Raw genomic sequence first — 144,179 nt, 5'->3', positions numbered from 1 at the left:
TTCATCCTGTATGGGACTCTCTGTGCCTCTTTAGCCCAGGGTTCTTTCATAAGCACTAATGATTCTCTAACTGGAAACTTTCTCACCAGCTCTTGAACTCATAGCCAGGAAACTCCACTAGCACTGGATTCACGTTTGACTCTCTTGCCTATCTCAAGTATCCTAGAGGGTTCAGGGATCTTCTAAGCAACTCAAGCTCAAAACTTGGAAGATTGAACATAGATTGGGATGTTGAGTGTTAGAGTAATTGTACACCCAAACTCATCACACTTGGCAATTAGGATCCCGTCTAAGAGTAAATATCATAAGTGCCTTCTCCAATTACTTTCTATTCCCTCTTATCTTTGATGCATCTTTTTTATCTTTCTAATTTTAAGTATTAGTCATAATTCTCTAACATATATCTATTCAAATAAATACTTTCCAGATAACCTAAACTTGAATCCCTTCATATTTTATTAAATAGCAAAATTTTGTAATAACTCCCTTAATAATATAACTAACGTATTAATATATATTACACACATAAAATATATTAATTATATAGTATTTTATATTAATATTGATTTGTTAATATATCATTGATATATTAATGTAATTGATGTTAATTAATTATATTAATAATATTATATGACAATTAATATTCTTTGTAGGCTTCCAGGTGGCCCTAGTGGTTAAGAACCCACTTGCCAATGCAAGTGATATAAGAGACATAGGTTTGATCTCTGGGTTGGGAAGGTCTACTGGAGGAGGGCATGCCAACCCACTTCAGAATATACTTTCCTGGAGAATCCCCATGGACAGAGGAGCCTGGCAAACTACAGTTCATATGGTTGCAAAGAGTCAGACACAACTGAAATGACCCGGCATGCATGCATGCAATGTTCTTTGCATGGCTTCCCTCTAAATTTGATCCAATGATAATCCAACATATGATAAAAATTCAAAGCAACATCAAAAAAAATAAAAGAAATTCTGTTTGATTTTACAAACAATCAATCAAATTAAAGTCTCTATATACCCTTTCTCTGATTTATCTTCCAAGGAGGGTTGAGCTGTCTTGGTGAAACAACAACTAACTTAGATCTTATCTGATTTAAAAACCTCCATATAAGTTTTTCCAGTGGTCATATATGGATATGAGAGTTGGCCTGTGAAGAAAGCTGAGTGCCGAAGAATTGATGCTTTTGAACTGTGGTGTTGGAGAAAACTCTTGAGAGTCCCTAGGACTGCAAGGAGATCCAACCAGCCCAGTCTTAAGGAGATCAGCCCTGGGCGTTCTTTGGAGGGAATGATGCTAAAGCTGAAGCTCCAGTACTTTGGCCACCTCATGTGAAGTATTTACTCATTGGAAAAGACTCTGATGCTGGGAGGGATTAGGGCCAGGAGGAAAGGGGGACGACAGAGGATGAGATGGCTGGATTGCATCACCAACTTGATGGACATGAGTTTGGGTGAACTCCAGGACTTGGTGATGGACAGAGAGGCATGGCATGCTGTGATTCATGAGGTCATAGAGAGTGGGACACGACTGAGTTACTGAACTGAACTGAAATGATAAGCTCCCAAATGACAAAAACATATGATCTTTGGATATCCATTCTAAAAGAAAAAAAAAAAAAAAACAATATAAAAGAGTTCTGATTGAGTTTGAGGTGAAACGATGGTGCTGCTAACTGGTAAAAATTGTATTTCATCTGTACCCTTCCATACCTATTGTCTTACAGATGTATGACTCTTAATATCTTGCTTCTTTCAATTTTACTCCTGTATTGTGTGCCCCAGTGAACAACCATCTTTGCTAGAGCTGAAATGTCATCATGATGAATCACAACCAGACACTCCATTTGGGGGGCTGGATGCCTGGGCTCTGTCATTATATGCATATTTTCTTCTCACTGAGTATGGAGAGATAAATAAGGGAAATGAAATTATACATTGCTTTATATTCTACTTTAAGTAAATGAGTGTGTAGCTCTATTAGAATTGGGGTCAGATATCACAAGACTTCATACTCCCTACGTTTTGGAATTGAGACAGCAAGGCCCCCCTAAACCCTGCTCTAGCCTTCCTCTGGACTTTCAGATGCTCAGTGGTACCTAAAAAATACTTAAGGCCCTCTGACTTAACTATTTAAGATTTGTTCACATCTTGCTTGAACCCCTTACTTTCTCTCCATCTCCTCCAACTCACCCAGATCCTGCTCCAAAGATGATTTCTTGGATTCATCTCAAGTGGCACCATTTATGTCTCCAGCAGGAGCCCACAGGGAATGCTTAGCACATCTGCTTTATCTCTGGTGAATATCAAGTCATATTTCAATGTATAATAGTGAGAAAGACTTCATAGAGAGTAGTTATATAGACTACTATCCTATATTACTACTACTATAGAATTCAGATGTAGCTCCAGTTGAGTTCTGAGAGGCTACATCAAGACAGCAAGCCTTTCAGAAGGTCAATATGGAGCCTGTAAAGCTATTTGTGACTTAGACTCAGAGGCTGCAGAACACCTTTTCTACCTCATTCTATTGGTTAATCAGCTCACCAACACCAGCTCAGATTTAAGTGAAGAAAATTAGATTCCATCCCTGGATGTGAGGAGAAGCATGCAGTTTGTGCAGGAATAATTGATGGTGGTTGCCTTTAGACTCTTTATCATAATGACAAAAACAAGGTATATAGTCTCAAAATCTCCCTCCAGTGGGAAAAACACATGAGCCACTACCTTGAACAAATGATCAACGTTAATATCACTATGAAGTATTCAACATTACCTCATGTTCCAACTCAAAAAGCATAGACTCTGTCTAATATTTTTAAATGATTTTATTTATTTATTTTTGGCTGTGCTGGGTGTTCATTGTTTTTCTCTAGTTGTGATGAGTGGGAGCTACTCTCTCAGTGCAGTGGCTTCTCTTGTTATAGAGCACAGGCTCTAGGGCACACAGGCTTCAGTAGTTGCAATACATGGGGTCAGTGGTTGAGGTTCCCCAGCTCTAGACCACAGCCTCAATAGTTGTGGTGCATAGGCTTAGTTGCTCCATGGCATATGGGATCTTCCTGCATTGGCAGGTGGATTCTTTACCCCTGAGTCACCAGGGAAGACAACCTTTGTCTAATATTGAAGAAATATCAAACAAACCTCAGCTAAGAAATGTGCTCTTCAAAGTGTCAAATTATAAAACACAAAAATAGCTAAGGGACCGCTCCAGCTTATGGACTAAAGAGGGATGACAACTAACAAAACATGTTCCTGAATGAATCCTGGGTAAGGGACTTCTTTTTCTTTTTTCTTTTTTTCTACTCCTATAAGGTAAATTATTACAAAATAAGCAAAATTTTAATAATGCCTTTACTTAAGATGGATGCATTGAATCAATGCTAGTTTTCTACTTTTTGTAATCATACTGTGGCTATTCAAGATATAGGAAATGCACAGTGATGTGGTGGTGGTGGTTTAGCCGCTACGTAGTGTCCAACTCTTGTGAACCCATGGACTGTAGCCCACCAGGATCCTCGGTCTATGGCATTCTCCAGGTAAGAACACCAGAGTTGGTTGCCATTTCCTTTTCCAGGTAATCTACCCGACCTGAGAATTGAACCCAGGGCTCTTGAATTGCAGGCATATGATTTACCAACTGAGCTATGAGGGAACCCCTGATCCATGAAGGCTTCTTTCATGTATCCCTATGAGGGAATACACAATGATGTATTTAGGAGTAAAGGGTCTTTATGTGTACAACTTACTCTTAAATGTTTCAGAAATAATAACAATAATAGATAAAGCAAATATGGTACAATACAAACATTTAGGGAGTTTTTGTACTATTTTTGTGAACTTTAAATCTGAGATTATTACAAAATGCAAAACTATGCACAAAACAAAGACACAAGCAGATCAAGCATACCAGAGGATTAAAAATGGAATCAAAGAATAAACTATTGATACATAGGGAAATTTTTGATTAAATAAAATTTCATGAAGCAGCAAAGCACACAGTCTAAAATCAACAGTTTTCTGAGGAAGATTTTTGCAGCACAAATGACAGGGAGCCCAAATTTTAATTTAAAAAAGAAATCACAATCAAACTGTAAAATAATAGCAGTACTGAAGAAAATTAAGCAAAATTCATAAGCAGGTGTTTCACAAAACTAGCCAAACAAGTAGTCAAACAAGTAGACAAAATAAGTAAAGCAAAGCTCCAGGACTTTCGCTTAATTTTCCTCGGCTGAAGACATATCATTTTTTTTCATCCTTCCCCAAATTCCTACTAAAATTGCCTTGGAGAATTTTTTCATGAAGGCATACATTTGTAAAGCCAAAGGGACCATGAAATGAGAACACAAAAGACCACAGAATTCACAAAATTTTAGAACCAAGAATGCAGACAGGAAAATGTTCACTGAGTTAGATTTGAGACATTTAAAAATTCAGTACCTATGGGAAGCAGCAGGTGGAATTGAGGCAATAAAGAGGAATCAGGCTTATTTGCTTTGCCCTGGAGAGACTCAAGAGGTGAGGCATCAGATGCTACTAAAAGTGGAAATGCAGGGCACACATGAAATGAAAATCATCCTATTTACCAAGCATACCTGTCTGGAAAATAGTGTAAGATAAGAAGGCCAAAATGCTTATCTTCATGAAGTTCATTTAATTCTTCTAATGGGGAGCATACATTCTAATTCACCACACACACACACACACACACACACACACACACACACACACACACACACACATAAAGTCATAAGTTTTGTGGAAAAAAAAATCAGAACACAGGTAGGAGGAGGAGTATGTTTTCAAGTATGATTATCAGGAAATCCATTGCTGAAAACGTGCCATTTGAGCAAAAACTGAAGGTATTGAGGGGCCAATTACATGAGATATGGTCAAAGACAGTAGAGCAAATATAAATACCTGAATTGGAACTGTGCCTGGCTTGCGGGGACTAGTTTAGGGAGAGAGTGTTAAGAATAGGCATTAGGAGATAGGAAAAAATCTGACATTTATGTAAGGTTTTTGGAATAAGACCAGGAGACTTTGGAGTATCTGAAGCTGAAATCTGGAGAATAAACTGAAAATCATTTTAAAAGAGCAGTCTGACTCCCAGAAACTGTTCCTCTTCCAACACAGCAACAATGGAAGATAAGAGGTTTGCATTCTTGAAAAGTTTGAACCACAGAGCATTTAGTCCCAAAGACACAACCAATAGAGCAGAGCCCTGACTTGAGAGCAAGGGAGTACTGAAAGCACACTTACCAGGAATTTCTGCTCACCACATCCTCTGCTCCAACCCTGCTCCCCCAGAATGGTGGCCACCCAGCAATATATGGAGGATTTCTGTTTGGGAAAACTGACTCGCCTGATAAAAAAGAGCCCCAGGCTGACATTTGGCAATCTTGCAGTGATGTGCTAGGTCTTTCCTCAATCCCCACGACAGACCCCACAGCTCTGCTAGAACATCAAGTCAATGCAAATGCTATCAGCCAGTTACAAGATATTTGTGAAAATTCTCCAACACAAGTGAGAGACTAAAATAAGTAAATCAAAATAGCTCAAAGGAAGTGGAGACAATACCTAGTACTGTGGGTAAAAGCAAACAAACAAATAGACCTTTCAAAAACCTATAATTAATATTCTCAGAGGGAAAAAAAAAGTGATTGTAACTATGAGAGAACAGGCTGCTATCAAAAAAGAATATCCAGATGTAGGGTGACCACCATTCTGATTTGTCTAGGACTGCCTCCAGTTTAGCACAAAATGTTCCCCAGCCCAGGAAACCTACAGTCCCAGGGAAAGCAGGATGGTTGCTGACCACACTATAAAAGGAAAAAGCTCTATTAAAGATATGATAGCAGCAATATGAAGTGAGACTGGAAAACTTCATAATCCCACAGACTCACTGAATCACTTTTTGTGCCTGATTTCTTCTCTTCCTTCCAAGTCTTTCTTGTTTTGACACCAGAAAACCAGCTAAGGGATGATGCAGAAGTTCATTAAATAGGTGATCAAGTCCTGACCTCAGGTAGTGAAAGTAGAAAAAGAAAGGAAGGAGCCAGGTGATGAGATAACTAAGAGGTAGAATTCAAAGAAGTAGAATCCAAGGGCTTTAGAATTTCAGAGGGAGGAAAACACCTCAGAGACCATCTGACTCAACCCTCTCTTCATACAACCTCATGCTTGATTCACAGAAATAGTAGAGTACAATACCTTTGCTAAATAAATTAACAAATGAATGAGAAATAAGATCCAGAAATGCAATGACTCCACTATTGACTGGCATATCTGGCATAGGAACATAAACCTCCCAACCTGGAAGTCAGCACTCTCTCTATTATGACACTGATAAAGTACAACAAATGATTAAAACATTATTTGAACTTTATTTTATAACTGTGGCATGATTCATCTCATTTTCATCCACAATCTCATTTATAATGTGACACATAAGAATCAGTACATTTTAAAAGAGTTATGACAGCAGAAATTAGAAACCAGAGGATTAAAAAATAAAGTTGAGAATGTAAAGAGGGTGTAGAACAATCGAAGATTAAAAATAAAAGAGAAGAAATTAAAAATGGAAAATATGTCTAATAAGATTACTATTGTGAATAAAAGATATTCTTAAAAGAGAAAAAGTAAAAATAAAAGAGAAAGGGAAATTATCAAAGAACTAAACAAGAACATTTTCTAGAATAGAAAGACTGAAAGGGCTCACTGAGGGCCCAAAACAATATTGGAAGAAAAGAAGACAGCCAGGGACATTGTCAAGAGTGTCCAGAGATATAATCCCTAAAGCAGAGAAGTGGGATGGGATGGGAAGAGAGAAAACAGATGGGATTCAAAGTTTTTAAATGGATTTAGGAATAAGGATGGTACATTAAATTGCTCACAGCTATGCTACAAGTTTTAAGTCATAGGAGATCATGCTTCTAAGGTTCTAAGATAAAATGATGTCAATATTCTGTAGCCAGCACAACAGGATAAATGCACAAGGTGATTTCTGCACTATTGTTTGCATAAGCAAATATTTATTAAGTATCTTAATATCTATTATTAGCACTGAAACAAAATATAACAAATAAATATAGCATTAAATAAGTATAATAATTATATAAATATAATATTATCACATTTTATAATTTTTTGATCATTTGAAACAATTTATTTGACACATTTTATTGAAGAATGAAATTAATTATATGTACTGGCATGGAAAGAACTTCAATATTATTAGGTTTTTAGAAAAAGTAAATTTCAAAATAGCAATGTATGTATTAGATTTTTTATTAGAGAATATATAGGTAGAGAAATTAATACATAGAAATATAAATATGGATAAAATAACTGAAAAGAGAAAATTCTCCATGTTATCAGTGACTGCCTTTGGGGAACAGTGCTTAAAAGTTTAGCCTACACTTTCTGGTTTGTACAGTTGTATAGTAGTTGGATTTTTTCTACAATGTGCAAATTATTTTTTAAATTGTGTATATTTTTCATTTCTTTGTGATAACAGCACCATCTAGTGGTTTATGTTAACTTTCAAAATATTTTAACTTTAATATACAAGGAACACCCACAGCTTAATTCCAGAAAAATAAACGATCCGATCAAAAAGTGGGCCAAATAACTAAATAGACACTTCTCCAAAGAAGACATACAGATGGCTAACAAACATATGAAAAGATGCTCAACATCACTCAATTATAGGAGCAATGCAAATCAAATCCACAATAAGGTACCATTTCATGCCAGTGAGAATGGCTGCTATCCAAAAGTCTACAAGCAATAAATACTGGACAGGGTGTGGAGAAAAGGGAACACTTGTACACTGTTGGTGGGAATGCAAACTAGTACAGCCACTTTATAAACTGGAAATAGAACTGCCATATGACCCAGAAATCCCACTGCTGGACATACACACCAAGGAAACCAGAATTGAAAGAGACACATGTACCCCAATGTTCACCACAGCACTGTTTATAATAGTCAGGACATGGAAGCAACCTAGATGTCCATCAGCAGATGAATGGATAAGAAAGCTGTGGTACATATACACAATGGAGTACTCAGCCATTAAAAAAAATACATTTGAATCAGTTCTAATGAGGTGGATGAAACTGAAGCCTATTATACAGAGTGAAGTAAGCCAGAAAGAAAAACACCAATACAGTATACTAACACACATATATATGGAATTTAGAAAGATGGTAATGATAATTCTGTATGTGAGACCGCAAAGGAGATACAGATGTATAGAACGGACTTTTGGACTCTATGGGAAAGGGCGAGGGCAGGATGATATGGGAGAATGGCATTGAAACATGTAAATTATCACATGTGAAATGAATTTCCAGTCCAGGTTTGATGCATGATACAGGGTTATCGGGGCTGCTGCACTGGGATGACACAGAGGGATGGGATAGGGAGGGATGTGGGAGGGAGGTTCAGGATAGGGAACACATGTACACCCATGGTGGATTCATGCCAATGTATGGCAAAACCAATAAAATATTGTAAAGTAAAAATAAATAAATAAAACTGAAAAAAAAAAAAACTTTAAAATAATGCAATACTTGGGCTGAGTATTGTGCTGAATGTTAGTCCTGAATATTCACTGGAAGGACTGATGCTGAAGCTGAAGCTCCAATACTCTGACCACCTGATGCTAAGAATCTGACTCATTGGAAAAGATCCTGAAGCTGGAAAGAATGAGGGCAAGAGGAGAAATGAAAAATAGAGGATGAGATGGTTGAATGGCATCACCAACTCAATGGACGTGAGTTTGAGCAAGCTTCAGGATTTGGTGGCTTGGCGTGCTGCATTTCATGGGGTCGCAAAGAATCAGATATGACTGAGTGACTGAACTGAACTGAATGCTTGTTCTTAGTTGATCAGTCGTGTCCATCTCTTTGCAACTCCATGTACTGTAGCCCACCAGGCACATCTGTCCATGGGGATTCTCCAGGCAAGAATACTGGCGTGGGTTGCCATGCCATCCTCCTCCTGTGGATCTTCCCAACTCAGGGATCAGACACAGGTCTCCTTCATTGTAGGCAGATTCTCTACCATCTGATTCACCAGGGAAGCCCTAATGTAATACTTAATACTATTTTAATGTCAGGAAAACATATATTTTTAAAATATTTGTTTTATTTTTTAAGTTATGAAAGTATGATAACTTTTACAAGTTATCATTTACAAGATACTTGGAAAATACAGAACAAAGTTACATATAGTTCCATTATATATTACAATTATTTTTAAGAGGATAAGCTGAAGTTTTAAAAATTAATAGAATGAAAAAAATATATAATAGAATGAAGAGATAGAAAAGTAGAAGGATATAATAGACCTGAAAAGCACTATGAACCAATTAAACATAATAAAGATTTACACAATTTTCACATATCAGTGGGGTATAAATTCAATTCAAGTTCCCATAGACTGTAAATCAGGAGACACTGGAATATATCCAGGGACATAAAACAAGGTGCAAAAAACTTTATGAACAAAAGGTATTGAAATCACACAGAGTCTGTTCTCTTTTCACTGTGAAATTATGTTAGAAATCAATACCAAGAGATATTTAAAAATAACCCACATATTTTCAACTGCAATGTAATATTTACCAAGATAGATATTTGACTTAACCATTGAATATCTCATAAAGTTTAAAAGACTGAAAAAAACAAAGGGTGATCGCAGAGAAAAAAGCATTTAAATGAGAAATTAATATCAAAATGAGAAATTAACATCAAGGATACTTTAAAAATCCAGATATTTTGGAAATTAAATATTCACTTTTAAATGATGAATATATCTAAGAAGCCATAACATGGAAAATTAGAAAACATTTGTAACAGAATAAAGATGAAACAAGAATTTATCAGGATTTGTTGCATGCAGTTGCTCAATGCAATTAAAAAATGTGGAATCTTGAAAAGGTATGAAAATAAATAACAGACACTAGCATAAATTTTGAACAAAATCTATACTAGAGTTAATAATATAGTATGACATGTTAATCTCCTGTTGCTTTATTTTTACAACATAGTATTTCCTTATATTTTCAGGATTGGATAAGAGGTCTTAAGACTCATTCAGTTTTTTAAATCAATAAAATAATGTTTCTAGGCTTTTAGTAGTAATACTAGGTGCCAGAATAAATAGAATTATATCAAAATTTTGTGAATACAAATTAGAAATCTAGCATTCCTCTCATACTTAGTCAAACAATTGGAACCAAAAAGTCACAAATATTTTAATTAAGCAAATATTTGTAAGTTTTAAAAAATATATATGTATATATATATATATATATTGGAGACTTCTGATAAAACACGGTCCACTGGAGAAGGAAATGGGAAACAACTTCAGCATTCTTGCCTTAAGAATGCTATGAACAGTTTGAAACAGTTAAAAGACGTGACACTGAAAGATGAACCTCCAAGATTTGTAGGTTCCCAGTATGCTACTGGAGAAGACTGGATAAAAACTCCAGAAAGAATGAAAAGGTTTAGCCAAAGTAGAAAAGAAGCCCAGTTTTTAATGTGTCTGATGGTGAAAGTAAAGTCCAATGCTGTAAAGAACAATAATGCATAGGAACCTGGAATGTTAGGTCCATGAATCAAGGTAAAGTGGAGGCAGTCAAACATGAGATGGAAGAATGAACACTGACATTTTAGGAATCAATGAATTGAAATGGATGGGAGTGGGTGACTTTAATTCAGATGACCATTTTATCTACTATTGTGGACAAAATTCTTTATAAGAAATGGAGTAGTCCTCATAGTCAACAAACGAGTCTGAAATGCAGTACTTGGGTACAATCTCAATAACGACAGAATGATCTCAGTTTGTTTTCAAGGCAAATCCAGTATCACAGTAATCCAAGTCTATGCCCCAACCACTAATGCTGAAGAAGCTGAAATTGAATGGTTCTATGAAGACCTATAAGAACTTCTAGAACTAAGCCAAAAATAAAAATAAAATAAAATAAAAGATCTCCTTCTCACCATAGGGGACTGGAATTCAAAAGTAGGTAGTCAAGAGATACCTGGAGGAACAGGAAAGTTTGACTTGTCAAAATGAAGCAGGGCAAAGGCTAACAGAATTCTGGCAAGAGAATGCACTGAACATAGCAAACACTCTTTTCCAAAAAAGACAAGACACTACTCTACACATGGGTATCACCAGATGGTCAATACCAAAATCAGATTGATTATGTTCTTTGCAACTGAAGATGGAGAAGCACCATGCAGTGAGCAAACACAAGACTGAGAATCTGACTGTGGATCTGATCATGAGCTCCTTATTGAAAAAATTCAGACTTAAATGAAAGAAAGTAGGGAAAACCACTAAGCCATTCAGGTATGACCTAAAGAAAGTTCCTTATGATTATACATTAGTAGTAACAAAGAGATTCAATGAATTAGATTGGACAGATAAAGTGGCTGAAGAACTATGGACAGAAGTTCATAATATTTTACAGGAGGAAATGATAAAAATCCTTCCTAAGAAAAAGGAATATGACAAGGCAAAATGGTAGTCTGAGAAGACCTTACAAATAGCTGAGGAAAGAAGAGAAGCAAAAGAAGAAAAGAAAAGATGTATCCATCTGAATGCAGAGTTCCAATGAATAGTAAGGAGAGATAAGAAACCCTTCTTAAGTGAACAATGTAAAGAAATAGAGGAAAACAACAGAATGGGAATAACTAGAGATCTCATCAAGAAAATTAGACGCAACAAGGGAACATTTCATGCAAAGAAGGGCACAATAAAGGACAGAAACAGCATGGACTAATCAGAAGTAAAAGATATTAAGAAGAGGTGGCTAGAATACACAGAATAACTATACAAAGAAGATCTTAATGACCCACACAACCACGATTGTGTGCTCACTCACTAGAGCCAGAAATCCTGAAGTGTGACCTCAAATGGGCCTTAGGAAGCATCACTACAAACAAAGCTAGTGGAGGTGATGGAATTCTGCTGAGCTATTGCAAATCTTAAAAAATGATACTGTGAAAGTACTGCACTCAATATGTCAGCAAATTTGGAAAACTCAGCAGTGGCCACAGGACTGGAAAAGGTCAGTTTTCATTCCAATCCCAAAGAAGAGCAATAATAAAAAATGTTCAAGCTACCAAACAATTGCACTCATTTCACATGTTGCAAGGTTATGCTCAAAACCCTTCAAGCTAGGCTTCAGCAGTATGTGAACTGAGAACTTCCAGATGCACAATCTAGTTCTAGAAAAGGCAGATGAACCAGAAATCAAATTGTCAATGACCATAGATCATAGGAAAAGCAAATGAATTCCAGAAAAAACATCTGTTTCGTTAACTATGCTAAAGCCTTTTGGCTGTGTGGATGACAACAAACTAAAAAATTCTTAAAGAGTTGGAAATACAAGACCACATTACCTGCCTCCTGAGAAACCTGCATGGAGGGCAAGAAGCAACAACTATAACTGGACATGGGGCAATGAACTAGTTCAAACTGGGAAAGGAGTATATCAAGGATGTATATTATCACCCAGCTTATTTAACTTTACATGCGGAGTATATCATGTGAAAGGCAGGGCTAGATAATGTTCAAGCTGCAAGCAAGATTGCTGGGAGAAATATAAATAACCTCAGGTATGCAAATGTTACCTCCTTAATGTCAGAAAGCAGAGAGGAACAAAAAAGCCTCTTGATGAAGGTGAAAGAGAGTGAAAAAGCTGGCTTAAAATTCAACATTCAAAAAAAAAAAAAAAAAAAAGCTAAGATCATGGCATCCTGTCCCATCACCTCATGGCAAAGAAATGGGAAAACAATGGAAAAAGTGACAGACTTTATTTTCTTGGGCTCCAAAATCACTGTGGACATTGTCTGCAGCCATAAGATTAAAAGACACTTGTTCTTGGAAGGAATGCTATGACACTGTATTAAAACACAGAGACATCACTTTGCTGACAAAGGTCAAGATATGGGTTGACCAAGATATGGGTAGTCCAAGATATGGGTTTTCCAGTAGTCATGTACAGATGTGAGAGTTAGACAATAAAGAACGCTGAGTACTGAACTGATGCTTTTGAACTGTGGTGCTGGAAAGATTCTTGAGAATCCCTTGGATGGCAGAATATCAAACCAGTCAATCCTAAAGGAAGTCAATCCTGAATAATCATTTGAAGAACTGATGCTAAAGCTGAAGTTCAATGAGTCAACTCATTGAAAAGATCTTGATGCTGGGAAAGATTGAGGATGAGATGGTTGTGAGAGGGTAACAAGCAGGGAGGCCAGGGATCTCCAAACGGAGAAAATAGGCTGCAAGTATCAAACATGTCTTATCTCTCTCTTAAACAGCAGGAGGAAACAAACTTTAAGTGTCAGATTTTTTTTTTCCCTTATCTATACAAAATTAAAAAAGTTTCTCTTAAAATTCTGTGTTGACATGATGACATCTGGTTCCACCTGAGCTTAACTTTTCTCAAATCTGGAGCTAATCAATGTGTTTTGGTTACAGAAAAGTTTCTCTTAAATTATCAGCAGGTGCCCAATATGCTACTGGAGATCAGTGGAGAAATAACTCCAGAAAGAATGAAAGGATGGAGCCAAAGCAAAAACAATACTCACTTGTGGATGTGACTCATGATAGAAGCAAGGTCTGATGCTGTAAACAGCAATACTGCATAGGAACCTGGAATGTCAGGTCCATGAATCAAGGCAAATTGAAAGTGGTCAAATAGGAGATGGCAAGAGTGAACGTCAACATTCTAGAAATCAGTGAAGTAAAATGGACTGGAATGGATAAATTTAAATCAGATGGCCATTATATCTACTACTGCGGGCAGGAATCCCTCAGAAGAAATGAAGTAGCCATCATGGTCAAAAAAAGAGTCTTAAATGCAGTACTTGGATGCAATCTCAAAAACGACAGAATGATCTCTGTACATCTCCAAGGCAAACCATTCAATATCACAGTAATCCAAGTCTATGCCCCAACCAGTAATGCTGAAGAAGATGAAGTTGAACGGTTCTATGAAGAACCACAAGACCTTTTAGAACTAACACCAAAAAAAGATGTCCTTTTCATTAAAGGGGACTGGAATGCAAAAGTAGAAAGTCAAGAAACACCTGGATAACAGACAAATTTGGCCTTGGAATACAGAATGAAGCAGGGCAAAGGCTAAGAGAATTTTGCCAAGAGAACACACTGGTCATAGTAAATACCCTCTTCCAACAACACAAAAGACTCTACACATGGACATCACCAGATGGTCAACATCAAAATCAGATTGATTATAATCTTTGCAGCCAAAGATGGAGAAGCTCTATACAGTCAGCAAAAACAAGACTGGGAGCTGATTGCGGCTTAGATCATGAGCTCTTTATTGCCAAATTCAGACTTAAATTGAAGAAAGTAGGGAAAACCACTAGACCATTCAGTTCAGTTCAGTTCAGATGCTCAGTCATGTCCGACTTTTTGCGACCCCATGAATCAAAGCACGCCAGGCCTCCCTGTCCATCACCACCTCCCTGAGTTCACTCAGATTCACATCCATCGAGTCTGTGATGCCATCCAGCCATTTCATCCTCTGTCGTCCCCTCTTCTCCTGCCCCAAAACCCTCAAAGCATCAAAGTCTTTTCCAATGAGTCAACACTTAGCATGTGGTGGCCAAAGTACTGGAGTTTCAGCTTTAGCATCATTCCTTCCAAAGAAATCCCAGGGCTGATCTCCTTCAGAATGGACTGGTTGGATCTCCTTGCAGTCCAAGGGACTCTCAAGAGTCTTCTCCAACACCACAGTGCAAAAGCATCGATTCTTTGCCACTCAGCTTTCTTCATAGTCCAACTTTCACATCCATACATGACCACTGGAAAAACCATAGCCTTGACTAGATGGACCTTAGTCGGCAAAATAATGTCTATGCTTTTGAATATACTATCTAGGTTATTCATAACTTTCCTTCCAAGGAGCAAGCATCTTTTAAATTCATGGTTGCAATCACCATCTGCAGTGGTTTTGGACTCCCAAAAAATAAAGCCTGACACTTTTTCCACTGTTTCCCCATCTATTTCCCATGAAGTGATGGGATCAGATGCCATGATCTCGGTTTTCTGAATGTTGAGCTTTAAGCCAACTTTTTCAATCTCCTGTTTTACTTTCATCAAGAGGCTTTTTAGTTCCTCTTCACTTTCTGCCATAAGGGTGGTGTCATCTGCATATCTGAGGTTATTGATATTTCTCCTGGCAATCTTGATTCCAACTTGTGTTTCTTCCAGTCCAGCATTTCTCATGATGTACTCTGCACATAAGTTAAATAACCAGGGTGACAATAACAGCCTTGACGTACTCCTTTTCCTATTTGGAACCAGTCTCTTGTTCCATGTCCACTTCTAACTGTTGTTTCCTGACCTGCATACAGATTTCTCAAGAGGCAGGCTAGGTGGTCTGGTAGTCCCATCTCTCTCAGAATTTGCCACAGTTTATTGTGATCCACACAGTCAAAGGCTTTGGCATAGTCAATAAAGCAGAAATAGATATTTTTCTGGAACTCTCTTGCTTTTTCCATGATCCAGCGGATGTTGGCAAATTGATCTCTGGTTCCTCTGCCTTTTCTAAAATCAGCTTGAACATTAGGAAGTTCACGGTTCACGTATTGTTGAAGCCTGCCTTGGAGAATTTTGAGCATTACTTTACTAGCATGTGAGATGAGTGTAATCGTGTGGTAGTTTGAGCCTTATTTGGCATTGCCTTTTTTTGGGATTGGAATGAAAACTGACCTTTTCCAGTCCTGTGACCACTGCTGAGTTTTCCAAACTTACTGGCATACTGAGTGCAGCACTTTCACAGCACCATCTTTCAAGATTTGAAATAGCTCAACTGGAATTCCGTCACCTCCACTAGCTTTGTCAATAGTGATGCTTCCTAAGGCCCACTTGACTTCACATTCCAGGATGTCTGGCTCTAGATGAGTGATCACACCATCGGGATTATCTGGGTGGTGAAGCTCTTTTTTGTACTGTTATGTGTATTCTTGCCACCTCTTCTTAATATCTTCTGCTTTTGTTAGGTCCAGATAATTTCTGTCCTTTATCGAGCCCATCTTTGCATGAAATGTTCCCTTGGTATCTCTAATTTTCTTGAAGAGATCTCTAGTCTTTCCCATTCTGTTGTTTTCCTCTATTTCTTTGCATTGATTGCTGAAGAAGGCTTTCTTATCTCTTTTTGTTATTCTTTGGAACTCTGCCTTCAAATGGGTATATCTTTCCTTTTCTCCTTGGCTGTTCACTTCTCTTCTTCTAACAGCTATTTTTAAAGCTTCCCCAGATAGCCATTTTGCTTTTTTGCATTTCTTTTCCATGGAGATGGTCTTGATCCCTGTCTCCTGTACAATGTCACGAACTTCATTCCATAGTTCATCAGGCACTCTATCTATCAGATATAGGCCTTTAAACCTGTTTCTCACTTCCACTGTATAATCATAAGGGATTTAATTTAGGTCATACCTCTATGGTCTAGCATTTTTGCCTGCTTTCTTCAATTTCAGTCTTAGTTTGGTAATAAGGAGTTCATGATCTGAGCCACAGTCAGCTCCTGGTCTTGTTTTTGTTGACTGTATAGAGCTTCTCCATCTTTTGTTGCAGAGAATATAATCAATGTGATTTCGGTGTTGACCATCTGGCGATGTCCATGTGTAGAATCTTCTCTTGTGTTGTTGGAAGATGGTGTTTGCTATGACCAGTGCATTTTCTTGGCAAAACTCTATTAGTCTTCCCCCTGCTTCATTCCACATTCCAAGGCCAAATTTGCTTGTTACTCCAGGTGTTTCTTAACTTCCTACTTTTGCATTCCAGTCCCCTGTAATGAAAAGGACATCTTTTTTGGGTGTTAGTTTAAAAGGTCTTGTAGGTCTTCATAGAACCGTTCAACTTCAGCTTCCTCAGCATTACTCGTTGGGGCATAGACTTGGATTACTGTGATATGAATGATTTGCCTTGGAAATGAACAGAGATCATTCTGTCGTTTTTGAGATTGCATCCAGGTACTGCATTCCAGACTCTTTTTTTGACCATGATGACTTCTCCATTTCTCCTGAGGGATTCCTGCCCACAGTAGTAGATATAATTTATAATTATATAAATGATAGATATAAATTATAATTTTAATAATAGATTTGACTATGCTAGGCACCTCATATAAATGAAATCAAACAGTATTTGGCTGCAGCTAAGCACAGGCGGTGGCAGCAGTGGCCAGCACACTAAGCGTGGCCAAGAGCTACCCCGAATCCGATGCCAGGGATGATGGCCAAGAGGAGATACCCCACGTCTGGAGGAGCTACCCAGCATCCGAGGTCAAGGGCAAAGGCCGAGGGGAGCCAACCCACGTCCGGGGCCAGGGGTGGCGCTTGACACCAGGGGTGGTGGCCTGGAGGAGCAACACCATGCCCGAGGCCAGGGCAGCAACCGGGAGGAGCAGCCCCACTTCCAAGGTGTGGTGGCTGTGGGTGCACAGGAGGGCCTAGAGGAGCCATCCCACGTTGAAGGTCAGGAAGGGCGGTGGGAGGAGATACCCCTCATCCAAGGTAAGGAGCAGCAGCTGTGCTTTGCTGGAGCAGCCATGAAGAGATACCCCATGCCTAAGGTAAGAGAAACCCAAGTAAGATGCTAGGTGTTGCAAGAGGGCATCAGAGGGCAGATATACTGAAAACATACTCACAGAAAACTAGTCATTCTAATGACACTAGGTCCACAGCCTTGTCTAACTCAATGAAACTAAGCCATACCCGTGGGGCAACCCAGGATGGGCGGGTCATGGTGGAGAGGTCTGACAGAATGTGGTCCACTGGATAAGGTAATGGCAAACCACTTCAGTATTCTTGCCTTGAGAACCCCATGAATAGTATGAAAAGGCAAAATGGTAGGATACTGAAAGAGGTACTCCCCAGGCCATTAGGTGCCCAATATGCTACTGGACATCAGTGGAGAAATAACTCCAGAAAGAGTGAAGGGATGGAGCCAAAGCAAAACAATACCCAGCTGTGGATGTGACTGGTGACAGAAGCAAGGTCCAACACTGTAAAGAGCAATATTGCATAGGAACCTGGAATGTCAGGTCCATGAATCAAGGCAAATTGGAAGTGGTCAAACAGGAGATGGAAAGAGTGAACGTCAACATTCTAGGAATCAGCAAACTAAAATGGACTAGACAATTCAGGTATGACCAAAATCAAATCCATGATTATTATACAGTGGAAGTGAGAAATAGATATAATGGATTAGATATGATAGATACAGTGCCTGATGAACTACGGAGTGAGGTTCGTAACATTGTATAGGAGACAGGGATCAAGACCATCCCCATGGAAAGGAAATGAAAAAAGACAAAATGGCTGTCTGGATAGGCCTTACAAATAGCTGTGAAAAGAAGAGAAGTGAAAAGCAAAGGAGAAAATGAAAGCTATAAGCATCTGAATGTAGAGTTCCAAAGAATAGTAAGAAGAGATAAGAAAGCATTCCTCAGAGATCAGTGCAAAGAAATAGAGGAAAAGAACAGAATGGGAAAGACTAGAGATCTCTTCAAGAAAATTAGAGATACCAAGGGAACATTTCATGCAAAATGGGCTTGATAAAGGACAGAAATGATATGGACCCAAGAGAAGCAGAACATATTAAGAAGAGGTGGCAAGAAAACACAGAGGAACAGTACAAAAAAGATCTTCACCACCCAGATAATCATGATGGTGTGATCACTCACCTTGAGCCAGACATCCTGGAATGTGAAGTCAAGTGGGCCTTAGAAAGCATCAGTGCGAATAAAACTAGTGGAGATGATGGAATTCCAGTTGAGCTATTTCAAATCCTGAAAGATGATGGTATGAAAGTGCTGCACTCAATATGACAGGAAATTTGGAAAATTCAGCAGTGGCCACAGGACTGGAAAAGGTCAGTTTTCATTCCAATCCCAAAGAAAGGCAATGCCAAAGAATGATCAAACTACCACACAATTGCACTAATCTCACACAGTTGTAAAACTATGCTCAAAATTCTCCAAGGCAGGCTTCAGCAATACATTAACCGTGAACTTCCTGGTGTTCGAGCTGGGTTTAGACAAGGCAGAGGAAACAGAGATCAATTTGCCAACATCCGCTGGATCATGGAAAAAGCAAGAGAGTTCCAGAAAAACATCTATTTCTGCTTTATTGACTATGCCAAAGCCTTTGACTGTGTGGATCACAATAAACTGCAGAAAATTCTGAAAGAGACGGGAATACCAGACCACCTAACCTGCCTCTTGTGAAATCTATATGCAGGTAAGGAAGCAACAGTTAGAACTGGACATGGATAAACAGACTGGTTCCAAATAAGAAAAGCAGTACATCAAGGCTGTATATTGTCACCCTGCTTATTTAACTTATATGCAGGTTACATCATGAGAAACACTGGGCTGGAGGAAGCACAAGCTGGAATTAAGATACCAGGAGAAATATCAATAACTTCAGATATGCAGATGACACTACCCTTATGGCAGAAAGTGAAGAGGAACTAAAAAGCCTCTTGATGAAAGTGAAAGAGGAGAGTGAAAAAGTTGTCAATGCTCAACATTCAGAAAATGAAGATCATGGCATCTGGTCCCATCACTTCGTGGGAAATAGATGGGGAAACAGTGGAAAGAGTGTTAGACTTAATTTTGTGGGGTCCAAAATCACTGCAGATGGTGATTGCAGCCATGAAATTAAAAGACGCTTACTCCTTGGAAGAAAAGTTATGACCAACCTAGATAGCATATTGAAAAGCAGAGACATTACTTTGCCAACAAAGGTCCATCTCGTTAAGGCTATGGTTTTTCCAGTGGTCATGTGTGGATGCGAGAGTTGGACTGTGAAGAAGGCTGTGTGCCGAAGAATTGATGCTTTTGAATTGTGGTGTTGGACAAGACTCTTCTTTTTTTTTTTTTTTTTCGGTATTTTTTAAATTATAAATTTATTTATTTTAATTGGAGGTTAATTACTTTTCAATAGTGTATTGGTTTTGCCATACATAAACTGAATCTGCCACAGGTATACAAGTTTTCCCCATCCTGAACCCTCCTCACTCCTCCCTCCATGTACCATCCCTCTGGGTCGTCTCAGTGCACTAGCCCCAAGCATCCAGTGTCATGCATCGAACCTGGACTGGCGATTTGTTTCATATATGATATTAAACATGTTTCAATGTCATTCTCCCAAATCATCCCACCCTTTCCCTCTCCCACAGAGTCCAAAAGACTGTTCTATACATCTATGTCTCTTTTGTAGTTTCACATACAGGGTTATCATTACCATCTTTCTAAACTCCATATATATGTGTTAATATACTGTATTGGTGTTTTTCTTTCTGGCTTACTTCACTCTGTAAAGTAGGCTCCAGTTTCATCCATCTCATTAGAACTGATTCAAATGTATTCTTTTTAATTGCTGAGTAATACTCCATTGTGTATACATACCACAGCTTTCTTATCCATTCATCTGCTGATGGACATCTAGGTTGCTTCCATGTCCTGGCTATTATAAACAGTGCTGTGATGAACGTTGGGGTACACGTGTCTCTTTCAATTCTGGTTTCCTCGGTGTGTATGCCCAGCACTGGGATTTCTGGGTCATAATGCACTTGTGTTTCCAGTTTTTAAAGGAATTTCCATACTGTTCTCTATAGTGGCTGTATTAGTTTTCATTCCCACCAACAGTGTAAGAGGATTCCTTTTTCTCCACACCCGCTCCAGCTTTTATTGCTTGCAGACTTTTGGATTGCAACCATTCTCACTGGTATGAAATGGTACCTCATTGTGCTTTTGATTAGGATTTCTCAGATAATGAGTGATGTTGAGCATCTTTTCATGTGTCTATTAGCCATCTGTATGTCTTCTTTGGAGAAATGTCTATTTAGGTCTTTGGCCCATTGTTTTGATTGGGTCGTTTATTTTTCTGGCACTTAGCTGCAGGAGTTGCTTGTATATTTTGATATTAGTTGTTTGTCAGTTGCTTTGTTTGCTATTATTTCATCCCATTCTGAAGGCTGTCTTTTCATCTTGCTTATAGCTTTCTCCGTTGTGCAGAAGCTTTTAATTTTAATTAGGTCTCATTTGTTTATTTTTGCATTTATTTCCAGTATTCTGGGAGGTGGGTAATAGAGAATCCTGCTGTGATTTGTGTCAGAGAGTGTTTTGCCTATGTTTTCCTCTAGGAGATTTATAGCTTCTTGTCTTACTTTTAGACCTTTAATCCATTTTGAGTTTACTTTTGTGTACAGTGTTAGAAAGTGCTCTAGTTTCATTCTTTTACAAGCCACAATCTAGGAGAAAATATTTATGATACATACATCAAAGGACTTTTATTTAGAATGCATGATGAAATACATATTTCATAATAAAATATTAAAAACTATGGTTTTTCCAGTGGTCATGTATGGATATGAGAGTTGGACTGTGAAGAAAGCTGAGCACTGAAGAATTGATGCTTTTGAACTGTGATATTGGAGAAGACTCTTGAGAGTCCCTTGGACTGCAAGGAGATCCAAACATTCCATTCTGAAGGAGTTCAGCTCTGGGATTTCTTTGGAAAGAATGATGCTAAAGCTGAAACTCCAGTACTTTGGCCATCTCATGCAAAGGGTTGACTCTTTGGAAAAGACTCTGAGGCTGGGAGGGTTTGGGGGCAGAAGGGAAAGGGGACGACAGAGGATGAGATGGCTGGATGGCATCACTGACTCAATGGACATGAGTTTGAGTGAACTCCGGGATATGGTGATGGACAGGGAGTCCTGGTGTGCTGCGATTCATGGTGTCCCAAAGAGTTGGACATGACTGCACAACTGAACTGACTTACCCTAGACTCTCTCTTTCTTCAAGTTGGTTCCACTCCTTAAGATCCAGAACAGATAAAGGCTCAACAAACCAGTATGTTTTACTCATTCATTGTTCTCCTAATCTATGTTAATTAAACTATATATTTACTTGGAAACCTGCCTTTCTTCAAAATTCATGTCAATTGTTTTATGGCCCGGGATGACTCACCTTGTGCCAATGTTATCTCAAAACACATATTGTGGGTGAGGGGCCTGGTACCACTCTGAGTTTTAAGATATTTCCTTTATCTAATTAATGGCTTGCTGACAGGTATATAACATACTGCTAAAGGCTAGCAGAGGGGGCACTGTTTCCACCCCCTTCTGATGTCTGTCAGAAGCTTCCTCTATCTCTTTTATGCTTTAATAAAACTTTATGACATAAAGGCTCTGAGTGATCAAGCCTCATCACTAGCCCTAGATTGAATTCATCTCTGGAGGCCAATAATTCTGGACTCTTTCACCGTTCAGCAACAACTTTTCAGTTGGATGGCATCATTGACTCAGTAGATATGAATTTGCACAAACTTTGGGAAATAGTAAGGACAGGGAAGCCTGTTGTGCTGCCATCAATCGGGTCTCAAAGAGTCAGATATGACTGAGGGACTGACAACTATGCACGCACACACACACACACACACACACACACACAAGCATTTCTACTACACTTGATAAAGGCTTGAGAAAGAAAAACAAAAAAGAGATGGAGAAATTTGAAAACATAAACTAAATGAAATGGGATCTCTGAATATGAAATAGAAAAAGTGAAACAAACTAAATAAGAGTAAAAGATCATCATGTTGTCCAGTTGTTTTTAACCATTGTAGCTCATTAGAATCACATCTGGATCTTTGCAGACAAAAGAAACACCTGGGCATTTGTATTTTTCCAACAATTCTAAGATGATTCTTAAGTGTATCTGGGTTTTAAAAAGTGATTACAGGGGAAATTCCAAGATGGCAGATAAATAGGACAGGAAGACCACTTTCTCCCCACAAATGTGTATAAAGGTCATCTGAATGTGGAGCAACTTCCACAAAACAACTTCTGAATGCTGCAGAGGACCCCAGATACCCAGAAGGCCAAACCAATCTCTTTGAAATGAGGTAGGACAAAAAAAAAAGGAGAAGGCAATGGCAACCCACTCCAGTACACTTGCCTGGAAAATCCCATGGATGGAGGAGCCTGGTAGGCTGCAGTCCATGGGGTGGCTAAGAGTCGGACATGACTGAGTGACTTCCCTTTCACTTTTCACTTTTATACATTGGAGAAGGAAATGGCAACCCACTCCAGTGTTCTTGCCTGGAGAATCCCAGGGACAGAGAAGCCTGGTGGGCTGCTGTCTATGGGGTCACACAGAGTCAGACATGACTGAAGAGACTCAGCAGCGGGACAAAAAATAAAGATGAAAAGCCAGACAAAGGATTTAGGAATGGAGACCCATCCTGGAGAAGGAGTCATGAAGGAGAAGTTTCCACACAATAGGTAACCCTCTCATAGGTGGGTCAGTGGGGAGTTTCGGAATCTCAGAGTGCAGCATAAACAGAAAAAAAAAAAAAATTACCACAGAATCCATGCTGAATGGCAATTACCAGGTGAGAAGCAGCTCACATGCTTGTGTCTGCCTGCACCAAGTGGGGTCTGGGTGTGGAGTCATAGGCTGTAACATCAGTCCTTGTGGAAAGGACCAGGATTGAGTGCCCTGAGGGCCCTCTGAGGGGAGGAATGTGACATAGAAACCCAAACCACGGAAGCACCAGAGAGACAAAGAAAAACAAAAAAACTTTTCCTGTGAGAAGTCTCTAATGCCACATTGTGACCCCTGGTGCACCCACAGAACAAAGGATAATATTCTAGGGAATACTAAAGGAGAGCAAGCTGGCTGCTGTTTATGGCCTGTCCCAGAGCCAGAGAGGTAGATGCGTGACAGCTAGAGGTGGAATACTAAGGGCCTCTGTAATCTTGGTCCCAGAGACCACATCTCCTGCTAATCTGTGAGCAGGTTGCTGGTTGCTAACCATATCTTACTGGGATACTGGACAGTTCATATCTGCCAGGAGTGTCATAGCCTGAGACCAGCTCCCTTGAGGAGATGTATGACTCACCTGGGATTGAGCCCTCACAGAACACTTGAAAGCATGAGAGCATGGACTTGGGAAGTACATGCTGCCTTCTTATGTGGCAACCCCAATGTGGTCCATTTACTGTGAGCACACCCCACACATTTCAGTGGTGTTTATTTTCATGTCCCTCCCTCTCCACAATACAACTGAGCAAGTGAGCCTAAATAAGTGGCTGCTTTCACCCCCTCATGTCAGGGTGGAGATTAGACACAGAAGAGACTTGTAAGCAGAGGAGGCCAACCTAACCAAAGAAAAGAAGGGAGAACAGCCTCTTAAGTGAAAGGTACAGCAGATTAAAATCCTCGAGTTAAGCTGAGACTGTGCATTTTAGGGACAACTATAGACTTTGAGAACAAGTACAAGCCAGAACAAGGGATCATCTGACTTTAAATGACCCACATTGCCCACAACAGGTCCAGATAAATACCTAGATATATTTTTCTATATTTTTACTAATTTCATGTTTTATTATTTAATTTCTTTTAATTTTTTATTCTTACTTTTTTTCTTCTCTTTTTCTTTTTAACTTTCTTCACCATCCTCTTTCTTTTTTTCCCTCATATTGTCCTAATATGGTTCTTTGTGTTCAATTTAGGGCTTCCCTCATAGCTCAGTTGGTAAATTATCTGCCTGCTATTCAGGAGACCCAAGTTAATTTCCCTGGTTGGGAAGATCCCCTGGAGAAGGAAATGAAAACACATTTCAGTTTTCTTGCCTGGAGAATCCCATGGACAGAGGAGCCTGGCAGGCCACAGTCCACGTGATTGCAAGAGTTAGACATAACTTAACAAGTAAATCTTCACCATGTTCATTTTAGTTTTTTATATTGTACTTTAGAGAGTTTAATTTTTAGTCTTTTAAAAAAAGTTTTGCTTTTCGATCTTTTGCTATTGTTTGTACTTTTAAAAGTTTAATTTTTAATATCAATTTTCACTTAGGGACTTGATTACTGAGTTGATTGCTGTCTTCCCTTTAGATTCTCTTTTCTCCTCCTGGTCACCTCTATCTCCTACCTCCCTCTTCTCTTTTCCTTATAATTTTGTGAATCTCTTTATTCTTGGATATGGAGAGTTGTTTCACCATTAACCTAGGGGTTTTATCGTTTGTGCTGTGTGGACACAGAAGTCTTGATGCTACAGAAGTCTTAATGCTACTGTAAGAGCTCAGGACAGAAACCCACAAGCATAAAGCTCAACTCCAGAACTTTGGACCATCATAAAACTCCTGACCTCAGGGAACATTAATAGATGTGAGCCCACCCCAAAAGTCTCCATACCTCCACTGAGGCCAAACTCCAACCAAGAGTGAACAAGAGTCCATGCTAATCCTTCAGTAAAATAGGAACACAGCTCTGAACATTAAAAGATAAGATACCCAAAGCCATACCAAACCGATTGAAACCCAAAACTCACTATTGGACACTGCACTGGCTTCCACAGAAATGAGATCAAGTTCCATGCACCAGAACACAGACACAGGTTCCCCCAACCAAGAAGCCTTTGCAAGACACTGGCCCAACTCCACCCACAGGGAGCAGACTCCACAATTAAGTGGAACCATGACTCTCCAGTCTGAAGAAAGGAGACCCCAAACACAGCAAACTAACAACATGAAAAGGCAGAGAAATATCCAGCAGGTGAAGTAATATGATAAAAAAATTCACCAAACCAAAAAAAAAAAAAAAAAAAAAAAGATGGGGACATAGAGAGTCTACTGGAAAACAATTCAGAATAACGATAGTAAAGATGATTAAAACTTGAAAACAAAATGGAGTTACAGATAAATAGACTAGAGATATAGATTAAGAAAATGAAATAAATGTTTAGCTAGGACCTAGAAGAAACAAAGAATAGTCAATCCATAATGAACAATGTAATAACTGAGATTAAAAATATTTTGGAGGGATCAACAGCAGAGTAACTGAGGCAGAAGAAAGGGTAAGTGAGCAGGAAGATAAATGTGGAAATAAATGAAAAAGAGTGGAAAAAAGGAAAAATAAGAAGAAGAAATGAGGACAGCCTCAGAGACTTCTGGCATAATATCAAAGGCTGAAACATTTGAATCATAGATACCCCAGAAAAAAGCAAAAAGAAAGGACTTGAGAAAATACTTGAGGAAGTAATAGTTGCAAGCTTCCATAAAATGGAAAAGAAAAAGTCCAAGAAACCCAGGAAGTCCCAGACAGGATAAACCCAAGGTTAAACACTCCAGTTCAGTTCAGTTCAGTCACTCATTCATGTCCAGGTCTTTGTGACCCTGTGGGCTGCATCAGGCCAAGCCTCTCTGTCCATCACAAACTCCTGGAGCTTGCTCAGACTTATGTCTATTGAGTTCATGATGCCATCCAAACATGTCATCCTCTGGCATCCCCTTCTTCTCCTGCCTTCAATCTGTCCCAGCTTCAAAGTCTTTTCCAATGAGTCAGTTCTTTGCAGAAGTGGCCAAAGTATTGGAGCCTCAGCTAGCATCAGTCCTTCCATGAACATTCAGGATTGATTTCCTTTAGGATGGACTGGATTGATCTCCTTGCTGTCCAAGGAACTCTCAAGAATCTTATCCAACACCACAGTTCAAAAGCATCAATTCTTCTGTGCTCAGCTTTCTTTATACTCCAACTCTCACATCCATACATTACTACTGGATAAACCGTATCTTGGGACTATATGGACCTTTGTCAGCAAAGTAACATCTCTGCTTTTTAATACGCTATCTAGATTGATCATAGCTTTTCTTCCAAGGAGAAAGTATATTTTGATTTTATGGCTGAAGTCACCATCTTCAGTGATTTTGGAGCCCAAGAAAATTAAGTCTGTCACTTTTTACTTTGTTTCCCCATCTATTTGCCATGAAGTAGTGGGAATAGATGCCATGATCTTAGTTTTTTGAATGTTGAGTTTTAAGCCAGGTTTTCACTCTCTTCTTTCACCTTCATCAAGTGTCTCTTTAATTCCTCTTTTCTTTCTGCCAAAAGAGTGATGTCATCTTCATATCTGAAGTTATTGATATCTCTCCTGGCAATCTTGATTCCAGCTTCCACTTCATCTAGCTCTGCATTTTGCATGATGTACTTTGCATATAAATTTAAATAAGCAGGGTGACAATATACATTCTTTGACATACTCCTTTCCTAATTTGGAACCAGCCCATTGTTCAACGAAACTAAAAGCTGGTTCTTTGATAAGATAAATAAAATAAAAAGACTGTTAGCCAGACACATTATGAAAAAAGAGAAAATAATAAAATTGGTAAAGTTAGAAATGAAAATGGAGAAATCACAACAGACAACACAAATACAAAATTCTTAAGAGAGCAACTATATGCCAATAAAATGGATAACTTGGAAGAAATGAACAAATATTTAGAAAAGTATTGCTTTCCAAAACTGAGCCAGTAAGAAATAGAAAATCTGAACAGGCCAAACACAGGCATGGAAATTGAAACTATAACAAAAATTGTCCCGGAGCCACATTAGGCATTACTGACAAAATGGAGGCACGGCCCAAACTGCCTCTCCTCATCTCGCAGGCACAGTCCCAGGATGAAGGAGTTAGGCCTTGTGATTCTGACTTGCTCTTTCTTTTCTTTGGTTGAGTTGGCTTGAAAGAATGCTAAGGTGCTTGAGAGAAGCATGAGAAAGCACAAAACCTTCTACAGTTGTGCCCAGAAAATAATCTATAAAATAACCATTGACATTTGTTATCTTTACAAAGAATGTCCCAGGATGAGCATGTAGGCCACAGCTTGAGGCCATGAGAAAGATTATTGTCTGAGACCTGTTTGTGAGGGGAATGTTTATGGCAAAAGAAGTTTGCTGAGTTTAGGGTTTAGGGTTAATTAAGAATAGCTAGAAACCACTTTAGGAGATAATGATCTTAAGATGCTAGGGGCAAACAGGATCTAGAAAGATAAGAAATAAACTGAGAAATGTGGCATGAGTTACAATGTAATCACAAGTTAAGTATAGGACACATAAGAGAAAGAAGATAATCAATAGTTAAGCCGATTCTGAGAGAATCAGCTGAAGCAGGAACTCTGTTTGTAGGGCAACAGTGATAAATCTGGGTGGGAGAAACTGAGAGTGTCAAACCTCTGATGTAATGCTCTTGTCAAAGTATAAAAGAGAACCTGAAGCTTGAAATAAGCATGTAGTCCCGTACTTTGAGTCAGAGGCTACATCAATGTGTAGTCCCATACTATGAGTCTAAGGTTACATCATTGTCCGCTGATGTATCTCCGTACTATGAGTCAGAAGCTACATCGCTGCTGACACCGTCCATCTTTTCAGGTTGAATCCCTGGCTGCTGGAGCTGCACTACAGCAAAAAATCTTCCAAAAAACAAAAGTCCAAGACCTGATGGCTTCTTATGTAAATTCTACCAAAATGTAAAGAAGAGCTAGCACCTGTTCCACTCAAACTCTTCCAGAAAATTGCAAAACTCCATAATTCATTCCACAAGGCCATCAAAACCAAATACAGATACCACACAAAAAAAGAAAACTACAGGCCAATATCACTGATGAACATAGATGCAAAAATCCTCAACAGAATTTTAGCAAACAGAATCCAGGAACATATTAAAAAGACCATACATCATTGCCAAGTTGGCTTTATTCCAGGGATGCAAGGATTTTTCAATATTCATATGTCAGTCAATGTGATAAATTGAAAGATAAAAACCATATTATATCAATAGACACAAAGAAAGTCTTTGACAAATTTCAACACCCATTGATGATAAAAACTCTCCAGAAATTAGGCATAGAAGAGATATACCTAAACGAAGCAAAAGTCATATATGACAAACCCACAGCAAACATTATCCTCAATGGCAAAAAATTGAAAGCATTTCCTCTAAAATCAGGAGCAAGACACAGGTACCCATTCTCACCACTACTATTCAGTGTAGTTTTGGAAGTCCTAGCCATAGCAATCAGAGAAGAAAATGACATTTCAGGAATCCAGATTGGAAAAAAAGTAAAACCCTCACTGTTTGAAGATGATATGATCTTCTGCATAGAAAACCCTAAAAATGACACCCGAAAATTGCTAGAGCTAATCAATGAATACAGTAAAGTCACAGGATATAAAATTAATACACAAAAATTCTTTGCATTCTTATACACTAACAACAAAAATCAGAAAAAGAAATTAAGGAAACAATTCCATTCACCATTGCAACAAAAATAATAAAATATTTTGGAATAAATTTACCTAAAGAAACAAAAGACCTGTATACAGAAAACTATAAAACACTGATAAAAGAAATCAAAGATGACACAAATAGGTCGGGAAATATACCATGTTTGTGTTGGAAGAATCAATATAGTGACAATGAGTATCCTACTCAAAGGAATGTATAGATTCAATGCAATCCCTATCAAACTACCAACAGCATTTTTCACAGAACTAGAACAAATAATTCCAAAATTTATATGGAAACACAAAGGACCCTGAATATGCAAAGCAATCTTGAGAAAGAAGAAGTAAACTGGAGAAATCAATCTTCCTAACTCAGACTATGCAACGAAGCTACAGTCATCAAGACAGTATGGTACTGACACAAAGACAGAAATATAGATCAGTGGAACAAAATAGAAAGCCCAGAGATAAATCAGAGCACCTATGGACACATTATATTTGACAAAATACCTAAAAATATACAATGGAGGAAAAAAAAAAAAGTATCTTCAACAAGTGTTGCTGGGAAAACAAGTCAACTACATGTGAGAGAATGAAACTAGAACTATTTCTAACACCATATAAAAAATAAACTCAAAACAGATTAAATCTAAATGTAAGATCAGAAACTATAAAACTCCTAGAGGAAAACATAGTCAGAACACACTCTGACATAAATCACAGCATGATCCTCTATAAGTTGCCTCCAAGATTAATGGAAATAACAATAAACAAATGGACCTAATTAAGCTTAAAAGTTTTTGCACAATGAAGGAAACTATAACCAAGGTGAAAAAACATCCCTCAGAATGGGAGAAAATAATAGCAAATGAGACAACTGACAAAGAATTATTCTCCAAAGTACACAAGGAGTTCATGCAGCTCAATACCAGAAAAAGAAACAACCCAGTCAAAAAGTGGGCAGAAGACCTAAACAGACATTTCTCCAAAAACATGTAGATGGCTAATAAACACATGAAAATATGCTCAACATCAGTCATTAATAGAGAAGTACAAATCAAAACCACAATGAGGTATCATCTCACACTGGTCAGAATGCCCACCATCAGAAAGTCTACAAACAAAAATTGCTGGTGAGGATGTGGATAAAACAGATCCCTCTTATACTGTTGGTGGGAATGGAAACTGGTGCAGTCACTATGAAGGACAGTGTGGACATTCCTTAAAATTAAAAGACTGGGAAAAGAACTTCCATATGACTCAGCAATTCCACTGCTTATCATATATCCTGATGAAACCAGAATTGTAAGAGACACATGTACCCCAATATTCATTGCAGCACTATTTATAGTAGCTAAGACATGGAAGCAACCTAGATGTCCATTGGCAGAAGAATTGATAAAGAAGTCGTGGGAGATTATATATATATATATGAAAAGGTTAAATGTCAGACAGGGAGGCCAAGATTTCTGAGAAGGAGGCAAATGGCAAGTGGCAAGTGGACACATTTTATTTCCTCAGGTTCCTTTGCTCTGAAGGAGGTTTTTCAAATCCTGTGTTTCTATGGCTATCTGAAACTAACTTTTTCAAACCCTGAGCTGCTAATTGCCCAGCAAAACAGTGTATCTTCCTCATGGGAATGTCCTTAAGCTATGTTAATGAAATAATGCATCTTGCCTAGAAACCTGTTTTTCTTCAAAAACTCATGTCAGTTGCATTATGATACAACATATCTTGCCCAGAGACAACTCCTCCCCCCAAGATGGCTCCCCTCCTGCCAATGCTATCTCAGAATGTATGGTGTGGGAGAGGAGCCCAGAGCAGTTCTCTCAACCTTGAGGTCTTTCTTTTATCTGTGATTCATTAACAAGTTGATAATGCCTTGTTAAAGACTGCCCCTTTTCATTGCCTCTTTCTGGAACCTTTCTCTATCCCTGTTATTTTTATAAAACTTTGCTACACAAAAGCTCTGAGTAATAAGAAGCCTCATCTTTGGTCCCAGATTGAAATTTTCTAATTTAGAAGGACATTACCAATTATCCTACATTCAGGGTAGCAAAAGAGCTGCAGATGTGAGAATAGACTTTTGGACTCAGTGGAAGAAGGTGAGGGTGGGATGATTTGAAATAATAGCATTGGAACATGTATGTTATCATATGTAAAATAGATGACTAGTGCAAATTCAATGCATAAAGCAGGGCACCCAAAATTGGTGCTTTGGGACAACCCAAGGGGATAAGGTGGGGAGGGAGGTAGGAGGGGTTTCAGGATGGGGAGAAAACAAGTATTATACCTGTGGCTGATTCATGTTGATGTATAGCAAAAACCATTATAATATTATAAAGTAATTATCCATCAATTAAAGTAAATTAATTAATTTTTAAAAGTTATTATGTTTTTTTTTCTATTAGATGGTAAGTTTAGAGACATAATTCTGTCATTTTCTGTTGACCATCATGATACAATGGTATTAACATGAATATGAGTTACATATTCACAATAGGAAAAGATATTTTGTGCCCCAGTGATCATTGCAGCACTATTTACAGTATGTAGAATGTGGAAACAACCTAGATGTCCATTGGCAGATAAATGGATAAGTAAGTTGCGATATAATCACAATGGAATGTTGCTCAGCTATAAAAATGAATACATTTTAATCAGTTCTAATAAGGTGGATGACTCTGGAGCCTATTATACAGAGTGAAGCAAGTCAGAAGGAGAAAGCCAAATGCTTTATATTCATTGGAAATAGATGGGGAAACAGTGGAAACAGTGTCAGACTTTATTTTGGGGGGCTCCAAAATCATTGCAAATGGTGATTGCAGCCATGAAATTAAAAGACTCTTACTCCTTGGAAAAAAAGTTATGACTAACCTAGACAGTGTATTGAAAAGCCGAGATATTACTTTGCCAACAAAGGTCTGTCTAGTCAAGGCTATGGTTTTTCCAGTGGTCGTGTATGGATGTGAAAGTTGGACTGTGAAGAAAGCTGAGCGACGAAGAATTGATGCTTTTGAACTACGGTGTTGGAGAAGACTCTTGAGAGTCCCTTGGACTGCAAGGAGATCCAACTAGTCCATCCTAAAGGAGATCAGCCCTGGATGTTTTTTGGAAGGACTGATGCTAAAGCTGAAACTCCAATACTTTGGCCACCTCATGTGAAGAGTTAACTCATTGGAAAAGACTCTGATGCTGGGAGGGATTGGGGGCAGGAGGAGAAGGGAACGACAGAGGATGAGGTGGCTGGATGGCATCAACGACTCAATGGATGTGAGTTTGAGTGAACTCCGGGAGATGGTGATGGATAGGGAGGCCTGGGGTACTGCGATTGATGGAGTTGCAAAGAGTCAGACACGACTGAGTGACTGAACTGAACTGCATGCATAAATATGGAATTTGAAAAGATGTTACTGATGATCCTACATGCATGGCAACAAAGAAGACACAGATGTAAAGAACAGACTTTTGGACTCAGTGGCAGAAGGTAAGGGTGGGATGACTTGAGATAATAGCATTGAAACATGTAAATTACCATAGGTAAAATAGATGACCAGTATAGTTCCATGCATGAAGCTGAGCACCCAAAGCTGGTACTCTGGGAAAACCCAGAGGAACATGTTAGGGAGGTAGATTGGGGTGACTCAAGTTTGGGGAGACACATGTATACCTATGGTTGATTCATGTTGATGTGTTACAAAAACCACCACAATATTGTAAAGTAATTGCCCTTCAATTAAAATATTTTTAAAAGATTTTTATGTTTTCACAACTGATAGCCAGACAAAAAAAAATAAAAGATAATTATAATTGCAAGTAATAATGGAAACATAATTAACCAAACAGTATAAAATAATTACATATGATTTGATGAGTTGAATAGCATAATATGGTAAGTGAAAGTGCATACATGCACATGATTTCACCCACCCAGCCAGTCTATCTGTTTTGGTTGATGTATTTAATCCATTTACATTTAAGGTGATTATTTATATGCATAATTCTATTCAGTTCAGTTCAGTTCAGTCGCTCAGTCATGTCTGACTCTTTGCAACCCCATGAACAGCAGCACACCAGGCCTCCCTGTCCATCACCATCTCCTGGAGTTCACTCAGACTTACGTCCATCGAGTCCGTGATGCCATACAGCCATCTCATCCTGGGTCGTCCCCTTCACTGCCTGCCCCTAATCCCTCCCAGCATCAGAGTCTTTTCAAATGAGTCAACTCTTCGCATGAGGTGGCCAAAGTACTGGAGTTTCAGCTTTAGCATCATTCCTTCCAAAGAAATCCCAGGGTTAATCTCCTTCAGAATGGACTGGTTGGATCTCCTTGCAGTCCAAGGAACTCTCAAGATATTCTCCAACACCAAAGTTCAGAAGCATCAATTCTTCGGCGCTCAGCTTTCTTCACAGTCCAACTCTCACATCCATACATGACCACAGGAAAAACCATAGCCTTGACTAGATGGACCTTAGTCGGTAAAGTAATGTCTCTGCTTTTGAATATGCTATCTAGGTTGGTCATAACTTTTCTTCAAAGGAGTAAGAGTCTTTTAATTTCATGGCTGCAGTCACCATTTGCAGTGATTTTGGAGCCCCCAAAAATAAAGTCTGACACTGTTTCTACTGTTTCCCCATCGATTTCCCATGAAGTGATGAGACCAGATGACATGATCTTCATTTTCTCAATGTTGAGTTTTAAGCCAACTTTTTCACTCTCCTCTTTCACTTTCATCAAGAGGCTTTTTAGCTCCTCTTCGCTTTCTTCCATAAGGGTGGTGTCATCTGCATATCTGAGGTTATTGATATTTGTCCTGGCAATCTTGATTCCAGCTTGTGCTTCTTCCAGTCCAGCGTTTCTCATGATGTACTCTGCATATAAGTTAAATAAGCAGGGTGAAAATATACAACCTTGACGTACTCCTTTTCCTATTTGGAACCAGTCTCTTGTTCCATGTCCACTTCTAACTGCTGCTTCCTGACCTGCATACAGATTTCTCAAGAGGCAGGTTAGGTGGTCTGGTATTCCCATCTCTCTCAGAATTTTCCACAGTTTATTGTGATGCACACTGTCAAAGGCTTTGGCATAGTCAATAAAGCAGAAATAGATGTTTTTCTGGAACTCTCTTGCTTTTTCCATGATCCAGCGGATGTTGGCAATTTGATCTGTGGTTCCTCTGCCTTTTCTAAAATCAGCTTGAACATCAGGGAGTTCACGGTTCACGTATTGCTGAAGCCTAGCTTGGAGAATTTTGAGCATTACTTTACTAGCATGTGAGATGAGTGCAATTGTGCCATAGTTTGTGTGTTCTTTGGCATTGCCTTTCTTTGGAACTGGAATGAAAACTGACCTGTTCCAGTCCTGTGGCCACTGCTGAGTTTTTCAAACTTGCTGGCATATGGAGTGCAGCACTTTCACAGCATCATCTTTCAGGGTTTGAAACAGCTCAACTGGAATTCCATCACCTCCACTAGCTTTGTTCGTAGTGATGCTTTCTAAGGCCCACTTGACTTCACATTCCAAGATGTCTGGCTCTAGATTAGTGATCATCATGATTATCTGGGTCATGAAGATATTTTTTCTACAGTTCTTCCGTGTGTTTTTGCTACCTCTTCTTAATATCTTCTGCTTCTGTTAGGTCCATACCATTTCTGTCCTTTATCGACCCCATCTTTGCATGAAATGTTTCCTTGGTATCTCTCATTTTCTTGAAGAGATCGCTAGTCTTTCCCATTCTGTTGTTTTCCTCTATTTCTTTGCATTGATCACTGAAGAAGGCTTTCTTATCTCTTCTTGCTATTTTCTGGAACTCTGCATTCAGATGCTTATATCTTTCCTTTTCCCCTTTGCTTTTCACCTCTCTTTTTTTCACAGCTATTTGTAAGGCCTCCCCAGACAGCCATTTTTCCTTTTTGCATTTCTTTTCAATGGGGATGGTCTTTATCCCTGTCTCCTGTACAATGTCACAAACCTCATTCCATAGTTCATCAGGCACTCTATCTATCAGATCTAGACCCTTAAATCTATTTCTCACTTCCACTGTATAATCATAAGGGATTTGATTTAGGTCATACCTGAATGGTTTAGCGGTTTTCCCTACTTTCTTCAATTTAAGTCTAAATTTGGCAATAAGAAGTTCATGATCTGAGCCACAGTCAGCTCCTGGTCTTGTTTTTGTTGACTGTATAGAGCTTCTCCATCTTTGGCTGCAAAGAATATAATCTATCTGATTTTGGTGTTGACCATCTGGTGATGTCCATGTGTAGAGTCTTCTCTTGTGTTGTTGGAAGAGGGTATTTGCTATGACCAGTGCATTTTCTTGGCAAAACTCTATTAGTCTTTGTCCTGCTTTTTTCCGCATTCCAAGGCCAAATTTGCCAGTTACTCCAGGCGTTTCTTGACTTCCTACTTTTGCATTCCAGTCCCCTGTGATGAAAAGAACATCTTTTGGTGGTGTTATTTCTAAAAGATCTTGTAGGTCTTCATAAAACCGTTCAACTTCAGTTTCTTCAGCGTTACTGTTTGGGGCATAGACTTGGATAACTGTGAGACTGAATGGTTTGCCTTGGAAACAAACAGAGATCATTCTGTCATTTTTGAGACTGCATCCAAGTACTGCATTTCAGACTCTTTTGTTGATCATGATGGCTACTCCATTTCTTCAAAGGGATTTCTGCCCACAGTAGTACATGTAAGGATCGTCTGAGTTAAATTCACCCATTCCAGTCCATTTTAGTTCGCTGATTCCTAGAATGTCAACGTTCACCCTTGCCATCTCTTGTTTGACCACTTTCAGTTTTCCTTGATTCATGGACCTGACATTCCAGGTTCCTATGCAATATTGCTCTTTACAGCATCGGATCTTGCTTGTATCACCAGTCACATCCACACCTGGGTATTGTTTTTGCTTTGACTCCATCCCTTCATTCTTTCTGGACTTATTTCTCCACTGATCTCCAGTAGCATATTGGACACCTAATGACCTGGAAAGTTCCTCTTTTGGTATCCCATCATTTTGCCTTTTCATACTGTTCATGGGGTTCTCAAGGCAAGAATACTGAAGTGGCTTGCCATTCACTTCTCCAGTGGACCACATTTTGTCAGGCCTCTCCACCATGTCCCGCCCATCTTGGGTTGCTCCACAGGTGGAGCCATAATTCTATTACCATCTTCTTAATTGTTTGGGATTCTTTCTTTGTAGGTCTCTTCCTTCTCTTGTGTTTCCAACTTATTGAAGTTTCTTTAACAATAACTGTAAAACTGGTTTGGCAGTGCTGAACTCTCTTAACATTTGCTTGTTTGTAAAGCTTTTGACTTCTCTGCCAAATTAAGAAATAGGGTCTTGCTGGGGAGAGTATTCTTGGTTGTAGTTTATTTTCTTTCATCACCTTAAACATACTATGACATTCCCTTCTGACTTGTAGATTTTCTGTTCAGAAATTTGCTGATAGATTTGTGAGAGTTCCCTTGTATGATATTTGTCATTTTTCTCTTGTTACTTTTACTATTTTATCTTTTTTTTTTTTTTTTACCCCAGTTTGATTACTATGTGTCTTAGTGTGTTCCTCCTTGGGTTTATCCTGCTTAGGACTCTCTGGGCTTCCTGAACTTGGTTGACTATTTCTTTTCCCATATTAGCGAAGTTTTCAGCCTTTTCAAATATTGTCTCAGGTCCTTTCTCTTTCTTCTCATGGGACCCCTATCATGAAAATGTCAGTGTGTTTAATGCTATCCCAGCGAACTCAGGCTGTCTTTTTTTTTTTTTTTTTTAATTCTTTTTTTTTTTTTTTTTTAATATTCTGTTTTACTGCCAAGATTTCCACCATTCTGTCTTCCATCATACTTCAAAACCAGTTTTACAGTAAATGTTAAAGAAACTTCAATAAGTTGGAAACACAAGAGAAGGAAGAGACCTACAAAGAAAGAACCCCAAACAATTAAGAAGATGGTATTAGAATTATGGCTCTGCCTGTGGGGCAACCCAAGATTTCCACCATTCATGGTCATTTAACCATTCTTCTACCTCAGTTATTCTGCTATTGGTCCCTTCTAGTGTATTGTTCATCTCTGATTGTCCTTTAGTTCTTTTAGGTTTTGGTAAACATCTCTTGCATTCTTATCTTCTTCATTCTTCTCCCAAGATCCTGGACCATCTGCCCTATCACTATTTTGAATTCTTTTTCTGGAATGTTGCCTATCTCCACTTCATTTGTTTCTTGCTTTTCATTTTTGTTGTTGTTGTTTATTTGATCTTATTCTTTTATTTTGGGAGAAAATCCCCTACTCTTTCATTTAAATTAACTTTCTGTGATTGTGGTTTTTGTTCTGGAGACTGTGGAATTGTAGTTCTTCTTGCTTCTTCTGTCTGCCCTCTCAGGGATAAATCTGATGGGAGGGACTGATTGCTAGAAAAACTGGGTCTTGTTCTGGTGGGCAGGGTCATGGTTAGTAAAACTTTCATCCAATTATCTGCTGATAGATGGTGCTGCACTCCTTCTCTGTTAGTTGTTTGGCCTGAGGCAACCCAGTCCTGAGTCTATAGTTTCTATGGTAGGTTAAGAGGGCTGCAAGAGAGCTAACTTTCCAAGGGGCATCTCTCAAGACTGCTTCTGCCAGTGACCCTGTCCCTGCAACAAGCCACTACTGACTCACACCTCCATAGGAGACCCTTACACACTATCAGGTATGTGTGATTTAGTCTCCTGTAGGGTCACTGCTCCTTTCCCCTGGGTCCTGCTGCATGCAAGATTTCATCTGTGCCCTCCAAGTATAGAGTCTCTGTTTCCCCAAGTCCTGTGGAAGTTCTGTAATCAAATTCCATTGGCCTTCAAAGTCAGATTCCCTGGGGATTCCTAGTCCTTTTGCTGGATCCCCAGACTGGGAAGACTGATGTAGGGCTCAGAACTGTCACAACAGTGGGAAATCTTAGGTATTATTGTTCTCCAGTTTGTGGTTCTCCCAGGAGGTGGATATGGGGTTTGATTTTATCATGATTGTGCCCTTCCTACCCTCTCATTGTGGTTTCTCCTTTGTCTTTTGTTGCAGGATATCTTTGTTTTTTTTTTTTTTTTTTTTTTTTTTTGGTGTTTTCCAGCATCCTCTTGTCTAATGTTATTCAACAACAAGTTGCAATTTCACTGCTCTTGCAGAAGGAGATGAAGGCAAGCCCTTCTACTTTGCCATCTTGATTTGATCTCCAAAACTTACTTTTAAAATAACATTTTAAAATAACAAGCCCTCTATTATGCCAAGTGAAATGTCAGACAAAGATAAATGCCCTATGATTTCACTTATATGTGGAATCTGAAAAACAAATAAGCAACAAAACATAAGCAGACTCATAGATATAGAGAATAAATGAGTACTTGCCAGAGGAGTTGGATGGGGACAGCCAAAATAGATGAATAGGATAGATGAATAGGGATTTAAAGATCAAAAGCCTCCAGTTATATAATAACTACATCATGGGGATGTAATGTACATGTAGGAAATATAAGAAATAATATTGTAACAACTTTGTATGGTGACAGATAAATGGTAATTGGATTTTGTGTGAATACTTCATAAAGTATAAAAATATTGAATCACTGTGTTGTAATTAAACCTTTATTTAAAACTAAAAGAATACAGTATATTAATTATAACTTAATGTAAAAAAATATGATAAGGGATTGTCAGGCTTTAGTTGATAATTGGTTTGAATTGACAACTAACTTTGAGTTGGATATTGTTGAAGCTGGATAATGGGTACTTTGGAATCTGTTTGTGTACAGGTCTTGCTTTTTTTTTTTTTTTTTAAGATATCATTTAGTTTTCCTTTTTAAAATTTGTGTTATTTCTTTATTTTTGGCTTTGCTGGGTCTTCATTGCTGCATGGGCTTTTCTGTAGTTGTGTTGAGCTATGCCTACTCTCCAGTTGGGGAACACAGGCTTTTCATTGTGGCGTCTTTTTCTGTTGTAGAGCACGGGTTCTAGGGCATGTGGGCTTCAGTAGTTGTGGCACATGGAATCAGTAGTTGCAGCTCCTGGGCTCTAGAACAGGCTCAATAGTTATGGTGCACAGCCTTTGTTACTCTGTGACAAGTGAAAATTTCCCAAGTGAGCTATCAAACCCATGTCTCCTGCATTAGTAGGTGAATTCTTTACCACTGAGCCACCAGGGAAAACCCTATGTACAAGTTTTAATTTCTCAATTATTAAGAATTTTAAATAATGTAAATTTTAAAAAAAAATTATCTTAGAATAATCCCCCAAGATATAATAAAATTTAAAAATTAAAATATAAGAACATATGTGTAGTAGTCTATCACTTGTGCTAAACATAAGCAGTTTTTACATATTTGATTGTATGTGCATAAAATGTCTCTGGAATCACACTCACTTCCCAGTGAAATTGGTGGTCTTTAGTGAATATAAGTAAATGGCTAAAAACTAGGGATGAGAGGAAGACTTCTGTGTATGTACCTTTTTTAACTTTAGAATTTTAAACCTTAATATAAAATGCAAATTAAAAATAAAGTCCATACCTAAGGAACATTTGCTCTGTGTCTCTTCCAGAGAAATGATGTTATAAACATGTCCCTAATCTTTATATATCTTATCTGCATCACATGTTAAAGTAGGATTTTCCTTGACATAAAACTCAAAGGCTCACAGAACAAATAATCTCTTTAGGTTCAAGTCCAGAGCACAACTTAAACACCCTGAGAAAAACAAAACTACCAGAAGTTCTCTACTCCAAAAACGTAATAGTTTGCTCTCCATCCTAAATTCTCATCACAGTTTAAGAGATCAAAGTTTTCCAGATCCCTAATCAGAGGCCAGCAGTATCTCATCTTGAGAGAGGGTTCACTATCAAAGGGAGCAAGTATCAAACCTTGAAGCAGAAAGCTCTGGTCATTGAGACCATAGTGCATTAAGGACAATGATCCTAGACCCACCTTACTCCCCAGAGTTAATTGAGAATAGTCAACAAAAGAGCAAAACTGTCTGTCATCAAGTCCTTGACAGAGTCCTATTAAGGATCTCTAATTAAATAAAGAAGCTTAGCAAAGTGACTCAGTCATATATATATATATATATATATATATATATATATATCCATTGTCCTTCAAACACACCTTCCATGCAGGCCACCACATAAAACTGAGCAGAGTTCCCTGTGCTATACAGTATGTCCTTATTGGTTACCTTTTTTAAGTATAGCAGTGTGTCACTTTGCTGTGCACTTGAAACTATCATAACATTGTTAATCAACTATACTCTACATAAAATAAAAAAGTTTTAATAAATAGAGAAACTTGAGTGGATGGCAATGTCTGTATGAGGATTAATAGTTGAACAACATAACCAAAAAGTACTGATTAATAGATTTAAATCATTTTGCAGTGCTGTCTTCCAGCCCATAATTTTCAAGGGTTTTGCCAACAACTATACAGAGAAAACAATATGCTTATCAAATTTGTGAAAGACACAAAGCTGTGAAGGGTAATATATACATTATACAACAAAAGTAGATGATGGCCCTGACATTGTATGAAAACTAAAACAATGGAATTTTAGAGAAAGAAATGTAAAGACAGACCTATTTTCAGAAAAAAAAAATCTATCTATCTATCTATCTATCTATCTATCTATCTATCTGTCTATATATATATATATATATATATATATATATCTTCACTGGTGCAAGATACAGAAAGTCTGATCTATCTGCAACAGGTACAAAAGAGAGTTGGGAATGTTAGCTTATAGTAAAGATGAAGTTTCTGTTTATGATCATTATCTAGGATTCAGAGGCAGTATTCCTATTCTACTCTGTGTAGAGCAAAAAGCCTACAGATACAAAGCCCCTAGACACCACACTTCCTAGATAGAAGCTTGACAAACTAAAAGTGATTTAAATGAACACAACCGTGATTCTGAGGGGGATTTAAATTGATGACAGAGAGCAAAAGCAGGGAAAATAAGTAGCAAACTAAATTCTCAGATGGAATGGTAGCTATTCTCAAATATTCCAGTTGCTTCAGGTCAAAGAACAAGTAGAAATGTTAAAGGATAAAAATAAACTCCATTGTGTAAGAAACTAATGGCCAGTCCATGTCCAATGGAGGATACAGGATGCTTGGGGCTGGTGCACAGGGATGACCCAGAGAGATGTTATGGGGAGGGAGGTGGGAGGGGGGTTCATGTTGGGAACACATGTACACATGTGGTGGATTCATGTTAATGTATGGCAAAACCAATACAGTACTGTAAAGTAAAATAAAGTAAAAATAAAAATAAAAATAAACTCCATTGGAAGAAATCTTCAGTTCAGTTCAGTTCTGTCACTCTGACACTGTTTCAACTGTTTCTCCATTTATTTCCCATGAAATGATGGGACCGGATGCCATGATCTTCGTTTTCTGATTGTTGAGCTTTAAGCTAACTTTTTCACTCTCCACTTTCAGTTTCATCAAGAGGCTTTTTAGCTCCTCTTCACTTTCTGCCATAAGGGTGGTGTCATCTGCATATCTGAGGTTATTGATATTTGTCCTGGCAATCTTGATTCCAGCTTGTGTTTCTTCCAGTCCAGCATTTCTCATGATGTACTCTGCATATAAGTTAAATAAGCAGGGTGACAATATACAGCCTTGATGTACTCCTTTTCCTATTTGGAACCAGTCTCTTGTTCCATGTCCACTTCTAACTGCTGCTTCCTGACCTGCATACAGATTTCTCAAGAGGCAGGTCAGGTGGTCTGGTAGTCCCATCTCTCTCAGAATTTTCCACAGTTTATTGTGATGCACACTGTCAAAGGCTTTGGCATAGTCAATAAAGCAGAAATAGATGTTTTGCTGGAACTCTCTTGCTTTTTCCATGATCCAGTGGATGTTGGCAATTTGATCTCTGGTTCCTCTGCCTTTTTAAAAACCAGCTTGAACATCAGGGAGTTCACGGTTCACGTATTGCTGAAGCCTAGCTTGGAGAATTTTGAGCATTACTTTACTAGCATGTGAGATGAGTGCAACTGTGCGATAGTTTGAGAATTCTTTGGCATTGCTTTTCTTTGGAATTGGAATGAAAACTGACCTTTTCCAATCCTGTGGCCACTGCTGAGTTTTCCAAATTTGTTGGCATATTGAGTGCAGCACTTTCACAGCATCATCTTTCAGGATTTGAAACAGCTCAACTGGAATTCCATCACCTCCACTAGCTTTGTTCATAGTGATGCTTTCTAAGGCCCACTTGACTTCACATTCCAAGATGTCTGTCTCTAGATTAGTGATCACATGGAAAGTGAAATTTGATTGAATATAATTTTATCTTTTCTAGCAGTCAGAACTCAAAAAGTGGAATGGGCTATCTCCAGAAATAGTATGTCACTTGATGCTGGAAAGCTCAAGCAAAAAAAGGAAATTCCTATGTGGAAGTGTTAAGAAGGGCATGTCTTTGCACTGGCTAGAAGTTCCAGTATGTCTAAAGTGGCTGGATTGCCTTGGGAGAAAAGCATTCAGTCTTTAACTTCTAATGATTGCTCTAGGTTTTTATGCCTTTTGTCAGCTTGAGGAAGATGCCTTCCACTCCTAACTTGCTGGGGACTTAGGTCATGGAAGTATTGTTGAGTAGAGAAGAGACTGAATAGAAATGCATGGAATATGGTCTGTGAGAGGGCCTCACATTTCTCCTGCTTTTTCAGACATCAGTGTGATATATCTGGTGTTTTGGGAAAAATCACAGGCTCTCATTCACTGGGCATATGAATGTAGCAACTCCTTATAATAAATTCCTTCATTCAAAGGCCTCAGTGTGGGAACATTCAAAATTACTAGTCTTTTCAGAAGTGTTGGTCTTACTCTTTAATTCATTCGTTCATGAATGCTTTTAAGGTAAATATATATATATACAAAATGAGTAAGGGAAAATAAAGGAATGAGACTTCCTGGTGAAGTAAACAGCAAAAGGGCTAATTTAAATGTGATGATAAAATCCAAGACAAGCTGACAACTAGCTGTAAAGTCCTATGATAAACAGCGGTTGTCAAGTTAATTGTTTGCCACACTCGTATTTTTTCAGCCTGGCTTATCAGTAAAGAAGGCTGTAGAAACTGACCTGTGTTCAGGCGTGTCGCTCCTATAAACCACCTGCTGAACCTCCAGTTCCTGTCAGCTGAGGGCTGTCTCTTCCTGCTCAGAGCTATATATGCAGTGGTATTTGCAGAAGGGTGTGAGAGAAAAAGTAAATAACTGAATTGCATACATACTATATCCTGCCTGTTTCCTTTTTGATACATCATAGGGTCCCCCCCCCCTTGATATAGAGGAGGTACAGATTCTCCTTGAACAAATCCTAATCAAAACTTCAGCTAGCAGATTACTAAACTTTGCTTAATGAAGTGCCACCCAGACATGCCTGTGTTTTCACGTCCTGGCTGAGTTCTGTGAACTGTTTATTAATAGACTTGGCTTATCCCGTCCTGACCCCAAGACACTGAGGCCTCTGTCTGAACCAGGCTCATGAGTTTCTTCCTAGCCTCTCTCAGGAACCGGAGTACTTCTGGTAAGTTTTTATAAAATCCTCGTATGTTTTCATGACAAAATGAAACTTTTTTGTTAGTCCATATTGACAAGTAGTATATTTCATCCCCATAATTATTAGATTCCATTGGTCTTTAGATTCATTCGTGTTCTTTTCTGGAGATTTCTTATTTAAGTGAAAGAAATATGGCTTAAAAGGTAGGGGAGAAATCTCCACTTTGTAGAATGCCCCTTCGGATTTTTTTTTTTCTTCTTATTTGGTTTCTTTGTGCTAGGCTTTTTCCCTCAAATTAAAAGATATCTATTTTCATTTAATTCCAAGGTGGAATTAAGTAAATTAAATGGAGTCACAAGACTTTGTTCAGTTCTCATACTTTCCCTGTGTTAAAATATGATGCTATATTTTGTTGAAAATAAAAAATGATTTTAAGAAAAATATTTCTGAGGAAAATAGTTAAATAATGATTTATTTTTAATTTAAAATAAAACGGATAAATAACGTTTCCTCCTGAATATTTCAAAAGGCTTTTTGTGATATAATTTTTGTTATAGAAATTTGTGACCAACATAATTTTGCTTAAGATATTCAAACAGCAATCAGAGATAAAATCTTATGGTATATGTCTCAAAATTCAGGTTGGGTCAAACTTATGTTATTGCCTGTGTGTTGTGTGACAAAGTACAGAAAATTCATCCAGGCTATTACATTACATTATCAACAGTTAAAAACAAATTTTCTCTTGGATGCAATATTTAAAATCATACAAACACACACAAAATGCTGATTTTCATATCTACAATCCCAACCTAGAGTCATTTTATCTAGGATTTAGCAGCAAAGTCTCTTTATTATGAAAATTTTCAAACATAAAGGAAAAATGAAATAATTATAACTTGAATATCCAAATACCTACCATGCAAATACTACAGTTAATATTTTCCTAGGATTTCCTGGTGGTACAATTGTTAAGACTCCAAGCTTTCATTTCACAGGCATGGGTTCAATACCTGGTTGGGGAACTAAGATTCCACATGCCATGTGGTAAAAAAGAAAATGTATATATAATAAAATGATAAAAATAAAAACATTTTCCTATATTGGCTTCTGCACATACTATCCAATATCCACTATCTATCCATCAACTTATCTACTTTACTTTTTGATGGATTGTATATTTCAATTTAACTTTTTCCTTGAGGTAAAATTCATGTGCAAGTATAATGCACAAATCTTTAGTATGCCATTTGATGAGTTTTGATAAATACACACACCCATGTAACCCAAGTCTCTGTCAATATATAGAAGATCACCATCACTCCAGATCTATAAAAATTCTTCCTCTCCCTGCTCAGTCAGTCCCTTACCCCATCCTAGAGTCAAACACACTTCTCTCCCTTCATGTAGTATACACCCATGATTCTATTTAGATTCATTTATGTTTTTGAGTGTATTAGTAAGTCATTTATTACTTTAATGTGAATAGTATCCCAACTGTATTTCAATGTACGAATGTCCATGTCTTGCTTTTCTATTCTTTTTGTTGGACTTTATCCAGTTTGGGGCTATTATAAACAAGCCTGGACATTCATAGATGTATCTTTATGGACATTCTTAGATGCATATTTCACTGAACATATATATTTTAGCCTAATGTGTTAACAAGGAGGAATAAAATTGCTGAGTCATAATGTACTAAGAACTTTAGCTTTATGAGACACTATCAGAACGTTTCCAAAATGATTACATCATCTCATCTCCCTCACTTCAGTTATGTGACATCCTTGCTAATTTTGAGGTGGTCAGTCTTTTCAATTTTTGTTATTCTTGTGTTTTGATAATGCTCTCATTGTGGTTTTATTTGCATTTACCTGATGAATAATGTTGTAAACATTTTCTGGGGATTAGTGGTCATTTGTACATATTCTTTTTTTGAGTGGTCATTTGTACATATTCCTTTATTGAATGTCTATTTCAATATTTGACTTATTATACACACACACACACACACACACACACACATATATATATATATATATATATATATATATATATATATGGTAGCTTGTCTTTTATGATTGAGTTGGAGGAATTCTTTTAAGTATATATTCCAGCTGCAAGTTCTGGGTCAGTTATTACTATGCAGATATGTTCTCCCAGTCTGTGGCTTGCTTATTAATTTTCTTAAATGTGTAGCTTGATGAGCACTAGTTTTAAATTTGGTTGAAGCCTAATTGCAACAAAGATCTAGTCAAGGCTATGGTTTTTACAGTGGCCATGTATGGACGTGAGAGTTGGATTATGAAGAAAGCTGAGCACCAAAGAATTGATGCTTTTGAACTGTGGTGTTGGAGAAGACTCTTGAGAGTCCCTTGGACCGCAAGGAGGTCCAACTAGTCCATTCTAAAGGAGATCAGTCGTGGATGTTCTTTGGAAGGACTGATGTTGAAGTTGAAACTCCAATAGTTTGGTGACCTCATGCGAAGAGTTGACGCATTGGAAAAGACTTTGATGCTGGAGGGGATTGGAGGCAGGAGGAGATAGGGACGACAGAGGATGAGATGGTTGGATGGCATCACTGATTCGGTGGACGTGAGTCTGAATGAACACCAGGAATTGGTGATGGACAGGGAGGCCATAGTTGAGTTTAGTTCAGTCACTCAGTCGTGTCCGACTCTTTGCAAACCCATGAATTGCAGCATGCCAAGCCTCCTTGTCCATCATCAACTCCTGGAGTTCATTCAGACTAACGTCCATTGGGTCACTGATGCCATCCATCCATCTCATCCTCTGTGGTACCCTTCTCCTGCCCCCAATCCCTCGCAGCATCAGAGACTTTTCAAATGAGTCAACACTTCGCATGAGGTGGCCAATGTACTGGAATTTCAGCTTTGGTATTGTTACTTTCAAAGAAATCCCAGGGCTGATCTCTTTCAGAATGGACTGGTTGGATCTCCTTGCAGTCCAAGGGACTCTCAAGAGTCTTCTCCCAACACCACAGTTCAAAAGCATCAATTCTTTGGCACTCAGCTTTCTTCACAGTCCAACTCTCACATCCATACTGACCACAGGAAAAACCATAGCCTTGACTAGATGGACCTTAGTAGGCAAAGTAATGTCTCTGCTTTTGAATATACTATCTATGTTGGTCATAACTTTTCTGCCAAGGAGTAAGCGTCTTTTAATTTCATGGCTGCAGTCACCATCTGCAGTGATTTTGGAGCCCCCAAAAAATAAAGTCTGGCAATGTTTCCACTGTTTCCCCATCTATTTCCCATGAAGTGATGGGACCGGATGCCATGATCTTCGTTTTCTGAAATGTTGAGGTTTAGGCGAACTTGTTCACTCTCCACTTTCACTTTCATCAAGAGGCTACTTAGTTCCTCTTCACTTTCTGCCATAAGGGTGGTGTCATCTGCATATCTGAGGTTATTGATATTTGTCCTGGCAATCTTGATTCCAGCTTGTGTTTCTTCCAGTCCAGCGTTTCTCATGATGTACTCTGCATATAAGTTAAATAAGCAGGGTGACAATATACAGCCTTGATGTACTCCCTTTCCTATTTGGAACCAGTCTCTTGTTCCATGTCCACTTCTAACTGCTGCTTCCTGACCTGTATACAGATTTCTCAAGAAGCAGGTCAGGTGGTCTGGTATTCCCATCTCTCTCAGAATTTTCCACAGTTTATTGTGATCCACACAGTCAAAGGCATTGGCATAGCCAATAAAGCAGAAATAGATGTTTTGCTGGAACTCTCTTGCTTTTTCCATGATCCAGTGGATGTTGGCAATTTCATCTCTGGTTCCTCTGCCTTTTCTACAACCAGCTTGAACATCAGGAAGTTCACAGTTCACGTATTGCTGAATCCTAGGTTGGAGAATTTTGAGCATTACTTTACTAGCACGTGAGATGAGTGCAACTGTGCGGTAGTTTGAGCATTCTTTGGCATTGCCTTTCTTTGGGATTGGAGTGAAAACTGACCTTTTCCAGTCCTGTGGCCATTACTGAGTTTTCCAAATTTGTTGGCATATTGAATGCAGCACTTTCACAGCATCATCTTTCAGGATTTGAAATAGCTCAACTGGAATTCCATCACCTCCACTAGCTTTGTTCATAGCGATGCTTTCCATGGCCCTCTTGTCTGGCTCTAGGTGAGTGATCACACCATCATGATTATCTGGGTCGTGAAGATCTTTTTTCTACAGTTCTTCTGTGTATTCTTGCCACCTCTTCTTAATATCTTCTGCTTCTGTTAGGTCCATACCATTTCTGTCCTTTATCGAGCCCATCTTTGTATGAAATATTCCCTTGGTATCTCTAATTTTCTTCAAGAGATCTCTAGTCTTTCCCACTATGTGCTTTTCCTCTATTTATTTGCATTGATTGCTGAGGAAGGCTTTCTTATCTCTTCTTCCTATTCTCTGGAACTCTGCATTCAGATGCTTATATCTTTCATTTTCTCTTTTGCTTTTCACCTCTCTTCTTTTCACATCTATTTGTAAGGCCTCCTCAGACAGCCATTTTGCCTTTTTGCATTTTTTTCCATGGGGATGGTCTTGTTCCCTGTCTCTTGTACAATGTCACGAACCTCTGTCCATAGTTCATCAGGCACTCTCTCTATCAGATTTAGGCCCTTAAATCTATTTCTCACTTCCACTGTATAATCATAAGGGATTTGATTTACATCGTACCTGATTGGTCTAGCGATTTTCCCTACTTTCTTCAATTTGAGTCTGAATTTGGTAACAAGCAGTTCATGATTTGAGCCACAGTCAGCTCCTGGTCTTGTTTTTGTTGACTGTATAGAGCTTCTCCATCTTTGGCTGCAAAGAATATAATCAATCTGATTTTGGTGTTGACCATCTGGTGATGTCCATGTGTAGAGTCTTCTCCTGTGTTTTTGGAAGACGGTGTTTACTATGACCAGTGCATTTTCTTGGCAAAACTCTTTTAGTCTTTGCCCTGACGTGCTGTGGTTCATGGAGTTTCAAAGAGTCGGACACGACTGAGTGACTGAACTGAACTGACTGAAGCCTCATTACCTATATTTTGTATGATTATTGCTGCCATGTGATATAAATATATATATATTTAATTCCCATGTTTCCAAGGCACTGGTCTATCTTTTCTCCCCTTAGAAGCCTTATAATTGTACTTTTTAGATTTATTTTTATTGGGGTAGCATCAGTTTATAATGTTATACATTTCATGTGTATAGTATTATATTTCTACTTCTGCATACCCACAGTGTGTTTACCACCATAAATTTAATTTCCATCTGTCACCATAAAGTGAAACCTTTGGCTCTTTTGATCCCCCCTCCGTCTACCCCTCTGGTAACTACTACTGCGTTTGTTTCTGCTTGGTTCATTTATTTTGGTTTGTTTGTTTAATTCGACATATGCATGAAATCATACACTGTTTGTCTTCCTCCATCAGGGGAAGGTCCATCCATGTTGTAACAAATATCAAGATTTCATCTTTTTATGGCTGAGTAATATTCCATTCTGTATATATATATATATATATCATATCTTCTTTATCCATTCATCTGTTGATGGACAATTAAGTTTCCATATCTTGACAATAATACTACTATGAACATTGGGGTGCATGTATCTTTTTGAATTAGCACTTTCACATTACTATATAAATAACTGGAAGTGAGGTAACTGGATCATATAGTAGTTCTTTTTTTTCTTTGAGGTATTTCCATATGGTTCTCCACAGTAACTGCACTGATTTACAATGCCACAAACAGTTCACAAGAATTCCCTTTTCTCCACATCCTTATCAGCACCTGTTCTTCTTATCTTTTTGATAGTAGACATTCTAACAGGGATGAGGTTCTATCTCATTATGGTTTTGATTTGAATTTCCCTGCTATTGAAAACCTTCTCATGTATTATTTGCCATCTGCATGTCTCTTTTGGAAAAACATCTATCCAGTGTCTCTGCCTATTTTTTTTCCCTCTCTTTTTAAAACAAATTTATTTATTTTAATTGGAGGTTAATTACTTTACATTATTGTATTGGTTTTGCCATACATAAACATGAATCTGCCACAGGTATACACGTGTTCCCCATCCTGAACCCCCCACCCTCCTCCCTCCCCGTACCATCCCTCTGGGTCGTCTCAGTGCACAAGCCCCAAGCATCCCGTCTCACGCATTGAACCTGGACTGGTGATTCGTTTCCTATATGATATTATACATGTTTCAATGCCATTCTCCCAAATCATCCCACCCTCTCCCTCTCCCACAGAGTCCAAAAGACTGTTCTATACATATGTGTCTCTTTTGTTGTCTCTGATACAGGGTTATCATTACCATCTTTCTAAATTCCATATATATGCATTAGTATACTATATTGGTGTTTTTTTTTTTTTCTTTGTGGCTTGCTTCACTTTGTATAATAGACTCCAGTTTCACCCACCTCATTAGAATTGATTCAAATTGGGTTGAATTTTTTGTTGTTGAATGAGTTTTTGTATATTTTGGATTTTAATTTCTTAACATATATACTGTTTGAAAGTATCTTCTCCCATTTCATACATTATTTTGCTGCTGCTGTTGATGGCATTTTTTGATGTACAAAAGCTTTTTAGTTTGATGTAGTCCCATTAGTTTATTTTTACTTTTGCTTCCCTTGCCTGAGGACATGTATCTAGAAAGATATTGCTAAGACTGGTGTCAAAGAGAATGTTGTCCAAGTTTTCTTCTAGGAGTTTTCTGGTTTCTGAAGAAGGAAATGGCAGTCCACTCCAGTATTCTTGCCTGGAAAATCCCATGGATAGAGGAACCTGGCAGCCTACAGTCCATGTGAGAGATTTCACTTTCTGGTTTCAAGTCTTAGCTTCAAATCTTTAATCCATTTTGAGTTGATTTTTGTGTATGGTGTGAGATAGTGAGTGATCTAATTTCTTTCTTTCTTTCTTTTTTTTTTTTTTTTGCACGTGGCTCTTGTTTTCCTAATACCATTTATTGAAGGATTGTCTTTTTACCAAGGACTATCTTTTCTTCTTTGTGAAAAATTAATTACCTGTAAACACATGGGTTTATTTTTGGGCTCTCAGTTCTGTTCCACTGATCTATGTATCTGTTTTTATGCCAAAGTGATGCTATTTTAATATTATTTATTAAATTTATTATTAATAACTATTATATAACTATATATTGTATAATATTATTTATTTGTTATTAATGTTATTTTGTGATATAGTTTGAAATAAAGGACTGTGATACCTCCAGCTTTGTTTCCCCCCCAGCTCAGGAGTGCTTTGGCTAATCAGTCATTTATTATTCCATAAAAATTTTAGAATTTCTTGTTCTTTTTCTGTGAAAAATGCCGTTGCAATTTTGAAAAGGATTGTATTGAATCAGTCGATAGCTTTAGGTAATATAGACATTTTAACAACACTAATTTTTCTGATTAATGAGTGTGGGTTTGCATGCTAAGTCACTTCAGTAGTGTCTGACTCTTTGCAAACCTAAAACTGTAGCCCACCAGGCTCCTCTGTCCATGGGATTCTCTAGGCAAGAATACTGGAGTGGGTTTCAATGTGGTCCTCCGGGGGATCTTCCCAATTCAGGAATCAAACCTATGTCTCTTATGTCTCCTGTATTGGCAGGCAGGTTTTTTACCACTAGTGCCTCCTGGGAAGTTTCAATTCATGATTATGAGATATACATGTGTATCTTTCCATTCGCTTGTGTCTTCAATGTCTTTCAGCAATGTCTTATAATTCTCAGCATATAGGTCTTTCATTTCCTTGGATAGATTTATTCCTTGGCATTTTATTCTTTCTGTTACAATTGTAAGTTTGTCCCCTTATTTCTCTTTTTCTTAGTTCATTGTTAGTGCAAAGTTTTGCATCCTGAAACTTACTTCTTCTTTTCCATATTGGACTCCTTTCATTTCTTTTTCTTGCCTAATTGCTCTGGCTAGGATTTCCAATACTATGTTAAATAGGAGTAGCGAAAATTGATATCCTTGTCTTATTCATGACTGTAGTTCAGTTCATTCGCTCAGTCATGTCTGACTCTTTGCGACCCCATGAACTTCAGCACGTCAGGCCTCCCTGTATACCACCAACTCCCGGACTCCACCCAAAACCATGTCCATTGAGTCAGTGATGCCCTGCAACCATCTCATCTTCTGTCGTCCCCTTCTCCTCCTACCCTCAATCTTTGCCAACATCATGGTCTTTTCCAATGAGTCAACTCTTCACATCAGCTGGCCAAAGTATTAGAGTTTCAGCTTCAACATCAGTCCTTCCAATGAACACTCAGGACTGATCTCCTTTAGGATGGACTGGTTGGATCTCCTTGCAGTCCAAGGGACTCTTAAGAGTCTTCTCCAACATCACAGTTCAAAAGCATCACATCTTCAGTGTTCAGCTTTCTTTATAGTCCTACTCTCACCACCATATATGACCACTGGCAAAATGATAGCCTTGAGTAGATGGATCTTTGTTGGCAAAGTAATGTCTTTGCTTTTTAATATGCTATCTAGGTTGATCATAATTTTTCTTCCAAGGAGTAAGTATCTTTTAATTTCATGGCTGCAATCACCATCTGCAGTGATTTTGGAGCTACAAAAAATAAAGTCAGCCACTGTTTCCCCATCTATTTACCATGAAATGATGGGACCAGAAAGCCATGATCTTAGTTTTCTGAATGTTGAGCTTTAAGCCAACTTTTTCACTCTCCTCTTTCACTTTCATCAAGAGGCTCTTTTTCACTTTGTCATAAAGGTGGTTTCATCTGCATATCTAAGGTTATTAATACTTCTCCCAGCTTTTGCTTCCTCCAGCCAAGCATTTCTCATGATGTACTCTTCATATAAATTAAATAAGCAGGTAACAATATACAGCCTTGACGTACTCCTTTTCCTATTTGGAACCAGTCTGTTGTTCCATGTCCAGTTCTAACTGTTGCTTCCTCACCTGCATACAGGTTTCTCAAAAGGCAGTTCAGGTGGTCTGGTATTTCCATCTCTTTCAGAATTTTCCACAGTTTATTGTGATACAGAGTCAAAGGCTTTGGCATAGTCAACAAAGCAGAAATAGATGTTTTTCTGGAACTCTCTTGCTTTTTCAATGATTTAGCAGATGTTGGCAATTAATCTCTGGATCCTCTGCCTTTTCTAAAACCAGCTTGAACATCAGGGAGTTCACAGTTCACATATTGTTGAAGCCTGGCTTGGAGAATTTTGAGCATTACTTTACTAGCGTGTGAGATGAGTGAAATTGTGTGGTAGTTTGAGCACTCTTTGGCATTGCCTTTCTTCAGGATTGGAATAAAAACTGAATTTTTCCAGTCCTATGGCCACTGCTGAGTTTTCCAAATTTGCTGGCATATTGAGTGCAGCACTTTCACAGCATCATCTTTCAGGATTTGAAATAGCTCAACTGGAATTCCATCACCTATACTAGCTGTGTTCATAGTGATGCTTCCTAAGGCCCACTTGACTTCACATTCCAAGATGTCTGGCTCTAAGTGAGTGATCACACCATCGTTATTATCTGGGTTGTGAAGATCTTTTTTGTACAGTTCTTCTAAGTATTCTTGCCACCTCTTCTTAATAGCTTCTGCTTTTGTTAGATCCATGCCATTTCTGCCCTTTATCGAGCCCAGCTTTGTATGAAATGTTCCCTTGATATCTCTAATTTTCTAGTATTTCTAGTTTATCTCTCTAGTCTTTGCCATTCTATTATTTTCTTCTATTTCTTTGCATTGATCATTTAGGAAGGCTTTCTTATTTCTCATAAGTTCATGACTTTAGAACTAATATTTTCAGCTTTTTACTATTGAATATGCTGTTAGTTGTGAGTTTGTCATATGTGACCTCTATTATGTCAAGGTGTGGTTACTTCCATACTCACTTTATTGAGAAACTTTATCATAAATCGGTGCTGAATCTTGTCAAATGCTTTTTTTTCACCTGTTGAGATTATCATGTGATTTTCATCCTTCAGTTTATCAATGTTATGTATCACAATGATTGTTTTGTGGTTGTTAAACCATTCCTGCATCCCTGGAATAAATCCTGCTTGATCATGTTGTAGCGATCTTTTAATATATCATTGTATTTGGTTCGCTAATAATGTGTTTGTCAAAAATATTGGCTTTTAATTTTCTTTTGTGTGTTTGTGCTTTCTTCGTCTGGTTTTGATGTTAGGTTGATGTTAGCCTCATAGATATGTTAAGTGTTCCTTTCTATTCAATTTTTGGAATTGGCTTGAGACAAATAGGTTTTAAATCTTCTCTGAATGCTTGGTAAAATTCATCTATGAAGACTTCTGGTCCTGGACTTTTGTTTCTTGAGATCTTTTGGTTTTATTACAGTTTCAGTCTCAATAGTGATCAATCTATTTAAGTTTTCTATTTCTTCATGATTCATTCTTAGAGAGTTGTAATATTCTGAGAATTTGTCCATTTCTTCTGATTTATCTATTTTATTGTATTTCTGTAGTATCCATTGTTATTTATCTTCTTTAATTTATTAGAACCTTCTCTTTTTTTCTTGATTAGTCTAGCTAAGGGTGTCAATTTTGTATGTCTTTTCAGAGAACTAGTTCTTAGCTTCATTGATTTTTTTTTTATTGTCTTCTTAGTCTCTCTTTTATTTATTTGCCATTTGATTTTTATTATTCCCTTTGGGCTTTATTTTTTCTTATTATTCTAGTTCCTTTAGGTGTTTATTTGAAATTTTTCTTGTTTCTTGAGGTAGGCTTGTATTGCTTTAAACTTCCCTCTCAGTCCTTCTTTTGCTATAGCCTATAGATTTTGGTATGATGTATTTTGATTTGTCTTTAGGTAACTTTTCATGGCTCCTGTAATTTCTTCATTGACCCAATAGTTGTTCAGTAACATATTGTTTAGCCTTCACATGTTTGTGTTTTTTCCAGTTTTATTCTTGTAGTTGATTTCTAAACTTATACATTGTAATCAGAAATATGCTTGATGTGATTTAAATCTCCTTAAATGTATCAAGATTTGTTTTCTGTTTAAAAATGGTCTATCCTTAAGAAAGTTCCATATGCATTTGAGAAGAATGTATGTTCTGCTATATTTGAATGGGATGTTCTCTACATTTTTATTAAATCCTCTGGTCTAGTAATTTATTTAAGGTTTCTATTTCCTTGATTTTTTTTTTATGATTTGATCTAGTCATTAACATAAGTGGAATGAAATAAGTGAAGGAAAGAGAAGTGGGAGAAAAAGTCACAGACCCAAGGGGAATCAGATTGCGTAAAGTCTTCTAAGAGGCCATTTTAAGAATATTAGTTTTCAGTCTGAGTGGAGTAGGAAGTTATAGTAGAATTTTGAGCAGATAAGTGTAGTATGATGCATTTTTAACACTGTTTTCAGAAAAGACTTAAGAAAAGTAAGGGAAGAATGTGAGAGATCAGTTAGAAGACTATTTTTTTAACTAAATAAGAGCTAAGAGTGCCTCAAATCAGAGTGGTTGCAACAGAAATGACAGAATTCAAAAATACTTTCAAGATAAATCCAACAAGATTTCTTGATGGAATAAAATTAAGATGGCATCAAGAATTTAGTTGAGAGTGACCAGAGGATGAGTTGTTGTAAAGTGAGAAGGGAAATATTAAGAATGGAAATGTTAGGAGTAAGATGAAACTGAAATTCAGTTTTGAACATGTTATATTTGAGAAATGGTATACAAAACGTCAAGATTGAATGAGAATATAATGATTGAATGAACAGAATTTAAGTTCCTCACAACTTAGAAGTATTGTTATTACATACTTGGTCTAAATGCAATTGTTCAGTTATGATAAGTTTTTATCATTATCTTAAGCCAAAGAGTTAAAATATCTTGGTTACTTTCCTGTGCATTTAAAGATACATCATATTTTCATGTACAACTCTTCATAAAAAGTTGCAGAATTTGCTAGTAACTGAGCTTCATGTCATAGTATAACTTTATCAGAGAAATATTGTGACTGTTACTAATACAGAGAAATAAACTAAAAATATCAGTTTATGAGGTCCATGTGACAAATTAAATGGTTTCCTTAACTTTCATTCTCCACATGATCATCTTATCTTTATTGTTAAGCCATCATCGTTATCACAAATTATTTATAAACTATGTTTGAGCTTTTCAAAGTATCATGTAGTTTTACAAAGGTAATTATGAAGATAGGAAAAATTTCTGCCCTTTGGAATATAGCACTCTAGACATCATAGCTTTGATTCATACCAAAAAAAAAAAAAAAAAGCATGGTCAATTACTCATGCTGATATTAGGATCTCCAGTTGCAGAGAGTGAGGTGGGTAAGATTCTGTTGTTATCTGTAGCACATCACAGTTCTATCTGAGATGTGACAGGCAACTTCTACCCTGGATATTAGATTCAATTTAATGAAATACCAGGTGCTTTGTCTAGTCTTTCACTTCCAGGGTTATAAGAAGTGCTAAAATGAAGGAGGAGAATATGTGAGAGAGCCATGCTACCTGACCCAGGTTTCCTCATTCTTGACACTTTCGCAGCACACACTCTGCAAGGCTGAGGAGTCATGAAATGGGAAACCATATCTGACTTTAAACAGAAATTTCCCAGTGTGAAACTTAGGTTTGTGAAGTGGTTGTAAATATGTCTGCCTTAAAATATCAATAAGCATGCAAAAACAGGATAGCCCCTGGAAAGTTTTAGGGAATCCAAAGACTGATAATACACATCAAATAACAACCTGAATACAAAGCATTGGAAGTATAGGTATGGTGTTCTAAATAAAGCCTTTTCCTACTTTAACAAATATACAATACAACCAAAATAATTGAACAAATGTCAAATTCAACCAAAAAGATTGAAACTATTCAACAGCACCTGATCAGAGCTCACAATACTGCCCTAAAACAAGATATAAAATATTTGCTTATATGTAGTGAACAATGCATCTAAACCCTATCAGGTTGAAAGTTACTCAGTTGTGGGTAGATTTATTTCTGCACTGCCTAGAAGAGTGAAGTACTTTGAAAAATAAGGAAAGAAGAAAAGCTAAATATATCTACATTCATGCTCTTAGGCAAAAATAGAGTTCAAATGTCCTTGAGCTGAAAAAACTTTAGAGATCTATCATTTTTCAATCAGAAAAGGATTCTGATCAGTTCTGCTTAGGGGATGAATATCCAGCTAGAGATAAAAGGGAAAAAAAAGAAAGAAAGAAAGAAAGAAAGTTAATATTTTTAGTTTGAACTTGAGTTGAATACAGTATATATACTCTTAGATGGGAAAAAGAAACCTTAAGAAATCCACACCTTAGAGAAATACAAATTTGGTAATATTGCTTTTAACAGTATAAAGTCTAAATAATTCACTGAGAATATAAAACTAAAAACACATCCCCTTCCATGATTTTTCTTTCTCCTTATTTTTTATTTTCCAACTTCTCAAATATAAAATTGACTTTCACAAAAATTAATGTTATTTTCAAACCAGTCTTTAAAAACCCAGAGAGTGATCTTATGTAAATTTAAAAACTGGTAAATACATGAGAAGGGATGAGAACAATCTCTTTTAAATATGTAGCTAAAAGTTGGGAATTTAAAAAGATGGACCAAATAGAGACATGGATTAAAATTGAAGGCATTATTTTTTATAAAGAATACAATTGAAAAGGCAAATTAATTTCAGCAAGGGGAACATATTTTAATGACTAATTTATTGAGCACCCACCAAACACAAGGAATTATTCAAGGTGATTTATCTCATACAATCCTGCATAAAACTCAAAAAATATGGATACCTAAATCTATAGATTATGCAAATTCAACAGTAACAGTTTGCTCTTATGGAGTAAAGAACTTTTCTCCAATCAGTGTTTTCACCAAAGATTTAAGTACAGGCATAAAATACCCACTCATTGAACTTGTAGGTGACATAAAGCTGAAAGAATCTGCAACTATGTGTGATGGTAAAAGAAGGATCCAAAAAAGTCTTAGACAGGTAGTACAGATGAATTTCATCAGATAATATGAAATATGGAGGGAAGATCCCCTGGAGAAGGAAAAAGCTACCCACTCCAGTATTCTGGCCTGGAAAATTCCATGGACAGTATAGTTCATGGGGTTGCAAAGAGTCAGACACGACTGAGTGACATTCACTTCACTTTCATAGTGGGTAAAATATTGAGGACCTGTTGCCCTAATGGTCCTGGAGCGACTGAGGAGAAAGAAGAAAGAACACAAAATCTGGTGCAATGGGTCAGGGAACCTGCAGCCTCTATGGGACTGAGGTGCAGAGTACACGTTGAGACCAGCTTTTATTCCTAATTGCAGACTACAAGACTTTCTCAGATCTTGTCTTTCTCAAGACACATCCTGTGTTATTCACAAACCCTAAATGTCTTGGACTACACTGACATAGCAAACTGGTCATAGCAAACACCCTCTTCCAACAATACAAGGGAAGACTCTAAACATGGACATCACTAGATTGTAAACATCAAAATCAAATTGATTATATCCTTTGCAGCCAACGATGGAGAAGCTCTATGCAATCAGCAAAAACAAGACCAGGAGATGACTGTGGCTCAGATCATGAACTCCTTATTGCCAAATTCATACTTAAATTGAAAAACATGAGGAAAACCACTAGACCACTGAGGTATGACCTAAATCAAATCCCTTATGATTATACAGTGGAAGTGAGAAATAGATTTAAGGGACTAGATCTGAGAGACAGAGTACCTGATGAACTATGAATGGAGGTTCGTGACATTGTACAGAAGACAGGGGTCAAGACCATCCCCAAGAAGAAGAAATGGAAAAAAGCAAAATGGATGTCTGAGGAGGCCTTACAAGTAGCTGTGAAAAGAATAGAAGTGAAAAGCAAAGGAGAAAAGGAAAGATATACCCATTTGAAGGCAGAGTTCCAAAGAATAGCAAGGAGAGACAAGAAAGCTTTCCTCAGTGACCAATGCAAAGAAATAGAGGAAAACAACAGAATGGGAAATAATAGAGATCTCTTCAAGAAAATTAGAGATACCAAGGGAACATTTCATGCAAAGATGGGCTTGATAAAGAACAGGAATGATATGAACCTAACAGAAGCAGAAGATATTAAGAAGAGGTGGCAAGAATACACAGAAGAATTGTACAAAAAAGATCTTCATGACTCAGATAATCTCGATAGGGTGATCACTCACCTAGAGCCAGACATCCTGGAATGCAAAGTCAAGTGGGCCTAAGGAAGCATCACTACCAACAAAGCTAATATAGGTGATGGAATTCCAGTTGAGCTATTTCAAATCCTGAAAGATGATGCTGTGAAAGTGCTGCACTCAATATGCCAGCAAACTTGGAAAACTCAGCAGTGGCCACAGGACCAGAAAAGTTCAGTTTTCATTCCAATCCTAAAGAAAGGCAATGCCAAAGAGTGCTCAAACTACCACACAATTGCACTCATCTCACACGCTAGTAAAGTAATGCTCAAAATTCTCCAAGCCAGGCTTCAGCAATATGTGAACCATGAACTTCCTGATGTTCAAGCTGGTTTTAGAAAAGGCAGAGGAACCAGAGCTCAAATTGCCAACATCCGCTGGATCATGGAAAAAGCAAGAGAGTTTCAGCAAACATCTATTTCTGCTTTATTGACTCTGCCAAAGCCTTTGACTGTATGGATCACAATAAACTGTGGAAAATTCTGAAAGAGATGGAAATACCAGACCATCTGACTTTCCTCTTGAGAAATCTGTATGCAGGAGAGGAAGCAAAAGTTAGAACTGGACATGGAAAAACAGATTGGTTCCAAATAGGAAAAGCAGTACGTCACAGCTGTATATTGTTACCCTGCTTATTTAATTTATGTGCACAGTACATCATGAGAAACGACTGGCTGGAGGAAGCACAATCTGGAATCAAGATTGCCGGGAGAAATACAATAAGCTCAGATATGCAGATGACACCACCCTTATGGCAGAAAGTGAAGAAGAACTAAACAGCATCTTGATGAAAGTGAAAGTGGAGAGTGCGAAAGTTAACTTAAGTCACAACATTCAGAAAACGAAGATCATGGCATCCGGTCCCATCACTTCATGGGAAATAGATGAGGAAACAGTGGAAACAGGAGCTGACTTAATTTTTTTGGGCTCCAAAATCACTGCAGATGGTTGCAGCCATGAAATTAATAGACACTTACTCCTTGGAAAGAAAGTTATGACCAACCAAGACAGCATATTAAAAAACAGAGACATTAGTTTGCCAACAAATGTCCGTCTAGTCAAGGCTATGGTGTTTCCAGTAGTCATGTATGGATGTGAGAGTTGGACTATGAAGAAAGCTGAGTGCAGAAGAATTGATGCTTTTGAACTGTAATGTTGGAGAAGACTCTTGAGAGTCCCTTGGACTGCAAGGAGATCCAACCAGTCCATCCTAAAGGAGATCAGTCCTGGGTGTTCATTGGAAGGACTGATGTTGAAGCTGAAACTCCAATACTTTTGCCAGCTGATGCGAAGAGCTGACTTATTTGAAAACACCCTGATTCTGGGAGGGATTGGGGGCAGGAGGAGAAGGGGACGACAGAAGTTGAGATGTTTGTATGGCATCACCAACTCAATGGACATGAATTTGGATAAACTCTGAGATTTGGTGGACAGGGAGGCCTGGTGTGATGCAGTTCGTGGGGTCGCAAACAGTCGGACATGACTGAGCGACTGAACTGAACTGAACTGAACACTTACATAGTCCAGATCTCCTTGTGTTTATATGAGATCATTCCCTTCTGGATTCTTCTCAAGAACAATTAGCAATTGTGTAGGCATCATTCTTTCCTGACAGTAACCCAGCATTCAAGGTCCATGTTTTTATGATCCCATCATACTCCCTTCTGGATCTGGCCTTGAGGTTTATAACAAGGGTATTAATCTAATAAAGACATGAAAAATAATCATCAACATAGTTTCTTAGTTTATGTTGTTTTTTCAGGTGCTATTTCTGTGAAATTTCTCAGGTATTTCTGCAAAAGTACATTATTAGTAATTTTCACTACAAGGACCAAGCAGCCAACTACAAAAGTATCAAATAAAAAAATTTGGTAACAATCCAATAAAAAGATAGGGGGTATATTTTGACAGGAAATATAATATTTTTAAAAATTAGGCCTGACTATAACCAGGTAATTGGCCCCTGAGAAGAGCTGAAATATAGTGGGTGCTGCTGAGGCCCTGACTCCCTTGACTGTCTCACCAAGATCTCCGTCTTCAACTTGGTACTCCACTCTATTTTAGAAGGATTTGGGGGGGGGGGGGGAAGGAGAAAAACCACAGGTAAAAGGGACACAGAACTATATCATAGGAGAAATATTTATTTAGACAAAAGGGGAGTAAAAGCTACACCTATACATTCATTGACTTCAAACATTTGATGAGCACTCACATGGAGAGGAATTTGTTAGTTCTGCATTTAGGAACTGAGTGGTAATGGGCAAAAGAGCAATAAATTCATTTCATCTGAAAAAAAGAACTTTTCTAATGAGAAGAGCTATTCAGAGGTTAAATAGGTTGCTTCCAAAAGTAGTGAGACCCAGTCACTAGAGGAATTCAAACTTAGGCTGAATTTTTATTCCATCAAAACAGTTTAGGGAAAATCCGTCATTGCATGGTATATATACAAGGTGATTATTTCCTTTAAAACTTGAAATATGATTTAGGAGAAATTCTTAAGGAAGAGATGACTTTTTAGTCAAAGTTAGGAGAAAAGATGGCTTGAAATATGGAGTTGTCTAATCACCATTTGCTGTAATTTTGGAGCCCCCCAAAATAAAGTCTGACACTGTTTTCACTGTTTCCCCATCTATTTCCCATGAAGTGATGGGACCGGATGCCATGATCTTCATTTTCTGAATGTTGAGCTATAAGCCAACTTTTTTACTCTCCTCTTTCACTTTCATCAAGAGGCTTTTTAGTTCCTCTTCACTTTCTGCCATAAAGGTGGTGTCATCTGCATGTCTGAGGTTATTGATATTTCTCCCGGCAATCTTGATTCCAGCTTGTGCTTCTTCCAGTCCAGCGTTTCTCATGATGTACTGTGCACATAAGTTAAATAAACAGGGTGACAATATACAGGGTGACATGAGCTGGGGATATATCACTTGTCATTCAGCAAGTGCAGCCAGTGTAACCAAGAAGACCATTTTCTACAATGAATGTTTTTGTCCATTTGAGTTTCTCTAACAAAAACACCACAGACTGGTGTGCTTGAACAACAAGTATTTATCATCCACAGTTCTCAAGGCTTGTGAGTAAGACACTAGCAGATTCTATGTCCATTGAGGGCCTGCTTCCTGGTTCCCAGAGGTCTATCTTCTCATGGTGTCCTCATGTGGTGGAAGGGATGAGAGAACTCTGTGGGCCATTGTAATGGCACTTATTCCTGAGAGCTTCACCTGAATAACCTAATCATTTCCCAAAGGGTCCAAACATTGGGGTTTCTGAATGTAAATTCTGGCAAATACATTCAGTCCTTAACAGTGAGCACCTGGGATAAATAGAGAATTTAGAAACATAAATATGAGGCTACTGAGCTGCTCTTGTCTCAGAGATGGAATAGATTACAGCCCAAGGCCTTGTTTGGTGGATGATATTTACAACATGACAGAAACATATGCCACTATCTATATCCCACAGACAGAACCCAAAGAGGTGCTCCTGGTCCAAACCGTGTAAGGGTAGAAATCACTCCATACAACAGTTGAGTCTTGTTCATAATGCTGAAAAGAATCAGAAATACTTGCTCTTGGGGAAAAAAACAAAGGGCAGACAAATCTAGCAGATGAGAGAAATGTCAGGGATGTGGGTTTAGTGACTAGAGTCTGTGATTTAACGTGAGACCATGTGAATATTTCTTTGTCTTGTTTCCTCTGAGAATAGCAGGAATAATTGCAATATTCTATGGAATTTTTTTTCAGTGTACCTTTCTGATAAGTTGGCTTTAAGAATTAAAAATACTAAAAAAAATTTCCTGATGCTCAGAAGGTTTTACTTCCTGTGAATGCGCCCTTTGTATCGACTTGGCAGGTCTTCCTCCAGATGAAGGAAATCATTTTACCCAGATCATTTGACCCCTGGAGTATATACACAGCATTCATATTAATAAGCAGATTCAACAAAAAGATAATAGCCCACATGGTCCCCAAGCAATCACAATAACCCTCAAGTGTTTATTCCTGTATCTACAACATAAATGGTTAGGACACAAAAAGAGTAGCAAGGAACCACCAAGGAGAAAAATAAAGCAACAGAGGTACAGGAACTCATCTTCTTTAGGGCTGGCAATAACAGAGGCAAATAGAACCATCACATCTAGAAGTCCCATATAGGCTATGAATATTTTTTTTTAAAGATTTGTTTTGTGTGGGTCATTTTTAAAGTATTTTTTGAATAATACAACATTATAATGTTGCTTTTTTTTTTGGCCATGAGACATGAAGGCCCTCAGATCCCTACACCCACTGCATTGGAAGGTGAAGGCTTGACTACCAGGAAAGTCCCTAGGCTACCTATTTACTTGAGGTCTTAAGACCATTTTCAAAGTATTCTTCATATCCTCTAGGTAGAACAAGTAAGTGAGTCCTTTACTTTACTTTACTTTACTCAAGTAAGTGCATGTTATCCATCATCAAGATTTCTGAATATACCTTCAATTAAGATTTTCCATCCACATCCATGAAATTATGATCGCGATATCAACTTGCTTGTCCATGTGCTGCTTTTGTTCAGTTCAATCTTCATATATTCATTCCATGAATATTAATATAAATATTTATTCTATACCAGTCATTTTTCAAACCTGTGAATGCAGAGGCAAACTATAGAAGCGTTTGCTTTCACGGGGAGAAACACACGAGATATGCAACAGAGAAGCATTGTGATGAACAGAAAACAAGACAATGAAGAGAGGTCAGGGCATGGGTTAACCGAGAGGTCAGGACAGAATTTCTTTGGGAGGTGGTATTGGGACAGGAACTAGACACAGGGAAATGGAGGGAAGATACCTAGCCCTGGCCTGGAGGAGCTGTGTAGGACTAAACAGGCATCAGCTCTCTGCAACAAGGGATACAGGCAAGGTCAGCATATGGGAACACATGATTGGTCAAAGTTGTGAACACCAAAGAGGATGAGGGGAAAGTGATGCAGGGTCTTGAAGGGAAGGGCTGGGGATTGGGATTTTATTCCAAGAGAAGCCATTTGTGAATTAAGCAGAAGAGTGACATGATCAGACTTGCACTTGAAAAGATCATTCGAGTTGATGAAGGACAGCTAGAGTGGAGGATGGTAAGATAAGACTAATCTAATGACTTATTTCCCTCTCCAAGTCAGAAAAATAACATCTGAGCTCTGCTTTCTGGGGATTATCTAAGTAACAATAAAATATCTCAGTATGAAAAATCAAGGTGGCTGTGCTATAGTTATTCGTAAGTGACTACAACTTAAATAAGCTTATATGCCCTTTCTGGTCAATTTTAGTTCACTGATTCCTAAAATGTTGATGTTCACTCTTGCCATCTCCTGTTTGACCACTTTAAATTTACCTTGGTTCATGGACCTAATATTCCAATTTCCTATGCAATATTATTCTTCACAGCATCAGACTTTACTTCCATCACCAGTCATATCCACAACTGGGTGTGGTTTTTGCTTTGGCTCTATCTCTTCATTCTTTCTGGAGTTATTTCTTCACTCTTCTCCAGTAGCATACTGGACACTTACTGACCTGGGAAGTTCATCTTTCAGTGTCCTTTCTTTTTGCCTTTTCATACTGTTCATGGGGTTCTCAAGGCAAGAATACTGAGGTGCTTTGCCATTCCCTTTTCCAGTGGACCATGTTTTGCCAGAACTCTCCACCATGATCCATCCATCTTGGGTGGCCCTAAACAGTATGGTTCATTGTTTTATTGAGTTAGACAAGGCTGTGATCCTTGTGATCAGATTGGTTAGTTTTCTGTGACTGTCATTTTCATTCTGTCTTCCCTCTGATGGATAGGATAAGAGGCTTCTGGAAGCTTCCTGATGGGAGAGACTGACTGCAGGGAAATCTGTCTTGTTCTAATGAGTTGGGGCCATGCTCAGTAAATCTTTAATTCAATTTCCTATTGATTAGTGGGGCTTTATTCCCTCCCTGCTGTTTGGCCTGAGGTCAAACTATTGTAGAGGGTAATAACACTAATGGTGACCTCTTTCAAAAGGACTTTCACTTGCACTTTTGTATTCAGTGTCTCTGACCCCACAACAGATCACTGTCGACCCAGGCCTCAACCAGAGACTCCTGGACATTCACAGGCAAGTCTGGCTCAGTCTTTTGTGGGGACACCACTCCGTTCTTCTAGCTCCTGGTTCACACGTGGTTTTGTCTGTGCCTTCCAAGAGTCTGTCTACCCAGTCCTGTGGAAGTTCTATAATCAAATTCCACTAGCCTCCAAAGTCAAATTCCCTGAGGGTTCTCAGTCCCTTTGTCAGATCCCCAAGTTGGCAAATCTGCTGTGGGTCCTAGAACTTTAACAGTGTGATTTTTTTTTTTTTTTTTTTTGTATAATAGTTATGCAGTTTGTGGTTTGTCTGCTCAGTGGCTTTATGGTGAGGCTAATGGCAACCTCCTCCAAGATGCCTTATGCCACATGCTGTGTATTCCAGATCTGCTGCAGCCAGACCCCTTGTTCCCATGATGAGTGTGAGTGTGAAGTCGCTCAGTCATGTCCAACTCTGCGACCCCATGGACTGTAGCCTACCAGGCTCCTCCCTCCATGGAATTCTCCAGGCAAGAGTACTGGGGTGGGTTGTCATTTCCTTCTCCAGGGGATCTTCCCAACCCAGGGATCGAACCCAGGTCTCCCACAGTCCAGGCAGATGCTTTAACTTCCGAGCCACCAGGGAACAAGCACATGAAGTCAGGTCTGGCTCAGTCTCTTTTGAGTCTCTGAGTCCTGGTGCACAAAAGGTTTTGTTTGAGCCCTCTGAGGGTATCTGGGGGGTAAAGTGTTTGATTCTAAATGCAGTTTCACCCCTCTACCATTTTGTTTGGACTTCTTCTTTGCTCTTGGATGTGGGGCATCTTTTTTTTTCTTTTTTTTTAATGGGATCCAACATTCTACTGTTGATGTTTGTTCAGTAGCAAGTTGCAATTTTGGAGTTCTAGCTGGAGAAGATGAGCACATATACTTCTACTCCACCAACTTGTGATATTCTCATAGTCAACAAAAGAGTCTGAAATGAACTAATTTGGTGCAATCTCAAAAATGATAGAATGATCTTGGTTCATTTCCAAGGCAAAACATTCAATATCACAGTAATCCTAGTCTATGCCCCAACCACTAATGCCAAAGAAATTGAAGTTGAACAGTTTTAAGATGACCTACAAGAACTTCTAGAACTATTTTTAAAAAATGTATTTTTCATCATAAGGGACTGGAGTGCAAAAGTAGAAAGTCAAGAGATACCTGGAGTAACAGACAAGATTGGCCTTGGAGTACAAAAAAAGCAGGGCAAAGTCTAATGGAGTTTTGCCAAGAGAATGAGCTGGGCATAGCAAACACCCTCTTCCAACAACACAAGAAAAGGCTACACATGGACATCACCAGAAGGTCAATATCAAAATGAGATTGATTCTATTATTTGCAACCAAAGATGGAGAAGCTCTATACAGTCAGCAAAACCAAGATTGGGAGTTGACTGTGGCTCAAATAATGAACTCCTTATTGCCAAATGCAGACTTAAATTGAAGAAAGTAGGGAAAATCACTAGACCATTCAGGTATGAACTAAATCAAATCCCTTGAGATAATACAGTGGAAGTGAAAAATAGATTCCAGGAGTTATGTCTGATAGACAGAGTGCTTGAAGAATGATGGATGGAGGTCCGTGACATTGTACAGGTGGCAGAGATCAAGACCATCCCCAAGAAAAATAAATGCAAAAAGGCAAAATGATTGTCTGAGGAGGCCTTACAAATAGATGAGAAAAGAAGAGAAGCTAAATGCAAAAGAGTAAAGGATAGATATACCCATTTGAATGTAGAGTTCCAAAGAATAGGAAGGAAAGGTTAAAAAAAAAAAAAAAGCCTTCTTAAGAAAACAATGCAAAGAAATAGAGGAAAACAATAGAATGGGAAAGACTGGAGATCTCGTCACGAAAATTAGAGTTACCAGGGAATATTTCATTTAAAAAAAGGTAGGCACAATAAAGGACAGATATGGTATGGACCTAACAGAAGTGGAAGATATTAAGAAGAAGTAGCAAGAAAACCCAGAAGAACTATGCTAAAAAAGATCTTCATGACCCAGATAACCACGATGGTGTGTGATCACTTACCTAAAGCCATACATCCTGGAATGTGAAGTCAAATGGGCCTTAACAAGCATCACTACAAACAAGGGTAGCAGAGGTGATAGAATTCCAGGCTGCAACGGACCGTGCAGAAGTGCACCAGCTGCGACAGACCAGGCAGAAGCGTGGCCGAGTGGAGCTAGCCTTCGCTGAAGGTCAGGGGTGGCAACCGAGAATGCCAGACTGCATCCACACAAGAGCAACCAAGAGGAGCTACCCCATGTCTGAGGTCAAGGGCAGGGGCCCAAATGAGCTACCACACACCCGAGGTCAAGGGCAGTGGCCTAGAGGAGCTACCACATACCTGAGGTCAGGGGCAGCGGCCGAGAGGAGCTACACCACGTCCAAGAAGTGGTGGCTGAGCAGGTGCAGCAGGGCCAAGAAGAGCTACTCCACGTTCAAGGTCAGGAGGGATGGCTGTGAGGAGATACCCCTCGTCCAAGGTAAGGAACAGCAGCTTCACTTTGCTGGAGCAGCCATGAAGAGATACCCCATGTCCAAGGTAACAGAAACCCAAGTAAGATGGTAGGTATTGCGAGAGGGCATCAGAAGGCAGACACACTGAAACCATAATCACAGAAAACTAGCCGATCTGATCACATGGACCACAACCTTGTCTAACTCAGTGAAACTAAGCCATGCCCTGTGGGGCCATCCAAGACGGGAAGGTCATGGTGGAGAGGTCTGACAGAATGTGGTCCTCTGGAGAGGAGAATGCCAAACCACTTCAGTTTTCTTACCTTGAGAACCCCATGAACAGTATGAAAAGGCAAAATGATAGGATACTGAAAGGGGAACTCCCCAGGTCAGTAAGTGCCCAATATGCTACTGAAGATCAGTGGAGAAATAACTCCAGAAAGAATGAAGGGATGGAGCCAAAGCAAAAACAATACCCAGTTGTGGATGTGACTGGTGATAGAAACAAGGTCTGATAATGTAAGAGCAATATTGCATAGGAACCTGGAATGTCAGGTCCATGAATCAAGGCAAATTGGAAGTGGTCAAACAGGAGATGGCAAGAGTGAATGTCTACATTCCAGGAACCAGGGAACTAAAATGGACTGGAATGGGTGAATTTAACTCAGATGACCATTATATCTACTACTGCAGGCAGGAATCCCTTAGAAGAAATGCAATAGCCATCATGGTCAACAAAAGAGTCTGAAATTCAGTATTTGGATGCAATCTCAAAAACGACAGAGTGATCTCTGTTCATTTCCAAGGCAAACCATTCAATATCACAGTAATCCAAGCCTATGCCCCAACCAGGAATGGTGAAGAACCCGAAGTTGAAGGGTTCTATGAAGACCTACAAGACCTTTTAGAACTAACACCCTGAAAAAAATGTCTTTTTCATGATAAGGGACAGGAATGTAAAAGTAGGAGTTCAAGAAACACCTGGAGTAACAGGCAAGTTTGACCTTGGAGTATGGAATGAAGCAGGGCAAAGGCTAATAGAGTTTTGGTAAGAAAATGCACTGGTCATAGCAAACACCCTCTTCCAACAACACAAGAGAAGACTCTACACATGGACATCACCAGATGGTCAACACCAAAATCAGATTGATTATATTCTTTGCAGCCAAAGATGGAGAAGCTCTATGCAGTCAACAAAAACAAGACCGGGAGCTGACTGTGGCTCAGATCATGAACTCCTTATTGCCAAATTCACACTTAAATTGAAGAAAGCAGGGAAAACCACTAGACCATTCATGTATGACCTAAATCAAATCCTTTATGATCATAGAATGGAAGTGAGAAATAGATTTAAAGGACTAGATCTGAGAGACAGAGTGCCTGATGAACTATGGACAGAGGTTCGTGACATTGTACAGGAGACAGGGATCAAGACCATCCCCATGGAAAATAAATGCAAAAAGGCAAAATGGCTGTCTGGGGAGGCCTTACAAAGAGCTGTGAAAGAAGAGAAGTGAAAAGCAAAGGAAAAAAGGAAAGATATAAGCATCTGAATGCAGACTTCCGAAGAAAGGCAAGGAGAGATAAGAAAGCCTTCCTCAGCGATCAATGCAAAGAAATAGAGGAAAACAAGAGAATGGGAAAGACTAGAGATCTCTTCAAGAAAATTAGAGATACCAAGGGAACATTTCATGCAAAGATGGGCTCGATAAAGGACAGAAATTTTATGGACCTAACAGAAGCAGAAGATATTAAGAAGAGGTGGCAAGAATACAGAAGAACTGTACAAAAAAGAGCTTTACAACCCAGATAATCACGATGGTGTGATCACTCACCTAGAGCCAAACATCCTGGAATGTGAAGTCAAGTGGGCCTTAGAAAGCATTACTATGAACAAAGCTCGTGGAACTGTTGGATTTCCAGTTAAGCTATTTCAAATCCTGAAAGGTGATGCTGTGAAAGTGCTTCACACCATATGCCAGCAAATTTGGAAAACTCAGCAGTGGCCACAGGGCCAGAAAATGTCAGTTTTCATTCCAATCCCAAAGAAATTCAATGACAAAGAATTCTCAAACTACCTCACAATTGCACTCATCCCAAACGCTAGTAAAGTGATGCTTAAAGTTCTGCAAGCCAGGGTTCAGCAGTACATAACCATGAACGAATGTTCAAGCTGGTTTCAGAAAAGGTAGAGGAACCAGAGATCAAATTGCCAACATCTGCTGGATCATGGAAAAAGTAAGAGAGTTCCTTCCATAAAAATATCTATTTCTGCTTTATTGACTATGCCAAAGCCTTTGACTATGTGGATCACAATAAACTGTGGAAAATTCTGAGAGAGATGGGAATACCAGACCACCTGACCTGCCCCTTGAGAAACCTATATGCAGGTCAGGAAGCAACAGTTAGAACTGGACATGGAACAACAGACTGGTTCCAAATAGGAAAAGGAGTACATCAAGGCTGTATATTGTCATCCTGGTTATTTAACTTATATGCAGAGTACATCATGAGAAATGCTGGACTGGAAGAAGCACAAGCTGGAATCAAGACTGCCAGGGAAAATATCCATAACCTCAGATACACAGATGACACCGCCCTTATGGCAGAAAATGAAGAGGAACTAAAAAGCCTCTTGATGAAAGTGAGAGAGGAGAGTGAAAAAGTTGACCTAGAGCTCAACCTTCAGAAAACGAAGATTATGGCATCTGGTCCCATCACTTCATGTGAAATAGATGGGGAAACAGTAGAAACAGTGTCAAACTTTATTTTGGGGGGCTCCAAAATCACTGCAGATGGTGATTTCAGCCATGAAATTAAAAGACGCTTACAGCTTAGAAGGAAAGTTATGATCAACTTAGACAGCATATTAAGAAGCAGAAACATTAGTTTGCCAACAAAGTTCCATCTAGTCAAGGTTTTTCCAATGGTCATGTATAGATGTGAGAGTTGGACTGTGAAGAAAGCTGAGTGCCATAGAATTGATGCTTTTGAACTGTGGTGTTGGGGAAGACTCTTGAGAGTCCCTTGGACTGCAATGAGATCCAACTAGTCCATTCTAAAGGAGATCAGCCCTGGGTGTTCTTTGGAAGGAATGATGCTGAAGCTGAAACTCCAGTACTTTTGCCACCTCATGCGAAGAGTTGACTCATTGGAAAAAGACCCTGATGCTGGGAGGGATTGGGGGCAGCAGAAGAAGGGGACAACAGAGGATGAGATGGCTGGATGGCATCACCGACTCAATGGACATGAGTTTGAGTGAACTCCGGAAGTTGGTAATGGACAGGGACACCTGGCGTGCTGACTCATGGGGTCGCAAGGAGTCGGACACGACTGAGCCACTGAACTGAACTGAACTATTTCAAATCCTAAAATACGATGCTATTAAAGTGCTGCACTCAATATGCCAGCGAATTTGGAAAACTCAATAGTGGCCACAGGACTGGAAAAGGTCAGTTTTCATTCCAATCCCAAAGAAAGGCAACGCCAAAGAATGCTCAAACTACTGCACAGTTGCACTCATATCACACTCTAGCAAAGTAAAGCTAAAAATTCTCCAAGCAAGTTTCTGACAGTACATGTATTGAGAACTTCCAGATGCTGAACCTGGATTTAGAAAAGTCAGAGAGAGAGGGAGAGGGCGGGATGATTTGGGAGAATGGCATTCTATCATGTATACTATCATGTAAGAATTGAATCGCCAGTCTATGTCTGACGCAGGATACAGCATGCTTGGGGCGGGTGCATGGGGATCACCCACAGAGATGTTATGGGGAGGGAGGTGGAAGGGGGTTTCATGTTTGGGAACACATGTAAGAATTAAAGATTTTAAAATTTAATAAAAAAATAAAAAATTTAAAAAAAAAAAAAAAAAAGAAAAGTCAGAGGAAACCAGAGATCAATTTCCAACCTACCTTAGATCATAGAAAAAACAAAAGAGTTTCCAAAAATCATATACTCCTGCTTATTGATTATGCAAAACTTTCAACTCTGTGGATTGCAACAAACTGTGAAAAATTGTTCAAGTGACAGGAATACCGTATCACCTTACCTGCCTCCTGAGAAATCTGTATACAGGTTAGGAAGCATCAGTTAGAACTGGACATGGAACTACAGACTGGATCCAAATTGGGAAAGTGGTACTTCAAGTTTGTATATTGTCACTTTGCTTGTTTAACTTATGTGCAGAATACAGCATGTAAAATGCTGGGCTAAATCAACTCACAAGCTGGTTCGAGATTACTGGGAAAAATATCAATAACCTTGGATATGCAAATGACATCACCTTTATGGTAGAAATCAAAGCGGAACTAAAGAGCCTCTTGATGAAAGTGAAAAAGGAGGGTGAAGAAGCTGACTTAAAACTTAACATTCAGAAAACTAAGAACACGGCTTCCTGTCCATCACTTCATGGCAAATAGATGGGGAAATAATGGAAACCATTACAAACTTTATTTTCTTGGACTCCAAAATCACTGCAGATGGTGATTGCAGCCATGAAATTAAAAGATGCTTGCTCCTTAGAAGAAAAGCTATGACACACCAAGACAGCATATTAAAAAGCAGAGACATTTCTTTGGCAACCAAGGTCCGTCTAATAAAAGCTATGGTGTTTCCAGTAGTGGATTTGAGAGTTGGGCTATAAAGAAACCTGAGCATGAAAGAACTGATACTTATGAACTGTGGTGTTGAAGAAGACTCTTGCAAGTCCCTTGGACTGCAAGGAGATCCAATGAGTCCATCCTAAAGGAAATCAATCCTGAATATTCATTAGAAAGCCTGATGCTGAAGCTGATGCTCTAATACTTTGGCTACCTTATGTGAAGAACTGAGACACTGGAAAGACTCTGATGTTGAGAAAGATTGAAGGCAGGAGAAGAAGGGGATAACAGAAGATGAGAAGGTTGAACGGCATAACTGACTCGAATAACATGAGTTTGACCAAGCTCCAGGAGTTGGTGATGCTCTGGGATACCTGGCATACTAAAGTCCATGGAGTTGCAAAGAGTTGGATATGACGGTGACTGAACTGAACTGAAGCTTAGATGCACTATATGTACAATATGATAATAGGAGTAAGATTCATTTTATTATGTAAAATATATATGATTTCTGTGAAGTTTTCTATTAATTAAAAATTTCTGTTAATCCTACTCCAGGGGACATATGATTCACTTATACATGTAGTAACCTGAGATCGACAAGTATCCAGAGATTAGACTGTGGGTACACAGCCCAGGAGGAAATGCAAGTTGTACAACTATCTGTGTTTCAGGCACTCCCACGAAAAATCCTTGAGGGTGGGAAGAGAACCAAGAGCTTCATCTGAAGTCAGCATCTTTGCTTTTAGACAATAAAGGTTTGATTTTGAGACCAAAAAGATACCTATGGAGCCACATTTTCTAGAATTGAGCATGTGGTAGTGGAAGGGTCCAGGTTCAGGGCTTTCTGCCCCAGCAGTCAACAAGGAAGTAATTAGGTTCCATGTTCAAGAGCCACAAATATCACTGAGCCTGTTTGCCCATAGCACAGAAAGCCAGACTCTGGCAGCAGGAGATTGCAGTAAAGTAAGATTCTATTGTAGTCATGAAGCAAGGGTTGGGAGGAGGGGGGAATGACAAGCCTCAAATCCACCTCTATTTGGTCTTTGATTTTTTTTTTTTAAAGGAAGAACTAATAAGCAAGGATTAATCGTCATCTTGTGACATTTCTCTGACACTTTTAAATCTAGTTTCAGGAGTCAGGATGTCTCTGGTTTATGATTCTCTGGTCAAGTGGTCCATGGCTCAGGGTCTAGGAGCTCATCTTACCCTGGAGAAACAGCCTGACCTAAAAAGAGCAATATTACTACATCAACTGTTATTGACAGCATCAACTTTAGTCACTTGACTCTGGTTGATTGGTGTTCAGTTAACAGAAGACTGTTCCCATAGTCACTGTCACACTTGTCCACACAGGGTCAGGGGACAAGAAAGAAAATGAAGTTTTGGATAGAGTTAATCATAAACTCGATAAGTGACTCTGTTTTAGGGGGACTCAGTTTTACAGATGTATAACAATATGTATAACTGTATCACATCCTTTCAATTTCTACTGAAAATCCAAAAGTCATTACCTTGTGTTATGTCTAGAATAATGGCATAGTCATTCAGTCATGGCCAACACTTTGTGACCACATGGACTACACCATACCAGGCTTCCCTGTCCTTTACCATCTCCTGGAGTTTTCTCAGACTCATTTTATTCGAGTCAGTTATACCATTCAAACATCTCATCTTCTGTTGTCGCCTTCTTCTCCTTCCATCAATCTTTCTCAGCATCAGAGTATTTTCCAGTTACTCACTTCTTCACGTAAGGTTGCCAAAGTATTAGAGCTTCAGCTTCAGCATGAGGCTTTCCAAAGAATATTAAGGACTTATTTCCTTTGGGATTGACTCCTTGGATCCCCTTGCAGTCCAAGGGACTCTCAAGAGTCTTCTCCAACACCACAGTTCAAAAGCACCAGTTCTCGGGTGCTCAGCTTTCCTTATGGTCCAACTCTCATATCCATGCATGACTACTGGAAAAATCATAGCCTTGATTAGATGGACCTTTTTGGGAAAGTAATGTCTTTGATTTTTAATATGTTGTCTAGATGTGTTATAGCGTTTCATCCAAAGACTAAGCGTCTTTTAATTTCGTAGCTGCAAGCACCATCTGCAGGGATTTTGGAGCCCCCCTCAAAATTAATCTGTCACTGTTTCCATTGTTTCCCCATCTATTTGTATGAAGTGATGGAACTGGACGACATGATCTTAGTTTTCTGAATGATGAGTTTTAAGCCAACTTTTTCACTCTCCTTTCACTTTTATCAAGAGGCTCTTTAGTTCATCACTTATTGCCATAACGGTGGTATAATCTGCATATCTGAGGTTATTTATATTTCTCCTGACAATCTTGATTCCACCTTGTGCTTCATCCAGCCCAGCATTTCACACGATATACTCTGCATATAAGATAAATAAGCAGGGTGACAATATGCAGCCTTGATGTACTCCTTTCCCTATTTGGAACCAATCTGTTGTTTCATGTCCAGTTCTAACTGATGCTTCTTGACCTGCATACAGATTTCTCAGGAGGCAGGTCAGGTGGACTGGTATTCCCATCTCTTTCAGAAAGTTCCAGTTTGTTGTGATCCACACAGTCAAAGGTTTTGGCATAGTCAATAAAGCAGATATTTTTCTGGAATTCTCTTGCTTTTCCTACAATCCAATGAATGTTGGAAATTTGATTTCTTGTTCCTCTGCCTTTTCTAAGTCCAGCTTGAACATCTGGAAGTTCTTGGTTCACGTACTGTTGAAGCCCAGCTTGGAGAATTTTGAGGATTACTTTGCTAGCATGTGAAGTGAGTGTTTGTACATTCTTTGGCATCATTCTTCCTTGGTATTGGAATGAAAACTTACGTTTTCCAGTCCTGTGGCCACTGCTGAGTTTTCCAAATTTGCTGAAATATTGAGTGGAGCACTTTAATAGCATCATCTTTTAGGATTTGAAAAAAAATAACTCAGCAGGCATCCAGTATGCAGAGCCATAAATTATCACAGTGTATTGTAATTATATCATATAATTACCATAATATTACCATAAAATTACCATAGTATATGTCCATATATCATGCACACTAATCAGAGCTCGAATGGATGCCTTCTTCTAGAAACAATTACTTTTACTATGCATGGGACACAGCTGAAGACTGGGAGAATGTTTTGCACCAGGTGCTAAGTTGCTTCAGTCGTGTCCGACTCTGTGCGACCCCATAGACAGCAGCCCACCAGGCTCCCCCATCCCTGGGATTCTCCAGGCAAGAACACTGGAGTGGGTTGCCATTTCCTTTTCCAATGCATGAAAGTGAAAAGTGAAAGTGAAGTCGCTCAGTCGTGTCCGACTCCTAGTGACCTCATGGACTGCAGCCTACCAGGCTAATGATTTTCCAGGCAAGAGTACTGGAGTGGGGTGCCATGGCTTTCTCAGGTTAGATACCATACAGTATAATGAAACATTACCCACTTTGGATAATTCCTCATTTCTTACTCCGACCTAGAGCATGTGATCACCACTAGATGGCACCAATTATTTTCATCTCAGGTAGTTCAGTCAGTCAGTCAGTTCAGTCTCTCAGTCCTGTCCAACTCTTTGTGACACCTTGAATCGCAGCACACTGCGCCTCCCTGTCCATCACCAACTGCCGGAGTTCACTGAGACTCACGTCCATCAAGTCAGTGACACCATCAAGCCATCATATCCTCTGTCTCACCCCTTCCCTTCCTGCCCCCAATCCCTCCCAGCATCAGAGTCTTTTCCAATGAGTCAACTCTTCTCATGAGGTAGCCAAAGTACTGTAGTTTCAGCTTTAGCATCATTCCTTCCAAAGAAATCCCAGGGCTGATCTCCTTCAGAATGGACTGAGTGGATCTCGCTGCAGTCCAAGGGACTCTCAAGAGTCTTCTCCAACACCACAGTTCAAAAGCAGCAATTGTTTGGTGCTCAGCTTTCTTCACAGTCCAACTCTCACATCCACACACGACCACTGGAAAAACCATAGCCTTGACTAGACGGACCATGTTGGCAAAGTGATGTGTTTGCTTTTCAATATGCTATCTAGGTTGGTCATAAATTTTCTTCTAAGGTGTAAGCGTCTTTTAATTTCATGGCTTCAGTCACCATCTGCAGTGATTTGGAGCCCCCCCCCCAAAAAAAAAAAAAAAATCTATTTCCCATGAAGTAATGGGACCAGATGCCATGATCTTCATTTTCTGAATGTTGAGCTTTAATTCAAATGTTTCATTCTCCAATTTAACCTTCATCAATAGGCTTTTTAGTTTCTCTTCATTTTCTGCCATAAGGGTGATGTCATCTGCATTAATGAGGTTGTTGATATTTCTTCCAGAAATCTTGATTCCAGCTTGTACTTCAACCAGCCCAGAGCCTCTCATGATGTACTCTGCACATAAGTTAAATAAGCACCCAAAAAAGATGTCATTTTCATTAGAGGGGACTGAAATGCAAAAGTAGGAAGTCAAGAAACACCTGGAGAAACAGGCAAATTTGGCCTTGGTATATGGAATGAAGCAGGGCAAAGGCTAATAGAGTTTTGGCAAGAGAATGCACTGGTCATAGCAAACACCCTTTTCCAACAACACCAGAGAAGACCCTACACATGGACATCACCAGATGGTCAACACTGAAATCCGATTGAGTATATTTTTTGCAGCCAAAGATGGAGAAGCTCTACAAGCAAAAACAAGACCGGGAGCTGACTGTGGCTCAGATCATGAACTCGTTATTGCCAAATTCAGACTTAAATTAAAGAAAGAAGGGAAAACCACTAGACCATTCAGGTATGACCTAAATCAAACCCCTTATGATTTTACAGAGGAAGTGAGAAATAGATTTAAGGGACGAGATCTGAGAGACAAAGTGCATAATGAACTATGGACTGAGGTTTGTGACATTGTACAGGAGACAGGGATCAAGACCATCCCCATGGAAAATAAATGCAAAAAGGCAAAATGGCTGTCTGAGGAGAGCTTACAAATAGCTGTGAAAAGAAGAGAGGTGAAAAGCAAAGGAGAAAAGGAAAGATATAAGCATATGAATGCAGACTTCCAAAGAAAGGCAAGGAGAGATAAGAAAGCCTTCCTCAGCGATCAATGCAAAGAAATACAGGAAAAGAACAGAATGAGAAAGACTAGAGATTTCTTCAAGAAAATGAGAGATACCAAGGGAACATTTCATGCAAAGATGGGCTTGATAAAGGACAGAAATGGTCTGAACCTAACAGAGGCAGAAGATATTAAGAAGAGGTGGCAGGAATACACAGAAGATCTGTAGAAAAAAAGATCTTCACAACCAAGATAATCATGATGGTGTGATCACTCACCTAGAGCCAGACATCCTGGAATGTGAAGTCAAGTGGACCTTAGAAAGCATCACTATGAACAAAGCTAGTGGTGGTGGTGGAATTTCAGTTGAGCAATTTGAAATCCTTAAAGATGATGCTGTGAAAGTGCTGCACTTAATATGCCAGAAAATTTGGAAAACTCAGCAGTGGCCACAGGACTGGAAAACGTCAGTTTTCATTCCCATCCCAAAGAAAGGCAATGCCAAAGAATGCTCAAATTACCTCACAATTGCAATTATCTCACACGCTAGTAAAGTGATGCTCAAAATTCTCCAAGATAGCCTTCAGCAATACATGAACCATGAACGTCCAGATGTTCAAGCTGGTTTTAGAAAAGGCAGAGCAACCAGAGATCAAATTGCCAACATCTGCTGGATCATGGAAAAAGCAAGAGAGATTCAGAAAAAAACAAAACAAAACAAAAACAAAACATCTATTTCTGCTTTATTGACTATGCCAAAGCCTTTGATTGTGTGGAACACAGTAAACAATGGAAAATTGTGAAAGAGAAGAGAATAACAGACCACCCGACCTTCCTCTTGAGAAACCTGTATGCAGGTCAGGAAGCAAGTTAGGACTGGACATGGAACAACAGACTGGTTCCAAATAGGAAAAGGAGTACGTCAAGGCTGTATATTGTCACCCTGCTTATTTAACTTATATGCAGAGTACATTATAAGAAATGCTGGGCTGGAAGATACACAAGCTGGAATCAAGATTTCCAGGAGAAATACCAATAACCTTAGATATGCAGATGACATTACCTTTATGGCAGAAAGTGAAGAGGAACTAAAAAGCCTCTTGATGAAAGTGAAAGAGGAGAGTGAAAAAGTTGGCTTAAAGCTCAACCTTCAGAAAACGAAGATCATGGCATCTGGTCTCATCTCTTCATGAGAAATAGATGGGAAAACAGTGGAAACAGTGTCAGACTCTATTTTTGGGGGAGAGGGGGCCTCCGAAATCACTGCAGATGGTGATTGCAGCCATGAAATTAAAAGACGGTTACTCCTTGGAAGAAAAGTTATGACCAACCTAGATAGCATATTGAAAAGCCGAGACATTACTTTGCCAACAAATGTCCGTCTAGTCAAGGCTATGGTTTTTCCAGTGGTCATGTATGGATGTGAGAGTTGGACTGTGAAGAAAGCAGAGCACTGAAGAATTGATGCTTCTGAACTGTGGTGTTGGAAAAGACTCTTGAGAGTCCCTTGGACTGCAAGGAGATCCAACCAGTCCATTCTGAAGGAGATCAGCCCTGGGATTTCTTTGGTAGGAATGATGCTAAAGCTGAAACTCCAGTACTTTGGCCACCTTAGGTGAAAGGTTGACTCATTGGAAAAGACTCTGATGCTGGGAGTGATTGGGGGCAGGCGGAGAAAGGGACGACAGAGGATATGATGGCTGGATGGCATCACTGTCTCGATGGACATGATTCTGATTGAATTCCAGTAGTTGATGAATGACAGGGAGGCCTGGCATGCTGCGATTCATGGGGTCGCAAAGAGTCCAACACGACGGAGCTACTGAACTGAACTGAACTGAACCATTATCTTCATTACCTCCACCATAGTTTAGCCTCAAGTCAAACAACAAAGAGGGAACACAGCCCCATCCATCAGCAGACAGGGATTAAAGATTTACTGAGTATGGAGCTACCCAACAGAACAAGACCCAGTTTCCCCCTCACTCAGTCAGGAAGCTTCAGAAGCCACTTATCCTTATCTGAGGGCAGACAAACTGAAAACCACAACCACAGAAACTAATCAAATTGATCACATGGACCACCGCCTTGTCTAACTCAATGAGACTGATCTATGCCATGTAGTGTCACCCAAGAAGAACAGGTCATGGTGGAGATTATTAAGGATGGAAGTAATGTGTGATGCTGTAAAGAACAATATTGCCTAGGAAACTTTAATATTAGGTTCATGAATCAAAGCAAACTGGAAATGGTCAAACAGGAGATATCAAGAGTGAACATCTATCTACATTCTAGGAATCAGTGAACTAAAATGGACTGGAATGGGTGAATTTAAATCAGATAACCATTATATCTACTACTGTGGACAGGAATCCCCTAGAAGAAATGGAATAGTCCACATAGTAAACAAAAAGAGTCTGAAATAGAGTATTGGATGCAATCTCAAAAGTGACAGAATGATCTCTGTTCATTTCCAAGGCAAACCGTTCAATATCACAATAATCCAAGTTTCTGCCCCCAACCACTAGTGCTAAAGAAGAAAAGTTGAATGGTTCCATGAAGAGCTACAAGAACTTTTAGAACTAACACCAAAAAAAGATGTCCTTTTCTATCATAGGGGACTGGAATGCAAAAGTAAAAAGTGAGGAGACAGCTGGAAAGCTCATGTTTGGCCTTGGAGTACAAAATGAAGCAGAGCAAAGGCTAACAGAGTTTTGCCAAGAGAATGCACTGGTCATAGCAAACACCCTCTTCCAACAGCACAAGGGAAGACATGTGGACATCATCAGAAGGTCAATAACAAAATCAGACTGATTATATTCTTTACAGGCAAAGATGGAGAAGCTCTATACAGTCAGCAAAAACAAGACCAGGAGCCGACTGTGGCTCAAATCATTAACTCCTTACTGCCAAGTACAGACTTAATTGAAGAAAGTAGGGAAAACTATAGACCATTCAGGTATGACCTAAATTAAATCTCTTATGATTATACAGTGGAAGTGAAAAATAGATTCAAGGGATTAAATCTGATAGACTGAGTGCGTGAAGAACTATGGACGGAGGTTCGTGACATTGTACAGGAGGCAGTGATCAAGACTATCCCTAAGAAAAAGACAGTGTGGGGTCAGTTCATTTTCAGATAGTTCCTTGATCTGGGTTATACTTCTCAAGATCTATAGGCCCCTTCCTATATAGTCAGTGTTAACTACAGGGTTTTAATCTATTGCACCTATCACTTCCAGGGTGGTTCCCTCTGTTTCAGCTTGTTTGCTGGTCTCTTCAGCGTCTAATTTCCGACCTGACCCAGGGGGTACAGACACTTTTTTAGGCTCATTTGTTCAGTCGTGCTGTGGGGAGGGACGAAAACTGCAAACAAATATCACTGGCATGTGTGGAGAGTGCTCGCAATGTTTCAGCCGCACTAGGTTTACCCCCACTCACGGTGTGTGTGCTTTCCCAGTCTACACTGGTCAGGCTCTAGGTTGCTCTGCCAAGAACTCTCTGAGATGGGCCCTGGGTTGTATGCACTTCCAAGGTCTAAGCCACTCAGGTTCAGGTACTCAGGTACTCCACAAAGGTGCAGACTCTGTTGGGCCTGTGTTTTGTGCCCTTCCCAGGTCTGAGCCGCTCAGGTGACCAGGTGTTTGGCAAGCATGGTAGCTGCAACTTACCGCCTCCCTCCTCCTTGCCAATCGGTTTTCTAGGTGTACAACCAGTGCACCTTCTCAGGCGGATGTTGACCATCCAGAATCACAAGAATTCTTGGTTAGCAATGAAGCCTGCTTGCAGTTTGGTAGATGAGGCCTCTCTAGGGTATTGCCCCATTCTGGCTCTGGCTGCCCTCACCTGCCTATCTCCTGCAGGGGATGGGCCAGTCCTCAGCCGACTAGCTCTGGTCAGTCCTTTGTCTGTGAGTTGGCCTGGCAGTGTTTTAGTTTATGGCTTTTCACAAGGTAGCTATCCCATGGTCTGGTTTGCTATCTCAAGTTACTTCCCTCAGATTGCCCTCAGAGCATTCAGGCCCCGTCCTTATCCTAAGCAATGCAGCCGATGCTTCCCTGCCCAGCCCCCGCTTGCTAGTGGTGGATGCAGGCGTCTGCGCTGCTTCTCCTCTGGAAGTTATCATTGGGCATGTAATCTGTAGGTTTTAATTATTTATTTATATTTCCTCCTGGTTGTGTTGCCCTCTGAGGTTCCAAGGCTTGCCACAGACTCATTAGTGACAGTGTTTCCTGGTGTTTGGAAACTCCTCTCTCTCTTTTTTTAAGACTCCCTTCCTGGGATGGATCTCTGTCCCTACCTCTTTTGTCTCTCTTTTTATCTTTTATATTTTTTCCTACCTCCTTTCGAAGACAATGGGCTGCTTTTCTGGGTGCCTAATGTCCTCTGCTGGCATTCAGAAGTTGTTTTGTGGAATTTCCTCAGCGTTTAAACGTTCTTTTGATGAATTTGTAGGGGAGAAAGTGGTCTCCCCATTCTATTCCTCTGCTATCTTAGGACTGCCCCTATCTCCAAGATAAAGAAATGTAAAAGGCAAAATGGTTGTCTGAGGAGACCTTATAAATAACTGAGAAAAGAAGAGAAATTAAAGGCAAAATAGTAAGGGAAAGATATACCCATCTGAATGCAGAGGTCCAAAGAATAGCAAGGAGAGATAAGAAAGCCTTCTTCAGTGATCAGTGTAAAGACATAGAGGGAAACAATAGAATTGGGAAGACTAGAGATCTCTTCAAGAAAATAAGAGATACCAAGGGGACATTTCTTGTAAAGATGGGCTTAATAAAAGACAGAAATGGTATGGACCTAACAGAAGCAGAATATGTTAAGAAGAGGTGGCAAGAATATACAGAAGAAGTATACAAAAAAAGACTTTCATGACCCAGATAACCACAGTGGTGTGATTACTCATGTAGAGCCAGACATCCTGGAGTGCAAAGTCAAGTGGGCCTTAGGAAACATCACTACATACAAAGATAGTGCAGATGATGGAAATCCAGTTAACTATTGCAAATCCTAAAAGATGATGCTATGAAAGTGCTGCACTCAATATGCCAGCAAATGTGGAAAACTCAGCATTGGCCACAGGATTGGAAAAGATCAGTTTTCATTCCAATCCCAAAGAAAGCCAATGCCAAGGAATGCTCAAACTACCACACAATTGTACTCACCTCACATGCTAGCAAAGTAATGCTTAAAATTCTCCAAGTCAGGCTTCAACAGTATATGAACCATGAACTTCCACGTTAGACCTGGATTTAGAAAAGACAGAACAACCAGAGATCAAATTGCTTATGCCCTTCAGATCATTGAAAAAGCAAGCGAGTACCAGGAAAATATCTACTTCTGCTTTATTAACAATGCCAAAGCCTTTGACTGTGTAGATCACAACAAACTGTAGAAAATTATTCAGGAGATGGGAATACCAGACCATCTGACCTGCTTCCTGAGAAATTTGTATACAGGTTAAGAAGCAACAGTTTGAACTGGACATAAAACAACAGACTGGTTCCAAGTAGGAAAAGGAGTACATCAAGATATTTTGTTAAGATATATTGTCACCCTGACTATTTAACTTATATCCTGAGTACATCACGGGAAATGCCAAACTGGATGAAGCACAAAGTGGAATCAAGATTGTTGGGAGAAATATCAATAACCTCAGATATGCAGATGACACCATCCTTATGGCAGAAAGCGAAGAAGAACTAAAGAGCCTCTTGATGAAAGTGAAAGAGGAGAATGAAAAAGTGGTTTAAAACTCAACATTCAGAAAACCAAGATCATGGCATTTGGTCCCATCACTTCTGGGCAAATTGATGGGAAAACAATGTTTTTTAGGATCTCCAAAATTATTGCAGATGGTGATTGCAGCCCTGAAATTAAAAGATGCCTGCTCCTTGGAAGAAAAGCTATGACTCACCTAGACAACATATCAAAAAGCAGAGACATTACTTTGCCAGCAAAGGTCCATCCAGTCAAAGCTATGATTTTTCCTGTAGTCACGTATGGATGTGACGGTTGGACTATAAAGAAAGTTAAGTGCTAAAGAATTAATGATTTTGAACTGTGGTGTTGGAGAGAAGATTCGAGTCTCTTGGACTGTAAGGAGATCAAACCAGTCCATCTTAAGGGAAATCAGTCCTGAATATTCATTTCAAAAGACTGATGCTAATGCTTAAAATCCATGTTTTTGGCCTGCTGATGTGAAAAACTGACTCATTGGAAAAAACCCTGATGTTGGGAAAGATTGAAGGCAGGAGAAGAAGGGGATCATAGAGGATAAGATGGTTGGATGGCATCATTTAATCCACAGACATTAGTTTGAGCATTTCTTGGAATTGGTGGTGGACAGGGAAGTCTAGCGTGCTGTAGTCCATGGAGTCACAAAAAGATGGACATGACTGAGTGATTGAACTGAAGTGAACTGAAGAACGAATAAGTATATGTGATTTTGGCGGCAGCCAATAACATGTTGACTTACTATAAAAATTATAAACTTATTTACAACTATATTACTTATTTTAAAGATTTGTGCATTTGAATAAATCCCATCAAGTTCTGCTTATTTATGCTAAGGTGATATATATTAGCTTGTGAGCAGAATTATGGGAATCATGTTGACACTAAGAGTCTTATCATATGCTGATTAATTACTTACATAGCCTGCTCTGTGAACAACTTGTCTGTAACCTTCACTAACTTTTAAACTGGGCATTCGTAATTTTCTCACTAATTTGTAGACCCTCATTATATACTTTGGATTAAAGATTCTATTGTCATTCAACCTACCTCTTCTCTTTATTTATGGTATTTTCTGTTATTCATATTTTCAAATTTTATTTTTAACAGAATTAAATCTACCATAACTGAAAAGCCCTTGCCCATCTATGGGCCTATTCTTTGTTCTTTCTGTGATCTTGTCATGCCTGAGGTAGGGATTTGAGGTTAGCTGTTACTTATGACTGCTAGTGTATAGTTAAAATCTCTATGATACCTATACATCCAACCTCATTATTTTTGCCTCCTGTCATCCATCCCCTGCCCTACTGAAACCTGGCTAACTTACACATTCAGATGGAGATGACATGAGGAGGAGTTGTCCAACACAGTGATTAAGAAAATGGAACTGGGTGTTCTAGATGGTTCAGGGAAATCAGTGTAGGAAAATGTGATTATGTTATTATTGCAGTACAGCCAGAATTTTATAAAAATGAACAGGTTGTACTATTTATCTATAAATGTCCTGATTTTTTTCATCACTGTCATGTTTCCAAAACCCAAAAGTATGTTTGTCAGTAGAGACAGAATCTGTCAAATCATGGTGATTTTAAGAGTCTGGGCAGGGAATTTCCCTGGTGGTCCAGTGGCTAAGACTCTGCTCCCAATGAAGGGGGCCCAGGTTCAATATCTGGTCAGGGAACTGGCCTCACATGCTTCAACTAAGACTTGGCACAGCCAAATGAATACACAGTTTTGTTTTTTTTTTATTTTTAAGAATCTAGGCATTATTATAGGAAAGCTGTTTAATCTAAACAGAAATCAGGGAAAAGTCCATTTAAACACAAGATGGTATTTTTAAACTCAAATTGGGAAAGGGAATCCTAAAGAGGGAGTGTTGGGGAAGGATAGCAAAACAGTTATCTACATATAGTATTGGTATGGTTGTAAAATCCAGGGAAATTTGTGAAGAAGTATTTCTATATTTTATGGATCCAGCAGTTTTGCTTCTGTAAATCTTTCCTAGAGAAATCTATATCAATGTGCAAAGTTATATGTACAAAAAATCTTTTCTACTGCATTGTTAGCAATGACAAAATATTAGAGGGAATCCAAATTCTCAACAATACAAATGGTTAAACAAGTGACAGTGGAGCCATATTCAATAATACTCAGCTTCAGAATAAGTAACCAAAATAAGCTCGACCAGTGTTCATGGATGTAAAAAATTCCAAGATACATCTTACCACTCCACTTGGTAGTACTCATCATATTTTAAAATATGCATACCTATGATACATAAATTTCATGTCCAATTTTCTGTCCAACAAAACTACAAAAAGCTACAGACTTCTGATCAATATCTCACAAACTATACAGTCAATTGTAAGAAATATGTTCAAAAAATCTGAAATATGTTCAAAAACAGCAGATTTTTAAGAGCTTATTGTCCCCTCACCCACTTCTCTTCTGCTATGGCAACGACTAGAAGATTGCATGTAAGAAAGACAGCAAAGCTAACTCCCACCTCAAATCTTATCTGTCAATTATAGGATATTCAGTTCAGCCCAGTTCAGTTCAGTCACTCAGCAGTGTCTGACTCTTCATGACCCCATCGACTGCAGCACACGAGGTTTCCCTGTCCTTCACCATCTCCTGGGGTTTTGTCAAACTCATCCTGTTTGAGTCAGTGATGCCATCCAACAATTCCATCCTCTGTCGCCCCATTTTCCTCTTGTCCTCAATCTTTTCCAGCCTCAGAATCTTTTCCAATGAGTCAGCTCTTGCATCAGGTGGCCAAAGTACTGAAGTTTCAGTTTCAGCATCAGTCCTTCCAATGAATACTCAGGGTTGATGTCCTTTGGGATTGACTGGTTTGATCTCCTTGCAGCCCAAGGGAATCAGAAGAATCTTCTCCAGCACCACAGTTTGAAACCATCAATTCTTTGGTCCCTAGCCCTCTTTAGGGTCCAACTCTCACATCCATACATGACTACTGGAAAAACCATAGCTTTGACTATATGGACCTTTGTAGGCCAAGTGATGTCTCTGCTTTTGAAAACAGTCTAGATTCATCATAGCTTTTCCTCCAAGAAGCAAACATCTTTTAATTTCATGGCTGCAGTCACCATCTACAGTGATTTTGGAACCCAAGAAAATAAAGTCTGTCATTGTTTCTGTTGTTTCCCCATATTTTTGCCATGAAGTGATGGGACATGATGCCATGATCTCCATTTTTGAATGTTGAGCTTTAACCCAGCTTTTTCACTCTCCTCTTTCACCTTCATCAAGAGGCTTTTAGTTCCTCTTTGCTTTCTGCCATTAAAGTGGTATCATCTGCATATCTGAGATTATTAATAACAACCTGGAAATCTTGATTCCAGCTTGTGAGTTGATTCAGCCCAGCATTTCACACGATGTACTCTGCATATGAAAAGTGATAACAAACCTAGACAGTGTGTTGAAAAGCAGAGATATTACTCTGCCGACAAAGGTCCATATATCCAAGGCTATGGTCTTCCCAGTGGTTACATACTGTTGTGAGAGGTGGACCATAAAGAAGGCAGAATGCCAAAGAATTGATGCCTTCGAACTGTGGTGTTGGAGAAGACTACTGAAGGTCCTTTGGACAGCAAGGAGATCAAACCAGTCAATCTTAAGGGAGATCAACCCTGAACATTCACTGGAAGGACTGATGCTGAAGATGAAACTCCAGTATTTTGGTCATCTGATGTGTACAGATGACTCATTGGAAAAGTCCCTGATGCTGGGAAAGATCAATGGCAGAAAGAGAAGAGGGCATCAGAGGATGGGATGGCTAGACATGAACATGAACTTGGGTAAACTGTGGGAGATGGTGAGGGACAGGGAGGGCAGGCATGCTTCCTGGGGTCCGCAGGGTCACATAGACATGACTGGGCAACTGAAGAGCAACAAATCTGCATATAAGTTAAATATCAGTGATACTATACAGCCTTCACATACTCTTTTCTCAATTTTGAACCAGTCCATTGTTCCATGTTCAGTTCTAACTGCTGCTTCTTGTCCTGCATACAGCTTTATCAGGAGACAGGTAAGTTGGTCTGGTATTTCCATCTCTTTATGAATTTCCCACAGTTTGTTGTGATCCACATAGTCAAAGACTTTAGTGTGGTCAATAAAACACAAGTGGATATTTTTCTGGAATTCCCTTGCTTTTTCTATGATTCAATGAATGTTGGCAATTTGATCTCTGATTCCTCTGCTTCTTCTAAATCCAGATTGTACATCTGGAAATTCTCATACATTTGAAGCCTAGCTTGAAGGATTTTTAACATTACCTTGCCAAAATGTGAAGTAAGTGCAATTGTGCACTAGTTTGAACGTTCTTTGGCATTTCCCTTTTTTGGGATTGAAATGAAAACTGACCTTTTCCAGTCCTGTGGTTGGAATTACAGGGTATAATGAACTCATTTAAAAAATACATTCAAAGGAACCTGAGAACTTAAATGAAAGACTTGAATAAATTGCTTCCTAAAATAGGCAGTAAATAAAAAATTTAAGAGGAGTTGCAGTAGAAGGGTGTAAAATCTCTTTCTCCATGTCTTAAAATTATAACATTCCCACACATGTCCACAATGGTTTAAATATTTTACATTATATAGTGAATATTGAAAGACATACAAAAAGAGGTTACTTCCAACTAGGTAATGTTATAATTTCCCCCAGTGGAACTATGATTTCCTTTCTAAATATAGGAGCTCTCCTTTTTTGAGTCTGAGATTGGACTTTCTTATGGTTGACTTGTTAACACATTTATCTTTATCTGGGTTAGGTTAGATCAGTAACTCTGAAAACTCTGGTTTCTTCACTAAAAATTGCTTCAATGGTATATTTATCACCTGGTTGGCAAATGCTGGGTAATTTCCAGAACAAGAACTTACTATGAACCTGGGTGTGATCTGTGAGACAGAAACCAAAATATATTATTTGTTTTTCTTCATGAAATGAAATATATCCTATCTTTGATGCCAGAGTCCCTAAAACTCACAAAACATAAACTGACTGTCATTCACAGTCTCACATTCTCTTCCAATCTACACAGTAAAGTCTAAGTTCAATTACACAGATGGTGAGGCCAAATTTCCAAAAGAGGGACCACACTCCATTTTTGCTATCACCAAGTATACAGAAATATCTTAAGTTTCAGTAAATCTCAATACAAAATAAATAGTTACTCAAGCGCTCTATGGACCAGAGTTTATTATGTGAGTGTCTTCTTTCTATTGCAGGTAAAGAAGTTTGTGGTCTTTCATGGAACTTCCATTTACCAACCTGGAAATGGCATTCATTTTACTAGCTTTTGTTATCTTTTCTTTCTTTACCCTGGCTTCCATCTACACTAATCCCAATGAGAGGAATGAAGGTAAGGAGAGAGAGCTCTTCATAATAGTCTCAATTTCCTTTCCCCACCCAATCTTCTTTCTCTATGATTTGATTTGATTCAGTTTCTAATTATATGTTTGAGGGTATGTGTGTGTGTGTGTGTGTGTGTGTGTGTGAGAGAGAGAGAGAGAGAGAGAGAGAGAGAGAGAGAGAGAGTTTGCTTAATAACCTGAAATATCTACTATAATATTTTGCCCCTATTTATTAAGAAATATTTGGAAATGGTAACAACTATTCCCATGACTTTTAATCTCAGAATTTGATGGATCTTAATGCCCTAAATTTTATATATATATAAAATTTTTCTTTCACCATCCTTTGTTCCTGCCCCTCATCCCTGTTGCCCATTAGAAACTTAAAATGTGCAAGAAAGTCCAATGTCTTCCAAAGTCTTTAGAGGTAATTTTTCACAAGAAACAAATTCCATTATTTTGTAAGTATACCGTGTGTGTGGGGTGTGCATTTTTGTTCAGCTCTACATAGGAAGGAAAATAATTAAAGTTGTTTTTTGTGTTTTTGTTTGTTTGTTTGTTTGTTTTACTAATGAGCTCTTGTCAAAGCCCAAATATCTTTCAAAAAAATATGTGGACGTATTTAAATAACTCAACACCATGTTTCCTCATTGTCAATAATAACAAGTATAATTTAAATGTATAATTTAAATGGCTGTTATTTTACTGTAGTTCAGGGCTCACCATGTTTTATAGAAAATTAATGGTAACTGACCATTTTTGAGGCCAAAAATTTTAATGTGTGTGTATATGTATGTGTATACTTATATATGTATAATATATGCCAAGAAAATAACACAAAATTTAGGAGAATAAGACAAAATTGCAAAAAGAAAACTGTGTTTCTTAAAATTGTGATATCTCTTTATTAGCTTCTGGCAATGAAAGAAGTGCTGTCTGTTAAATACATTATTATTCTTTATCTTATAGACATACAACACTTGTAGGAAACAAACAAAGAAACGAAAAACATTGCAAATAGACATTCCATTTTGTGTTGACATGAAGATTAGGAAAATTAATTGAAGTCTATAAAGTATTTCTCATGCTCCATATTGTTTTAGTTTAATGGGCTTGGTTGAAAGAAAGAGTAAAACCAAAATACCAGTTCAGTCCAGTTCAGTCATTCAGAGGTGTCCAGCTATTTGTGACACCATGGACTGCAGCACGCCAGGCCTCCCTGTTCATCACCAACTCTCTGAGTTTACTTAAACTCATTTCCATTGAGTTAGTGATACCATACAACCATCTCACCCTCTGTCGTCTCCTTCTTCTCCTGCCTTCAACCTTTGCCAGCATCAGAGTCCTTTCCAATAAGTCCGTTCTTCGAATCATGTGGCCAAAGTATTGGAGTTTCAGCTTCAGCATCAGTCCTTCAAATGAACACCCAGAACTGATCTCCTTTAGAATGGACTGGTTGGATCTCCTTGCAGTCCAAGGAACTCTCAAGATTCTTCTCCAACACTGCAGTTCAAAAGCATCAATCCTTCAGCGCTCAGCTTTCTTTATAGTCCAACTTTCACATTCATACATGACTACTGAAAAAACCATAGCCTTGACTAGATGGGCCTTTGCTGGCAAAGTAATGTCTCTGCTTTTTAATATGTGGTTTAGTATCCTTTTAATTTTTGATCATAATGTTTCCTCCAAGGAGCAAACATCGTTTACTTTCATGGCTACAGTCACTATCTGCAATGATTTTGGAGCCTAAGAAAATTAAGTCTGTCACTGTTTCCGTTGTTTACCCATCTATTTCCCATGAAGTGATGGGACCAGATGCCATGATCTTAGTTTTCTGTTTGAGTTAGTTTCTGTTGAGTTTTAAGCCAGCTTTTGCACTCTCCTCTTGCACTTTCATCAAGAGGCTCTTAAGTTTTACTTTCTGCTGTAATGGTGGTATCATCTGCATATCTGAGGTTATTAATATTTCTCCCATCAATCTTGATTCTATCTTGTGCTTCATCCAGTCCAGCATTTCTCATGATATATTCTGGATAAAAGTTAAATAAGCAGGTGACAATATACAGCCTTGATGTACTCCTTTCCTTACTTGGAACCAGTCTGTTGTTCCATGTCCAGTTCTAACTGTTGCTTCTTAACCTGCATATAGATTTCTAAAGAGACAGATCAGATGGTCAGATATTCCCATTTCTTACAGTATTTTCCACAGTTTGCTGTGATCCACACAGTCAAAGGCTTTAACATAGTCAATAAAGCAGAAGTAGATATTTTTTCTGGGACTTTCTTGCTTTTTTGATGATTTAACAGATGTTGACAATTTGATCTCTTATTCCTCTGCCTTTTTAAAATTCAGCTTGAACATCTGGAAGTTCATGGTTCATGTACTATTGAAGCTTAATTTGGAGAATTTTGAGCATTACTTTGCTAGTGTGTGAGATTGTGCGGTAATTTGAACAATTACTTTAACTAAATGGTATTGTAATTGTGAGTGCAATTGTGCAGTAGTTTGAACAATTACTTTAACTAAATAGTAGTGTCTTTCTCTCACACATAAAGAAAACCTGGGAGTAGTAAGTTCCCTGCTGACAACATGCACTCCCTGGCATCCTGGACCCAGGCCACACAGTCTTGGTTCTCTCCAAACTTCTGCTACAACTCCTAAGTCTGGCCAATGTATCATTGGATGTCAGTCAGCAGGAAGGAAGAAGGGAAATCTATATTAAGGACACTGCCAGAAGCTACATATACCACATTCCTTTTGCCAGAATTTAGTCCATGGCCATACCCACAGGAAAACTGGGAAATGTAATAGCTATTTTAGAAGACATGTACTGAGCAAAACCTTTGGGTTTGTTCCTAAAGGAGGAGGAGTACAACCAGCAGTGTCTGCCAGACACGTAAACTTATAACCACATATTCACTCTAGGGCTGGTAGTCATTAAATAGGGAACATTTGAGCTAGAGGGAATGTTAAGAGAGCATCTAATTTACTGATGCTTAACAAGAAATAAATATCAGAAAGATGCATCATGCTTGGCACCCATCACAAGCCAAGCAAATATGTATCTCTGGATGTTATACTTGGCTGTGTCTTAAAAAACAAAAGCCTCTTCCACTCCCGATTTTTCTAGCTTTCATCTTTGTTTAAGAAGCACTTTCAGATGTGACAACATCCGAGACCCACAAATGTTTAGCAAGTTTCTCAAATGTTCAGTTAGTAAAAAAGCTAAAACTAGAGCACAAATCCCAATTCCAAGTTCCTGTCCACTGTCTGGACCCCTGTGACTCCCTAGTTTTGATCCATGGTCTGAGCCAGTCATAGAAATTTACCTTTCTATTACACTTTTATACTCCATTTTTCATAATTTCCTTTTTCTTCAATTCTTTTTCTCCTATATATGATGTTTATTTTCTAAGCTAAAGCAATTCCTCCCTTTAAATACTGTTACACTAACAGAACTAGAATTCTGCTCAAGAATTCCCATTAAAGAACACTCTTGCTTTCCTTCATAAACCACCAGGTCAGTTACAAGCACAATTTTGCATGAAAGTACAAAATTTATATGCTTTCCTAAATGTCGTAAGATCCATGAGTAAAATACACTTTTATTAAAATAACACATCTCTTTTAATTTCCTTTATGGCACAAGCAGTGAATTACAGGAGCCATTAAAAATAAAGTTGAGAGGCATTTAATTTCACATGTTTATTAAAGATCTAATAGGGTCTGCTATGAGTAACGGTGAATCTAAACCTGAAGAGACTCAGTTCCTATGTCAGGAACTGGCATAGTCTCATGCAGGATTCAGTTCTATAACCAGACCAGGCCCAGTAAATGTTTGACCAGAAGTTTTGACTAAGAACGATGAGATCATAACGGAAGTTCTTCCTCAGGGGAATTGAGGGATTTATAGAAGAGACGACCACCCTGGTGCAGTTGATATTGACAAAGTAAGATGGATGGGGTGAATTCCAAATAAGAAAGCTACTGAAATGAAAAGTTACATATATGAGATTAAAAAATTAGCTATAATTTTGAATGCATCTCAAGTCAAGAAAGGAATTGAATGGAACTGATCATTGACCAGTATCTTCTGAAGCCTTTCAGAGGTCAAAAGAGGAACCACACTTTTTCATAAGGTATTTCTTAAACCTAAAAGAAGTGAGCATATGCCTCAACCTCCCATGTGAGGTCAGAGGCTATCAAGCTCTAACTTGCCTACAAATCATATAGAGATTTTATGAAAAAGTAGACTACATTCAGTAGGTCTGAGTGGGGCATTTCTGCATTTCTAACAGGCTTCCAGGTGATAGTCATCATCCAGAAGATTAACCAAGCCACAGATGTGACACTCCCAAACCTCAGGAAGTCAGACTCATCTGTGTGCAGCAGGGGAGGAGGGAGCTTGGCTATGTGGCTGGTTGTCCGTGTTCCAACAATCAAGGTGTTACATGGCACAGGACACATAGAACAGGAGGAGATGGTCTCAGCTTCCAGTACAGTCTTGTCTCAAGTCCAAACACATCAAAAGTGGGTAAATTAACATTTAATAAAAATATTTTGTCTTTAGAAGTTGTGAGAACCATTGAAAATCATTTTTAATTATTTTTTAGGAAAAAAAATCGTAATCAATTGATTTACAATGCTATGTTAGTTTCAGGAGTACAGCACAGTGATTCAGCTATATAGGTCTACTTTTTCAGATTATTTTCCCTTAGATAAAATACTGATTATAGTTCCCTGTTCTATACAATAGGTCCTGGTTATGAGAGTTATTCTTTAAAAAATATCAGAAAATTTTAGCATTGTAAGATTTCTAAAACTCTTAATAGTTTGTACATCTCCACTATCTCATTTGTAATTAACATTCTCAATTCTCTTACTCTATGCCTTTCTATAAGAGAATAGTTAAGATAATTTTCTTATTGAAAGAGGGTATAAGGTATGACAAAGCCCTGAGACATTTCAGAAAAATTTACTTTTTGAGAAACTGACCAAGAACCCACATTTTTCCCATTATTGTAAGAAGTCTCCAGAAAAAGTTTTTCAGACTGTCAATTCAACTCTTTTCCTTGGAAGAAGTTTGGTTATTTTGATTCCTAACTGAAGTTACATAGATCATTTACATTTGAATATTCAGAGGTAATTAAGAATGTTGCTTTTTTTCTAGACCATAAGATATATTTTAGAATTTAAAGTCGAAACTTAACATAGTGCTTGTTTGCAAATCTGAGCCCAGTATAAGCAGAATTCAGTCACTGTAGAAAACCATGTAGCCCAAAAGAAATCTTGTCTGGGCAAGGAAGCTTCACCTATCACCACTGTGATGAAAAGTATTGTCTCCCATGGACTTTCTAATCACACCAACAGATTCTTGCATTACACAAGCACTCAGAATTAGTCATCCCAGATCGTTATTGATGTCCTTTGAGATTCATATGTGCTTATTTCAATGCCATATTGTCTATCTTCAAGGTAACAAAATAAAATATTTGTCACTTGATAATTATAGAATTAACTTGGATGGTGCATTTCCAAAAAAGTTTTAAGAATCCACTCAACCTGAAAAAAAAAAAAAAATGGCTATCTTATCTTGATGACTTAAAACTTGAGAAAAATTAGTCATAAAGGTAGTGAAACCAGAATAATGCAGGACTACTTTTTCCCAGCCCAGAACACTGTTTACTGGACTCTCTATCTCATTGTCAGAATAAAAGCAACAATGACAGAAATGTTTATTAGGTGTCTTCCATGTAAAAGGCAAGATGCCAAGCACTTTAGATTACTTTGTTAATGTGTTTAATCTTAAAATAACCTTATGATAAAGGTAATAGTAACCTGATTGTTTACAAGTGAGGACTCTGAAGCTTTAGCTTTCACTTCAGACTACTGGGCTAATGAGTGAAGCGTACAGGTGGGACCCTAGTGGACAGGATCCAGAACCTGGTGCACTTTCTCTCTAGATTCCCTTGAAAAGGTATTTGCTTTTTAAAATAGTGCATGTACCTCTCTTGTTTCCTACAAAGAACTTACATTGGCTAAAATATATATAATAAGATAAAGCTAAATTTTCAGTAAGTAGATAAAGAAATCCAAGCAAAGGGAAAAATAAAGGTGAGGAAAATAGAAATGAATAGTCTTGGTGAGGAGAAGACTAGCATCCCATTTCAGTGAAAAGTACAGATTGTGTCATTAAAGATTCCTGCGTTTCTGTTCTGGTTTTGCCATTGGTTACTCTGTGACTTAAGAAGATTGCACAAATTCCCAAAGCCTTTGTTTGTCATGTGATAGATATAAAATAACACTTGCCTCATAGAGTTGAAGTGAGACGTACATGAACTAAAGCATGGAAACGCAGAAGGGTGGCTGCTATTGAAGTTTTCTATTTTGAAGTCTTCATGATTAGGAATTTTAACAGAGCAATTAGAGTCATTATAAATTAAAGGAAAATATTTACTACAGAACCAAGAAAATTTACCTCAGGCAACCCACACACTGGGTCAAGATATTTGTTTTAAATATACTATACATCAATATAACTTATTCAATACCCATCAACTACAAGATGAAATCACATATAAAAGATAAAAACATGATGTCAGGGAATGGTAAAGACTCTTGGAGTCACTCAGACAAAGCCATTCACAAATGAACATTTAATAGAGTTATACTGCCTACCAGATGAGGAAAAGAAAGATGTAAAGAAACCTCAAAAATAAACTGACTATCAAAAGATAGAAACACATCTAAGAAAACTAATGAAACTTTGAATATTTTTTGCAAAAGGTATCCTCCATAAAATTGTGCTATGGAAACCACAAGTAAAGAGTGTTGTATGAAGTTACGGTCCCCCAAACCAATGCCTCCTCCATTCTTTATGTTAAAATTAGCTTATAGCTGCAGCTACAAATTTCCTTTTATTAAATGAGTGATATGATACATTTATTTTTACTATTTTGTTTTATTTTTCAAGATAAAGGTCCATTCACACTTTCTTTTTTTCTTTTTTTTCTTTTTCTTTTTCTTTCTTTCTTTTTTTTTTTTTTTGTTGTCTTATCTTAAATTTTACCCTGAGGAGATTCACTTTAAATCATTTCCAGTATTTATTACTATCATTAAAAAGAAGTTTCCTGTTATGGAATTATACAGTCAATAGTTTTTATCCAAGCATGCTGGATGAATGCTCTTAAATCTTCCCACTTGTAGGAAGTGTGTGTGAAATTTGGTCCTATGCTTTCTTTAAAGCCAAACCAGAGGAGGAAACTGACAATATTTACCTGAGCCCTGTGCAATTATAGTTAGGAAATTCCCCAAGCTTTTGTTTTCCAAAATCTCCTCCCTCTTGTGTTCCAGGAACATTGCAAAGAAGATTTTTTCCATACAATGTGGGAAGGACTTGCTGTCCATTCTTTCTCTTGACGCCTAGAGATTCTTGAGGGCTCTGTTGTTTACCTAGGGCTGGGACAAACACAGACCTTTCCCCTTTTACCTCAACCTGTTGGTGAGGACAGAAAGCTCCTTGTTCTTTGTCTCATGGATGGCTTGGCTGAGATTAGAGTTGTTTGTCCCCTCCCCCTCTGAAATTAGCTAACACACAAAGATAAACTTTTCCTGCACAGCTAACTGAAGGGGAACTCCACTGATGACAGAACAATGAGAAAAAATAAAGCATACCACCTGAAATGTCTCCACTACTCCCTATGAAGCTAAGGAGAAACCAGCTGATGAAGCATAATGATCTCAGACCTTGGGTGGCTTCTCTATCACAAGATTCTGAATAAAATCAAAATCATTCCTATTTTGGTTTTTGCCTTCCTAAATAGGATAATCTGATATGTACATGATAAAAATACTATATATTTTTAGCAATTATATTTTAGCTACAAAATATAATGCTATATTTTAGCAACTATAGTTGCTAATTGAAATATGACTATTTCTAGTATCAAGGAAAGAAAGATGTGTTCACTAGTAAAGAATCACATAAGAGACTCTAACTTGTTGGTTTTAATTTTTTTGTCTGAAAACCACTTCCAGATTCCCCACCTACACACTTACCTACATGTGCACAACTGAAAGTTTCATAAGACAATATTTAATCTCACTGCAAGCAATACATTTTAGTACTTTGTATAGTACTTTGCATAATACTTTTTAATACTTTATCTTTCTTTTTAAAGCTGACATCAATCCATCTAATAGACCACATGATATATTAAATTTCAGTTAAGTTCTATAAAATTCCATTAAATTCTAATCATGTCTCAATTCTAAATTCAGCAATAGCATCAAGTATAGCAATGTATATGTACAAATGAAATGTAAATGTACATAACCATTTTCACAAGGTACAAGTCAACCTTCCAGGCAGAAACCTTTGTTTAACTTACCATTGTCTAGAGAATAAAGTAAAAATTCCCACGGCTCCTGGTTTCTTCCAAGTGGGAATTTTCCTTTTACCTACAAATAATGCTCTCCTCCTTCTCGTCTATCTGAATTTTATTTTTCAAACTTAAATTCATTTTCTCCTTCTGCAATCACTCAAACTAAAATGAACTCTCCTTGTGGAACTTTTATATATTATTAATATGACACTGATCTTTATCACCTTGTGCCCTCCTTGCCTGGCCCTAAGAACTGCTTCCCAGTCCCTGGGTCACATGGTCAAGCAAGAAGAATCCTCTTTCTTGTGTATTTGAGGAAGGCATCGCCCTGTAGGGAGTAATGCCACATGCCCATCTTTCCCTCTTCTATGACACTCAACACAAGTAGACTAAGAAACAGAGCTAGTTTTGATTTTCTGGGGAGAGAATTCAATGTCTAAAGGTGAAAACCAGTAAACCAAATCTGGTGCCTTGAGGAGAAAATAAAATTATGTATGTGTGTGTGTGTATATATACATATGTGTATATATATATAATTGTTGTGTTTATTGGAAATACAGCTACAAAATAATAAGAATTCCATAACTTGTTACTGAAATTGCTTGACTATTCAGAAAAAATATATTTTTATTTCATTCTGTGTACAAAAAGACACTACTAGGTATGGAGTGCCAATAAACAATTTTCCAGTCTCCAGTCACACCCTTAAACTTTGTAGACTTATAAGAGAAATAAAGTAGACAGAGAAAAGCACAAAATAGTAATTCTTGCACACATCATACCTTTATCTTTTTATGAATTTTCCCTGAAAAATTAAAGGAAAAATATGATAGTAAATCACCAAAAGCAATGTTTTAAAGGAAAAGAAAAGCCACTTTGCATTCCCTTCGTATATCATCTTGTAATGAAGAGACTGAATCTATCTTAGTCACTGCTTCATTCCAGCACTTAAAACACTGCTTGGGACATAGTTATTTCTCAATGATTAAATACTGAGTGAATTAATAAATATGTTGTTGTTATTTGTTGCTAAGTCATGCCTTATTCTTTTGTGACCCTATGGACTGTAGCCTGCCAGGCTCCTCTGTCTATGAGATTTCCCAGGAAAGAATATTGGAGTGGCTTGCCATTTCCTTCTCCAGGGGATCTTTCCAGCCCAGGGTTCAAACCTGTGTCTCCTGGCTTGCTTCTTTACCACTGAACCACCAGGAAAGTCCCAAATCAATAAATACCCATAGATTGTTTATTTAGGCAGGTTTAACGTGAACTCCAAATATTATAAGCAGAATACATCATCTCACTCATTCCCTAACTTTTCCTATTGCTACTACTAGTAGCTGAAATTGTTTTATGTGTGTGAAAAAAGTGAAAGTGTTAGTTGCTTAGTCATGTCCAACTCTTAGCCCACCAAGCTCCTCTGTCCATGGAATTCTCCAGGCAAAAATACTGGAGTGAGTATCCATTCCCTTCTCCAGGGTATCTTCCTGACCAAGGACTCGAACCTGTGTCTCCTGCACTGTAGGCAGATTCTTTACCATCTGAGCCATCATGGAAGTCTCTGTTTTATGTATATTCGTCATTTAACCCCCATATTGAACTTATGAGGTAGATATTTCCACTGTACTGTATCTAAAAAACAAAAGAATACAACTTAGAATACTATTTATAAACAGGATCCTAACCCATGAACTTCTGAATGAACAGAACTGCCATGATGAAGCTGGTTTATGTACAGAGACAGGATGTGAACTATTTATAAGGCTCATTCTTGAAAACTCATTGATATACTTCACAAATGACCTCAGAAAACAGAACTCAATACAGAGAGGCTCTCCATGTTCTCCATGTACATTGGATCACTTCTTATAATGTTCAGGTTTGATATACCCATAAATGGATAAATATATTTTAACCTTAATCAAAACATAACAAGGATGCATATTCCTGCTGGACAAAATAAATTATTAATGCATGGCAAAGTCAAATATAAAAATTTTTATGCATATCCATTTTTTATATCATTCAGACTTCTGGTTCCTCTTATTTCCTTGAAATATGGAGAATTAAGTTTTATTAAGTTTATAATAATAAAATGTTTTATTTTATACCAGTTTTATTGTTCTTTAGCTTTCAAATTGAAAGATGTGAAGCTGCAGTATCAGCTTTAGAAGAACTTAGTGTGACTGCCTCCTCATACCTTTAGAGAAGACTTTGGTGTGATGCAGGCTATATCCTGTCTGGATTATATTGTCCACCTGCACCAGGCCCTGTCTTTGAAAACTGCCTGCTCTAATGACCAATAGGAAGTGTAAAATGTAAGTGACCCAACAGGGAATTTTAAGGGTATCCTAGGTAGGAAATGGTCCTTCATCAAAGGAGTGTCCAGCCTCCTGACAAACAGGGGCTTCCAACTTTTCACCACTCCCTCACCACACCAGACCCTGTGGGAGCTACCTGGTGAGAGCCCTGTGACTCTACCGTGATGCATGGAGCTTGAAAGATATTAAGTCCAAGACTGGTAGCTCTCTTCCTCATTAAGATAAATTTCAGATTATTTTGAAACCTCTTAGTAAGATTCTAAAACATTTTCTGTTAAGAATTTCTCCAGATGTTTCAGCTGCTGTTATACAACAGTGTCAGTGTGTATCTTTTATGCTTCCTACTTGAAAAGACTAGATGGAGGGTCATTAAAAAGCAACAGCTAGAATATATGTGTTAGAGTCAGAGAGAAATGAATTGACTCCTGCCCCTATTATTCACTTGCAGTAACTTGAACAAACTTTATAAATACTCCAAGGTTCACTTCACCTTTATAATAATAATAATCTGCACAAAACTGCTGTAAAATTTAAAATATGACAAAATACTTAAAAAAAAACACACATATTTTAAGAATGAAATCATAACTAGTGTTTTCATTATTTCATTCTTATTCTTCTTCTTGCTCAAACTGTTCTTTGCTTTGAGTCTGTAATCTGCTGCTTGTAGGGTGAGGTTGTTCAAGTGACTTTGTAACCACCAACCTGCTATGGTTAGGGAGCTTTCTGTCTGCTAAGCTGATGGCTTGCTGTTGTTACTAGAATACTCTTTTGGCATTTCTCCTATTACAAATCACTCATTTGCTCCATAGTACAATTATGTTGAAATTAGTCTTTTTTCTATAATATATTTTGTTCTTTTTGTGTGTTTTTTTTTTTTTTTTTTTTTGTTTTGTTTTGTTTGTTTGTTTTGTATTGGTTTAATTTTCTTGGTAACCCTTGGTATATGCTGAGAACCTTCTTCTCAGCTCTGTGGCAGACATGACCTGTTCTCAAAAGAAGAAAAGATACCTCCTTTAATCTGGAAAGATTTGCTGAGGCTTCTCTGTCCATGGAATTTCCTAGGCAAGAATACTGAGCGGTTGGTTTGTCATTTCTTCCTCCAGGGAATCTTCCCAATCAAGGGATCAAATCTTAGTCTCTTGCCTTGGTAGGCAGATTCTTTACCACTGAACCTCCTGGGAAGACCTTGATTCTACAGCTATACCATAAATAAGCACCAGGCTTCTGCCACATGGAAAAATATTTAAATGTGGAGTGTAAAAGTAGGAAGCATTCAATCATTTTAAACAGAGAAGATAAGAAATCAAATTGGACAAGAATGTTCAATAAAGCCATGTTTATTGTAATGGAAAGTGAAAACATGACAAATCATAGCAGGTACACAGAGGAATACTGTGTAGTAGCTGGGAAATTTCCACATGCACTGTCACTGAAATGCCCAGAAGTTCACTAAGTGAAGCAGAATGCTGCTGAATGGGATAAGATCTGGCTTGCACTTTTAGGTTTATGTAGGTATTTGTGTGTAAGTCTGCTTTTATATACATACAAATATATATATATATATATATATATATATATATATACACATATATATACACAAAAGTATATATGTATATATAAAAATATGTATATATATATATATATATATGCATACACAAAGAGATATATGCATATATAGTGGTAAAGAATCCACTTGCCAATGCAGTAGATTCCCAGGTTGGGAAGCTTGCCTGGAGGAGGAAATGGCAACCCATCCAGTATTCTTGCCTGGATAATTCCATGGACAGAGGAGCCTGGCAGACTGCAGTCATGGGGTCACATAGACACAGACACAACTGAGTATGCACGTAACTGCAAACATGCATATATACATATGTATATGTTTGCAGTGTAGTGTGTGTGTGCTCAGTCATGTCTGATTCTTTTGCATCCTTATGGGCTGTAGCTCACCAAGCTCCTCTGTCCATAGGATTTTCCAGGCAAGAATACTGGAGTGAGTTGCCACTTCCTTCTCCCAGAATGTATTATGCTTATCTGTAGGTTCATACAGGTAAATCAATCCGTTGACCATATTGACAATGATAAGGCCACGCTAAAACAGGCAAGAGTAACTCTGGACAGAGGAGTTGGAGGAAGGGGCTTCAGACCCTTTTGAACTGATTGAATGTTGATGATTTTCCTCCTGGCATGTTATAAATGTTTCACAGCTCAATAATCATATAGAGCTGCTTCAAATTTACAAAGTACTTTCACATTCTTCACTGGACTCGCATAAACGTGTGACATTGAGTCCTGGGGAGGCAGGAAGAGCCTTGTGTCCTTCCTGAGCTGGGACAGTAGACGTGATTTCTGAAGTTACACATCCAGTAAGCAGCAAATCATATATCCTGACACAAATGCAATGACCTCTATACTTCCAAGTAAGCAAAAATCTCCTCCTGAAAAACCCTGTGAACTCATGTTCGCCCTGACAAAATCTCTGGCTCTCATGTCAGAGGGTTCCTCACTGTAACTCCTTGCAGCTGGTTCCACACTGCTATAGCTCCCTTCTGAACAGACAACATTTTCATTCAGTCATTGAACAAATATTCATTGAACATCTGCTGTATTCTAGACATTGACAATATGGTATTGAATATGCCATTCTATCATGCATTTGGAAAATATTGATTGAAAGTTTAGCCTGTGTTCACTAATATTTGATTTAGGCAGATATTGACTCTTTCAATCAATAAAATTGCCCTTGTAAACGTACATGCACAGTATTTCTAAGCTTTGACATTAAATATTTAACCAGGTAACTATTTTATTACATCTAAGTGAACAGTGAAAATGAAGTCGCTCAGTCATGTCTGACTCTTAGCGACCCCATGGACTGCAGCCTACCCGGCTCCTCCATCCATGGGATTTTCCAGGCAAGAGTACTGGAGTGGGGTGCCATTGTGCTAAGAAGAAATAAAAGGTGGCAAAGTGTGTATAATATGGAAATTTGACTAGACAGAAGAGATCCAGAAAAACATCTCTGAACAAATGACATTTAAGCTGTGGGTTGACAGAGTTTAGTGTAAGGCAAGAGGAGAGGAGGAAAGAGAAACACATTCTGTCTTTGAAGTCACGAACAGACAGGTCATTCAGTGGAAAGGGGGCACAGAGAACTAACAGGATGTCTAGTGTGGTTTGACAATAGAGGGTCATCAGGGTGTCTGGGACAAGGGAGGCAAAGGAACTGGAACCCAAGTTCAGGATTTCTGATTTTATCCATGAAGCAAGGGTACAACAGTTAATGATTTTAAGTGGAGAGGTGGGAAGATATGATTAGATATACATTTTAAAAGATCATTGAGACTACAGTGGAAAAACAATGCTGGACTGAAGTAGACTAGGTAAGGAAGGGACAATGGATGTGTTTCCACTCAGTACTACTGGAATTTTGAAAGCAATTTCATGAAAAATAGAAATAACAAAAGAATAATTTCAAAAACCATGAAGTCAGATGAGCACAAAGTGAATAGATTTCTTATCTTTGAAAAAATTTATCTGCTTTGCAAGTTGTATCAGTCTGCCAAAAAAGAAGGTTTGATTTAAATTTATTTATTTGTAAAGGAAAATCACCCAATTATTCCATGCTAATCAAGCACCAAGATCATTTATCATTAAACGGTCTGTACATTTTTTCTAGACATGGCTTACAAATCAGGGTCAACAAATAGCCAAAAGGCATAAAACTTAGAGCTCAAGAGCAGTGAGGCAAAACCAGTGCAGGGAGAATGCAGGTTTTACCCATGTAATTGTGACCAGGAGGGTACAATAGCACTACAGTCTTTTCCAAAAAACCACAACAAAGAAACACAAAACATTAACAACTCCAGTTGCATAATAGACATATTCATCAAATATTACTATGTTAATCTGAAAGTACCAAAAACACATTCAGCAAGTTATAGTTGATAACTTGATACAAATTTTTTTTATCTTTCATACAGAATATGAGTTTTCTGTAAAATAAGAACTGATGATATCTGCAGAGCAAATAACACTATTTTGAGTGTTTACTTATATGTTTATTCCTCATTTGAGACTCATGACCATGTTTTGAAGTAAATGTGGATCATCATCTCTGCTTCAAAGACAAGAAAACAAAACTCCCTGGAGCAGCATGCCCAAGGCCCCAGCTAAGGAGATGTGATGTCTTGGTCTGTTGCATGATTGCAGGTTGTTTTTAATCAGCACAGAGGAGTCAGACATGAATGTGGAAAGTGAGACTGATTCAGATCTTGTTGTGGGTCTGAGGGTGAGTTGTCGAATTAACCCTCACACCTAAATTCCATGAGCAAAGACCAACAACCATTACTTACTATAGTAGTAAACTTTTTGTAAATAAACAGTAGCTTTCAACCCACCCTGGAAAAATATAAAATAGTATTGAAAACAAATGGTACAAATGGAAAGCAAGTTTACTGACTACATCTTCTTTGGTTCCTCTGAAGTCTTGTTTCCAATTACCTATGCTTGAAAATAAATTGCTTAAATTGGAATGTAAATACAACTTCCTTTGGCCCAAGGGAATTTCAGCATTAGGATAGCAGTGAGGTCCTAAAGAATGTCTAATGCTTGTGAAGACTGTGTGAGCTCCTTTCTGATTCTCTAGGAATTCAGGTCGGATTGGCATGTTGATCATCCTGGACTATTTCCATGCCATGTGGGTGAACTGCTGGACATTCCGAACCAATATTCACAGTGGTACTGCGGGTGACAAAGGCATCAAAGTTTCCAGTTGAATTGTTGGAATTAAAATGCCTGGATCCCAAATTGGACCCCTCTGATTTTACTTTATAAAAATGAGAAAAGTTGCTGTTGATAATAGGCCACTTAAGACTGCTGGCCAGGCTGTAGATTCACTGTTTTTGCACATAGATTCAGGACTAATTTTCTGCAATCTTTCTGTTCCCAATGGGCATCTTGTGCTCTTATGAACCACACATTCCAGGTTAAGACGGCATGACCAAGGCAAGAATGGGGGTCATGCTCTCTGTTTCTCCCACCTGGAAGCCAAGTGCCTGACTGGGACGATTTAGGACTACAGCTGCTTATCGCTGAGGGCAAATTTCAAATTCATTGTAAATGAAATTATAGCATCCTCTCTGCATCAATACTCCTGACACACCTAAATCAGGGAAATAGAGGAACCGATTTAATATTAGCTCAAAGGGATATTTGAAAAGGACAAGATGCAAGCAAGCATTTAATAGTGGGTCATTAGAAGTGGGATTAAGAGCTGCTGCTGCTAAGTCGCATCAATTGTGTCCGACTCTGTGCGACCCCATAGACGGCAGCCCACCAGGCTCCTCTGTCCCTGGGAGTCTCCAGGCAAGAATACTGGAGTGCGTTGCCATTTCCTTCTCCAATGCATGAAAATGAAAAGTGAAAGTGAAGTCGCTTAGTCATGTCCGACTCTTTGTGACCCCATGGACTGCAGCCTACCAGGCTCCTCCATCCATGAGATTCTCCAGGTAAGAGTACTGGAGTGGGGTGCCATTGCCTTCTCCGGGGAATAAGAGCAGATAGCAAATTTTTTCCTCTATAATTTCTTAGAAGTACTTTCAGTAGCCAGTCAGTAGAGGGAAATGTTTTACAGACACTTGCATTAAGAAAAAGAGTCTGCTCTATTGTCAGGTACTGCTTCTGTGGAATTCACTTCCCGCCAGACACTGTGGGGAGATACTGAGGAACACTGAGCTTTCCTTTTCCCAGTGAACTCTGAGGAAGACATCCATTCAGATAGATAATTCCTTAGTTATACATAAAAAGGGCATGACTTTTCGCTGCTTCTTTTTTTGCTCAAGGCTCTATAAGCAGGCTAACATTGTAAAACTGATCTCTCTTACAATAGAAGCTGAGTTTTCCTTTTCCCAGTGAACTCAGGAAGGCATCCATTCAGACAGATAATTCCTTAGTTATACATAAAAAGGGCATGACTTTTTGCTTCTTTTTTTGCTCAAGGCACTATAGAGCACCCTAACATTGTAAAACTGGTCTCTCTTATAATAGAAGCTGTAAAAGGACCAGCAGTTCTAAAGTGAGGAAGAACAGAGTGAAGGTCCATGGGCAGCAAAATCTTTGTTCTAGTTATTCAATACTTCATTTATATAACATGATTTTAGTAAGTTAAAAAATGTGAACTGGATTATAAAATTCTAAAAATTCACCAGACAAACTAAAATGACTAAATTGAAACAAACAAAAATACCAAAAAAGCAGAATATCTGGAATAATCACATGCTATTGGGGTGAATGCAAAATAAACTGATGCAGCCACCTGAGGAAGACAAGACTTTGGGTACACTTGTAGAATAGAAAGAAAGCCTGATATTATCACTGGGATCCCTGAACTGAACATGCCTTTGAGATTTGATGCAGTGCCGGGCACGTTGGCAGGACTCAGTGGAGGTTAGCTCTTCTGTGTCCTTTCTGAGACGGGAGAAATCAGAAGAGCCAGGAAAATAGGAGCTTTCAGGGAAGACTTGCTTCCTCAAGCCTCTGGCTGAGCACAGCAGGTGTCCTGTCAAGGTATTGGCATCAGGAGCAGTTAAACCCCAATTAGTCATCTCTGGCCTACAGGGGATGCCCTTGCTGGGGAATCCTGGGAGAGTCTTGGATCTTCACCTTTTGAGGACTCCTCCTTTGTCAAATTTATTATGTGTGCTTCCTTTTCTTCCATCAGCCCTGGAATGGGAAGAAGAAAGCTCAAACTACTTTCAGAAATGAGCAAATAAAGTTGTTGTTTTTTCTTTTACAATTGGTTCCATCGCAGAGAGAGCATTAGACTGATTTATTCAAATCAATTCTGGGTAAAAGAGAGTTTAAGAATGAGTTCTGTTTCCTCAGGAAACCTGGCTTTCCCCAGGAAACTCGATTAATAGATTAGCACTTGAAGTGTGGTGGGTGTGTGACTGGCTTTGGAGGGACTGGGGGCTGGCTGGCACTCCAGACAGGCTCAGCAAAGCATTTTCCTAGGAGACTTGAGTGAGATGTAGTCCTTTTTGGTATCAGGGGATGCCCTGATTCTTTTTGCATGTGTGTGTTTTATTATTTTTTTGTTAATTAATTTATTTTAATTGGAGGATAATTACTTTACAATATTGTGGTGGTTTTTGCCGTACATTGACATGATCAGTCACAGGTGCACATGTGTCCTTCTATCCTGCACCCCCACCCCCTCCCTCTCCACCCCATCCCTCTGGGTTGTCCCAGGGTATCAGCTTTCAGTGCCCTGCTTCATGCATTGAACTTGCACTGGTCATCTATTTTACATATGGTAATATACATGTTTCAGTGCTAGTCTCTCAAATTATCCCTTCCTCATTTTTACCCACATAGTCCAAAAGTCTGTTCTTCACACCTGTGTCTCTTTTGCTGCCTTGCATATAGGATCATGATTACCATCTTTCTAAATTCCATATATATGCATTAATATACTGTACTAGTGTTTCTCTTTCTGATTTAACTTCACTGTGTATAATGGGCGTGACAAGAGTGTTTCAGCTTACGGACTCCTCTGAAGGTTGTCTAGCCCACCTGAATGGGTTCGTCCGGCCACATGTGATTGTTTACAGCCTCCCAATCTGAGAGGCATGAGATGTTTTAGACTTACTAAAGGCAAAATCTTTTGGGGAGTTAGAAATTAGTAGTATAGTTTCTGTCATTGTGCAAAAGCTTTTAAGTTTAATTAGGTCCCATTTGCTTATTTTTATTTCCATTACTCTGGGAGGTGGATCATAGAGGATCTTGCTGTGATTTTTGTCAGAGAGTGTTCTTCTTATATTTTCCTCTAAGAGTTTTATAGTTTCTGGTCTTACATTTAGATCTTTAATCCATTTTTAGTTTATTTTTGTATAGTGTGTTAGAAACTGTTCTAGTTTCATTCTTTACAGCTGGTTGACCAGTTTTGCTACCACCAATTGTTAAAGAGATTGTCTTTTCTCCATTGTATATTCTTTCCTCTTTTTTCAAAGATAAGGTGTCCATAGGTGTATGGAATTATCTCTGGACTTTCTATTTTGTTCCATTGATCTGTATTTCTGCCTATGTGCCAGGACCAAATTGTCTTGATGACTGTAGCTTTGTAGTACAGTCTGAAGTCAGGAAGGTTGATTCCTCTAGTTATATTCTTTCTCAACACTATTTTGGCTATTATAGCTTTTTTCATGTTTCCATGCAAATTGTGAAATTACTTTTTCTAGTTTGGTGAAAAATACCATTGATAGCTTGATAGGAATTGCATTGAATCTATAGATTTCTTTAGGTAGTATACTAATTTTCATTATATTAATTCTTCCAATCCACAAACATGGTCTATTTCTCCATCTATTTGTGCTATCTTTGACTTATTTCATCAGTGTCTTATAGGCCTTCCCTTGTGGCTAAGATGGTAAAAGCATCTGCCTACAATGCGGGAGACCTGGGTTGGATCCCTTGGTTGGGAAGATCACCTGGAGAAAGAAAATGGCAACCCACTCCGTATCCTTGCCTGGAAAATCCCATGGATGGAGGAGCCTGGCAGGCTACAGTCCATGGGGTTGCAAAGAGTCGGACATGACTGAGCAGTGTCTTATAGTTTTCTATATATAGATCTTTTGTTTTTTTACATAAATTTATCCCTAATTATTTTATTATTTTGTTGCAGTGGTGAATGGAATTGTTTTCTTAATTTCTCTTCCTGTTTTCTGTTGTTAGTGTTTAGGAATAAAAGGGATTTCTGTGTATTAATTTTATATCCTAAAACTTTACTATATTCATTGATTAGCTCTAGTAACTTTCTGGCAGTATCTTTAGGGTTTTCTATGTAAAGGTTCAGGTCATCTGCAAACAGTGAGAGTTTTACTTTTTCTTTTTCAAACTAGATTCCTGTTATTTCTTTTTCTTCTCCAATTACTGTGGCCAAGAATTCCAAACTATGTTGAATAGTAGTGGTGACAGTGGGCATCCTTATCTTGTTCCTAATTTTAGAGGAAATGCTTTCAGTTTTCACCATTGAGTATAATGCTTTTTGCAGGTTTGTCATATATGAATTTTATTATGTTGAGATATTTTCCTTCTTTGCCTGCTTCTGGAGAGTGTTTGTCATAAATGGGTGTTTAATTTAGTCAAAGGGTTTCTCTGCATCTATTGAGATAATCATATGTTTTTTATCTTTCAATTTGTTAATACGGTGTATCACATTGATTGATTTGCAAATATTGAAGAATCCTTGCACTCTTGGGATAAAGTTCACTTGATCATGATGTATAATATTTTTAATATGTTGTTGGATTCTATTTGCTAGAATTTTGTTGAGGATTTTTGCATCTATATCCATCAGTAATATTGGCCTGTAGTTTGTGTGTGTGTGTGTGTGTGTGTGTGTGTGTGTGTGTGTGTGACATCTTTGTCTGATTTTAGTATTAGGGTGATGGTAGCCTCATAGAATGAGTTTAGGAGTTTACCTTCCTCTGCAATTTTCTGGAAGAGCTTGAGTTCAATAGATATTAAATCTCTAAATTTTTGGTAGAATTCACCTAAGAAGCCATCTGGTCCTGGGCTTTTGTTTGTTGGAAGATTTTTTATTACAGTTTTGATTTCTGTGATTGTGATTGGTTTGTTTAGATTTTCTGTTTCTTCATGGTTCAATTTACCAAGGCTAGATTTGTGGTCCAGGATATGATTTATCCTGTCGAATGTTCTGGGCACACTTGAACAAAAGGTGAAATCCATTGTTTGGGGGTGAAAAGCCCTGTGTTTGGGGTGAAAAGCCCTATTTGGTCTAACTGGTCCATTGTATCATTTAAAGCTGTGTTTCCTTGCTAATTTTCTGTCTGGTTGATCTATCCATAAAGGCCCACACTGATATTGTGTTACTGTTAATTTCTCCTTTCATGCTTGTTAGCATTTGGCTTCCATATTGGAATGTTCTTATGTTGGGTGCACATATGTTTATAATTGTTATATCTTCCTCTTGGATTGATCCCTTGATCATTATGTAGTGTCCTTCTTTGTCTCTTATCATGGTTGTCTTTTCAAAGTCTATTTTATCTGATATGAGTATTGCAACTCCTGCTTTTTTTTTTGGTCTCCATTTACATGTCTTTCTCCAGCCCTTCACTTTCAGTCTGTATGTGTCCCTAGGTTTGAGGTGGGTCTCTTGTAGACAGCATATATAGGGATTTTATTTTTGTGTCCATTCAGCCAGTCTTAATCTTTTGGCTGGAGCATCTAACCCATGTAAATTTAAAGTAATTATTAAGTATGATCCTTACCATTTACTTTCTTGTTTTGAGCTCATTTTTATAAATCTTTTCTGTGTTTCCTGTCTAGAGAAATTACTTTAGGATTTGTTGAAGTGCTGGTTTGCTTGTACTGAATTCTGTTAGCTTTTGCTTCTCTGTAAAGCTTTTGATTTCTCTTTCATATCTAAATAAGATCCTTACTGGGTAGAATAATCTTGGTTGTAGGTTTTTTCTCTTTCATCACTTTAAGTATGTCCTGCCGTTCCCTTCTGGCCTGAAGAGTTGACCTGAAAGATCAGCTGTTATCCTTATGACCTGAAAGAGTTGACCTGAAAGGTCAGTTGTTATCCTTATAGGGATCCCCTTGTGTATTATTTGTTGCTTTTCCCTTGCTGATTTTAATGTTTGCTCTTTGTGTTTAACTTTTGTTAATTTGATTAGTATGTGCCTTGGGTTTATCCTGTTTGGGACTCTCTGGGTTTCTTGGACTTGGGGAGCTATTTCTTTCCCCATTTTATGGGAGTTTTCAACTATTATCTCCTCAAGTATTTTCTCATGCCTTTCTTTTTGTCTTCTTCTGGGACATCTATGTGTCTTGAGGCATTTGACATTGGCCCAGAGGTATCTGAGGTTGTCTTCATTTCTTTTAATTCTTTTTTCCACTCTCTTTCATTTATTTCCACCATTCTATCTTCCACCTCACTTATCCTCTCTCATCTGCCTCAGTTATTCTACTGTTGGTTCTCTCCAGAGTTTTTCTAATCCAAGTTATTGCATTGTTTATTATTGTTTGACTTTTCTGTATCTCTTCTAGGTCCTTGTTAAACATTTCTTGCATCTTCTCAGTCCTTGTCTCTGGTCTATTTATCTGTAACTCCATTTTGTTTTCAAGATTTTGGATATTATTTACTATCATTTTTTCTGAATTCTTTTTTGGGTAGACTTGCTATCTACTCCTCTTTTGTTGGGTTTGGTAACCTGCTGAGTATTTATCTGACTTTTCATTTTGTTTAGGTTGCTGTGTTTGGGATGCCCTTTCTGCAGGCTGGAAGGTCATGATTCCTCTTAATTGTGAATTCTGCTCTCAGTGGGTGTGTTTGGACCAGTGGCTTTTCAAAGTTTTCTGGTTGGGGGAACTTCTGTCTGTGTTATGGTGGCTTGAGCTGGATCTCTTCTCTCTGTAGTGCAGTGAAGTCTCTATGGGTTTTTTTTATGGCTTTGGACAAAGGCTGTCTTTTAATGTTAGGGTTGTGTTCCTGTTTTGCTGGAGAATTAGCATGGTTTGTCTTGTACTGAAATTTGTTGGCTCTTGTGGGGAGCTTGGTTTCAGGGTATGTATGGAGACTTTTGGGTGTGCTCTTGTCTATTAATGCTCCCTGGAGTCTGAAGTTCTCTGATGTTATAAAGTTCTGGAATTGAGCCTCCTTCTCTGGGTTTCAGTCTTCCTCTTACAGTAGCTTCAAGACTTCTTCATCCATACAGCACAGAAGATAAAACCACTAGGTAAATAGTGAAATAATTTTCCATACCCAGGAACACCCAGAGAGATTCACAGAGTTATATAGAGAAGAGAAGAGGGAGGAGGGAGATAGACATGACCAGGAGGAGAAAAGTGAGAGTCAAAGGGGGAGAGAACAATCAAGTCAATAATCGAATCCCTAAGTGCTCTCCTCAGCCAGGAACACCCAGAGAGAGTCACAGAGATATATAGAGAAGATCAAGGAAGGAGACAGAGCTGACCCAGAGGGCAATAGGGAAAGTCAAAAGTGGAGAGAGCAATCTAGCCAGTAATCAAATCCCTGAGTGAAAATGGATACTGAAGATTAGACTCTTAAAGGTACAAAATTGATATCAAATATAAAAAAGCAAATATTAAAAACCTAGGACAGAGCTTTGACTCTCAAAAATACAATATAAAAATATAAAACAAAATCAATCACAAAATTTTTTTTTAATATGGAATTTGCTTTAGAAAAATAGTTTGTTTTTTTTTTTTTTTTTTTTTTAGAAAGGTAATGCTGCTGCTGCTGCTAAGTTGCTTCAGTCGTGTCTGACTCTGTACGACCCCATAGACGGCAGCCCACCAGGCTCCACCGTCCCTGGGATTCTCCAGGCAAGAACAGTGGAGTGGGTTGCCATTTCCTTCTCCAATGCATGAAAGTGAAAAGTGAAAGGGGAGTCACTCAGTCGCATCGGACTCTTTGCGACCCCATGGACTGCAGCCCACCAGGCTCCTCTGTCCATGGGACTTTCCAGGCAAGAGTACTGGAATGGGTTGCCATTGCCTTCTCCATAGAAAGGTAATAGTAGGGTATAAAAATGAAAGTTAATGGAGTAATAAAGAACTAATTTTTAAAAAGAAATTAAAAAGTTATAGTAGTAAAAGATATATATACTTAGGAATGTTTCTGGAGCTGTTGTGGTCAGTGTGGCATCAGTTCAGTGGCAGATTGTCCCTTGTTTCAGTTTGTGCTTGTTCTCAAGGTCTATAGTTGCCTCTCAAATACACAGTCTCAGCATGAACTGCAGGGTTTTAATCTGTTGCACTTGTCACTTCTGGGGCAGTTAACGTTTCTTTGTTTACTTTGGCTTCCTTTGTTTGCAACTCTCTTCAGTGTCTAATTTCTGCCCTGACACAAGGGGTGAAGTTTGCCACTTATTAAGGCTCACTTGTTCAGTTTTGCTGTGGGGAAGGAGGGATACTGCAAACAAATGCCACTGGCCTGTGTGGGGATTCCTTGCAGTGGATGGACCACACTGGGTTTGCCACAGACCAAAGTGGTGTGTACTTCCTGGGTCCACACTGCTCAGGCTCCAGGGTGCTCCATCAGGGTATTGTCCCAAGAAGACCCTGTGTTTCATGCACTTCCCAGGTCTAAGCTGCTCAGGTTCTCAGGTGCTCTGCAAGGGCACAGACCCAGATGGGCTGTGTTTTGTCCCCTTCCCAGGTCCAGGCCACTCAGGAAACTGGGGGCTTGGTGAGAGCACTGTCTCATGTAGGCCATGTGTCCTATGCTCTTCCCCAGTCCCAGGAAACTTGGTTTCCTAAATGTGCTGCGATGGTACAGTCCTAGGTGTTCTGAGTGTCTCCTCTGGGGAGCTGATTTCAGGCTGTAACACTCTGGTAGATATGATCTGTCCAGGATCTCAGGAAGATGTAGTTATCAACTGGCAGCCTTCTCACAGTTTGGTGGAAGATGTGGTCTCTGGAGCCATGATTGCAGCAGCCCCTTGACTTCTGGCTCTGGCTGTTACACACCTGACTCTCTGTCTCCAGGGAGGCAGAGCCCTAAATGGCAGACAGCTTGCTCTCTTTTGGTATTTGCTAGGGCACAATCCTTTGCTCTGTGAGCCCACCAGGGGTCACCATGCAGTGCAAGAACCTTTTGTGGGAAAAGTGCTTTTTTGTGTGTGGGCGGTGGGGGGGGGGGGGAGGGGGGGCGTTGCTATCTCACCTTAGCCCCCTCAGATCGTCCTCAGGGCATTCAAGCCTAGTCCTTACCCTAAGGACTAGTGATGTAGCCTGAGCCTCCCTGCAGTGTCCCCACTCACTGCTGGCAGAGGCAAGTGTCTGAGCTGCTTCCCCACAAGTAGTTGTAGTTAGGCACACATTCTGTGTTGTTGTTGTTGTTGTTGTTGTTGTTATGTTGCCCTCTGAGATTCATATAGGATAATTTTGAAAGACATTATAATCATTTGCTTACAGTAATTTCAACAAATGAATTTATTGGCTACTTTGAATTAATTCTGAATAGAAATTATCAATACAGAAAAGTATATTCCTCACATTTTTATAGAAAAAGATTAAAAGTAATTAATTTTTGATCTCTACAACCATTTTCAGTTCATTTGAATTAATTTCTCTATAGTTATTTATACAGAAAAATCTTAGAAAATGTTAGCTAGAGAAGCAATTTTCTTTATGATGTGTATATATTTTTAAACTGAGTTGTAGTTGACATACTATATTCGTTCCAGGTATACAATATAATGATTCAGTATTTGTACACATTGCAAAATGAACACCATAAAAAAAAAATTAGTAATATCTGCCACCATTCATAGTTAGAAAAAAAAAAAAAACGTTTCTTGTGATGAGGACTGTTAAGATTTACTCTTTTGGCAACATAACATTTAGAAAATTAACAAGCAAAATATTACTTTAGGAACTTGGGAATGACAAGGATTCCAGGCATGATTTCCCCTGACCTGGGCAAAATAAATTCTGTTGTTCACACACTACTGGCTGAAAAGCAAAGTTAAGAATGATGGCACTAAAAATAAAAAAAAAATAAAAAAAAAAAAAAATGAAGTAGAGCTAAGCGGGAAGAAAGATGAGGGCAGAAGCCCCTCTGGGAGATGAGACACAGTGTGGGAGCTGAAAGAGAAAATCAATTCTTCCTTACCATTCCCTGGGGAGATGTAAAATATATGATTAGAGTACAAAGACATTCCATACTCAACTCCCAAGACTGCCTTTGAATTATGGACTGATGTCCATAGCCTAGCTACAGCTCTGCTTGAACTCTGAAACAAACAACTGTTGAATTTGCAGTTATAAATCTGTTAGATGCCGTTGATTTTTAATATCAGAAGCTGCCGCTAACATTGATAAAGTAATTTTCTAGTGAATAAAATGATATTTGGTGGGTATGAAAAAACTTCCAAAAGATGGTGCAATAACTATAAACAGGTGGAATTCGCTACTCCATTAATGAATTTTATAAGAATGGGAATCCACTAAACTCATAAATTGAAGAATACGGTTTGTTTACTCCTGTTTAAGAGAGGACAAAAGATGCTGGGAAAAATAAGATCCACAAACAGTCTATTTTCTCAGATGTTGTGATGCAAATAAGAAAAGTCTAGTGTGGAAATCCTGCAGCTTGATCTTGCACCTGAGAATCAAAACAAGAATCACTGTGGGGCCATTTCAAAGGAATATGCCACACAGCTGGTCTCATTCAGCTGATTTTATGTAGTGCTATGAGTATCTTTGAACAAAAAGATCTTTGCTACTGTCAACTGCTCCTGAGCATTTGTTTGTTTTGGGGAGAGTTTTTCTTTTTCTTTTTTTGAGGACTGAAAATGAAGGAAAAGAAGTGGTATTAAATCCTATCTTCAGGGATAAGCGTTATATATTATAATGTTGTTTGTTTATTTACATCTCAGAATTGTCATTAAATAATTCTTAAAACTACTCTTCAAAAAACAAAATATTGACTGGGTTTAATGTTATTATCCCTGAACAACAAGAAGGGAGATACTAAAGTTCTGTTAGATATTTAGAGAAAGGAATGCATATTTTCCAGAGGATAAACATAGTATTGAGTAGGCCAAATATCTGTTCAGATTTTTCTGTAACAGCTTGCAGATATGAGTCAACTCAATATTTATCTGTTGTTTTAATTTCCTTTCTTTCTTCCCTCCTTGTTTCCTTTTTTCCTTCCTTTCTCTCTCATTTTTACTTTCTTCCTCTATATAATTTGTTTTTATTCCAAAAAAAAAAAAAAAAAAAAAAGTTTTGGGGCCCCCTTTTTAAAAGCCAAAAATAGTGGATAAAGTCTGAGTCGACCCAGTGTTCTATTTACTCTTTCTTCCTTGACATTGATTCTCAATTTTAATGAACTAGAACTCACTTTACTTGGATAACAGAAACTCTAGAACTTTTAATCCTGACTTTTAAATTGCAGCCTATTGAAAAAATACATTTTATGCAAACATGCACATTCTTAGCTTCCCAAGAATACAGATCTGTGTTTTTTTTTTGTCTTGCTCTATTCTAGTCTTGTTAGTGCTTAAGTCAACATTTAAGAGATGGCCTTTGAACATATCATCAAGTTTTGGTTTAAACAACACTTGTTCTTCAGAATCCTAGGTAGTGTTATTTATGTGATACATCTGAGTTTGGGGCATCTGTCATGGGCAGTTTTTCAGGTCTATAACACCATCTCCAATTCAGGCACCATGCAGCACATGTTCAATCCTTTTAAAAGACTCTCCCTGCCACCCTCACTCTTGTACTATTACAAAGATTTAGGATTACATAAATATATTTCAGGTGTTTTTTCAACTTCTTGCTTTTATTAAGAAGTAATACAAATATTGCCAATGTTCATTTAACCCACTGGTTCTGATTAGGCAGAGCTTTTCAATACTGTGTAATACTTATGCTTCAGAAAAATAATTGAGAACTGAATATAACTGCTCTCTCTTGTCTGCTCAGGCTCACTAGATCTTATTCTTCTGATAAGTAACACTATTTACAAAAATAAGGCCTTTCCCCAAATATCTTATATCAACTCTTTGTTCCTACATGGTAAATTTGGGGAAAATATTAGATTTTCCATTGTATAAAAAAATAAACAGAGTCACAGAAATTAGCACCTTAGCAATAATAATGATGGAAAAATATTTTAAATCAACTAACTTCTAATGTCCAGTCTTAATCAATAAAATCCCTTTTTTCTCAGATATTAAGTCCATTTCTTAAACTATATTTAGGAAACACATACAATATTTTAATCCCTCTTTTTCAGAAATTTGAAAACACTTGCAAATACTATTCTATAATGTTCTTAGATCAATGCCCCCCAACCTTTCAGCACCAGGGACCAGTTTCACAAAAGACAATTTTTCCAAGGATGAGGGTAAGTGGATGGTTCTAGTGATAATGTGAGAGAGAACACATGAACCTTCACTCACTCCCTCAATTTTCCTCCTACTCTGCAGCCAGATGTTTAACAGGCCAGTCTGAGGCCTGCTGGCTGGGGACCCTTGCCTTAAATTATATCAGTACAAAATTTACCATTTTTGACAGCAAAAACATTTGATATTATGTCTTAACAGAAAATTTGGAGAGTTCTGAGACATTCATGAAACTTGAGAATTAGGAAGCAAAGAAAACAAACGAAAAAACCTGAATTTTTGTGCAATGCTGATGTTCTTGTGTGGAAAAATTCTATTGACCTACAAAAAGTCTCAAAAGAAATGATTCCTAGAAATTCTTTTCCTTAAGTAGACAGCAAGAATTGAAAAATAATTTATCATAAGGAGTTTTTCAGGCAGCTTCAGTGCAGCCTCCAAATGTTTGTACATTGTCAGGATCTGCAGACTTAGTGGATGTTTCTGAAATGTAGAGCTAGGTGCATCGGTATAGAACAGAGCATCAGTTCTAAGGGTGTTGAAGGAGATCCAAGCAGCAGAAGTTTGATAAATCCATTCAGGCAGAGACCTGGACTCTCTCTCTTATCTATACCAGCATTCCATATGCAGTATTAAGTTCTGTTCAGTTCAGTTCAGTCTCTCAGTCATGTCCGACTCTTTGTGACCCCATGAATTGCAGCACACCAGGCCTCCCTATCTATCACCATCTCCCGGAATTCACTCAGACTCACGTCCATCGAGTCCATGATGCCATCCAGCCATCTCATCCTCAGTCGTCCCCTTCTCCTCCTGCCCCCAATCCCTCCCAGCATCAGAGTCTTTTCCAATGAGTCAACTCTTTGCATGAGGTGGCCAAAGTACTGGAGCTTCAGCTTTAGCATCATTCCTTCCAAAGAAATCCCAGGGTTGATCTCCTTCAGAATAGACTAGTTCGATCTCCTTGCAGTCCAAGGGACTCTCAAGAGTCGTCTCCAACACTACAGTTCAAAAGCATCAATTCTTTGGTGCTCAGCCTTCTTCACAGTCCAACTCTCACATCCATACATGACCACAAGGAAAACCATAGCCTTGACTTGACAGACCTTAGTAGGCAAAGTAATGTGTCTGCTTTTGAATGTACTATCTAGGTTACTCATAACTTTCCTTCCAAGGAGTAAGCGTCTTGTAATTTCATGGCTGCTGTCACTATCTGCAGTGATTTTGGAGCCCAAAAAAATAAAGTCTAACACTGTTTCCACTGTTTTCCCATCTATTTCCCATGAAGTGATGGGACCAGATGCCATGATCTTCGTATTCTGAATGTTGAGCTTTAAGCCAACTTTTTCACTCTCCTCTTTCACTTTCATCAAGAGGCTTTTTAGCTCCTCTTAACTTTCTGCCATAATGGTGGTGTCATCTGCATATCTGAGCTTATTGATATTTCTCCCAGCAATCTTGATTCCAGCTTGTGTTTCTTCCAGTCCAGCGTTTCTCATGATGTACTCTGCATATAAGTTAAAAAAGCAGGGTGACAATATACAGCCTTGACATACTCCTTTTCCTATTTGGAACCAGTCTCTTGTTCCATGTCCAGTTCTAACTGTTGCTTCCTGACCTGCATACAGATTTCTCAAGAGGCAGGTCAGGTGGTCTGGTATTCCCATCTCTTTCAGAGTTTTCCACAGTTTATTGTGACCCACACTGTCAAAGGCTTTGGCATAGTCAATGTTGTCAAATATCTACATGGATTAGATTAAGGAGTAACTTAATGATTTGGACCTTACTTAAAAGTCATGTTATTATTTATCCTAAACTTTTTATATAAATTCACTTGCATTCATATCTACTAAAATGTCTGTCAACTCTAAATAAAATAAACTTCATTGGATATGCAGGTCAAGAAGCAACAGTTAAAACCAGACATGGAACAACAGACTGACTCAAAATTGGGAAAGAAGTACATCAAGGCTGTATTTGTTACCCTACTTATATGCAGAGTACATCATGTAAAATGCCAAGCTGGATGAATCACAAGCAGGAATCAAGACTGTGGGGAGAAATATCAATAACCTCAGATATGCAGATGACACCACCCTTATGGCAGATAGCGAAGAGGAACTAAAGTGCCTCTTGATGAAGGTGAAAAAGCTGGTTTAAAACTCAACAATCAAAAAACTACCCGTCATGGTATTTGGTCTCACTTCATGCAAATAGATGGGGAAACAATGAAAACAGTGACAGACTTTATTTTCTTGGGCTCCAAAATCACTGTGGACAGTGACTGTAGCCATGAAATTAAAAGATCCTTACTCCGTGGAAGAGGAACTATGGCAAATCTAGACAGTATTATTAAAAAAACAGAGACATCACTTTGGCTACAAATATCTGTCTAGTGAAAGCTATGGTTTCTCCAGTAGTCATGTAGGGTTGTGAGAGCTAGACCCTAAAGAAGGCTGAGTGCTGAAGAATTGATGTCTTCTAACTGTTGTGCTATCAATGACTTTTGAGAGTCCCTCAGACAGCAAGGATATCAAACTAGTCAATCCTAAAGGAAATCAACCCCGAATATTCATTGGAAGGGCTGATGCTGAGGCTGAAGTTTGGCCACCTGATGTGAAGAGCTGACTTATTGAAAACTACCCTCATGCTAGGAGAGATTGAATGTAGGAGGAGAAGGAGACAACAGAGGATGAGATGGTTGGATGACATCAGTGACTTAATGGACATGAGTTTGGGTAAAGTCTTGGGAATGGTGAAGGACAGGGAAGCCTGGCATGCTGCAGTCCATTGGGTCACAAAGAATCAGGCATGACTGAACAACTTATCATAAGCATAAAACATCATTGGGTGACAGGATGGTCTCAGTCTGTAATTGTCTTGGTCTTATCCATATTTATACTTATATAAATATTTATATTTATTTATAGAGTCTTAGTACCATCCATATTTATGATTTATAACTAAAAAAGAGTCAAATGTAGATCAGTTTTACCTCATAGCCATTACTAGAGATGTAAGAGCTGAATTAAATCTTTATTAATCTGATGCTTTTTCACCAATGTGTTTGCATCCTCACAGAGCATTACTGCAACTCAAAGAAAGGCAATGTGAGATATTTTTAATCTTTTATCCTTCTCTGATGAAACTGAAGTTCATGTTTCTCTCCCAAGTTCCTTTAAAAAATATATATATATATATATATATATTTATTTATTTTAAATTTTAAAATCTTTAATTCTTACATGCGTTCCCAAACATGAACCCCCCTCCCACCTCCCTCCCCATAACACCTCTGTGGGTCATCCCCATGCACCAGCCCCAAGCATGCTGTATCCTGCGTCAGACACAGACTGGTGATTCAGTTCTTACATGATAGTATACATGTTAGAATGCCATTCTCCCAAGTTCCTTATTCTCTGTGCCTACTTCAGTGTTTCTGTGATGTGTCAGACCAGTCTAACATTTTTATGCAGAATAATCCCTCACATGTAGCAAAAGACAAAACATCTAGTTGTACTGAGAAGGGAACTCAAGACCCTGAATCTCCCATGCACTCATTTGGAGACTACATCAGCTTCCCTTTCTTTAGGGTACACTATTTCTCTCTCACAATATATAAAAGACAGTTAGATTAGCATGGAACAGTCAGTAGGCTGATACAGCATCAGGATTCTTGTAGGCTTTTTCACTAAGAAAAATTCTTACTTTTGAAAATGTGTATGAGGGACTTTCCTGGTGGTCCAGTAGCTAAGACTGCACTCTCCCAATGTAGGGGGTCAGGATTTAATCTCTTCATGGAACTAGATCCCACATGCATGCCATAACTAAAGATTCTGTATGCCACAACTAAGAACCAGTGTGATCAATTTTTTTTTCTTTAAGTAATTAAGTTATTATGACTAAAATACCTAAAGAGGAAACTTGAAGAACTTATAATCCAAGCAGTTTCTTTACCTGGTATCACTTGCTTGAATGACACTGTATTTTAAAGATCTTGATAAATGGCTTTGCATTCAAGTATTAAAACAACTCTGAAAATTGAATTATTTGTCTATTTTAAAGATTCCAAATACCCTATTAGAGTAATTCAATAAATTTCAACATACGAATCACTTCCAGTGACTTCACTCAAATATTTATGAATTCTTATGATTATAAATTAAGTGAACAAGCATCAGGTTTGACTCATTATGTCAGTAGTCATCAGTTCAGTTCAGCCGCTCAGTCGTGTCCAACTGTTTGTGACCCCATGAATCGCAGCATGCCAGGCCTCCCTGTCTATCACCAACTCCCAGAGTTCACTCAAACTAATGTCCATAGAGTCGGTGATGCCATTCAGCCACCGCATCCTTTGTTGTCCCCTTCTCCTCCTGCCCCCAATCCCTCCCAGCATCAGAGTCTTTTCCAAAGAGTCAACGCTTCGCATGAGGTGGCCAAAGTACTGGAGCTTCAGCTTTAGCATTAGTCCTTCCAAAGAAAACCCAGGACTGATCTCCTTTAGAATGGACTGGTTGGATCCCCTTGAAGTCCAAGGGACTCTCAAGAGTCTTCTCCAACACTACAGTTCAAAAGCATCAATTCTTTGGCACTCAGCTTTCTTCACAGTCCAGCTCTCATATCCATACATGACCACTGGAAAAACCATAGCCTTGACTAGATGGACCTTTGTTGGCAAAGTAATGTCTCTGCTTTTGAATATGCTATCTAGGTTGGTCATAACTTTCCTTCCAAGAAGTAAGTGTCTTTTAATTTCATGGCTGCAGTCACCATCTGCAGTGATTTTGGAGCCCCCAAAAAATAAAGTCTGACACTGTTTCCACTGTTTCCCCATCTATTTCACATGAAGTGATGGGACCAGATGCCATGATCTTAGTTTTCTGAATGTTGAGTTTTAAGCCAACTTTTGCACTCTCCTCTTTCACTTTCATCAAGAACCTCTTTAGTTATTCTTTACTTTCTTCTATAAGAGTGGTGTCATCTGCATATCTGAGGCTAGTGATATTCCTGGCAGTCTTGATTCCAGCTTGTGTTTCATCCAGCCCAGCTTTTTGCATGATGAACTCTGCATGTAAGTTAAATAAGCAGTGTGGCAATACAGAGCTTTGACGTACTCCTTTTCTTATTTGGAACCAGTCTGTTGTTTCACATCCAGTTCTAACTGTTGCTTCCTTAACTGCATATGGATATCTCAAGAGGCAAGTCAAGTGGTCTGGTATTCCCATCTCTTGAAGAATTTTCCACAGTTTCTTGTGATCCACATAGTCAAAGTCTTCAGTGTACTGTAAAGTTTCAACTTCATCTCTACCAGAAGGAACGTACTTAATGGACTTTATTAAAATGCAGCCTATTTATTAAGCACTTGCTCTCCTATCCAAGACTATATGGTAACTATCATCAGCTCCTTTTTATAGATGAAAAGTCAGAGATTTAGTGAGATTGAGCATTTTATCCAAGGAGTCAGAAAACAAATCTTTGACTTGAAACTAGATCTTTCTAATTTAAAGTCATGATACCACGTTGCCTCCAGTAACAAGTTTTGGACAATCAGGTAACTGAATTTAGAACTTTCAGTATAGAAATGAGATTTATTAGTATTTCATTTTCTCATTGCAATATACAAAAGGGAAGAAATTAATGTTCTCCTTTTCCAATTTCATTCTTTAGAGTTTATTATGTTAAGAAGCTATAGCTCATTCTGTATATTTTCAGGTATATGTATGCATATGTATATATATATATATTTTTTATTTTCCTCTCTGTATTTATTTACTCATTTACTTTATTTTTTGTTTTTTATTTACCTTAATATGATTGTGCTAAAGTCTACATTGCTTTCTTAGACCAAAGATTGTAGAAATATTTCTAGCATATACTTCTATTTAATTTACTTTTTACTGAATTGCCTTATATTATATAGCTATACTAGTGTTTATTTAACTATCCTCTTTATATTTATAGACTTTGTTTATGCTCAGCATCTCTACTTCAAAACCTAATTCGTGTTATTGATACCAAACCTACTTCCATCAGTCACCTTTCCTTCCAAGTTAGCAGAAACTCCGTCTTTCCAGTATCTCAAGAGAAATCTCTCTTTCTCTCAGTCTGCACATACACAGGGTCAGCAAATCCTGTTGGCTCTAGCTTTAAAATATAACCTGAATTTGATCACATCTTTTAAAGTTTCCACTGCCACCACCCCGGCCCAAGCCACTGTCATCTCTCACCAGGAGTACTGCAACAATTGATGATGTCCTTCTCTACTGAAAACCCCTAATTCATTCACAGTAAAAGCCAACATTCCTGCCATAGGTCACAGAGTTAAATACACCCCCACCCCCATCACCAGCCTTTGATCTCCCATGCTATCTCTCTCCCCTAGAGCTCCAGAGCTGAAAGTCTTTCCTGCAGCCTTTGATCTCCTGTCCCCTCTTTTCCCCAGATCCTTCTGACCACACAGCCATCTGGACTCTTTTTGTGACACACAGGCTTGCACCTGCCTCAGGGCCCTTCCACTGGCCATTCTCTCTACTTGATTCAGTCTGACAGTTGATGTCCACAAGGCCCCCTCTTTCACCTTCTTCAAGTATTTTCTCAATGTCACCTTCTTAGTAAGGTTTATTCTAACTGCCACATTTAATTTGACTTCCATCTCACTACTACTGATCTTTTTGGCCAAGTTCTACTATGTTTTAATTACTTTTTGGCTGTACCTCAGGGCATGTGGGATCTTAGTTCCCCAACCAGGGACAGAACCAACACTGCCTGTGTTGAAAGGCAGAGCCTTAACCACTGGACGACTGGGGAATTTCCATATATATATATATATATAATATATATATATATATATATATAATATATATATATATATATACTTAATACAGCCTGAAAGTGAAAGTGTCAGTTTCTCAATCATGTCCAACTCTTTGTGACCCCATGGACTATAGCTTGCCAGGCTCCTCTGTCCATAGAATTCTCCAGGCAAGAATACTGAAGTGGATTATCATTTCCTTCTCCAGGGGATCTTCCAAACTCAGGGATCAAACTTCTGTTTCCTGCATTGCAACCATATTCTTTATCATCTGAGCCACCTGGGAAATCCATAATATAGCATAGATTTTTTTTAAAAAAGTCATTATCTTTTATTGTTATTTTGTCTCTCTCTGTTTACAAGAATGTGACCTTAGGGGATATGGGGAAAAGGGGCAGGAGTCCTTGTGAACTTTATTCACTAATGTATCCCAAGTATCTAGAACAGAGTCTGAAGCATGAAGGCTGCTGAATAACTGGCTCAGACAGTAAAGCGTCTGTCTACAATGCGAGAGACCCGGGTTCGATCCCTGGGTGGGGAAGATCCACTGGAGAAGGAAATGGCAATCCACTCTAATACTATTGCCTGGAAAATCCCATGGACAGAGGAGCCTGGTAGGCTACAGTCCATGGGGTAGCAAAGAGTCGGACACGACTGAGCAACGTTCCGTTCCTGTAAGTGAATGATCAGTGATGCTAATTCATGAGATATTGAAAATGCTGTTCATTCAGTCGTGTCTGACTCTTTGCAACCCCATGGACTGTAGCCCACCAGGATCCTCTGTCCATGGATTTCCTAGGCAAAAATATTGGAGTGGGTAGCCATTCCTTTCTCTGGGGGATCTTCCTGATCTAGAGATTAAACCTGTGTCTCTTGCATCTCTTGCACTGGAAGGTGGATTCTTTACCACCTGAGCCCCCAGGGAATGCTAATTCACATCTGCTCTACATAATAAAAATGGACAGTATGAGTGATCAAATGTGATAGAAGTAGAATTTCAGAACCATAAGATGCTTTAAAGTTTATAAAATACAACTCATTTCAAAATTTAGAAAACAGCACCAGAGAAATGAAAGAGATCATACTGCTGATTTATGGCAAAGAATAAGAAAAGTCTGGATTTTTTGGTTTAGTGCTCTTCCGCAGTCCGTCACTGGTTCTGTTAGCTGTCCTCTAAGTTTAACCTAGACTTCTTGAGTCTCTGGAGGACAGTCATAATTATATTCAAATGGTGTTTAACTTATTCCTCTCAAGGTATGTTGACTAATGCCTAAAGAAATGTCATCTTGATAGCTCATACACCAGCTCCAAGGATCCCCCACCCAACAATCTGAGACCAGCCACCAGAACAAATGCAAATGAACCCCAGACTCAGGATCAGAGCACAGTGGGATCCCGGAATCCATCACCAATTGATTTAAGCACCTAACCCTCTATAGCCTCCTCTGTTTTCATAGATGACTGTTTCTCACATGCAGTTAATTTAAAAATCAATCTAAATGCTTATATATCTGAGAGACAATTCACATCTTACAAAAGATATTATTAGCCTTTGTGGTATTGAACAGGAACGTCACTCAGGAAGAAATGAAGGCTCAGTAAGTTCTTCTCAGTAGGCAGGTTTCTGCTGTCTCTTTGCCTTGTCCTCTTTCTATAGATGTCATTCTTTTCTTCGGCAGAGTGGAAAAGCTGTGATAGTGAGTATCTAAGTTCTTTCATAACCAAATTAATTTCTGCTCTTCCAAATTGCTAATTTTCAATTCTTTTTCCTAAATTCTTTTTTTTTTTTTTTAACTATAGAGGAAGAACACCAAATAAAGGAAAATAAAAGAAAAAAGTCTGGAAAGAAGAAGAGAGATGCCACCCCTGATCCCACAACCACAGATATTTCCTACTGAGGATGTGGAGGAAATGACTTGTGGGAGCCACTTATCCACAGAAAAAATGATGAAGGGAAATCAAGGAAATTAAAAGATGCACTTACTGTTAGACATGATGGTCTCATAACCTTTAATGAACTGAATACTGGGGAAATAATTCTGTAACATTTTTGTGACTCAGCTTTATTTAAAAAAAATATTTCTTATACTTATTAAGAGCAATGTATCATGCTAGGGGCAGCAAATTATAAAAAGTAATATATCCGAAGTAGAAACAGTAAAATCATAATACAAAGGGCCAGAAGAGCCCAAACATTTAAAATCTGCCAAGAAAAGGAAAAATAAAAATAAAAAAAAAGAAAGAAACTTAAGACTCATACAGTAATCAATAGGCCTTAATTCTCCAAACACATGATGTTGAAAAACTATAATTGACAGTAATACTGTTTCCGTATCAAATAAACATGAAAGGTAAGGAACACTATGCATTTTTACAGCCTTAAAGCAGAACATTTGAAGTGTTTACAGAAAATGGAAATATTGTGATTGCTTTTGTTGTATTCAGTCACTAAGTCATGTCTGACTCTTTTGCAACCCCATGGACTGTAGTCCCCCAGGCTTCTTTGTCCATGGGATTTTCCAGGCAAGAACACCGCAGTGGGTTGTCATTTCCTTCTCCAAGGGATCTTCCTAACCCAAGGATCAAACTCACATCTCTTGCATTGACAGCTGGATTCTTTACTATTGAACCACCAGAGGAAGCTCATATTATTGCTTTAGTGGGTTTCAAACCACCAATGTCTAAGTTCTTCAAAAGAATATGATTTAAAATAAAATTTATAATGTATAAACATCCAGGAAAAAATATCATTCCATGTCTAATTTTTTTTTTCCCTAGAGTTAAAATTTCCATAATTATCATGCATGTATGCTAAATTGCTTCAGTGGTGTTCGACTCTTTGCAACTTCATGGGCTATAGCTCCCCAGGCCCCTCTGTCCATGGAATTGTCCAGGCAAGAATACTAGACTGGATAACCATTCCCTTCTTTCCAACCCAGGGATTAAACCTCGGTCTCCTGCATTGGAGGGAGATTCTTTACCATCTGAGTCACCAGGGAAGCCCACCATAGATATCTAACCTGCATCTGGTAAAGATCATAGCTTAGGTCTACATTTCTTCTTGCTAGTGAGTTCCAGTCTTGTAAAAAGCCCAGTTCATCCACACTTGTCCCTGTCATCTATATTTCACTCTCAAGCGAATGTCATAGATATATGTGCATATTACTATCAATATACTGTTTAGCGGGCTTTCCCTGTGGTTCATCAGTAAAGAATCCACCTGCCAATGCAGAAGACATAAGAGAAACAGGTTCACTTCCTGGGTTGAGAAGATCCCCTGGAGGAGGGCATGGCAATCCACTCCAGTATTCTTGCCTGGAGAATTCCATGAACAGAGGAGCCTGGCGGGCTACAGTTCATAGAGTCTCAAAGAGTCAGACATGACTGAAGCAACTTAGCACAACTGTTTAGCAAAGTTACCCAAGTAGTCACCCAGAGCATAGGTCAGAATACTAAAAATATTAACGGGCACATGAAGAATAAGTACTTAAAGATAAACAAAGCCAGATTTGAAATTGTCCTAGCTTTTGCTTATTGCATATCTTTCAGGAAATTAATTTATTTGAGCCTTGGTATTCTCTCTGGAAAATTAAGATTAAAATAAAGATCTCCTTTGCTGGATTAAAAAAAAAAACAACTTTATTGGAGTATAGTTGATTTACAATGCTGTGTTAGTTTCTGCTATACAGCCAAGTGGATCAGTTTATATACACTTTTTTTAGATTATTTTCCCTTGTAGCCCAGGCCGTTACAGAGTACTGAGTAGAGTTCTATGTGCTGTACAGTAGGTCTTTACTAGTTATCTCTTTGGTGAATGGATAAAAGACCATTCAGTGCCTGGACAGTTCACAATGAACTGATCCGCTATTATTAGAAAGAAATATTCCCTCAAATCTTTGTGTGGGTGCTTAGTCATGTCTGACTCTGTGATCCCATGGGCTATAATCTGCCAGGTTCCTCTGTCCATGGGGATTTTCCAGGCAAGAATACTGGAGTGAGTTGCCATGTCCTCTTCCAGGGGATTTTCCCAACCCAGGGATCGAACCCAGGCCTCCTGCAATGCAGGGAGATTATTTATCATCTGAGCCACCAGCTCAGAACTTGGTTTCTTAATTGCATTGATTGGAAATGGAAAGTGCTTAGCAATCAATCAGCAATATTTCAGGCCAGATGGCAAAGCAGAGACAGGAAATAAAACACTCAACAGAGTAACTGCTGTACCCCCAGGCTATAATTTTGTTATTTAGAGCATAATCAATCCACCCAATCCATGCAAAGTGTTTCAGAAACAGCCTTATCCCTCATTGCCTTTATTGTAGAACAGAGACATTACACTAAAAATAGAAAGTGTGCCATTTCATGTCTTCATAAAGTGATAAAGAAACTATCTCAGATAAATAGCATTTTTGTAAGCTTTATCTTCATCAAGCACAATTTTTTTTCAATGTTTTAATAAATGTTTCATTGTTGTAGTCTTTTGTTTTGTTTTTTAGGGTTCTATTGTTTCTTTCTGTTTTACAGCCAGATAAATAACAAATTGAGTTATTTATTCTTCTGAGTCTCGCAGAAACTGAAAGGTATTGGTATCTTCTCAAGAAATCCTGTTCTCCTAGCCTCCCATGGTTGATTCTTGATGAGAGAATTGATAAGAGTAGTATTTCAAACTCCATCTCCTGAAAATGTCAGAGCCCACACTGCAGTTAATGGGTCACTGTTCTGTCCACTCAGAGAATAGAAGCCACACAGAGAAAGATGTTTGCTCAGGCAAGAGACTGAGTCCATCAAGAAAATAAGAAGGAAAGATAGTAGATAGAGAGACTTAAAGACAATATAGTGACCCATATAGGTAAACATTTTGCTTCGTTTCATGATGGGTAAGACATCAATCTACTGTTTGTTGTTTTCCCAACTATCAGTATTTTGACTGATCAAAGACTAGAGTATTTCATTTCTCTTTAGCTGCATTTGGGAAGAAAGGCCAAGGACAGGAATTCTGGGTCACTCTATTCTTAAGAAAGTCTTTGAATTTCAGATACTCATGCCAGTGATAAAATACACAGACGGGTCCTAAATGCTACCTCTGCATTTATCCACCCAAATAAAATAGTCTTTATCTACTGACTTGAAAACTGAAGTAAATGTTTCTAAGAATAAAACCAACAATGCATTATTTGTGCTACCTGTAAATAAAGAATTACTAAAGTTTACAAATAACACTAAAGCCAACTTTACTCAATGCTTTTGAGTTTCTCTCAAACTTAATCTATTATTTGAAGAGTAACCACAAACTAGACCAACTAGCTTAAGTTTTAACTTTTACCTCTTTCAATCCTAGATCCTTCTGGAAGAGATATAAAAGTACAAAGAAAAGGCTAGAAGGCTTGCACAAAATAAAAATAGAAATGAAGAAGTGAAAAGTAAGTGAGCTGTGTTTTTCCGTCTCAGACTGTCTTGTATAATTCAAAGGTAACTCTTCACCCAGCCCTCATGCCCATCTGGACCCCATATTCATGCTACTGTGCTTGTGATTTTTCTGTCAGAAACCACATGGTGCCCTCTGCCTCCTAGCATGAGAAATATCTCCAGTGCTCTATCCATCAGTTTTCCACCCGCTGCACAAAACTAACAAAAACTACTAGAGGAGCAAGCATAAATAGCTCCTATAAACTATAAGAGGTTTGTTTTAAAATACTGTTGGCATCAATTAAGCATGAGAACATCAAGCTATGGTGCAATAGGGAATTAGAGAACATGGAATGCAGCAGCATGCATTTTTGAACCTCACTTCAACTCTGGGCAAGGAAGAATTAAAGGAGCCATTGAACAAAGACACTAAAAAGGGATCAAAAGGACCGGCTGCCGACCATTGACAGAAACACAGGTTTTAGGTTTCACTGGGATTAGCTGACTTCAATTAATATACAAGGTGGTTCTCTAGATCCCATTGCCCTTCTTATCTGTTATTTGTGAGAGAATTAACAATACAGAAAATTATTTCAGTGACTATTTTCTCAGTTTCCCAATGGTTGGGAGAGTGCATTGGAGAGTTTCATTTATTTATGTTAATCAATGCCTTAGGGAAATGGGATTCTTGGGAAGGTGTTGACAAACTACTATCACACAGGGAAAACCCAGTCACCCAACTTGTTTTTGTTAATGAAGCTTTATTGTAACACAATCATATTCATTTATGTATTGACCATGGCTAATTTTGGGCTACCATAGTAGAATTGAATAGTTATACCAGAAACCACACGACCCTAAAGGCTAAAAATATTTTACTCCCTGGTCCTTTATAGAAAAGTTTTGTTGACTTCCATCTTCGTTAATTAGTTTAATTCTTTCACAGAATGCCACTGAGAAATTTTGCTGCCATTTGACTGAAGCAAAATAATAATATGATAATCCAAGAAAGAAGCTGTCACTCTCTGAAAGTCTACCTCAAATTTATGACAGGTTTGAAGGATGGAAACTAGGAGGAATATCTAGACCAGTAGAAAAACTTAACCTGAATTTTACTTTTATAACAAGTAAAAAGAGTTATTTTTTTATTTTTATTTTTTTTTAATTTCTGCACATTCTTTCTATACTAACTAGCGTCAGGTTTATGCTGATACATGGTTCCAATAATTTCTCTCATTAATTTTTCACTTAACAATCATCTTCTCAATAAACAATTTTTTTTTCATTTTTTTTTTTTTAATCTGATGTGCCATGGTGTTTGTCTTTTCTCTAGTCTCTTCGACTTCTTGAGGAGCTGATTTAGAAAATGATATTTCTCCATATGTCCCTCGGAAATTGTTCAACTTTTGATAATATGAAAGTCTTCCTAGAAAAGAAGTTTTATGTAATAGATGTGGACAATTTAACACTTTATATTGTTGAAGGTGTGGAGAAACAAACACTCTTGTATGTGACAAATGAAATTATATGTTGACACAATCTCTATGGAAGGCAATTTAGCAATATTTAATTAAGTCACAAAGACACAACCCTTTGACCTAGCATTTCTAGCTTAAGGAAATTATCCCATAAGTCTACATTACCTACATATTTTTGAGTGATGCATGTATGGAGTTTCTGGATTGGTGACCATTTGGAGGCTTGGTAACAAAGATGGGCTCACAGAAAACATAGACCCATGCCCTATCCCCACACCTTTCCCTATGCATTTCTTCCATCTAGCTGTTCTTGTATTACAATCTTTTGTAGTAAACTGGCAACGTAGTTTTAAAAAATATATATGTAAAAGGTTATTATTTGCAGTTTTGTCTTTTTGGGTTTCCTTAGTGGCTCAGATGGTAAAGAATTTGCCTGCAATGCTGGAGACCTAGGTTCGATCCTTGGGTTGGGAAGAACCCATAGAGAAGGGAACAGCTACCCACTTTAGTATTCTGGCCTGGAATATTCTACGGACAGAGGAGCCCGGCAGACTGCAGTCCTTGAGGTTGCAAAGCGTCTAACACAACTGAGTGACTTTCATTATTGTCTTTTTACCAAAAGAATGATATTTAAGTTACTTTTGTAACTTAAATATCTCTTGGTTGGAGACTTAGTAAAATATATTAAGGCACATCCATATCTTCCATACACCAGTGGAGTGTGACTGTTTGAAAAAGAATAGATACATGTTCAAATACTAAGGCAAACATTCTTTTGTTTAAATAATTAACAAAACCTTATTGATCTCTTAAGTCTACACTAAGTACTATGGTAGGAAAAGAAGATACATTAGACAAAAATAGTTCCTGTTTATATGGAATACCAACTGTCAAATAAATGAGTATGGATGTATCTATAGAGTGGCAACAGGGTAAAGGCAAATGCAAGGAGGATGGGGGTGGCCCAGTCCAGTTTGGTTCAGTTGCTCAGTTGTGTCCAACTATTTGTGACCCAATGGACTGCAGCATGCCAGGCCTCCCTATCCATCACCAACTCTCGGAGACTACCCAAATTCATGTCCATTGAGTCAGTGATGCCATCAAACCAGCTCATCCTCTGTAACCCCTTCTCCTCCTGCCCTCAATCTTTCCCAGCATCGGGGTCTTTTCAAATGAGTTAGCTCCCAGCATCAGATGCCCAAAGTACCGGTCCTTCCAATGAACACCAAGAACTGATCTCCTCTACAATGGACTGGTTGGATCTCCATGCAGTCGAAGGGACTCTCAAGAGTCTTCTCCAACACCACATTTCAAAAGCATCAATTCTTATGTGCTCAGCTTTACTTACAGTCCAACGTTCACATCCGTATTCCTTTTCCTATTTGGAACAAGTTTGTTGTTCCCTGTCCAGTCCTAACTGTTGCTTCCTCACCTGCATATAGATTTCTCAAGAGGCAGGTCAGGTGGTCTGGTATTCCCATCTCTTTCAGAATCCTGCACAGTTTATTGTGATCCACACAGGCAAAAGCTTTGGCATAGTCAATATAGCAGAAGTAGATATTTTTCTGCAACTCTCTTGCTTTTTTGATGTTCCAGCGGATGTTAGAAATTTGATCTCTGGCCTTTTCTAAAACCAGCTTGAACATTTGGAATTTCATGGTTCATGTATTTCTGAAGCCTGGCTTGGAGAAATTTGAGCATTACTTTGCTACAGTGTGAGATGCGTGCAATTGAGCAGTAATTTAAGCATTTTTTGGCATTGCCTTTCTTTGGGATTGGATAGGAAACTGACGTTTTCCAGTCCCGTGCCACTGCTGAGTTTGCCAAACTTGTTGCTAAAGCTGAAATTCCAGTACTTCGGCCACCTCATGAGGAGTTGACTCATTGGAAAAGACTCTGACGCTGGGAGGGATTGGGGACAGGAGAAGAAGGGGACGACAGGGGATGAGATGGCTGGATGGCATCACAGACTCAATGGACGTGAGTCTGAGTGAACTCCGGGTGATGGTGATGAACAGGGAGGCCTGGCGTGCTGTGATTCATGGGGTCGCAAAGAGTCAGACACGACTGAGCGACTGAACTGAACCGAACTGAACTGTTGGCATATTGAGTACAGCACTTTCGTAGCATCATCTTTTAGGTTTTGAAACAGCTCAACTGGAATTCCATCACCTCCACTAGCTTTGTTTGTAGTGATGTTTCCTAGGCTCACTTGACTTCACATTCCAAGATGTCTGGCTCTAGGTGAATGATCACAACTTCGTGATAACCTGGGTCATGAAGATCTTCTTTGAACAGTTCTTCTGTGTATTCTTGCCACCTCTTCTCATTATCTTCTGCTTCTGTTAGGTCCATACCACTTCTGTCCTTTACTGAGCCCATCTTTGCATGAAATGTTCCCTTTGTATCTCTAATTTTCCTGAAGAGATCTCTGGTTATTTTACTCTGTTTCTTTGCACTGATCACTGAGGAAGGCTTTCTTATCTCATCTTGCTATTCTTTGGAACTCTGCATTCAGATGGGTATATCTTTCCTTTTCTCCTTTGCTTTTTGCTTCTCTTCTTTCCAATTATTTGCAAGGCATCCTCACACAGCCATTTTGCTTTCCTGCATTTCTTTATGTTGGAGATTGTCTTGATCCATGTTTCCTGGGCAATGTCACAAACCTCAGTCCATAGTTCTTCAGGCACTCTGTCTCTCAGATCTAGGCCCTTAAATCTATTTCTCACCTCCTCTGTTTAATCATGAGGGATTTAGGCCATACCTGAGTGGCTAGTGGTTTTCCCCATGTTCTTAAATTTAAGTCTGAATTTGGCAATAAGGAGTTCATAATCTGAGCCACAGTCAGCTCCCAGCCTTCTTTATGGTGACTATATAGAGCTTCTCCATCTTTGGTTGCAAAGAATATAATCAGTCTGATTTCACTGTTGACCATCTGGTAATGTCCATGTGTAGAGTCTTCTCTTGTGTTGTTGAAAGAGAGTGTTTGCTATGACCAGTGTGTCCTCTTGACAGAACTCTATTAGCCTTTGCCATGCTTCATTCCATACCCCAAGGTCAAACTTGCCTGTTACTCCAGGTGTTTCTTGACTTCCTACTTTTGCATTCCAGCCCCTGTAATGAAAATGACTTTTTTTTTTTTTTGGTGTTAGTTCTAGAAGGTCTTTTATGTCTTCACAGAACCATTCAGCTTCAGCTTCTTCTGTGTTACTGTTTGGAGCATAGACTTGGATTACCATGATATTGAATGGTTTGCCTTGGAAACGAATAGAGACCATTCTGTCGTTTTCGACATTGCATCCAAGTACTGTTTTTCAGACTCTTGTTGACTATGACGGTTACTCCTTTTCTTCTAAGAGATTTTTGCCCACAGCAGTAGGTATAATGGCCATCTGATTTAAATTCACCCATTCCAGTCCATTTTAGTCACTGATTCCTAGAACGCTAATATTCACTCTTGCCATCTCGTTTGACCACTTCCAATTTGCCTTGATTCCAGGTCCCTATGCAATACCGCTCTTTACAGCATCAAACTTTGCTTCTATCATCGTCCACAACAGGATGTTGTTTTTGCTTTGGCTCCATCCCTTCATTCTTTCTGGAGTTATTTCTCCCCTGATCTCCAGTAGCATATTGGGCACCTAATGACCACGGGAGTTCCTCTTTCAATGCCCTATCTTTGTGCCTTTTCATACTGTTCATGGGGTTCTCAAGACAAGAATACTGAAGTACTTTGTCATTCCCTTCTCCAGTGGACCACGTTTTGTCAGAACTCTCCACCTTGACCCATCCATCTTAGGTGGCCCTACATAGCATGCTTAGTTTCATTGAGTTAGACAAGGCTGTGGTCCATATGATCAGGTTGGATAGTTTTCTGTGATTGAGTTTTCAGTCTGCCTGTCCTCTGATGCCCTCTCTCAGCGCTTACTGTCTTACTGGGATTTCTGTTACCTTGGATGTGGGGTATCTCCTCAAGTGGGGTGGCCCCAAATTACTGCTATTTATTTACAGTTGTTAAGGAATTTCTCCATGTTTGCAAGTGTTCCTTCCTCTGCAATCTTTGGAAATAATTTTAGAAGGATACACATTACCTCTTCTCTAAATATTTGACAGAATTCTCCTGTGAAGCCATCTAGCCTTGGGCTTTTGTTTTGGGGGGAATTTTTGGTCACAACTTGAATTTCACTGCTTGTAATTGGGTTGTTCACAATTTTTATTTCTTCCAGGTTATCTTTTTTATTGCCATATAGTTTTCCATAATAGTCTCATAATCTTTTGTATTTCTGCATTGCCTGTTGTAATCTCTTTTTCATTTCTAATTTTTTTTTTATTTGATTCTTGTCTCTTTTCATCTTGAATCTGGCAAAAGGCTTGCCAATTTTGTTTATCTTCTCAAACAACCTGCTTTTAGTTGTATTAATCTTTCCAATTGTTTATTTCTTTTATTTTAATTTTTTTTCTTTCATTTATTTCTGCTTGGATATTTTCAATTTCTTTCTTTCTACTAATTTTGGGGTTTTTCTATTCTTTTTCCTTGCCACTTCTTCTTAACATCTTTAACTTCTCTTAGGTTCATATGATTTCTGTCCTTATTGTGTCCATCTTTGCATGAAATGCTCCCTTCATATCTCTAGTTTTCTTGAAGAGATCTCTTGTCTTTCCCATTTTATTGTTTTCTTCTATTTCTTTGCATTGGTTACTGAGGAAGGCTTTCTTATCTCTCCTTGCTATTTTTTGAAACTCTGCATTCAGATGGGTATATCTTTCCTTTTTTATTCCTTTGCCTTAAGCTTCTCTTCTTTTCTCAGCTATTTGTAAGACCTCCTTACCAACAAGACAGCCATTTTGCCTTTGTGCATTTCTTTTTCTTGGGGATGGTCTTGATCACTGTCTCCTGTACAATGTCATGAACCTCCTTGCATAGTTCTTCAGGCACTCTATCAATCAGATATAATCCCTTGAATATGTTTGTAACTTCCACTGTATAATCACAAGGGATTTGATTTAGGTCATACCTAAATGGTCTATGGTTTTCCCTACTTTCTTCAATTTGTTTGCATTTTGCATTAAGCAGTTCAGGATCAGAGCCACAGTCAGCTCCTAGTCTTTTTTTTTTTGCTGACTCTATAAATCTTCTCCATCTTTGACTGCAAAGAGTATAATCAATCTGATTTCAGTATTGACCATATAGTAATATCCATGTGTACAGTCTTCTTTTGTGTTTTTGGAAGAGAGAAGGGAATGACAAACCATTTCAGTATTCTTGCCTTGAGAACCCCATGATCAGTATGAAAAAGTAAAAAGAACCCTTTTAAAAAGTAATATAAAAGATTTACTTAAAATATCTACATTCTCAATGTACCAGACATTACATCTTAAACAACTTCTTAAAATTCCAGTGAAGAATTATGAATGTTAAGTTAAAAATGTTTGAAGTAAGAATTTCAAAGAGTTATTTTAGAGGAGATTATTGAATTACTTCTTTCCCCTCAAACATTCAGCCCTTTCTCCTTTTCTCTTAATCATTCTATTTTTATCTTGCTAATTTACTCTTTCCGGATAAAAATAGGAGCAATGAGCAGAAGATTTCCACTCTCTGTCCACCCAGCCAAAGCTATCCTTGTACACTTGATAACTTAGGGAGAATGATGTTGATATCTGATTCTTGATCTCCAAAGATTTACCTTTGGAACAAGAGATCAGGCATGACCACTCAAAGCTCTTCTGTAGCAGAAGGTTTTTTTTTATAGTGAAAATGAAAAGAGAAAGCTTCTGACATAGATATCAAAAGAGGTGGAGAGTGTCGCACTAGCTAGTCTTCAGCAAGGTAGCTACATACTTTTAAAATAGTTATCACAATAAATCAAAAGAATGTTTCAAGGTTGTAGAAATTTTACCAGATCCACTCCCACAATTTACATTTTAAGATAACAGGATTAGGCAGAAGGTTTTAAAGAAGGAGAAACTGTCCTCAGGCAGGATACAAACAGTTCAGTTCAATTCAGCTCAGTCCCTCAGTCCAGTCCTACTCTTGGCAACCCCATGAATTACAGCACACCAGGCCTCCCTGTCCATCACCAACACCCGGACTTTACCCAAACTCGTGTCCATCAAGTCAGTGATGCCATCCAGCCATCTCATCCTCTGTCATCCCCTTCTCCACCTGTGCCCAATCCCTCCCAGCATCAGGGTCTTTTCCAATGAGTCAACTCTTCGCACGAGGTGGCCAAAGTATTGGAGTTTCAGCTTTAGCATCAGTCCTTCCAATGAACACCCAGGACTGATCTCCTTTAGAATGGACTGGTTGGATTTCCTTATAGTCCAAGGGACTCTTAAGAGTCTTCCCCAGCACCAAAGTTCAAAAGCATCAATTCTTCAGCACTCAGCTTTCTTCACAGTCCAACTCCTACATCCATACGTGACCACTAGGAAAACCATAGCCTTGACTAGACCGACCATTGTTGGCAAACGAATGTCTCTGCTTTTGAATATGCTATCTAGGTTGGTCATAACTTTCCTTCCAAGGAGTAAGAATCTTTTAATTTAATGACTTCAATCATCATCTGCAGTGATTTAAGGAGCCAAAAATAAAATAAATAAATAAATAAATAAATAAATAAAGTCTGACACTGTTTCCACTGTTTCCCCATCTATTTCCCATGAAGTGATGGGACCAGATGCCATGATCTTCGTTTTCTGAATGTTGAGCTTTAAGCCAACATTTTCACTCTCTTCTTTCACTTGCATCAAGAGGATTTAGTTCCTCTTCAATTTTTACCAGAAGGGTGGTGTCATCTGCATATCTGAGGTTATTGATATTTCTCCCAGCCGTCTTGATTCCAGCTTGTGCTTCTTCCAGCCCAGCTTTTCTCATGATGTACTCTGCATACAAGTTAAATAATCAGGGTGACAATATACAGCCTTGAGAGATCCCTTTTTCTGTTTGGAACCAGTCTGCTGTTTCATGTCCAGTTCTAACTGTTGCTTCTTGACCTGAATATAGGTTTCTCAAGACACAGGTCAGATGGTCTGGTGTTCCCATCTCATTAAGAATTTTCCACAGTTTATTGTGATCCACACAGCCAAAGTCTTTGACATAGTCAATAAAGCAGAAATAGATGTTTTTCTGGAACTCCCTTGCTTTTTTGGTGATCCATCGGATGTTGGCAATTTGATCTCTGGTTCCTCTGGCTTTTCTGAAACCAGCTTGAACATCTGAAAGTCCATGGTTCACGTATTGCTGAAGCCTGGCTTGGAGAATTTTGAGCATCACTTTACTAGAGTTTGAGTTGAGTGCAATTGTGCAGTAGTTTGAGCATTCTTTGGCATTGTCTTTCTTTGGAATTGGAATGAAAACTGAACTTTCCAGTCCTGTGGCCACTGCTGGGTTTTCCAAATTTGCTGGGCTATTGAGTGCAGGACTTTCACCACATCATCTTTTAGGATTTGAAATAGTTCAACTGGAATTCCTCCACCTCCACTAGCTTTGTTCATAGTGATGCTTCCTAAGGCCCACTTGACTTCACATTCTAGGATGTCTGGCTCTAGGTGAATGATCACACCACCATGATTATCTGGGTCGTGAAGAACTTTTTTGTACAGTTCTCCTGTGTGTTCTTGCCACCTCTTCTTAATATTTTCTACTTCTGTTAGGTCAATACCATTTCTGTCCTTTATAGAGTCCATCTTTGCATGAAATATTCCCTTCGTATCTCTAATTTTCCTGAAGAGATCTCTAGTCTTTCCCATTCTGTTGTTTTCCTCTATTTCTTTGCATTGATTGCTAAGGAATGCTTTCTTATCTCTTCTTGCTATTTTTTGAAACTCTGAATTCAGATGCTTATATCTTTACTTTTCTCCTTTGCTATTCACTTTTCTTTTCACGGCTATTTGTAAGGCCTCTTCAGACAGCCATTTTGCTTTTTTGCATTTCTTTTCCATGGGGATGGTCTTGATCCCTGTCTCCTGTACAGTGTCACGAACCTCCATCCATAGTTCATCAGACATTCTATCAGATCTTGACCCTTAAATCTATTTCTCACTTCCACTGTATAATCATAAGTGATTTTATTTAGGTTATACCTGAATGGTCTAGTGGTTTTCCCTACTTTCTTCAATTTAAGTCTGAATTTGGCAATAAGGTGTTCATGATCTGAGCCACAGTCCTCTCCCCTTCTTGTTTTTGCTGACTGTAAAGAGCTTCTCCATCTTTGGCTGCAAAGAATATACTCAATCTGATTTCAGTGTTGACCATCTGGTGATGTCCATGTGTAGAGTCTTCTCTTGTGCTGTTGGAAGAGGGTGTTGTCTATGACTAGTGCATTCTCTTGGGTGAACTCTATTAGCCTTTGCCCTGCTTCATTCCGTACTCCAAGGCCAAATTTGCCTGTTACTCCAGGTATTTCTTGGCTTCCTACTTTTGCATTCCAGTCTGCTATAATGAAAAGGACATCTTATCATTATCATTATTATTATTATTATTATTATTATTATTTTGGTGTTAGTTCTAGAAGGTCTTCATAGATCCGTTCAACTTCAGCTTATTCAGCGTTACTGATTGGGGCATAGGCTTGGATCACCGTGATATTGAATGGTTTACCTTAGAAATGAACAGAGATCATTCTGTCGTTTTTGAGATTGCATCCAAGTATTGCATTTCAGACTCTTTTGTTGACCATGATGGCTACTTCATTTCTTCTAAGGGATTCCTGCCCACACTAGTAGATATAATGGTCATCTGATTTAAATTTACCCATTCCTGTCCGTTTGGTTCATTGATTCCTAGAATGTTGATATTCACTCTTGCCATCTCCTGTTTGACCACTTCCAATTTGCCTTGATTCATGGACCTAACATTCCAGACTTAGTACAGAGTTTAAACTGAGTTGTTTGTTGTGTAATCATCAGTTCCAGACTTAAACAAACAAACAAAAAATTATGTGACTAAGAGTAAAGAATTTAGGAAAAAAGTCATTTGTCCTTTCCTCCTCCTTGAGAATTCCAGACACTTATCTCCTCTTCAGCTTCTTCAGCATTATTGGTCTGGGCATAGACTTGGATTACTGTGTTACTGAATGGTTTGCCTGGAAATGAACAGAGATCATTTGGTCATTTTTGAGATTGCATCCCAGTACTGCATTTCGGACTCTTGTTTTCTATGATGGCTACTCCATTTCTTCTAAGGGATTCTTGCCCACAATAGTAGATATAATGGCCATCTGAGTAAAATTCACCCATTCCAGTCCGTTTTAGTTTACTGATTCCTAAAATGTTGATGTTCACTCTTGCCGTCTATTATTTGACCACTTTCACTTTGCCTTGATTTATGGACCTAACATTCGAGGTTCCTATGCAATACTGCTCTTTACATCATCAGTCTTTACTTCCATTACCAGTCATATCCATAACTGAGTTGTTTTTGCTTTGGCTCCATCCCTTCATTCATTCTGAAGTTAGTTCTCTACTGATGTCCTGAAGCATATTGAGCACCTACCGACCTGAGGAGTTCATCTTTCAGTGTCCTATATTTTTGCCTTTTCATATTGTTCATGGCATTCTCAAGGCAAGAATACTGAAGTACTTTGTCATTCTCTTCTCCAGTGGACCACATTTTGTCAAATCTCTCCACCATGATCCATACATCTTGGCTGGTCCTATATGGCATGGCTCGTAGTTACATTGAGTTAGTCAAGGCTGTGGTCCTTGTGATCAGATTAATTAGTTTTCTGTGATTGTGGATTTCAGTCTGTCTGCCCTCTGATAGAGAAAGATAAGAGGCTTATGGAAACTTCCTGATGAGAGAGACTGACTGAGGGGTGAACTGGGTCTTGTTCTGATGGGTGGGGCCATGCTCAGTAAATCTTTAATCCAATTTTCTGTTAAAGGGCAGGGCTGTGTTCCCTCCCTGTTATTTCCCCTGAGGCCAAACTATGGTGGGGGTAATGAAGATAATGGCAACCTCCTTCAAAAAATCCCATGCTACACTCAGTGCCCCCAGACACCACTGACCCACACCTCTGCCAGAGACTTCTGGACACTCATGGGCAAGTCTGGGTCAGAAGCTTATGGGGTCACTGCTCCTTTCTCCTGGGTCCTGATGTGCACAAGGTTCTGTTTGTGCCCTCCCAGAGTCTGTTTCGCCAGTCCTGTGTAAGCTCTGCCGGCTCTATGGTGGAGTTAATGGCAACCTCCTCCAAGCGGGCTTATGCCATACCCAGATATATTTCAGCTAGAGCCCCTGCCCCTGCAGCACTCCACTGCTGACCCATACATCCTCAGGAGACACTCATACACAGTACTGTCTGTCTCTGTGGTGTCTCTGGATCCTGGTGTGCACAAGGTATGTTTGAGCCATCTGAGCATCTCTGCCAGGTATGCGGTTTAATTCTAAATGCAATTTCGCCCCTCCTACCTTCTGTCTGGGGCTTTTCTGCCCTTGGACATGAGGTATCTCCGCACAGTTGCTACAGCCACCAAACAAGCACCACACAGCTACTGCTCCAGCGCCATTCAATATCATAGTAACCCAAGTCTATATCCCGACCAATAATACGGAAGTAGCTGAAGTTGAATGGTTCATTGAAAACCTACAAGACCTTCTAGAACTAACACCCCCCCCCTCCCCCCCGCCAAAGATGTCCTGTTCATTATGGAAGACTGGAATGCAAAAGAAGAAAGTCAAGAAATACTTGGAGTAACAGGCAAATTTGTCCTTGGAGTATGGAATGAAGCAAGGTAAAGACTAACAGAGTTTTGCCAAGAGAACACACTGGTCATAGCAAACACTGTCTTCCAACAACAGAAGAGAAGACTCTACACATGGACATCACCAGATGGTGAATACTGAAATCAGATTGATTATATTATTTGCAGCCAGAGATGAAGAAGCTCTGTCTTCCAACAACAGAAGAGAAGACTCTACACATGGACATCACCAGATGGTGAATACTGAAATCAGATTGATTATATTATTTGCAGCCAGAGATGAAGAAGCTCTATAGAGTGAGCAGAAACAAGACCTGGAGCTGACTTTGGCTCAGACCATGAACTCTTTATTTCTAAATTCAGACTTAACTTGAAGAAAGTAGGGAAAACCAATAGATCATTAAGGTATGACCTAAATCAAATCCCTTGAGATAATACAGTGGGAGTGAAAAATAGATTCAAGGGATTAGATCTGATAGACAGAGTGCCTGAAGAATGATGGATGAAAGTTTGTGACATTGTACAGGAGGCAATTATTAAGACCATCCCCAAGAAAAAGAAATACAAAACGGTAAAATGGTTGTCTGAGGAGGCTTTGCAAGCAGCTATGAGAAGAAGAGAAGCAAAAGGCAAAGGAGAAAAAGAAAGATATAAGCATCTGAATGCAGAGTTCCAAAGAATAGCAAGAGGCTATAAGAAAGCCTTTCTCAGTGATCAGTGCAAAGAAATAGAGGAAAACGATAGAATGGGAAAGACTAAAGACCTCTTAAAGAAAATTAAAAGTATCAAGGGAAATTTTCATGCAAAAATGGGCACAATAAAGGACAGAAATGATATGAACCTAACAAAGCAGAAGATATTAAGAAGAGGTGGCAACAATACACAAAAAATTATGCAGAAAAGATCTTGATGACCCAGGTAATCACAAAGATGTGGTCACTCATCTAGAGCCAGACTTCCAGGAGTGTGAAGTCAAGTGGGCCTAAGAAAGAATCACTACAAACAAAGTTAGTGGAGGTGATGGAATTCCAGTTGAGCTATTTCAAAGACAGTTAAAATATAATGATCTTAAAGTGCTGTATTCAGTATGTCAGCAAATTTGGAAAACTCAGCAGTGGCCACAGGACTGGAAAAGGTCAGTTTTCATTCCAGTCCCAAAGAATCCTTAAACTACTGCACATTGCACTCATCTCACACGCTAGTAAAGTAATGCTCAAAATTCTCCAAGCCAGGCTTCAACAGTATATGAACCATGGACTTCCAGATGTTCAAGCTGGATTTAGAAAAGGCAGAGGAACCAGAGATAAAATTGCCAACATCTGTCGGATCAATGAAAAAGCAAGAGAGTTCCAGAAAAACACTATTTCTGCTCTATTGATTATGTCAAAGCCTTTGACTGTGTGAATCACCACAAACTGTGGGAAATTCTGCCTCTGGAGGAATCCGTATGCAGGTCAGGAATCAACAGTTCTAACTGGACATAGAACAACAGACTGTTCCCAAATCAGGAAAGGAATACCTCTAGGCTGTATATTGTCACCCTTTGTATCATGAGAAATGCTGCACTGGATGAGAACAAGCTGAAATCAAGATTGCTGGGAAAAATATCAATAACCTCAGATATGCAGAAGGCACCACCCTTACGGCAGAAAGCAGAGATAAACTGAAAAGCCTCTTGATGAAAGTGAAAGAGGAGAGAGAAAATTTTGCCTTAAAGCTCAACATTTAGAAAACTAAGATCATGGCATCTGGTCCCACCATTTCATGGCAAATAGACAGGGAAACAGTGGAAGCAGTGACAGACTTTATTTTTTGGGTGCTCCAAAGTTACTGAAGATGGTGACTGCTGCCATGAAATTAAAAGACATTTGCTCCTTGGAAGAAGAGTTATGATCAAACTAGACAGTATATTAAATGCATAGACATTACTTTGCCAACAAATGTCCATGTAGTCAAAGCTATGATTTTTCCAGTTCTCGTGTATGAATGTGAGAGTTGGACTATAAAGAAGGCTGAGCACCGAAGAATTGATGCTTTTGAACTGTGGTGTTGGAGAAGACTCTTGAGAGTCCCTTGGACAGCAAGGATATCCAACCACTCCATCTTAAAGGAAATCAGTCCTGAATATTCATTGGAAGGACTGATGCTGAAATTGTAACTCCAATACTTTGGCCACCTGATGTGAAGAACTGACTCATTTGAAAAGATCTTTGTGCTGGGAAAGATTTAAGGTGGGAGGAGAAGTGGATGACAGAGGATGAGATGGTTGGATGGCATCACCGACTCAATGAACATGAGTTTGAGTAAACTTTGGGAGTTGGTGATAGTCAGGGAGGCCTGATATTCTGCAGTCCATGGGGTTACAAAGATTTGGACACCTCTGAGCAACTGAATTGACTCATCTCTCTTTGGGAATCCCAGATTCCTCTCTCCTCCTCGGGGACCCTGAACTTCTTATTAACCTATCTAGGAACTGACTCTCTCATGCTTGACTTCCCTGACCCCAGAGTACCATCACTACCCTCTGGCTAGTGCATGTTTTTGAATGTGTTTGTTGATTCCTGGTTTGGGAATATACACTGGAGGACAAAATGGCAACTCACTCCAATATTCTTGCCTGGAAAGTCCCATGGACAGAGGAGCTTTCCGGTCTATAGTCCCTGAGGTCATGAAGAGTCAGACCTGACTGAGCACGGATATGCACAAGGAGTGGACGTTTCCTCATTGCTCCTACTTTAATATGTGAAAAAGAGACTGTACCAGGGAGAGAACAAATAACTAATAATACTGATTCCTTTGTAAAGACAGGGATCAGGAATAGAATCAGTCCTGTAATTCTGATTTCACTGTTTCTACTAAATGTTTAGTTTGAAGCTATAAAAGGAAATGGAAGGCAAAATTGACATCAGTAAATAAATTTTCCTGAAATACTACTAACCCCAATCTACCCTTAGGTGAGCTAGAATGTGAGACTTCTTGGGCTGGTATGTGGTCTTTAGTGTCTGACACACAGGCAAGTATTTTTAAAAGTAATTGCTAAATGAATAAATTAAAATAAATTATTTTATTTGCTTTTTATACATTGTGTTATAAAGAGACAATTTTATTTTTCAAATTTATTCAGCATATGGATTAAGTCCCTACTATGCTTTAGGTACTTGTCTATATCCAGAAGGTAGTCAACAGTGAACAAAGTAGTCATCAGTGAACAAAGACAAACACGGTTTAGGATTATTTATAAAACAGAAACAGACTCACAGACTGAGAGAATGACATGGTTACTAGCGGGGAAGGGTAGGGGGGGAAAGATCGATTGGGATTGGAAAGGGTAGGGAGTTTGGGATTGACACACATATACTACTATATTTAAAATAGATAACCAACAAGGACCTACTGTACATAGCACAGGGAACTCTGCTCAAGATTCTATAATATTTAAGTGGGAAAAGAATTTGGAAAAGAACAGATGCATGTATAACTGAATCACTTTGCCTTACACTTGAAACTAACATAACATTGTCAATCAAATATACTACAATATACTTTTTAGTGTTATATCTATTCAGAGTTTATAAATTAAAAAAAATATCAGCTAGACTAAATATTTTTTTTGTGTAACTCAATAGACTTAGTAAAAACTCATAGCTAGAAAGAAGTTCAGATATTGTAATGGCCTTAATCATGAAGTAACTAGAGTCAAGAAAATTTAAGGTATTTGTCCCAAATCAAACAGGTAGCTCATGTCATAGTTGTGAACTTCATTCCCAGAGCTTTGTTCATTACCATCAACCTTGCTGCCAAGGATATATAATTGACTCAGTATGATTAGAGACAAGGGTTTCAATGTGTAGGCAAGTTTTGTTTTTTTTTTGTTTGTTTGTTTAATAAATAGATTCTTGTGAACTGTGAATTGTCTGCATGGCTAAATTTAATACTGCCTTCAGTTTTCATGTATACAAGGTCATCTGCTCTTTGCAATTTGTCACTTATAGAAT

This window comes from Capricornis sumatraensis, chromosome 7, assembly GCF_032405125.1.
Source record: "Capricornis sumatraensis isolate serow.1 chromosome 7, serow.2, whole genome shotgun sequence".
Lineage (NCBI taxonomy): Eukaryota > Metazoa > Chordata > Mammalia > Artiodactyla > Bovidae > Capricornis > Capricornis sumatraensis.
The sequence above is the reverse complement of the archived record's forward strand: the minus strand, read 5'-3'. Positions refer to the sequence as shown.